The 121,896-nt window shown below is 44.1% G+C and overlaps 1 protein-coding gene across 2 annotated transcripts; it reads left to right on the forward strand.

Moving 5' to 3' along the window:
• The first annotated feature begins 29,458 nt into the window (after positions 1-29,458).
• On the forward strand, positions 29,459-120,949 carry TGFBR2 (transforming growth factor beta receptor 2). 2 transcript variants are annotated; one of them, XM_043595599.1, is made up of 8 exons: positions 29,504-29,950; positions 67,808-67,976; positions 73,390-73,580; positions 88,138-88,248; positions 100,929-101,728; positions 103,423-103,564; positions 115,153-115,280; positions 118,281-120,949. In XM_043595599.1, the coding sequence occupies exons 1-8, from the start codon at positions 29,857-29,859 to the stop codon at positions 118,458-118,460; spliced, it is 1,815 nt and encodes a 604-aa protein (XP_043451534.1). In that variant the 5' UTR covers positions 29,504-29,856; the 3' UTR covers positions 118,461-120,949. The 2 variants fall into 2 exon arrangements, with proteins under 2 accessions (XP_043451535.1, XP_043451534.1); XM_043595600.1 differs by lacking the exon at positions 88,138-88,248 and having other exon boundaries at positions 29,459-29,950.
• Positions 120,950-121,896: the final 947 nt, after the last annotated feature.

Below are 121,896 nucleotides of genomic sequence, written 5' to 3' on the forward strand. Positions count from 1 at the left end.
AAAATAGATCTTACTCAATTTATCCTTTCGAAAAGCACATGACCTCATCATTCACCACTAAAATAAAGAGGCTTCTTAGCATGAAAAGATTCTGTACCTTCATTTTGTCTAGTGTGGGAGTTTTCATTTGTTTCATTTCCATTTCAGTTTGTATTTGTGTCTTAATAGAAAAAGTCAACCTGATCCCAAGCGGACCTCAAAGCCATGATGCAGAATGGAGACCATTGATAAAAGGTAATCCCCTTTTCTCCCAGCCTGGTGGATGAGATCTGGATGGATTAAATAGATTTGGACCAAACCAACAATGTAGTCATTGATTTATGAAAGTCCCAGCTGTGAGCTTGGCTTCAGACCAGAAACCATTTTTTGGATGCCCTACTCAGGAAGGACAGCCAAACCTCTTCTTTGCCAGCAAGGTAGAATCATTAAAGAATCCAAGGATCAGAACACTCACAAAGTTTGGAGACCATAAACTGGCCTTCAGATATATGTTGTTTGGGTTTTAAATATTTTTAATGCATTTCCAGTGTTTAAAAATGATTTAACATAGAAAAGCAAGATAACCAAACTTTTGGGGAGAAGCATAAATATCTGGCAACACTGTACCTGCATGTGGCGGTGACTGGCAAGAACGAGGGAGGCGCTACCCCCTTTGGACGGAATGTGGGAGCTCTGGTTTCCAGCCTCCACTTCTCTCTCTTGCTTGTGCCTGGCCCTCTTCGCTCACATCGTTGACTTCCCGGCCTCTGTGGCCGTCTGAGCGTGTGTCCCCTGATGCAGTCCAATACCTGCACTCTTTCAGATGAGCAGACACAGTCGTAAGAACGGCGGAAGTCAGCTTACCCCTCAGTGGGGTAATGATGAACAGAAAACTCCGAGGGTCAGACTCCCCTGCGCTGAGAAGGCGATGTGGTATCGTTCCAGACACAAGAATCCCAGAGAGAGAATCCCAGAGGTCAGGATGTGTGGGCAGATTTCCTTACCTGGATATGCTTCTGCTGTCTCCCAGTAAACTGGGAGTCACATACCAGAGATTAGAGGCTTACTGTTACTGTTATGAACTACACACTTGTTCTTACCGGAAAGGCCAGGCCCAATTCCCAGGGCCTGATTAGACATGCGATAGCTCTCCCATCTAACAAAGATTGCACAAGAGCACAAGATCGTGCTAAGGGTAGGTCTGGGAGTGGCTGGCCCCCACTGCGCTCAAGAGACTCTAGGCACTGCCTGTAGACAATGCTAAAAAAATAACAAAATTGACTAAAAGTCAGCCTACATTTTATTAATACCATGCACTTACAAATCTGAACCATGTCGGTTACATAGTGTTCCTCCCTAAAAAAATACGTTGTTGTTTAACTGCTAAACAATCACTGTGGTTATCATTGAAGTTTGAAAATATATATGTAAGCAGAAAATTAACGTATTTCAGTGTAGCTACGTGACACTCCGAGACTTCTCGGTGAGACAGCCTGACCCACAACACCTAGACCTGGCTATATATGAATTCCCTTTGAGAGTAAATGAGTAACGGTTTGAAATCCTTTGAGCTGTTACTTTCAGGCTAAGTTCCTGTACTACGCATTCCTGTATTTAAAGGGTGACTTGGAAATGAATAATGATGGCACGATGATTGCAAAGACGAGAAACAGAACTTGAGTGACGAATTCATTGCATCGTGTTTTAATGTCTGTTTATAATTTTTCAGCTACAGAGGCATTTGCTTAAAGCCCCTAGAATCAATCACACTATCTTGAAGACACAAATCTATGGGTAGATGCATTTTGGAGGATTTATTATGAAGTGGAGTTTTTAAGGTCTCTGCCAAATTGATCCTTACATTTAAAGTATTTCAGAATTATTTCCACATATGTTGCTTAACATAAAAACAACTCTTGGAAATTAAAATTAATAAAGTATGTTCTCTCATCAACTGCAAATAAAATAGATTGAAAACTCTAGGTATACTCTTTTTTTCCAGGAATATGTGAAGAAGGTTAATTTTGGTGAGGCCATCAACAAATCGCAAGAAACTAAGCCTCAAAAACGAACTGCAATGTTGTTATTCATTACTCTGGGTGAACCCTATTATGGTATGCATTCTCTTCTTTGAAGATTGCATTAATGTACTTAAAAAGTAATAACCTATTACTCTGCGCTTCTTTGAAGCCATTATTATTATGAATCCTTTTACTTCAGAATAACACTAAAAATAATTTTATCTAATGAAGAGTGGTGGTGTTAAAAAAGGATAAGCTCCAGGTGACAATTATGCTAGACCTTTCACCTTGTGAAGTACCATGCTTCACCTTTACCCCAAACTAGATTCCTGTGACTTATCAGATGTGGGCAGCAGGTTTTCACCTGGCCGCCATCTGGGTGGAATTTAGTGGCGGTTTATTATCTATCATAGAATTCTCTGCACTATGATATTTTCCTAGAGGCCCCACTCCTGAAGAGTCAGGGAGTTATTCACTCTTCAGTTGATGCCGTCGTACTTTGCCCACAAAAAAACATGTCATAAATAAATGTTTGCCTGACTGTCTCCTCCAAGTAGGTAAGAGCTCTGTTATAACATAGGGAACGTGCATTAATTATACTATTCCTACTACATTTCAGGTGCCTACAAACGCCATTGGATGGATGGATGGATGGATGGATAGATGGTGCTCTCATCTAAGAACAATGCTTTGTGAATACATGAGATGCACATTTCTACTAAATTAAACATATAAATTTTAAAGGAGCCGTACATTTCCTTGAAGAGCATACTTTAACCCTAATATAATTGATAGACTTTAAAACCACAACTCGCTTGTGTTAAGTGTCAGGAAATCTGAATGAATTCTTTGGAAACCCTTCAATGGCCAATAGCCAGTCAATGATATCATGACAACCTAGTATAGAACAGTTTCTAAAACTTCAGCTTCGTGGCATACCACTTCATATTTTTGCCTGAGCTATTTTATATAATTTTGCCATGATTTTGTGAATATTTTAACCACATGCCCCTTTTTAACGTCAATAAATATCTTAAGAAAGAAATAGCAGCAGGTAAATATTTGAGCTTTATGTGTCTGTTATGTTACTATCTTAGTGCACACTGAAATCAACAAATAACTATTGCACTATATTATGTCCATCCTAGAACCATCTAAAATAACCTTGGAAATACCATGGGAAACACTGGCACAGTGGAACGAACATATACTTTGGGAGAAGATGAATCTGCATTCAAGTCAGAGCTTTGCCATTTCCCAGGTAACTTAACCTCTTTAAAAGCCAATTTTTTATGTAAATATAGAGATATGGACAGCGACCTCCGGGAACCGTGAAGATTAAATGACATAACATATGCAAAGCACCTAATCAGAGCCTTCCATAGATGATTGACATGCTCGGTCGTATCTGCTAAAATGGCATTGACATTTCACCTTTTAAACAGTCTTCTTTTTGCCTTTTCCCACTCTCTCTGAAAACGTGTTGACCACTCTTACGCTTTTTTTTTTAAGTTTATTTATTTATTTTGAGAGAAAGAGAGAGAGAGACACACACAGAGCACAAGCAGAGGAGGGGCAGAGAGGAGAGACAGAATCCCAAGCAGGATCCAGCTGTCAGCACAAAGCCTGACACAGGGCTCGAACTCACAAACTGTGAGATCATGACCTGAGCTGAGACCAAGAGTCAGATGCTTAACTGACAAAGCCACCCAGGTGCCCCAACCATTCTTATTCTAAATATGGCCCCACTGAACCAAAGTGACCCAATTTTATATAAAGCAAGCATCAGCCATAACAGTCCCACTGAATACAAGTAAATAGGAAAAAATATGTAGATAAAGCTAGACAATCAATTCTCAGGGAGCAAGAGTACAAATGGAGAATTCTGCGGGCACTGCTGCCCTTGGCTGCCTGCTACCTCAGAAACACCACATAGGCTCTCTGGGCCTTCGTCTCTTTATCCAATAAAATTGAGGGAGTAAATTCTTCTTCCATCTCAAACATCAGTTGGCAAAATGCTCACTACTTCACACACACACTATCCCTTTGCTTTCTTGTTCTCTCTCGTAACTGTTCTTATTCTTACTATGAGAGCCTACATAGAGCGAAGTGCACTGAGAAAGTATAAAGACCTTGTACTGGGGTTTCAAGAAAGAATTTTTCAAGTTCAAACAAGTTTTAACTTCAGGTCCCTTAACCCCTCTCCTATTGAACCATCAACCCAGGCCCTTATCAGGGTGTTCCAATCCCCCCTCCCTTTTTCACCCAGGTGGCACCCACTTGCTTTTATTTATTCTCATCTTGTTGAGGGACTTGCACTCTCAGAGAGAAAGTAGGTTAAAATCAAGAGCAGAAATCAATAGCTGGAATTTGAACCGTGGGCAGGAATTTTAGTTTACGGTTTTTTTTCCCAAGGAGAGAAAAGTGCTTAGAGTTTTGATTGTATGGTACAGGCTTCCAAAGCATTTAATTAAGATGTCTGAGGCAGATAATAACAAATGTGAGGGATTCAGCTCTCCAAATGATCATCCTGCAGACAGCCTGGAAACAAACAAGCCCTGAAGCAAGAGGACATGTTTCTCTTTCTGCCCCTTCGTCCTGTGGACTCAGCAGGCTGGCCACACATGTGCCCTCCTCAGAGGTCAGCTTGAGACAGATGTGGTGGTGAGAAGAACAAAGATTCTGCCTTAAGGCAGATCTGAGTTCGAATCCTAGATCTGACACTATCGATGGTAGGACCAAAAGTTACTGAAGTTCTCTCTTAATTTCCACCTATAAAAAATGGGATTGTGCAGGGGTTTGTGGAGCCAACTGAGAAACCCTTCTGATTATTTTTTACTGCATCACTCACCACTCCAGAATGTAATGGTGTATCCAGGACTGTGTTATTTTGCTTATGAATTGTATGGGTCAGGAATACAAATAGGGTATAGCCGATATGGCTTGTCTGTGCCGCACCATCTAGAACCTTGGCTGGGGAAGGTTCACCTGGCTGGGGTTGACTTGAGTAGATGGGCTGGAATTATCTAAAGAATTATCCACTTACATGTCTGGTGCCTGAGCCTGGATGAGTCAAATGCCTGCACTCAGGGAGTCTACCTGTGATTTCTCCTCAAGGCTTCACCATCGTGGTGACCACAGGGTGATCAGATTTCCTACAAGGTATCCCAGAATTCTGACAGCAAATGTTACAGCAAACCAGGGGGAAGCTAAGTGGCCTTTTATGGCCTAGCACAAATAGATATCATATTTATTGCTATATTTAAAAGTTGCTACATTTAAACATATCAGGCCCAATACCGGGAACATTATTGGAGATGTAGAAGTGCTCTAGAAGAGAATGCCTCCAAATCAATTTCCTATTGTAATAGTACTCTAATAAAGATATCCTAAAATATATTAAGTATATCCTTCATAAGACTTTTATATTCATTAGTTCATTATGTCACATTATCCCTATCAAAGTAGGAGAAATATATGTATATATAAAGCTGTAGTCATCAAGACAGTATGGTACTAGAACAAAAACAGACACATAGATCAACAGATCAAAATAGAAAACCCAGAAATGGACCCGAAACTATATATTCAACTAATCTTCAACAGAGCAGGAAAGAACACCTGGCAGAAAAAAGACAGTCTCTTCAACAAACGGTGTTGGGAAAATTGGATGGTAACATGCAGAAGAATTAAACTGGACCACTTTTTTACACCATACACAAAAATAAATTCCAAATGCATGAAAAACCTAAAGGTGAGATGGGAAATCTTCAAAATCCTAGAGGAGAACACAGGCAGCCACCTCTGACTTAAGCCGTAACAAATTCTTACTAGACACATTGATGGAGGCAAGGGAAACAAAAGCAAACATGAACTCTTGGGACTTTACCAAGATAAAAAGATTATGTACAGTGAAGGAAACACGCAGCAAAACTAAAAAGCATCCTACGGAATAGGAGAAGATATTTGCAAACGACATATCTGATAAAGGGTTAGTAACCAAAATCTCCAAAGAACTGTTCAAACTCAACACCCAAAAAACAAACAATCCAGTTAAGAAATGAGAAGAAGACACGAGTAGACATTTTTTCCAAAGGAGACAACCAAATGGCTAACAGGCACTTGAAAAGGATGCTCAATATCACTCATCACGAGGGAAATACAAATCAAAACCATGATGAGATACCACCCACACCTGTCAGAATGGCTAAAATTAACACCACAGGAAGCAACAGATGTTTGTGAGCATGTGGGGAAAGGGGAACCCTCTTACACTGTTGGTGGAAATGCAAACAGGTGCACTAGAAAACAGTATGGAGTTTCCTCAAAAAGTTAAAAATAGGACCACCTTATGATTCAACAGTTGCACTAGTAGGTATTTACCCAGAGGATACACAAATACAGATTCGAAGGGGCACATGTACCCCAATGTTTATAGCAGCATTATCAACAATAGCCAAACTATGGAAATAAATTTATATAGATGTATGTATATATATACATATATTCAATGCAGTATTACTTGGCCTTCAAAAAGAACAAAATCTGGGCACCTGGGTGGCTCAGCCAGTTAAGCATCTGACTCTTGATTTTGGCTCAGGTAATGATCTCATGGTTCATAGGATCAATCCCCTCATTGGGCTCTGCACTGACAGTGCAGAGCCTGCTTGGGATTCTCTTTCTCCCTCTCTTGCTTGTGTGCACGTGCTCTGTCTCTGTCTCTCTCATTCTCTCAAAATAAGTAAATAAACATTGGTAAAAAGAAGAAAGAAATCTTTCCATTTGCAACGTTGTGGATAGAGCTACAGTGTATTATGCTAAGTGAAACAAGTCAGTCAGAGGAACACAATGATTTCACTCATATGTGGAATTTAAGAAACAAAACAGGTGAACATAGAGGAAAGGGGAAAAATAGAGGGAGGCCAACTATAGGGGACACTGAACTATAGAGAACAAACTGAGGGTTGACGGAGGAAGATGGGTGGGGGGTGACTTAAATGGATGATGGGCATTAAGGAAGGTACTTGTTGTGATGGGTAATGAGTATTGTATGTACGTGATGAATCACTAAGTTCTACTCCTGAAACCAATATTATGTTAACTAGTATGTTAACTAGATTTTAAATAAAATAAAAATTTGAAAAAAAAGAACAAAAGAAGATGCTACCTGAAAAAAAAGTAGGAAACATATGTATGTATGTATGTATTGCGATGGAAATAAAGAAAAGGAAATTCAGACAAGTTAAGTCAGTTCCCCAGGATTATACAACTACTAAGTGGTATAGTTGGGAACAAAACCCAAGATGTACATTCATGACACAATCTGTTTTACTTTGTAGAGTGAATGGGTATGAATGTACTCAAATATATAAGCATACAGTTATACAATGTTTTACATTATAGAGATCGGGTAATCATTGACAATTTCAGTTCATCAACTCTTAAAACTTGTGTGTGTGAGTATGTGTGTGTGTGTATACACACATGCACGTATATACATTATAATAATAATATATTAATGTAATAATTATTATTATTATATATAATATATTATGTAAGTTTTCCTTTTTATCTATTTCGTTTACTAACTTGTTAGAAACATAAGGTTGTGGGGCACCTGGGTGGCTCAGTCAGTTAGGCATCTGACGTCAGCTCAGGTCATGATCATGGTCCGTGAGTTCAAGCCCCGCGACGGGCCCTGTGCTGACAGCTCAGAGCCTGGAGCCTGCTTCAGATTCTGTGTCTCCCTCTCTCTCTGTCCCTCCCCCGTTCATGCTCTGTCTCTGTCTCTCAAAAAATAAATAAACGTTAATTTTTTTAAAACCAAAACATTAAGTTGCAATTTGTACTATGTCACCAGGTCACATTTGTACTATATGATGCTAAGTTCCATGAATATATTTTTGGGCTGAATCCTCCCCTTTTTGTGTGATAAGAGAGAAAAGTCCCTGAAAAGACCACCTTCCTAGAAACCATTAACAGTTACTTACATTTCGACAGAAATTGATTTCTCAGGCTATCTCAGAGTGAGTTGTGTGCCTGGAGGCTAGTGTCCCATTATCTATTCCACTGCCTTCAGTGGGGAGTGACCTCGGATCAGGTGTGAACCTGACTGGTTTCAATGTAATCTCACTCTTCTTGCTAAGGAAATGTTCAGGAATGATCATGTGGCTAGATTTTGGCCAATAAACCATAGGAGAAAATTGGTGGGGGCTTCTGGGAGTTTTCCTAACTCATTTGGGAGACTCATAGGGATTCCAATACTCTGCCCTCCCCGCCCCAGGAATAAGAATTGAAAAGCAGGTTTCCCCAGGGGTTGCTGCAGCCATCGTGAAGCCAGGAGACAAGAAATGCTAAAGGCAAAATCCATACACAGAGGAGAGTCTAAGCAGAGAAGCATAGACGAATGCAGCTGTAGTAGATGCTGTGGGTACCCTGCCCTGACCCCACACTGACACATGCCACTGCTGGGAGTGTTGGCTGCAGAGAGCTGACAGCTGCCCTTTTCTCCTGAGAATTGCTGTCTGTGGATGAGATGCACGACTGCCCCCTCCCAAAAGGTATGCACCCTTTCATCCCTAAAATAACCGACAGCAAATGACTGACTAGCACAGGAATACAAGAGGCTACCTTCCTAACTCACAGTTAAGACTGGCTTTGTGGTACCATTCATGCTACAGAGGATATCATGTCTCTGCTTAGCTCCTCTTTCTGCCTCTTGATTTATTCACTCCCTTTCTCCTGAGGGTTCTTCCTCCACAAACCATTTGGACTCAAACCCCTGTTTCACATTGTCTTTCTTGGGAACCCAACCGAAGACAGTGCCTGAGAGCATGATTAAACCGTGCCTGACACCCGCCCTCTCTGTTCTTCCAATTGTGTGAACCAGTATGAGCTCTTGTGTTTGAATACAGTATGGGTAAGGTTTTTCTACTACTTGTAGCTGAAACTTCCTGAGTTAGGACATGGAGGCTAATGGATTTTACTGGGAAATCTGGGTCAGAAAACACACACAGCATGAGCTGCAGGTTTTGACGGCTGCTATAAGACCTAGAGCAAAGTGATCTTGGACTCAGGAAAGAACAAGGATATTCCTGGGATAATAATTTCTGAGGGTATGTTGAATATGAGAGATCTTATTTGCATATGCTAGGAAGTTAAGCCAGGTGAGTGAGATTTGTATCTACTAACAAAATTGTATGACCATTGAGACACGTGAGGGGGGAAGGGGAGGAGTTGGGTCCAATGTCCAAATATCTTCACCACCGTCTTACATTACAATAGAGAAACAGCTTAATCCTAAAGGGAATTACCTGAGAAATGTATTCTTGAACTGACCTTGAGATTAGGAGGTTACAGGACCCATGTCCCCATCCCCAGGATATAGCTAGGTGTTTATCCCCCATGTTACAGGCCTGTGCTGACCAGTACGCTGGCCATTTGTCACATGTGGCTATTGAGCATTAAAATGTAGTTTAAACTTGCATGTGTGATAAAACTTGAAATATACAATGAAAATAAAATACTTATATGAAGTATCTCATTAACAATTTTTATTAAATTATGCTTCGAAATTATAATATTTTAGATCTACTGGGTTATTACAATTAATCTGACATGTTTATTTTTATACTTACTAATGTGGCTCCTAGAAATATTAAAATACAAACATGGCTTCTATTAAATCGCTGTTAGTACTTATCTGAGCAGTTGAAGGCATAGGGCTGTGTCATACTAATAACATAGGAGCCAGACTTGGAAGCTCATGCCAAAAATTCATTAAGGTGCAGGAGTTTGGATTTAGAGCTAATATTAGTATGAAAACATGACTAACCAGACAGCTAAAAACTAAATATCCAGGATATCCAGTGAAGTTTAAGTCACCGCATGCTCAATCTAGTGTTTTACAAAATGCCGCTCAACAATTATAACTGCTTATTTTTTATTTCCAAAGTAAAAATGGCTGAAACGACATTAAGGTGCAACGTGGCAACAGACTAAAAGGCGTTTGCCAACAAACTTACAGGAAAATGCACAGAGCACAGGATGGAGAGGATGTGAAAGAGACGTGAAAGAGACAACCGTTACAACGAATGATACAACGTGGGAAGGTGCTGTGCAGGTGAATAAAAATACTTGTCTCTGTTTACACTATTTACTAAATCCCTTTGTGACACAGAGATCCATGAAGAAATACATTTTGGGAAACTATTACAAGAGATGATGCATTGCTTAAAATGTTTTGGAGAGGAGCTGTGGCTGTTTTGACTGGAAAAAAATAGATTCCAAAGCAAACTGGCAGGAAACCTTTCTTTTCTTCAGTGATATTTGTTGGCTGTGGTAGTGTGTCCCACTAAGGTACTACAGTCCCCAGCCTCCTTTGCAACTATGTGCAGTCAAGTGACCACATTCCGGACACTTAGATGAAGACATTAGATGGAACTTCTGGGAGGCTTCCTTGAAAGAGAGAACAGAAAGCTAGAAATACAGCCCTTTTGATCTTGCTCTTCCTTTTATTCCTTCTTGGGCCCAGACGTGATGGCTAGAGCCACAGTAGCCATCTTGTTGCTTTGAGGATGGAAACCACAGAAAGGATATGGGAGCAGAAAGATAGAAAAAGCTTATGACACTCTGGAAGGTGAGTCTCGGGGCTTTTTCTGTGTGCGATAAAATTAGTGTTTTCACTTTTTTTTTTTTTTAACTGATAAAGGTAATTAAAATTTTTTGGAAATCCCTGGCCTGTGGAAGAAGATAGAGTGTCCAGGATTGGAATTGGGGAATGAACAGAAAAGGGAAAGTAAAACAGACCACAGGAGGATAGGAGAGGGTTTGGGGAGAAGGAGGACTCTCTTTTAGAACCTCACCAACCTCCATTAAGGGAATAATCAAACCTGACCACACGAAGGGGCTCTTTCTTGTTTCAGTTCCTTGGAGGCACCCTAGAGGTATCTTGATAAAGATAAAATAAAAGTCCTCCATGATCAGGCCTGGCTACCTCTCTGGTCTCATTACCTGCCAATCACTCTTTCTTTTGGTCTGCCATTCCTTTTGAAGACTGGCTCAAACATTAATTCTTTATCAAGAGCAAAGTCAAGTGGAAGAATCAGAGAGATAAAAGCAGATAAAAGTAGATAGGCAGCATTAAAACCATTTAGCTACCCGCTTGCGAGCAAGACCGAGAAGTCCTATCACTGCCCTATGGTTAAATTTTGATTGTGAAAGGTTATAAAACTCTCTTAACAGTAGAGCCAATAGAAAGAGTCCATTTATTTCACAGCGTTGTGCTGCCAACTTCAATAGCAGCCTCATGGCTATTGAACTCACTTTCAACACAACAGTCAAAGAATGGATTTTTTTTCCCCCTCTTAACTATCAATTCCTTGCCTGTGAGCTTTACATACGGATTTCAGTTTTTGAACCAGAACAGTCAAGAAGCATCTCCATATCGTCACCAAACAAATCCCTCAATTTTTCCAAAGGCAGATCCCCCAAATAAACTGAATTTAAGGCTGCTTGAACTCTTTATAAAATCTGAACCAGAAATCTTTGTCAGGTTTCAGTAATCCCTTCCACAGATATAGTATCAAGATCTCCAAACTGCAAACTTCTGCCTTCGTCAGGAAAACATAAATGAACTTCATAAGTATACATGCACGTGTGTGTATATGGTTGTGTGTGTGTGCATATAAATGCTTAGAGGTAAAAGAAAAGGCTCCCTTAGAAACATTTCGTTTCTAAGAAAAGGAACAGAGCTCCACCGGTTATTGGATTTAAGTTTCCACAATGAATAAGAGGGTCATGTGTTCAGAATCCCAGCTTCAGCTGCAATTAAATACTGACCTTGTTTGTCTTTCTTATGAAGGATTTGTATTTATGCCCAAATCCTGACTTGACAGATACGCAAAGGGGAATTAATTGTACGTAGATAAAATTTCATTTTTCTTCTTTAAGGTTAATATTCACACTTCGCTTCCTAAAATTCTTAAATGGTTTATAGCCAAGAAATACAAAATTAGATATAAAATTATAATACTTCAGGAATGTAACTGAAAAGGAGCACAAGTAATAAATCCTATTATTGTAGCTGGATAATGCAGACGAGGGTCTATATTTACACTATTTGCAATGTGATCTTTTATTTGGAATAGGTTTTAATTTAAAATGTAATTAAGATTATATCAGTAAGGACTCTTTATATTGTACACCATAGGAAGCCCAACTCAAATGTAATGAAAGGCTGTATTGACTCACAAAATTGGAAAGTTCAGAGTTAAGGCAAGCTTTGGGTTTTGTTTGACCCAAAGACTCACAATATCATCAAGCCTCATTTTCCTTCAATTCTTTCAGCTTCTCCCTCCTTTGTGCTTTCACTTCATCCTTAGGCTGGCTCGCCTCGTGGTAGGAAGATGGCCACCAGCGTTTTCCAGAACTCCATACTGGAGTCTTCACTTCCAGGTGAGGGATACTGCTTTTCCCCAAACCATGAGTTAAGAGTGTTAAGCTTCACATTGTATCATCCTTCAGTGTTTTAGCATCTCTAAAACTATAAATGTCACAGGAAGTTAGAATTATCTTGATTGACCTGGGCCAATTCTGACCTCTAGACCTAGGGGCCTGGTTAATCTCACATAAACCTTATGTCTGCTCTTCAGGGGAAAGGGAATGAAACAAATTTTCAAGAGGCCACCAGAATATTCATTACCAAAGAAGATAAAAAAGATATATATTTCTAAAGTGCAGTATTTACTTGCCTTAATGTCATGTCCAGTCATAAAACCATGACAATGTAAGGTCCCAGCACAGGAAAAACTCACAGATTTGATGGTGTAAAACTTACCCAATAAGGAATCGCAGTCTGGGGAGAAGATGGTGAAGTGACCAATAAAGGTATTATTGTGTGGTAAGTACTGTGAGCAATAGAAACACAGTCTTGGAATTATCTGGGGCTTCAGAAGCTTGGATCTGAGTTGTGGATGCCTTCAACACATTTCCTCAGCAACAAAATGGAGATAAGATCTTATTATTCGTGGTGAGTTCAGCTGCAAGTAACACGAAACAAAATTCAAATTCTTTCACCAGAAGAACAATTACCTCACTTTACAGAAGACGAGAATTGATAATTCGGTCACTTGATGACCTCATTAAGGACCAAAATTCCTTGTGGATGTTGGTATTTTCCTTCAGTATTAGCCTTTTGTGTTTGCTAGATGACCAGCTCCTCATGTAGCCACACCCATAAGACCAAAGAGGAAGTCATGCATCTCTGTGGAGAGCAACAAAACTCTTGGGCAGAAGCCATTTGTCACCTTGCCATCAGCAAACATCTCGTTTGGCCAGAATTGTACCATATGTCCACATCTTAACTTCTGTCTGCTGGAACCAGTAGAATGGTATCCTTGGCCCAGACTCATCAAGGTTCATCCTCTTGAAATACGCAGAGAAAGGACTTTATCCCAGAACATGCGGATAAACAAAACTTTTAACCAAAATTCAGGAAGGAAAAGTTATGTAGAGTTGGAGGTGGAGACAAGCACGGACCAGACAGATGTGGGAAAATCTACCCAAATGCCCACTAAACCAAACTCACAGTTAGTGTATGAAAGGAGCTTATCCCACAGTTAGTGTGCAGTATGTGCAAGGGCTCAATAAATAGTTACTGATGCTGCTATCTATAGAAGATTCGTGTGATGTGGAAAAAAATCACACTAGAGGATGCACCAGTCTGAGTGTTGAAAACAGAAGCATTGTGAACTTTCCTAGATGACAAATGACAAGGGAAGGAAGGGGGCCAGAGGCTATGGGGCTGGAGATAGTAGATAATTAAGTAGTTGCTAAGGACTGAGTTTTCAATTGGATCAGGAAGTCTAGAAAGATTGAACTTTCTGGTATGACACAACAGTATCTGTGGATAGATGTGTCATTTGCTAGGACGAGAATAAAAGGGAAGTGTCTGGTTAGATTGCAGGGTAGAGATGCCAAGTTCAGGGATGGGAATTATGAGTTTAAGGTGTCTTCAGAACATTCCAGTACAGACTTAATTGTAGTACAATCTGCTACTGTTTATTTAGTAGTATGTCATTCATTCATTCAACAAATATTTACTGTATACCTACTGTGCCCTTGGGTCTGAGCTCAATCCATTACAAGCATTGTTGTGTAATCTTCTTAAAATTATTTATTTATTTATTTATTTATTTTTGAGAGAGAGACAGAGACAGAGACAGAGAGCAAGCAGGGGAGGGGCAGAGAGAGAGAGAGAGAGAGAGAGAGAGAGAATCCAAAGCAAGCTCTGAGCTGTCAGCGCAGAGCCTGGTGTGGGGCTTGAACCCACAAACCATGAGATCATGACCTGAGCCAAAACCAAGAGTTGGACTTTAACTGACTGAGCCACCCAGGCGCCCCATGTTATGTAATCTCCCAAACCCTGCTACAAGATAGTTGCCCAGTGATCTCCAACCATTGCTTTTGAAGCCAATTTTGGAATCCATTCACTGCCGCATCACTGATAGTTAATTACATTGTTGGCAGCAGCATCCTCAAACACAAAAGCCACATTGTTTATGTTAACTCAGGAGTGAGGTTTTCTCTTGTTATCATTAGAATCAGACCTGCAAACTCATTAACTTTGTCTCATTTATATACGCTAAAGAACCTGAAAATTAAGTGCATGAAAATGCATTGAGTGAAATAGACTGATAACATATCACATCCAAATACATGCAAAGAAAAGCTTAATGTTGGTGCTATTTTGATAATAAATTATATATATATATATATATACACACACATATATATAATTTATTTTCTGTATATATTTATTATATATATAAAGTTAACATCTGTCAGAGCTTTATAAGTTATAAAGAGTTTTCATAGACATTATCACGCTTGATTCACAAGAGAGAGAGTGAGACATAACCCCCCCCTTTTTTTAATGTATTTATTTTTGAGAGAGAGAGAGAGAGAGAGAGGAGAGAGAGAAAGAGGATCCTAAGTGGGCTCTGTGCTGACAGCAGAGAGCCTGATGTGGGGCATGAACTCACAAGCCACAAGATCATGACTCCAGCCAAAGTCAAAACGCTTAACCAACCGAGCCACCCAGACATGCCAAGACATAACCCTTTAACTAAACTTATATTTTAAGATAATTGTAGATTCACATGGCTATAAGACATAATACAAAGAGATTCCAGGTACTCTAAAGCCAGTTATCGATCAATGGTAACATTGCAAAGCTATTATAATATTTCAACCATGATATTGACGTTGATGCAGCCAATAGTACTAGTCCATGGTATAGATGCATCACAATGTATTCAATCACTCACCTGTTGAAAGGTATCTGTGTTATTTCCACTGTGGGGCTACCAGAAATGTTCTTGCCCCTTTTTCTTTGTGAACGAATATCTTCATTCTTATAGAGAAGTGGAATTGCTCAATTATGCCGGAGTTGTAGATTTAGTTATTTAAGAAACTACCACATTGTTTTCCAAAGTGGCCATACCATTTTACATTCCCACCAATAATGTTTGAGTGATCCAATTTCTCCATGTCCTCGCCAACATTTGATGTTGCCCTTATTTTTTATTTTAGCTATGCTCACAGGTATGTAGTGATATCTCATTGCAGCTTTAATCTGCAATTCCCTAATGGCTATTGTTGTTGAGCATCTTTTTATGTGCTTATTTGTCATCTGTGGGTCGTCCTTGGTCAAATGTCTTCTGGTTTTGTTTGCCCGTGTCCTTACTGCTTTGTAGTGTTATACATTCTCAAACAATTTTGAGAATTCTTTATATGTTCTAGATAGTTGTTCTTTATCAGCTATGTGAATCGTAAATATTTTTACTCACCTGTAGCTTATCTATTCATTTTTTCAAAGGGTCTTTCATAGAGCAGACATTTTCATTTTGATGAAGTCTAATTTATCAACTCTTTTCTCTTATCCTTTTGTTCTCAAGACTAACAATACTGGGCTAGAGCTACATTGCAAAGATTTCTCCTCCTATGCTTACTTTTCCAAACTTCGTATAGCTTTACCCTCTTCATTTAAGTCTGTGATCCATTTTGACTTAGTTTTTATATAAGATGGGGGGGTTAGGTCCAAGTTTTGCTTGTTTTCTTTCGGTTTTGGCTTTTACATAAGGAAGTCCACATGCTCTCGCATGATTTGTTGAAAAGGCTATCTTCTCTCTGTTGAATTGCTTTTGTATGTTTGCAACACATCACTTGGGCGCATTTATACGGGTCTATTTCTGGGTTCTGATTCACTGATCTATGTGTCTTCCTCTTTCTGCCATTACCATGCAGTCTTGATTACTGTAGCTTGAAATCAGATAGACTGAGGCCTCTCATTTTATTATTCTTTTTCAAAATTGGCTTAGGTATTTAGGTTCCTTTGCCTTTCCGTGTACATTTTAGAACAGGTTTTTCTTTCAGGACATTTTTCCATGCCAACAAAAGATCATGCTAGTATTTTGACAGGAATTGATTTAAAAGTGTATAGAGAGATTTAAAGAGAATCGGTGTCTTCACTACTTCAGGTATTCCAATCAGTGGATCTTGTGTGTCTCTCCCTGTATTTGGGCCTCTCCTAATTTCTTTCATGAATGTTGTATAGTTTCCAGCATACAAGTTCTGTACGTGTTTGGTTAAATTTATACCTATGTGTTTCATTTTTGAGCTATGTAACTGGCATTGTAGTCTTCATTTCAGTGTCTACGTGTCCATTGCTGCTGCATAGAAATATAATTGATATTTATGTGTTTATCTTATATCTTGTGACCTTGCTGAACTCATATTATTTCCAGGAAAGTTTTTGTAGATGGGATTTTCTACATAGACAATCACGTCATCTGAAAATAGGGACAGTAATTTCTATTGTTCTATTCTAATTCACCGATTCATTCTTCCATCATTTCTAATCTACTGTGGAACTCATCAAATGAGCTTTTTATTTCAGTTATTATATTTTTCAGTTCTAAATTTCCATTTAATTCTTCTTTATATTTCTCGTTCTTTGCTGAGTTTTCCTGCTTTTATTTTTCGTTTATTTTTAGGTATATTTCTAATTTCTTGTTGAAGCATTTTTACCACGGCTGCTTTAAAGTCTTTGGTAGATAATTGTAATAGCACCATTTTCTTCGTGTTGGCGTTTGTTATCTTTTCCCATTCAGTTTGAGATCTTCCTGGTGTTTGATATGAGTGATATTCTAGAGAAACCTGGGCTTTTTAAATTATGTTGTGAAACTCTGGATCTTGTTTAAATCTTCTGTTTAAGGGTTTTGTTTGTTTGGTGTGTGTGTGTGTGTGTGTGTGTGTGTGTGTCTGCTTGGCTTTCAATACTGCTCCAATAGGTTGAGGGGCACCACACTGTTACTGACAGGTAGAAGTCAGAGTCCAGGCTGCCCATTTGACCTCCACTGACACCTGGCTGTGGTGTGGGGAGACTCTCATTGCTGGGTGCAGTTAGGAGTTCCGGCTCCCATGTGGTATCCACTGACGGGAAAGTAGAGGTGGCCTTCTTACTCCTGGACGATAGTAAAAGTCATGATTTTCCATGAGCTCTTGTCTGATAGCACCCCAACGGGAAACGGTAGAGACACCTTATCACTGCAGGATAGGGGTAGAAATCCAGGCTCTCTACATGGTCTCCACTCACAGCACAGAAGCAGGAAGGGGCAGAATGGGGCGCTCTACTGGCCAGTGGCGATGAAAGTCCTGTCTTGCTACTTGGCCTCCTCTGACCCCCCCTTAGTAGGGGGGGTTGGGATCCCTCATTAAAACTACACAAGCATGGAAATCTAAGCTCCCCTTTTGGTCTTTGCTAGTATGGGTGGAACCACAATATCTTATGTGGTATTTTGATGGAGTATAGCAGTTACCGTCTAAAATTTTTCTATTTTGCTAAATTGCCTCCTTTCTAGTCTTTTGGCTGGAGTTTTGTTTTTGTTTTTTAGTCTTACCTGTTGATGTTTCCTGGTTGTTGGCTTCTTTAGCTCCGAGTATAAGCTTTTGGGGAGGGGCAGAGGGGAGGACTGAGAAACTCACCACCATGTGGTTCCTCAGGTTCGAGGTCCCTAGTTGGTTTTACTTCTTTCCACCTTCCATAGTCTTCCTGTGTTTTCCTACATATAGAGTCCAAGGTTTTTACTTGTGCTAACCAGGAGGTATAGGGAAAAGTAGCTCTAAGCCATCTTTGAAGTGGAAGTCTGATGTGATTATCAACTTGACTTTAAACTTAAAATCAATCAGGCTCAGAAATGTTGGATAAATTGCTCAGGGTCTCCAACCCAGAAGGTGGAAGATAGGAAAAAAGGGTCAAGAATAAGGACTCTGACGTGAGATGGATTGGGTCTGGTTCCCAGATCTATCATTCACTCTAAATATTATTAGTAAACTTTTTTTTTAATCAAAAACCCCTTTGAAAATCTGATGGAAGTATGATCCCCTCTTTTGACAAACACGTGTACATGAATTCATACAAATTGTTGCACATCATGGTAAATTCCATGAATTCCAGATAAAGATCTCCTGTTTTGGAGAAAAGTATGCTATAGGCTTGCATGTAGGGAAGAGAGAGGCCACACTTATGAAGCAGCAGCAAAGAATCACATCCTAAATGGTCATTCACTGGTCCAAGAACTGACCTCAGGATCAGACGGCTGTGAGGCCATGCAGCAAGGAGAGGGCAACCATGGGGGCATCATGAGAGTGCCAAGAGTAGGGGGTTAAACTGGATGGTATCCCCCTGCCTTACCAGCGCTCTACTGTCTACCCCCACTGCATCTCCCATCCCAGGAGTCTCCAGGGATGACACTCCTGAACAGGCAGTTCCACTGGGCTCCTCTGTGTGTGAAGACACTGTCCACTAATTGTCAATCACCATGATGCATGGGCTGTAGAAATGCTCCCAGGGCATTCTGGCTCCAGAGCATTCTGGCCCCTTCTGGATAGGGAGCAAGTGACAGTACTTGAAATTTTGGTGTGGACTTAAGCATATCGGTATACCCTGAGCCAGGAGCAGACGTGAGAGCCCAGTGTAGGGACACGTAAGTCAGCAAAAAACAGAGTTGAAGAAGTCCCTGAGGAACAGAAGAAAGAAAAGTCAGGTAACCAATTGGTGTTCTGGCTCTTACTAGCTGCGTAGCCTCAGGCAAGTCACTAATGTCTTGGAATCTCGCTTTCCTCGTCTGCAAAATGGAGTTCATAATTCTCGCCCTGTCAACATCATGTGGTTTTCGTGAGGAAAAATAAGATCTGGTGTGTGGGGACTCTTTGTGAATTGGAAAATACTACACCAGCATTATTTTTAGGTCTGGCTGGAGATTGTACACTTCACCCAGAAGTAGAATTTTATCTACAGAATCGTTATTTTTCCGTAAAAGATATTCATGTAAAAGCCCTGATTTGAAAACCTATAAAAGGTCTATGGTGAAACCAAGATCGAGTTTTCTTTACTTAGAGAAAAATGTCCTGGGGAATATGGGTGTTCCCCAGGAAAGAAACAAGTACGTTTCACGGGAGCAGATGGTTGAGAAGTAGATGGTTGAGAAGCAGATGGTTGAAAAGTAGAGCATAACAAAAGGTGTCTATAAAATCAGTCAAATAAAACATGAAGTGTTGGGAGAATAGCCCAATGTTTTAATTGTCTTTCGGGAGTTGATTTTGTGTGTGGAGGCAAAAGATAATGATAAATTTCAAAGGCAGCGTCTCTGAACTACTTCCTCTGGAATTCTAAAGAACGAGTAGCATTCTGATAGCCTGTAGGTGAGGAGTGACCGCAAGCAGATGGCTTGATGTTGTTCTGACTTGGCGATAAGCATTCACCATGGCAATTCTCAACAAGAACCAATGGGTCCATTGTCAACTTCAGGAAGGAGGCACCCCTTTGAAATGCCCGAAGGCACATGTAGCACATGCTTTTCCAATGATTCAGTGGGTTAATAATTAATCACCTCTTGAGACTCTTGCAAATGATGATGCAAGAGCGCATTTCACACTGTGAATTCTTCACCTCTGATACGCTAAAGCACAAGTGTTTTGTTACCAAATATTCTTTGCAATTGTTCTTAGCTGTTAAACTAAAGCTTCTGCGTTTACAGAACTGCTGTGAACTGACTCAAGGCATTTTGTCATTACCCAACATTTGCATATGTTTGGTGGATGGGGGAAATTAGAAATGGGTTGAGAACCCAAGGTCTCCCCATATCCTTGCCACCAGGTTAAGACTTAACACTGGAAGCAAGTCTCAAACTGAATTCTGCTACACGTATGTATATTTATTAAGTAAACCAATGTCCACCTCCTCTGTGGAAAAGTGAAGTCTCTGCTGTCTGTCCTTTCACACACTCCGAAAGTATTTTGCAGGAAATAGTCACTCCAGGAAAATGTGACCATTTTCTAGCAGTAGAATTCAGTTAATCTGAGATCAAGGGTCGGAACCTTCCAACAGAAGCCAAACACAGGATACTGGGTTAGGCCTGGGGCTCCCTCTTTAAGCCAATTTATATGTCTTGAGCAACAATCATTTCACCAACAAAAATTCATTTCTGACTTGCACATGACACTTAGCAAACCGTCTGGAGTTGATCTAAGATAAATATGGCAAAAACTGCTTACGGGTGCAGTCTCGATAAGAGCTTTCTAGATGCTACCGTTATTCACAAAATATTTCCCTTTGACTAGGGTACAAAAGTTTTATCAGAAAATCTCAAATATTCATCGGGTCTAATTAGCACACATGCGTATTGCATGCTCTGAGATGTGTAATACCATGAAATCAAAGTATAAATTGAATGTAGCTCTTCATATGGTTATATCATTATTTTTCTGAGACCAACTAAATAAACTCATGTTAAGGTATAATTTTGTAAGCCGATGAACCAGTACCACTAAGTAATTTTGTATTTCTGCGAAATGAACAACTAAAACAGTTTGTTGTAATTTAAAGCAATAACTTAAGTTTGACTAAGTGTCTAACATTCAAGTCTTATAATATCATTTGGTTAATAACTGCTTATTCAACTGAATGATAATCATAATAAAATTTTAAAAATAAAAAATGAAACCTCTTTTGTTGCAGTTTTCTTCTTTTTCTTTAAACTTAAAAATCAGAGATGAACATTTACCAGGGTGAAATTGATCAATGTAACTATTAAAAATATAAATGTTCTCTTGGGAGATAAAATCTATTTTCATTTATTTATACCATTTTCACTTATGGGAAGCATTTTTCAACAACTTAAGAGGAAGTTTATGCTGGTGTTTAAATTCCATGGCAGGTATTTCTAGCCTCATTTGGTAGTCAGGCATTGAGGGTGTTATGGATTTTATCTCCCAGATTCACAATCTGTAGAGTCTCAGTTTTTTAATATTACAGATTATGGAGTCTATTCATTGCATCATCTTATCATTCACGGGTATTTATTGAGCAACAAACATAAATCACTCACAGGAAGCTAAAGATGTGAAAAACACAGTTCCTGCCTCAAGAATGCCACAGTCTATGGGGAAATCTAAGGGGCGGCCACTGTAAGGACAGTAGATGACAAAGTGGCTTAGAGCCTGGGATATGCAGCTGGTCTCTACTGGGCTGGAATTCTGGCTCTGTTGTTACTTAACCTCTGTGTGGTTTAGTATCCCAACCTCTAAAGTGGGTATGATAATACCATGTACCTCATAGGATTGCAGTGAGGGCTATGGGCATTTATTTATATTAACAACTCAGAACAGTGTGCAACATAAAATGTGCTGGGCGACCAATGTTGGTGACAATTATTAAGCAGGATGTTTTGGGAACCATCTTCTGCAAGACTATCCCTCTGCTTCGTCTCATGTCAATTCAGACACCAGTTTCTGCCAAACTGAGCTCTTTATATATTTCTTATCCATTGATTTCCCTCCATTCCCATGCTCCTTTGGCTCAGACTTGTGATTTCACAGTTGTTTTCCCGACATAGTCTTACACCCTCAGATGCATCCTTCAGACTTTTAATCACTATTTTGAAAATCTTATCTGATTAGTTCTGATCATCTCCCTCCCTTGATCAAAATTTCCTTCAATGTTTTCATCACCTGACATATGAAATATAAACTCTTTAGCTTGACATTAAAAAAAAAAAAAAGGGGGCTTCTCCAAGCCCAAGCTACTCTGGGCCACTATTGGGTTTTGAGATTCCCTGTTAATGTCCACGACTAGATAACTACTAAAATGAAATAACAAAATTTTGGTTCACTTACACCTTTGCTATGTATAAGCAAACATATACACATAAATATGCATTTCTTTATGAATGCAAATACATAAAAAATGTAATTGTGTGATTTCCAAGATAATTGGAGAAATCATACAGTTAAGGCATAATTGATGTGATTCTGTATTTGGTACACAGATTGACAGCCATGTGGTGACTGGAACATCTCCTTCTTTCCATTTCATTAGTGGACTTCTCCGTATTAGTTAGAATTTTGACTGGAACTGACAGTTGACATGATATCAGTTATTATGGCTTGTGATTCTGCAATCTGGACTGGGATCACCTTGCTGATTTCTATCCCCTCTGGCATTTGCTGGGGCTGGGAAGTCCAAGACGGCTTCTTCACTCCTGTGTTTGATGCCTCTATTAGGAGGACTGGAATAGCTGGTGGCTGGTTGGGTATCTTTCTCCATGTGGCCTCTTATGGGGTTCACTTGGGCCTCCTCACAGCATATGGTTGCAGGGTATTCAGACTTCTTACCTGCTAACTGGTTTCTGAGAGAAGTCTCTCTTTGTGGCCAGCCCTAGAACGGGCACTGTATCATTTCTACCATGTTCTATAGGCGAAAGTAAGTTATAAAGCTAGCCTGGATTCAAGGAGAGGGAAAAGAGAAAATAGGATCCATCCCACCTCTTGAGGAGCAACCGGAAGCCAGTGAGGAAAGGAAAGGGTCATAGACATCGGTGAAGACTACCTACCATACTCAGATAATGTCTAAGTTGAGGTGGTTACTTATATTGGTTCAATAGTTCTACTTTGGGATACTTTTGGCCTTCTGTCATTGTTGAAAGGTGACTGTATCCCTGTAACTGCTTCAGCCTCCCCTAATTATGTTTAAAGGTAAGAAACAGGAGCGGGAAGAGTGGCTTTCCTTGGAAAGAAAACTTTCTCACAAGCCCCAGTAGTATTCCTTTTTATATTTCTTTGCCCAGACAAACCAGGACAGGCTCTTTCCCTAAGACACAGTTAAATCCGTATCCTAAACAAAATTAGACTCTGATAACAAAGCAGGAAGGGGAAGAATAAATTTTGCGCAAGCCAGCCATGGTGTTGGCTGTATTCTATAACTTCCTAAATAATCAAATGTGTAGATGATGCCAAGAATCTAAATTAAAGCTGCCTTGCCCTCCTCACCTCCAGCCCCATGATGGACCCCATGATGGTTTTTGCCTGTGAGAACCCTTTGCCTCTAGTGGGAGGAACTCCACACTCAAAAGGCAAAGAATATGAATTCAGGGAGGGGGGCAGAACTGGGCCAAAAAATACAACCTAAAATCCCTTCAAATCTGTACTCTGGGCATTTTAAACTCCTTGTATTTCCTGGCCCAGTCTACGCTCGTACTTCCCCTTGTCTTCTCATGGCTGATCTGTGTATCTGCCACATGCTTCCTCAGGCCTTCATGGCCTGACCATGCTTCAGGATTCAGCTCAAAAGGCACTCCTTCCCTGCGGTCTTCTCTCACTCTCAGGCTGGTTCTCGGACCCTAGTGCCTGCTGCTGTCGTAGCCTGAGCTTATCACCGTTGTGACAATTATATTATCAGGGCTATTCCTATTATTTTTCTACTTATCTGTGTTTCACATCAGATGATAAGGACAGCCTCCTGCCCTTCAGTTAAGGCTGGGATTACATTTTCTGAGTCCTCATGCTTTCAGTGCTTAACACAGTATTTGGGTCATAGTACAGGATCAAATGCTGGTGAGATGCACAAATGGATGGACACCAGGTTGAAATTCTGTCCTGAAGGCAATGGGAAGCCATTGAACAATTTTAAATGTGATTGCTATTCTGGTATCTGTGGAGAAGAATATTTGGTCACAGGGGAAGATGTAGTGGGATGTGGCGAAACTAGAGAGGAAAGCCGGTGAAGAATCTAAAGTAATCCTCATAACAAGAGGCAGAACTAAAACATGCAAATGGGGGATGAGAACAGAACAGACTCAAGAGATATGCAGAAAGTAAATAGATAGACCCTAATGCCCACTTAGTTCAAGAGGGTAAAATAGAAGTAAACTCTAAGCTGATTTTTAATATTTCTAGCTTGGGCTATCCATTGGAGTTGGAGCCTTTATACAATTTTCTCTCAATTTTAACTTTAGAAAGAGGTAAAGGAGGAGGGAAGGGTCAGAGAGAGAGGGGGAGAATCCCAAGCAGGCTCTGCACTGATCATGGAGGCTCAGTCCCCTGACCCTGAGATCGTGACCTGAGCCAAAATCAAGAGTTAGATGCTCAGCCAACTGAGCCACCCAGGCACCCTTTTTAACATTTATAAAAAAATTTTTTTAAAGATAGAGCCTTTTCTCAATATGGGGAATGTGCCAAGGGGACATGCACTTTGGAGTCCAATTTTAAAATTATGAGTGTATGCGATGCCAGTGGAACATCCATGAAGAGTCGAGTAGGCAAATGGAATAATGTTAGCTTAGGTGAAATTAGAGCTTGATGATTAGATTTAGAAATCATCATGTATTAGTGAAGCCATACAAATGCATGTGTTCCCAGGAGGAGTGAGAGAGGGGCAGAGAACACAGTTGGTAAGCACTAGCATGAGACCAATGAGCGGGGGAAAACAAACCTGTCAAGGTATTGAGAAGGAACAGTAGGAAATTGGGCGCACTAATCTGCTAGCACTCCCATCACAAAATACCATAGACTGGGCGGCTTAAACAGCAGAAATCTACTTCTCACACTTCCAGAGGCTGGAAGTCCAAGGTCAAGGCGTTGGTGGTTCGGTTTCTCCTGAGACCTCCGTTCTGGGCTTGCAGGTGACTGACTGCCTTCCACGGTGTCTTCACTGGCGTTTTCTCTGTGTGTGCACTTCTGCCTCCCTGGCAACTCTTTTTATGACGATATCAATCGCATGGGGTTAGGACCCTAACCTCATGAGCTCTTTCAATGTTAATTATCTCTTCAAAGCTCCTATCATCAAATTTAGTCATATTGTAGGTTAGGGTTTCAACGTATGAATTGGGGAGGATATTATTTAGTCCATAACATAGGAATGGAAGAGCAACACTGAAGTCAAAGGAGAGAGAATGCCAAGGGAGAGAGGTGAGCAGGCTCCTACTATCCAAGGTAATAGAGCAAGAAGGCAGGTAAGCCCCTGATTGGAATACGCCCATCCGTGGCACAAGTTAAAGACAAGATGTGAGCTAAGCAAAAGTACTTTCCAACGGAGAGGTGACTGCCATGGGCTGACCAATGAGTAAGGGAGGAAGTAGTGATAGCAGAGGTGGGCTCTCACCAGCCCATAGTCACCCAAAATAGTGTGATGATCAGGCTGGTCAGGTGGTTAGGATCGACCACTTGATCAACTTATTCTAGAGTGTAGACTCTGGAGCTAGACAGGCGTCAGTGTAAACCTGGGCTCTGTCCCTTACTAGCTACGCGAACTTTGCCAACTCTCTAATCTCTATAATCCTCAGTTTCTTCACCCGTAAAGTGAAACTCGGGTCAGTACTACAAGGATGTGCTCCCAAATGTTAACAAGTGATTATATTTGGGTGATAGAGTGAAGGATCTTTTTATTGATTTCTGCCTTTGGCTTATCTCTAGTTTAGGTTGTTTTCCACCTGAAGTGAATATACATTATTTTTGCAATTTAAAACACAACTATGTTTTCTCCAAAAGAAACAATTCCTGCTTTCTCTAAACATGTGGTATAATAGCAGGTTTTATTAATATCTGTAGAGAACTGCAAACAAGGGGATGGATGAGAAAAACAGATATTCTCATTTTTTTCCATTTATCGAAGGCAGGAAACATACATGGAGTACTGTAGGGCGCAAAGTGTGGTTCAAATTTGAAAAATGAATAATCTATGTTTCCAAGGGTTTTACAAGTATGTGTGTGTGGGGGGGGTAGAATTCCAAAAAAAATAATGAATAATTATAACACACTCCGTGTCAGAATGGGATAAACATTACAAAATAGGTCAAATAAACGAAATGCTCCTTGGGTTCCCTCTGGGAGAGGAGAGATCATTTGAAGCTGGAGGAATCATAAAATATTTGCTGGAGGAGCTAACATCACGTAAGATTCTGAAAGGGGTGGGTGGTTCTCACACATTCAGTATTGTCTCAATGTTCATTGGCCTGTTTCACAATAGAAGGAGAATTGGTCAAGAGATAAGAGCTGAGAATGCAGAATATGATTGATTTCTGTGAAGAGCAGTCTTCTGTCAATTGCTTTGGTTGCCAGTAACCTCAGCAGCTGCGTGTCAAAAAGTTGAGGGGAGTGGAAAGTTCTGGCTTATCACAACTGGAAAATGCAGGGCTTAAATTAACCATTTTGATTCAGTGCAATTGTGTGTGTGTGTGTGTGTGTGTGCGCGCGTGCGTGTGTGCGCGCGCGCTCAGAGGTTGTAAAACTGGAAATGTGAAGACACTCAAGCCGTTTAACTTTGGTCCCACTTGGTTTTTATTGTTTTTCAAATTGGTAAGGGCCTAAAAATTACTCTTTGTTTTTTAAGTCCCGAGGAGTTGGGGTTTTAATTTTTGCTTCTATCTGCAAATGGCCCCAAGATTTGCGTATGTCTATTAACTGAAAATTATATTGAGTCAAATATAAAACTCTGTGTGAAAGCAATGTTTTAACTGAGAGTATCAGACTTCTTTTACGGCGAGAATCCCAAAAGGAAGGTCAAACTGACAAATTTTTAAGATTGCCAAATTGCAGTATGTGTGAGTTTACTAGGCCTCTGATTTCATCCGGCTGATGGTTTCTAAAGGATGAGTTTGCATTTGGCAATGCTGAATTCAGACTCTCAATTTCACAGGAGATTGGGGATTAAATCAGAAATGTTAAAGGCAAACAACATTAAAGTCAACATTACTAACACATGATGGCAAAGGCCCTCCAGTTAAATTCTCTGCCACGGAACTGAGTATCTTAAACCTGGCCTCTGACAATGTAAAACATCTGTCTTTGCATTAAATATGGGGGGAAAAAAAAGCCTGTGGGATCACCTGGGCATTTATTTTCTTCTCAGTATGTCTGGAGGAGTAAGGAAGTATATGTAAGCTGTCCAGAGGAACTTGGGCAACTTTAGAAAAAAAAGAAGAAAGAAAATACCCACACACTTCTCCTTTTTAAAGAAAAGGAAGTAATAGTGACATCACCTGTAGCTAAAAACTAGCCTGTTTACATCTCAATTTATTAGGTAATAGAATGCCTTCTCCAGAGTTGCAGAATAAGTAGGGCACTGAAGTCCAATTTTCTTCTAAGTCTTTATTAACTCATTCTTTCGTTTATCCAACAGCTATTTCTTAAACACCTGTTACATGCTAGGAACTAAGCTCACAATGGTGAGCAGAGGGAAAAATTTAATCCCTGTCCTCCAAAAATTTGGACTTGAGCTGGGGAGAGGAATAGAAGTGAAAGAGTGACACCGATAATGACACAACGATACCTGTAGTAAGTGTTAAAAATGAGAAGCATAAGGGTGCCAAGAGAACATATAATAAAAAGTCTGTTCAGAGAGGTTAGGGAAATCGTGTCCATCAAGGAAGTTGGGATTTACCAAGAAGACGAGGAATTGGCTGGGTGAAGAAGAAAGGAAGAACAGAGAGAAGGAAGGGGGCCCTAGGGGTGGCTCTGTACAAGAGGAATAGTGGACATGCTCTAGGGAATTTGGAGAAGGCTCTCAGCAGGAGAGGAAGGGAATTGAAGGATCCAATTTCTACCCTCTCTCAAGAGCAGTGGGAAGCCACTGAATGCATTTAATCAGAGGACTGGGATAATTAGGTTTGCACTTTGAAAAATGGACGTTAGCTCTGATTTGAGAAATTGGGTGCCCAGAATGGCCAGGACTGGGGATGGGTGGTTGGGAGACTCCCGCCCAAGCGTTGGCAGTGGAGAAAATGGCAAGAAGCAGATTTTGAACTCTACTTTCCTTGGTGGCTCAAGAGGCACCAGCTTTGGCGAGGCTGTGGTTGAGCAAGAAGATGCCCAGCCCCTCCTGGTTTCCCTGCACTTCCAGCATCCGGAACACAAGAGGGCTGGGAAGTGGCCTTTTCCTAAGAGACATTCGGAGGCAGCTTCCGTGTTGGGTGGAACAATGGTGACAAGGCTGATGGCTTCAGGATCAAGCAAATGAACTCTTAGATTGACAGGGAGGTTTTCCGGCGTTGGGTTTCCTGGGAGAGCTATTTGCTTTTATTCCCAATGAACCTGGCCACCTGCCTCTGCAAATGTTTCTCTCAGATAAAGAAAATAAGTTCATTGTGCAACCTGCTGGAAGATCTCCTGACCAGAGAACCGTACACGGTTGGAACTGGGATGAGCATATAATTCCCTACCCAACCAAGACGCTTGGGAAAGGAAAAGGGGCTCCTTGAATGATGGAACTTCAAAACAGGTGTGCACATGGATCTTTTCGGGCAAACCTGGTCACCCTAGCAAGAAGGGAGGGTTCAAAGTTGCCCCAGCTTTCCGTTTTGCAGAGGCGCTAAGGATTCTCTCTTCACAGGCAGTATGGGAGTGCAAACCCTGGCACCTCTCTCGCTCCTGGGCCACTTTGATATCAACATTTACTGCCATACTCCATCCATTCTGCACATGAAATGTCCCACCACTATCCCTCTGTGGTGGCTGCTCTTTCCCACTCACTGAAGCGCCCCACCCCCACCCCCCAGGAAGGGGCAGTTCAAAACGAGAGGCAGCACCCCAGAGCTCCTCGGAAACGCTGCAGCTTGGGGGTCCTGGATCAGAAATTTTACATTTTAGCAAGATACTCATTTGGTTAACACGCACATTAAAGCTTGAGGGAAAAAAAAAAGGGGGGGGGGAAGGAAAAAAAAAACTTCCGGACTTGGACCTACAGTAAGGAAAACATTTCACAACGAAACAAAAGTTTCTCGAGGCACTGCTTGCTATTTTATTTGAAACAAAACTGCGCTCACGCCTCAGATTTCGGCATCCGCTCGCGGGGGCCGCACTTGGGGGGCTGAACACACGATTCCGGGGCACCCGGGAACAATGCAAAGGGGGGTGTGCGGAGGGGGAGGATGCTTGGTGCGGGAGCTCGTGCAAAGCGTGCAGACTCGCCGTGTTCGGCTACTTTCTGAGACGCGTGCCCTTAGTCACGCGGGGGGGCAAATGCTCGGAGCCAGCAACTCCTGAGGGCGGCGGGGGCAGCTGAAAGTTTGCCAAAGCCCTCGGAGGGGCCGGTCTCAGGGACGTGATTGGCAGGCAGGAGAGAGAGCGAGGGCTGAAAGCCGAGCGGAGGGAGAAGGCTCTCGGGCGGCGAGAGGTCCTGCCCAGCTGTTGGCGAGGAGTTTCCTGTTTCCCCCGCGGCGCCCGGGCGAAGTTGAGTGAGTCACTCGCGCGCACCGACCGACGACACCCCCGCGCGCGCACTCGCCGGGGGCAGGAGCCGGCCTCCTGCGCAGCTCCCCTCGGCCGCCGGGGGCCTCCCCGCGCCCTGCCGGCCTCCAGGCCCCCTCCCGGCTGGCGAGCGGCGCCGCATCTGGCCCGCGCATCTGCCCGGCCGGCCGGCGCAGGGTCCCGAGAGGGCGCGGCGCGGGGGCGCAGCCGGGGCTCCGGGAGGCGCCGTCCGCTGCGCTCCGGGCTCGGTCTATGACGAGCGGCGGGGGCTGCCATGGGTCGGGGGCTGCTCCGGGGCCTGTGGCCGCTGCACATCGTCCTGTGGACGCGCATCGCCAGCACGATCCCGCCGCACGTTCTGAAGTCCGGTGAGTGCCCCCCCCCCTCGCCCCAGGCGGGCTCGGCGGGGCGCCGGGGGTCCCCGCTGCGCTTGACAGGCGGCCCCGGGCGCCCGGCGCTCGGGCGGAAACGGGAAAGTTCCCTCGGCGGCACCCACGCAGCCCGGCTCCCCGAGGGGCGCCGGGGTGTGCGTTTCTCTTTCATAAGAGGACGAAAGTTCGAGGGGAAGGGGGCGCGGGGCACGTCGGGCCCCCTTTGTGCGGGCAGGAAAGGCGTTGCGCCGGCCGCGTCCGAGGCGCGCCCCCACCCCCGGAAAGGGAAGTTTGAGAAGTTGCTTGGGCATCCGAAGGAGGCAGGGGAGCCGCGCGGCCCGGAGCCGAGGCCGCCGAGCAGCCAGAGCAGCTGGCGCACCTGGGGTCGCCGCGGCCCGGGCCGAAGCCGCGCGCCCACCCGGGTCTGGCCGAGCCACCCCCTTCAGTGGCCAGCGAGTCCAGCCTTCGCTCGGGGGAGGCGCCGCACGTCGCCCCAGGCCGGCTTCTCGGCCCGCAGTCACTGTCTGCAAGTTTCAAGGAAAGAAACAATTTCCCAAGGAAAGCTCTCTGGCCCCGCCGATGGCTGGGCGTGGACGGGGAGGGGAGCAGGGATGGTCAGGTGGAAGGCGGAGAATTAGGAACTCAGTGCCTACTAGGTGCTGGGTGCTGGAGATGGGGCCTGGAGCAAGACAGCCCTGCCTTCCCTGAGTTGATGGGTTCTGGAAAGGTTCGATTCCTGACCGTCCGTACGCTTCCTAGAGGTTTCTGAAGGTGAAAAATGCAGGAATTGAGTTCTTACTGACTTGCTGCGGAAAGTGCGGAACCCCCGGGACCTTAACAGTTAAAGTTTTTGCAGCTGTGATTCCGACAACTGAGTGTCTGCAGCTGGGGTCAAGGTGAACTGAGTATTTGGACCTTTCAAGGCCTCAGTTCCTTCATCTGTAAAATGGTTACGTTGGGATAGTTTTACATCCCTTTCATTGGTAGCGCTTGTCGCTGCCTCTCCCCTTCGGTGATTTGGAGATGGCTTGTGTAGGTAGATTTGGGACGAAGTATAGAGGATCTCACAGGCCACGTCACCTTCAGGTACTTGCTTGTTTTTCCCAAGGGGCCACAGGCAGACTTGACCTTTATGTTTGTCCAGAAGAGAGGAGCACCGGGTTCTACATGGTACCTTTCAGAGGATTTGAAGTGGGCTGAGAACTTTTTAAAATGATGCTTCATACGGAACGTGGCATGGAGATGGGAGTTTTCAGTGGAATAAGGCAGAAGAACTGTTGTAAACATAACGTCCTAACGCGCATTTGAGTTTAATAAGATCCTAGTATTTCATTCTTGGATGTTTTCCTACGTCGCAGCACCACAATGTTCAACTGTCTCTGATTATATTCCAGACACTTAAAAACTGAACTGTAGGGTTGCCTGGGTGGCGCAGTCGGTTAAGCGTCCGACTTCAGCCAGGTCACGATCTCGCGGTCGGTGGGTTCGAGCCCCGCGTCAGGCTCTGGGCTGATGGCTCGGAGCCTGGAGCCTGTTTCCGATTCTGTGTCTCCCTCTCTCTCTGCCTCTCCCCCGTTCATGCTCTGTCTCTCTCTGTCCCAAAAATAAATAAAAACGTTGAAAAAAAAATTTAAAAAAAAAACTGAACTGTATTTTGCTAGTAAAGATTTGAAACAGCACCCTTCATTTTCCGAGTACGTTGAAAGTCATTAAAACTCTTCGTTTCAGATTACGAAAGAAGGAAAACAGCAGGCCCTGATTTCGTTAGGTTTTGTTTACGAGGATAAGATTTATGAATTTTCCAATTCCAGACTCAGTACTTCATGAGTCCGTTTCATTTCATCTGTATACACATTTTTAAACAATTAGCTTAAGAGCCTAGTGGCTTTTCATTCGGGCTTTTGAACAGTTTTGCAAAACCCACAGGTTTCGTATTCTGATGGAATTAAAGTTTCCGAATTTGAACTAAGGAATCACTTTGAATCTGGATTCATTTGAAATTAAACTTTCAAGGACAGGTGAAGGTTGAAGGTAGCTATAATGAAAACAAGAAACCTGCCTTCCACTTGCGTTTTAATTTTCCGTGTAAGTAAACGGTTTCAGGATTTTTCTAAAATAACGGGTAAACTGTCCAGGCTTTTTCAGAGCATCTTAATGTGTGATAAGATGGGAGGAAGTGAGATTGTTTACCGTGTCTTGTTAGGTCACCTAAGTAAGTCCCATCTTCTGTGTGGCAGACTGGTAAGTGGGAAAAGGATTTCAGTGTAAGAACAAACTTCTCGGGGCGCTGGGTGGCGCAGTCGGTTAAGCGGCCGACTTCAGCCAGGTCACGATCTCGCGGTCCGGGAGTTCGAGCTCCGCGTCGGGCTCTGGGCTGACGGCTCGGAGCCTGGAGCCTGTTTCCGATTCTGTGTCTCCCTCTCTCTCTGCCCCTCCCCCGTTCATGCTCTGTCTCTCTCTGTCCCAAAAATAAATAAAAAAAAAAAAAAACGTTAAAAAAAAAAAGAACAAACTTCTCGAAGAAATGCTCTTAAATCCTTTTTTGTTTGTTTGTTTGTTTGTTTGTTTCGTAGACCCACTCTTTCCGAATGCCCCGAATTAAGTAATTACTCTTTAGGGGAAAATCTTACACGTCAAAAAACTCTTCAGATCTGAAAAATGCCACTTGTGCTTTTCAAATCCCTAACAAGAGATTTCTGTGGCGGTCTCAGTGTTGGTAAAAGTGTCACACAGATAAACTTCTTTCCTAAAATCATGTTATGTTCTTACTTTGTCAAGGTCAGGGACTAGAGATTGCTAGGCCCGGAATTTGATCTTTGGTCCTATTGCTTTTCAGAAAACACATTTATACCCCTAGGCCACTTCCTTTAATAACAGCTTACTTTTCACCAGTTACGGTTTATACAAAAAACTCATCATAGTTTGGATTTATTGCCTTTTATCAAGGTAGCACCCCATGGTGATGAGTCCTCATTACAGTTTGTGTAGCTACCATAACTGCTACAAGGTTTCCATTTTTTTTTTTTTTTTAATGTTTCTTTATTCTTGAGAGAGAGAGAGAGAGAGAGAGAGAGAGAGAGAGACAGAGTGTGAGCGGGGAAGGGACAGAGAGAGAGAGAAGGAGACACAGAATCCAAAGCAGGCTCCAGGATCTGAGCCGTCCGCACAGAGCCCAACACGGGGTTCGAACCCATGAGCTGTGAGATCATGACCTGGGCCGAAGTCAAATGCTTAACTGACTGAGCCACCCAGGTGCCGCACATGGTTTCCATTTTAATTTACCAATCCTTAGTTATCAATGCCACTTTAAAATTTTTTCTTTATTTTTTTTAACCCTAATTTTCCAATTAAGAATGATACCTCATTGGGGCCATTGTAAAAAGTGGCCAGGACTCATTCTGCCTTCTCAGTATTTATGGAGTATATTCTTGTGCCAGGCTCAGACCTGAGGACACTGTCCTGAATAAATAAGATGAGACTTGGTCTTTGCTCTCATTGAGCTTAACGTTTGGGAGGGTGTGAAAGGCCTCGTGCAAGAACGTTTGGGAGGGTGTGAAAGGCCTCGTGCAAGGACTTTGAAAGGCCTCCATAAACAAGGACACATGTTTTAACCCTGTGCACTTGGAGGCGTTAATGAACCCTGGTGGTTTATTTCCTAGACCCCTCTTTCAAAAGCCCGTTTGCTTGTTGAATGCTCTTATAGGAGTGCCTGTTGAATGTTTGTTTTTTTTTTTTCTCCGTCCCTCTGAACATCTTTTCTTTCCATTGATCTGTCCTTTTCTATACCTGCCATGTTGTAGGTCCCCACTTGGGCACCCTGGTTCCCCACTCTGGAGCCATTGTGGTAGACCCAATGTGCCCATCCAGTCTTTCTTTTGAGGACAGGCTTAGAGATACAAGCTTTGGAATCGAGGCCTCCTGGGTTCCAGAACCGCCTCCTGCTTACTGGCTGTGTCGCCTGATGTAGAAACCTTCCTCTCTCATCCTCAGTGCCCTCCCCCATTTGTAAAATGGGGATTATGGAGCCATGGTAAAGATGAAATGAAATCAAGCTTTGAAGTGCTGAACACAGTGCCCACAGCATAGTAAATGCTCAATAAATAGCAGCTTTCATTATTATTATTAAGTCCTCAATCAGGCCTCACAAGATGCTCCATGATCTGGTTGTCCTTTGATTCTGAGACTTTGCATCCCACCAAGTGTCACATTTTCCCAGTGTACCCCTGTCATCCTGTATACACACACCCTGAATAGTTTAGCCCTTTTAGTTAGTGTCTTTGTTCAAGCTGCTCTCTGCTCACACCTCCTGCTCCCTGAATAACTTTCCCTTGTCTTTAAGACTGCACTCAAGGGGCCCCTGGGTGGCTCAGTCGGTTGAGCGTCCGACTTGGGCTCTGGTCATGATCTCACAGTCTGTGGGTTTGAGCCCCACGTCTGGCTCTGTGCTGACAGCTCAGAGCCTGGAGCCTGTTTCAGATTCTGTGTCTCCCTCTTTCTCTGACCCTCCCCTGTTCATGCTGTCTCTCTGTCTCAAAAATAAATAAACGTTAAAAAAAAAAAAAAAGACTGCCCTCAAGTGTAGAGGTACCTGGGTGGCTCAGTCAGTTAGGCGTCTGTCTGACTCTTGACTTCTGCTCAAGGCCTGATCCCAGGGTCGTGGGGTCAAGTCCCGTGTTGGGCTCTGTCTGCTGGCACAGAGTTTGCTTGGGATTCTCTCTCCCTTTCTCTCTGCCCCTTGCTCATGCTCTCCCCCCGCCCCTCAAAATAAATAAACTTAAAAAAAACAACAACACTTTGCTCAAATGTCATCTGCCTAAAGAAACCTCAACCTCAGGTTGAGCTAAGACCTTAGCACCCAGGAAATGTTGAGCTGAGCTGCTGGTACAATCCAGGCCAAGCATTTTAACAACCAGGCAATCACTATGTATTGGGAGTTTGTCTGAATGCTAAGATCTTACTTTTGGTTAGAATGGTTTTGGCTCCGGGGTGCCTAGGTGGCTCAGTTGGTTGAGCTTCTGACGTCGGCTGAGGTCAGAGTTTGTGAGTTTGGTTCATGAGTTCAAGCCCCACATCGGGCTGTCTGCTGTCAGCACAGAACCCACTTTAGATCCTCTATACCCCCCCCCCTCTGCCCCTCCCCTGCTTTCTCGGTCTCTCTCAAAAATAAATAAACAGTTAAAAACGAAAGGAATCGTTTTGGCTCTGATCTAAGTGGGCAGTATGGCTGTTTTTATCCTATGTCCTTGTTTCTTATTCTGGTGAGATATGGAATAAGAGGCTTCAACTTCTGACAAGGCATGATGGAAAGTTCTCATCCAGTCCCTTCAGCTATGCATTTTGAATTAGCATTAGGCATTCTAAGCCCTTCCAAAACATTAGGGTTTCCACCGAAGAAATTCTCCAGTAAACCCTGAATTCTCTCTCCTTTTTTTTTTTGTTCTAGAAGGTTGTCGAAAGGAGACTTTCCTTAAAAATGAAGTGCTGAAATCTAAATATAGCTTTTAAGTTTCTTTTTTCATCAGGGTTTTATGTTTTGGTTTATAAGCAGTGACGCAGAGTTGGTCTAAGGGCAGAGTGGCCCTTGAGCAGTCTCTCTCTGCTGCAGAGCTGTGTGGATGTTATTTAGGTCTGATGCAAACCACCAAAGCAGTTTAAAATAGGGTGCAGAGGAAACCTACTTCCTGGCTAGAGCATGGCATTATTTAGCCAATTTCCACATAAAAGCATAACTCCGCTACCTTGTTACCTTCCGCTCTTTGGGTCCTCACTTACAGCTTTGGCCGATTTAACGCATGATTCTCAGGGGAAGTGACTTAGCAGAGAAGCATTAGCAGTAAGAACACTCACCACGTGTTTTGTGCTACCTGTTTTCCGTGTAATGTTGTGTCCCGTCCCACCCCCCCCACCCCACCCCCGCCCTGCCCGTGTACTGTTGCTTCTGATCTGGGCACCGAGATCATTCTCCTTCCTTGCCTGGCATGTCAGGAGGGTTTAGAAGGCCGAGCGGGCACATTAGCTCATCTCAGGGAGAAGTGGGGAGAAGGGAAACCAGCATTTGAAAATCTGCTCGCAGCCGGCTGCTTGACATGGCTGATCTAATTTAATCTTCAGAAGAAGCCTGCTATCTTTATTTATAAATGGGGAAGATGGAGTCTGCTCAAGGTCACTCGAGGTTTGTGTGTGTGTGTATTCAAAGTTTGCCCGGCTTGCACTCTGCTAGGCTCTTTTACGTGGTGTATCTGTGAGTACAGAAGTTGAGATGGAAGTTCGGGAGGCGGTGAAGAGTCCCCGTGTTTCAGCAAGGGGAAACTGACCCTCTGATAGGATCAGTTCAGTGCTTCTGATTTCATGATTTGCTCTGCTTACGTGATCTGCCTCCTTCCTGATTCTCTTTGTACTACAGAAAATCAAGATAGGGCAGTCTCTTTGCAAGGAAACTCTACTCTTCTAGTCTGATCACAGAGGCCTTCATGTGACCCACGGTTTGACTGTTGGCGGCGATTGGACAAGCACCATCCAGGCCTAGCGTGTGGGCAAAAGGGGCCTCTGCCCAAATTCCAGGCACGTAGGGTCAGCCTCTGTGTACAGGCCGCAAATGACTGTTGGGGAGAGCAGAAGGAACAGACTTTATCAGGCATACCAAACGGGGAAGAGTCGACTGTTGAGGTCCACCCAATCCGAAGGCTTGCAGGTGGCTAAGATTCTTCTCCTCATGATCAGTTCCAGCCTTTTACTTGCTATGATCAGCTTTTTAGGTCTTGGCACTCAGCAGGAAGCAACTGCCTCCTTACATGTAGTCAACTCAGCATGGCTTGCTTAGGCTCTCATGGGTTCCCTAGCATCTTTGTTTTGTTTATGGGGCTGAAGCACAGCTCTTTAGGATGGCTTTAGCTGCAGACTAAGTGCCTATGACTAGTGAGGCTGTGAGTGGGAAAGACTGTCTGCTCTGAAAATATGCAGCTCGCTCACCCCCTCCCTCCCTCCTTCCCTCCCTCCCTCCTTCCCACCCTCCTTCCTCCCCTCCTCCCCCCACTTCTTTCCCTCCTTGCCTCCTCACCTCCTCCACTCTTTCTTTCTTTCTTTCTTTCTTTCTTTCTTTCTTTCTTTCTTTCTTTCTGATGAGATCTCCTCCCCCTCCCAGTTTATTTCAGCTCAGTTAAAATATAGGCCTAGTGTATGGGCAAAAGGGTCCTCTGCCCTTGGTTGTAGAGGGCACTACCTTTATTCTTCTCAAGTCAGACCCCTTGTCCATGGGGTGAGGAGACTCTGGGCCTCTGAATCCAAACTCCTCCCTCTTTTAGGTCACGTTTCAGGTACCTGGGAACCACAATTCTCTGTCCAGATGGCCCTGTTAGCTTTGACAGACTACAAAGACCTTTTGGTCCATTTTGGTGAGGGCCCATATAGCCACTAGTCTGTGCACCTGAGCGATGGCTAAGGGGCAGCTGTGTGTGTATGGGGTGTGTTCAGGGGAGTGTTACAGCTTTGTGTGTCTGTACATATCTTACAAGGTCCCTCTTGATGTAGGATGGAAGGGGCAGTGGAAAGAGGAAGCTATGTTGTTGGCCAGGCCCTGGACAATGTTTCCCCAAAATACCCAGTTCTAGGGAGGGATTTGAGTAGTTCAAGAGTTTTAAAATGATACTTGGTCCTGCAAAGTGTTATGAAGATATATTTTGTCAGTGGAAGTAGGACAAAACCTATTTTACTGAATAGTTTCTCAGCTTAATTTAGAACTTCCAGTATTTTGACCTGTGGTGTGTGGGCCTCTATTTGTCCTGGCCCTGGGTCTTCCAGTGCTGGGGAGGCATCTGGCCTCAAGAACATTCCTTTGCAGAGGTGTGGGGTACAAACTTAGTTTTTGTGGATTGTATTATATTTTCCCTGGAGAGACTGGTCATTCATGAAAAAAGCTAAGACTCTGTTTGTAATTATAACGTATTTTTGTGTGTGTGTGTGCAGTTCAGTTTCTCATAGTATTTTCTTGAAGGAAACTTTAGTTCTATTCATTTGACTTGTTCTGTGTGCTATTTCACGTCTACATTTTTTTTTTTAAAGATTTCCCAATGCCTAGTTGCATTTCCTCCATGTGTTGGGAACACTAGGGCAGGGTGAGACTTATCTAGATGTTTTCTTCCACTACTGTAAATATTTTTACATGAGTATCCATGGCCCTCTCAAGCCTCTGTAAGGAAAACAAGAACAGTAGAACAGTGCTAAGAAGGAAGAAGCCCTTCTGACCCTGTCAAAGGTATAGATTGCCCAAACTATGCATGTTGGGGAGCCGGGGAGTTGGCAGAACAAACAGGAACGTTTCGAAGGAGAATATGAAGTCTGGTACATACTTAGAGCATAGGCCACAGCAGGTCTTATCTAAGAAAGCTGTAAATCATTACAGAGAATTCACTGACTTGGGAAGAAACTCACTCGGTTGTTTGTGGATACGACTGGCCATCCGAAAACCCTGTGAAACTTTTCTACACAGGGATATCGAATTGGCCTCATGCTCCCTGTGAGTGAGGAAGTTCTCTCTTTCCAGGAAGCTTTATTCAGGAACCTTCATGAACAGGTTTCCCAATAATGTGTGTAGCTCGCTTCTTGAGATCTCGCTACTTCCTGGATCATGCTGAGCATCACATCTCTATTAGTTAACCTTCAAAAAAGTTTTTTAATGTTTATTTATTTTTGAGAGCGGAAGAGAGAGACAGAGCACGAGTTGGGGAAGAGCAGAGAGAGAGGAGATACAGAATATGAAGAAAGAAGCTCCAGACTCTGAGCTGTCAGCACAGAGCCCGATGCGGGGCTCAAACCCACAAACTGTGAGGTCCTGACCTGAGCCAAAGTGGGACGCTCAACCGACTGAGCCACCCAGGCGCCCCTCTATTAGTTAACCTTCAAAACAACTCTATGAGGTAGATTTTATAATGCTCATTGTAAGTCCTCCGGAGTTTGGGAAACTTAGCAAAGTCTGCCTGGGTAGCAAATGATTATGCTGGGATTGGAACCAAGATGGTTTGGTTTAGACCCCTGGCTTCCCAGTTGTTACATTACATACTATACGAAGGCGAGGCTGCCTAAATTGACATAAGTAGTTTCTCTACTGTAGTGGGGGGGGGGGCATAGAGGCTGAGAAAAATAATGATTATATCCAACATTTTTCTGACGCTTTAGTGTTTTTTTCATTTATTATCCCATTTAATCTCTTTAGCTAAATAAAATAGTGCTTGATTCATACGCCAAGTAATCAGACATCATGCCTGTCTTGTGACCTCAGTAGGAAAATGAAATATATACATCCATTGATGCATTGTGGAATATTTATGTCATCAAGGAGCAAAACCGGCCCTATATTTGGAAGGACTGGGGGGAATTCAAGGATGTGTAAGTATGTAGGGAATATATATGGTATGCCAAGGTGGGATGTAACTTGCAAGGCTTATCCTTGGTATAGGCCCATCTCTGGCTCTGGAAGGGGGACTGGCAATGTGGTTAGCGAGTGTCATCAAGTTGAAGAATATTTAAGAAATCTTGCGGTGCCCTAAATATCACAGCTCACGTATAAAAGAAACTTGATGGAGGTTTTCCCAAATTTAGAGGCAATTCAAATATTTATAGGACATCACTTAAAATGACTTACGAAGCTGAAATAAACTTTTTCCAAGCTATTAAACAATAAATTACAGGGGCGCCTGGGTGGCTCAGTCTGTTAAGTGTCCAACTCTTGGTTTCGGCTCAGGTCATGATCTTGTGGTTCATGAGTTCAAGCCCTGTGTCAGCCTCCGTACTGACAGTGCAGAGCCTGCTTGGAATTCTCTCTCTCTCTCTCTCTCTCTCTCTCTCTCTGTCCCTCCCCTGCTTTTGCTTTCCCTCTCTCTCTCTCTCTCAAAATAAATAAGTTTAAATATTTTTTAAAAAATTACAAATTCTGATCAACAGTTCTAGAGCAAAGATTGAGTTCTTTCTTTCTTTTTAATGTTTATTTGTGTGAGAGAGAAAGAGACAAAGCATGAGCAGGGAAGGAGTAGAGAGAGTGGGAGGCACAGAATCCGAAGCAGGCTCCAGCCTCTAAGCTGTCAGCACAGAGCCCGAGGCGGGGCTAAAACTCCTGAACCGTGAGATCATGACCTGAGCCAAAGGTCATGCTTAACCAACTGAGCCAGCCAGGCACCCCTGAATTACTTTTCTATTATCTCTATAGAGAATATTGTAAAATATCATTGGAAGAGGTGATCAAAGAATATGCAATCAAAAAAGGTAGCAAAAATATTTCAAAACATGTCAGTTAATAAAAACTGTTTTTTTTTTAAATTTCATGCTTGTGGTATTTGTAGCTTTTTAAAATCTGTAACTTGTAAGATGCCATTTTAAATCCTAAATATTTGCTTTCATACCTAAATTTCTATTTTTAATTTTTGTATTCTTTTCCTTAAAAAATGCCCTGAAATTTAAAAGCTTCACAAGATCCAACTCTATGCTTAATGGTAGGATTTGCTTTTTGGCCTAAAAAGTAAATAGAAGTGCCTCCTTCCCCACCCCCACCCCCATACAAACAGAGACTGAAGTCTGCATTGTTACATCACCAAACCCAAACTTCCCCCCACTCCACGCTTAGCTAAACCCTTCATCATTTCCCTAGTTTGGAGGCCCCATGCCAAGTAGAAAAGAAATTGTAAATATGTAATTATCACAGAACCTTGATCTTGAATGAAACCCAGATCTGACCGTTAGTTTGAGTGAAGATTCTGCCTGGGAGACAGCTGAGGAAGACTAAAGTGTGTTATGACAACCAAGGTGTCTGGGTGACTTGCCTAAGCCCCTCGGCCCCACTAGGTCTAATTTTTTTCTACATACACTGGCAAGAATTGGACGAGATGATATTTCCAGTTTTTTTCTGTTTTGAAATGTTTCATTTTGTAGCTTAGTGGAGGAAATCATTGAAACTGACTTAGAAAACATAATCCTTAACTAATCTAAGCAGAAAACTCAAAAGTCATGACAGGTCAGAACTGACAGATAAACATCCACTTGGAGTTTGTTGGAGATGACTACTCTTGAAAAAAGAAAAAGAAACCATAGTTATTTTGAAAATTTCTTGGTACAGGTGCCTGAGCATACACCCTGACTAAATAGCATGTTTACTTGAACCTAGCACTTCTTCCTTGCTGAAGAAAAGACTTACTTGGTTTTGGTGGTAATACCATTTCTCTTTGGTTAATTATGGCGTTCTCATTCCCCCTTTCCCCTGAATTGGTTACAATGTCTGGGAAGGCTTTTCCTGAGGAAGAGAATTATGAAATGCTTTGCTGTGTCTAGGAAAAGAACGTCCTAAAGGAGCTTCTATGGGTTTTTTGGGAAGAGAAAGGAAACTCGTCTGAATATATTTAGTCTTCTCCTGCCTTTCAAAGATTTCTCTACCACTTTTCTTAACATAGTCTCAGAAAAGACAGAATTTGCTACAGATTGGCAGATTGCAGACTGCTTTTTTTAGGCAGAAGAGTAGCTATGAGCCCCGTAATTGCATTTCTGTAGTGTCTGCAGACACCAGTTAGCACAAAAGAGGAATCTTCTAACTATTCCTTTGAATGACTATCTTATTACTACATCTCACTTTTATATGTTGTTCCCCAAAACCCATAGGATTGGGGGAAAATGTTGATAAAATTTGACCTCAAATATGTGAAAAGGAAAAAAAAAAAACCCACGGTCACATTGTGAAATCCCTTAAATCCTATTGTTGTAAAATACTTTCTAACAGTCTCAGCCCATCCTGAGCGCTCTCTTATTCTTATCATTTCTATTATAATTAATCATATAATTTTTATTGCCTCTTATCACCTGTTTATTTACTGCAAGGAGCCACAGGCCAACCAGTCTTTACCTTTTTTGCTATTTTCTGTTTTCCATCACCTCCATCAAGCCCTGCTTGTCCTAGTTGCTCACCCCTTCACGAACCTCATTTAACATCTACTTTTCATGTGTCATAATACAGGTTGAGGTTCAGATCTTGAGCTCAAGCATTCTGACACCAAAACATTGCTTTTACATCATCCCCTGATAACAGCAACTGAAGATGTTCTAATACCTGGCTACTCAACGGGTGGTCCAGAATCTGCATTTTAACAAGATCCCAGGGTGATTCATGTACATACTTGAGAAGTCCTGCTCCGGTAGCATTAAAGCATTTTGCACAGAGGAGTCAAAGGATCTACAGTGATTTGGGGAGATCAGATCAGACTTGCTTCTGCCACTGAGGAGGCGAAGGATTCCAGGGGAGTAGTAGCTCCTGGTTTTCGGAGGGTGTTTTGAGTCCTTCCTAGCTACAAGGCCCCCTTTAAACCATATGTAACTAATGCTCCCAGGCTAGCAGGCGTGAGTGCTCTGACAGCGCTTCAGGTCAATTACTGAGTCAGTTTCACCCTGTTTACCCAAAGCGTCTTCCATGGCTCTACCATTGACCAACAACCAAGATCCCAGGGATCCATTTCTCTGCTGAACTCATGGCATTTATCACGTTTACTCATTAGGCTTTTAATCACAGGCTACCTTGACATTTGTAGGCCTTAATTAAGAGCTATCATACCTTGGCATTTCTGAAAGTGGGTGGCACTGTGCTGTATATAAAGTATGTACCCAGTAAAGTAATGAATAAATGCCCGGTTTTTCGGGACATGGTTTTCCTCTTCAACATTAAAAAAAAAAAATTCTTTTGCCTTGAGAAACTTATTTGGTTGATGCTGAGTGAGAACTCACTAAATTTTTCTTGAATCCATCAACATTTATTTTAGATGTTCTAAGCACCACCATGGGCTTTTTCTGTGATTGGTGTCTGTATTTTATTTACCATAAGGCAGGTTTTTTTGCACCTTGGTTACTTTCATCTTTAAGAATTTTGGGTCACTAGCAGTTACAACAACAACCAATTCTCATACCTCTTCCTGATCTTATTTTTTTCAAATAACTTTATCTTCTGACTTTTTTCTTCTTCTTGACAATTTAACTGTATTTGGCAAAAACCAAAATAAACAAAAAACTAAAAAAACTTTCCATTGAAACTTGTATCTCATGTTGCTGCCTTTTATATCAAATGTCAACTTATTCAGCAGAATAACTGTAAATCTTAATACCTCAAATCTCTTAAGCAGATGTTTGTTTACAACAGGAACCTAATTACATGAAATGCATAACCATTTGTTTTCATATTTGCTCTTAAATCATGCTACCATAATGAAAATCTGAACTCTTACCTTCTGCCGTCGGTAAGAAGCTCAGTGGTTTCTGCCCATGGACACCCTCTGTCCCTTTTCTCTTTAATAAATATACATGGCCATCAGTTAAATCTTCTCCCCAGACTTCATTTTGAACAGGTGACCCCTGCTAGAAAGCCTTCCATGGATCTTCTCTGTCGATCTCGGGGATTGATTACATGGCCCTTGCTTTCTGTTTGAGGTCAGGCGCTGCATCAGTATCCTTGGTTCCTAAGACTCACTGATGGTTCCTAAGATTCACAGGATGGGTTTGATGATTGCGTGTGTGAATGAGGCCAGTCCTCTCCCCCATTTCCCCTTCTCCTCTCAAGCATGCTGTGGACCCTGGTTCCATTCAGACTGGGTCTCCTCACACATCCTTTTGCTTTTAGATTTTCTATGTTTGACTGTTCTGCTCCCCCACGTTTTCCCATTCTCTACCCATGTCCTACAACACCTCCACCATGCTGAAATAATGCCTGACCAAATGCCACTCCCTCTGTTGGGTTTTCAGTTTATTATCCCATCAGTTCTCCTTTCATTCTCCTCTTTGCAGCCTCTCTAACAGGCCTGGCTTCCACACTCAGGTGGCTTTGGTGGCCAAGCTACTCTTGGCTGTATTACGTGCCCCTTATTAGAATGAAAATTCTTTGAGGGAGAACCTTCTGTCTGATTTTTCCTGGCACTCAGTGTGTATTCTCACTGAAAGGTAGTTGCTGTTTAGAATTTATTACTTTTAAAGACCAGGGAAACTGCTTATAAATTCAAGATGGGATGGATAGATCTATATCTGTAATATTAACTATAGATATTTTTTATATAAATTTAAAGATTTTTTTCTAGACTGTTTACCCTTTCACCACCAAGCGTGTCATCAGTGGTCTTGTCATTTATTGCCACCTTGAGGGAACCTTGGGCTTGTGGGAAATTTTAAACCATCTGACGCGTGTAAGTTGCTCTTTGCAGTGGAGGATCCCCTGTCTTCGGTCTTTAGCTTCTGTGAACCTGGGGGAGCTGTAGTCTGTGGGTGTTATAGCCTGTTGTTTTTCCGTCCGTCACAGACCGCCTTTGGTTCATTTATCCTCTTGTGTGTGAATCTTTTGTAGAGGGCCCAACGTGTTGTGACTTATAGAAGCCAGAAAAAGTCATAAAGGAAATGATAATACTATCAGACTCAGGACAGGTTTTTTTGTTTTATTTATTTATTTATTTATTTATTTATTTATTTATTTATTTATTTATTTTTGCCACTCCTGCCTTTCATTTTTATGAATTGTGGGTTATCTCCTGCCATTGGGATAGTTGGGGAAGGGACAGTTGAATGAAGGAGTCTTAGTGCAATGGAGAGTGTCCGAAAACACCCTTCCACCTGCCCAAGGGAGGACATCCCATATTGCAAAGATGACTCCTGGCTGCACCTTCTGGAAAGGTCTGTAGACATGGCCCCTAGCTCTCTTCCAGCTGGATTGTCACCCATAGACCCCCCCTCCTCCAGGGAAATTTTGGAGCTACCCATGAGTTCATAACATTAGGCATGGCTAGCAATGCCCTTTCTGTTCTATCTAGGGAGAAAGGGAGATGAAATCAGAATTTTATGTCTTAATATTCCATCGCACTTACAGGAAATGGTTTTAATTTGATGGATGTTGGTTAGCTTTCAAAACTGCTGAAAATCTTTTATCTTTCAAGATTTTGACGATGAAGTTGGTGAGGATGTTTGTGGCAATTATATAATCGGTTATGCAGCACTGTGCAAAGCATTTTGTCAAACTCAGAGCGTCTCCTGTTACCAGTTTATTAATGAAATACTTATCTTCAGGGCCAAGGAAGGAATCTAGTTTCCTAATAGTTTCATATTTACTTGTTGGATAACTGTTGGAGCTACAGTTAACTCTGTTAGGAGCTCACTGGCTTTGTTACTCCTCAAGGTATAACTCCTCTTAAAAGCAATTGACTAAATGTTAGATGCCTCTGTTAGTCATCTTCTGCTAATCAAAACAGTTTTCTTCTTCTCTCTCTCTTTTCATAGAGAGTTCTGTAATTCATCTTTAAGTTCTGGGAAGGGAATCTTGACCGGTGAGCTCTGATACAAAGTACTGTTTTGATTACAATCAGTACTTTAATAAAATGTATGTGAAAGTGAGTTACGGTGAGCATTTAATAATGTATATAATTGTCAAATCACTGTATTGTACACCTGAAACTAATACAATATTGTATGTTGGGTATACGTCAGTTAATAATAATAATAATAATAATAATAATAATAATAAAGGAGTATTTAAAGGGAGCCCCTGAATGTCTGATTGATCCTGTGTCCCTGATCTTAAATCTACTTCCCTTGTTACACAAAGTGACCACAGAGCCCACCTTGGCACTCGTGCTCTCTGAATTGAAGTGTCTTTGAAGTTAGGGGAAAATGAAGGGATCAGAGTGAGCAGCTGATGATTGTGCTGGTTGAAAGCCACTCGTGTGCCCTTTATCAGCAGTGACCAGGGCTGCAGTAGAACGTCCTGATCGTAGTGAACATTTCTGCCCACAGCCCTCCCTGGTGCATATCTCTTGGGAACACGGAAAATGTCTTTTGTTGTTCAAATAGCTGTTAAATGAAGATGAAAAGCACAACAAACATCGTAAAAATAGTCATTTGCCGGCTTGTCCAGGCAGATACAAAACTAGTGTCAGGAAAACAGAAACGAGCAGTGATTTGAATAACTTTATGAGTTCTGAGACTTATGGGGGAAAGAGTACCAGTGGGGAAAAGAGTCTAGTCCGATAACTTTGAAGAAAACATATTGACCATGTCTGGTTATAACAATTTTTAAATAATCCCTTATGTTAATAGAGTGCTTTATTATCTGTAAAAGAGTTTCACCTGGATATCATATTTCATTTTGGAAACGACCCTCTGAGTGGGTATAATTACCCTGTTTTACCAATAATATGGAAATGGAAGCCCAGAAAGATGAAACCATCTAAGGCATTGTAAAGCATCACAAGTGTGTGTTTTTGTCATTTTACCATCTTTTAGTCATCGTACCCCTGGCTGCTTAATTTCTAAGAAAATGTGAGACAAACGCTATGGTCCTGTCATGTTTTTATATTTCAGTAGCCAAATTGAGGAAGACGGGATCGTAGGATTGACCTCAGAAGCCTTGTTCTTTGCTTCAAAAATTGGAAACCATATTTGGGACTGGCGAATACCCTCCTTCAAGATACACTTCTTTGAGGGTTTTGTCACCGGTCTTCCTAGAGCTGAAGCTGTATAATGAGTTATTTTTCTCGTTCTCCTTTTCTTGTAGGGCAGTTTTTCTCTTAAACACCATGCGGTCTGCCTTCCCGAGGGTTATATCACCATTGCCAGTAGGCACATGTCGCCATTTATAAAAGACTATGGCTTTGCCACAGTCTTGTAGCTGTGCTCGTCTTCAGAGTTTCGGGATGCTTCCCATAATCACACAGGAAGGGTGTGTCTTCACCATATAGGCATAGAGGTCAAGTATTGTCCTTGGCTTCCTTTCCCAGAACTTCTTAGAGATGAATGTCTGAGTAAAGATACGGAGAAGAACAAGGTTGTTTTGACTGGCAGAACACAAGAAACACAGGCATCCAGTATTACTGGAAATCCTAAATTACTTTTGTACCCTAAAACCAAGAGCACACTGTATACACTGTATGTGAGCCAACTTGACAATAAACTATTTAAAGAAATAAATACATAAATAAAAGGAAAAAAAAAGAAATTACTTTTGTATACAGTAGCTTCTGTCTTGAGGAGTAGCAAAGCCGACTTATTTGACTGACATTTTCAAAGGATATGGTAAAGAATGACCTTGATTGGCAGAAACTGCACTCAGCTTGTGAGCTACACAAAGCTAACGGACACTCCTGCTTGCCTGCAGTTTGTTCTAGAAATGTCATTTCCCCCACAACATAAAAAGAGAAGTTGAGTCATGATGTCGTTTTACTTAATTTTGGTTAAGGAAACAAATCAAATCAGCTCCCACACTATAGTATGGACTTCTTTCTCTTCTTTTCTACCATTCTTCTTCTTTTTTTTTTTTTTTTCCAGTGGACTTGGGACGAAGGATTATTCTGATCTTTCCATCTCTGGGAAAATTTCCTAGAAAAGATGATCTTCCTTAAGTAATGACTGGGTTCATGAATTTATATTAGAATCAGATCTTCTTCAAATTAGAATGGATTTCAGTGTTACTTTTCATGTACTTCTTGTTTAAAAGGGATTTCATGGTAGATCTTCTAGAATACTACCTATTATATAATCCTTTTAAAAATGGTAATTTGTGCATACCGATTCCTGTTAAGGCAAATGTAACTGTATTTAGAAGAATATTCAAATTGTGAACATCTCAGAGGTGATCCTTCTTCAGATCTGGTAAGATAGTACTCAGTATATATCTGTTAAATGGAATAAGAAAGAAAATATACCACAGAGACAAGGAAGAGAAGTTAAGCTGTAGGACTATATTGACTTAAAACTTATTTTTTTGTGTGTTCTATCTATTTAGCTTTGTGATTATCTGAAGGAAAAACGTGTCCACAACCGCGAACTCTGATCTAGAAGCTATTTATCTTATTAACTCCTTTGGTAGTGCATCTGAAAGGAGATAACACTTTCTTTTTTTTTTTTTTTTTTTCAACGTTTATTTATTTTTGGGACAGAGAGAGACAGAGCATGAACGGGGGAGGGGCAGACAGAGAGGGAGACACAGAATCGGAAACAGGCTCCAGGCTCTGAGCCATCAGCCCAGAGCCCGACGCGGGGCTCGAACTCATGGACTGCGAGATCGTGACCTGGCTGAAGTCGGACAGTTAACCGACTGCGCCACCCAGGCGCCCCGAGATAACACTTTCTTATGTTGGACTTTTTGAAGTCATTATTCATTTTGCCTTGTGGAGTCAAAGCCCTTTAGAAATTCAGCTTTCTCAGGAAACCTGCCCCTTAGGTCTTCAAACAGATCTGCCTTCAAACTCATGCCCTTGGTGATTGACCAAGGATTTCCACCCTTTAAAAACATAGGAATATGTAAAATCCCTACTAAAAAATTAACCTAAAATGACCTTCCAGGGGTGCCTGGCTCAGTTGGCTCGGATGACTCAGTTGATTGAGGGTCTGACTCTTGATTTTGGCTCAGATCACAATCTCACGGTTTGTGAGTTTAAGCCGGGCGTGGGGCTCTGTGCTGACAGTGTGGAGCCTGCTTACAATTCCCTCTCTCCCCCTCTCCCCTGCTCATGCTCTCTCTCTCTCTCTCTCTCTCTCTCTCTCTCTCTCTCTCTCTCTCAAAACAAATAAATAAACATTAAAAAAAGAAAAACAAAAAATAAATAAAAATGACCTTCCAAGCGAGAATTTGTACTACAGCAACCAAATGCCTTGGGACCGATTATGTTTACGATCCCTGCCCTATCCCAAAACATTACTGGAGTTTGAGTCACGTAAGAAAATCACTTGGGTTGGGTTTGACCCAACCCGAGTACGTTGATAAAAATGTTCTGTTAATAATGCAGTTTGCGACTTTCCCCGCAGCCAGGCCAAGTTGAGAGGCATGGTTTGCAGGCGGACCCTCCTCTCTCGCAGACTGCCTTGCTCCCTATCTCTAACCCCTGAGCTTGTTCCTGTTTAGCTCTTCACTCCATACACAGTAAATCCTTTCCTGAGCTGTATTTACTTTTTTTACTTCCGGCTGCACATTAGAATCATATGGGGAGCTTTTAAAATAATCCCAGTGCCTGAGCCAAACGCCTGAAGTTCTGATGCATTCGCCCTGGTGGAGGGCCCGAGCATCGATAATTGTTTTAAAAGATCCCCCGATGATTCTGTTGTGGAACCCAGGTTGAGACAGACTGATTTCTACAAATGGAGAATTTGCACAGAGAAGTCGAGGCGTTCACTTAATGTCCCGCAACAAAGTAGTACCATTTATGACTCCTGACTCTAAATCCAGTATTAACAAATAAGGGCAAGGCTTTGTTGGAGAATGAGGGGGGAGAATCAAAATCCCTTTACTTCTGGAAACTCATCGGCAGAGTGGGGTTAAACACACACCCATCCAAAAGCCTGTCTCACAGTACAGGTGGTTAAAAACCAAGGCCGAAGGAATGGGAGCGCTGGGCCCTCCTCAGTGGTTGTATCCGTGCACCTGCTTCAAGGGAACCAAGGGAAGCTGGGGGGATGCCTGCTTGCAGTGTATACCCAGCAACCACACCCCAGGACTCTTCCGGTTCTCCCGAGCGACTCCACCCTCCAGAGCGGACAGTCGGCACACTCACTGAGTTGGGCCTCTCCTTGGGGAAGGTGTCAGATGCCAGGTGTCCTTGGAGAGGCCATTCTCTGAGCTGCTGGCAGAGGCACTGCCCTCTCTCTGAGGCCTGGGCAGACCACATTGGGGATGGTAGATGTTATGCAGAGGCGGACACGCTGGGGGTGGAGAAGGAAGAAAGGGTGAACATATCATAGGGGTTCTGATAAGACGTCGTTCAGCAGAAAGATGCTCAGATCATCGGGGCCTTAAATGCCAGGCCATGTAGTTGGGCTTAATTCTCCGAGTCACTGGCAGATTGTAAGCAGGGACGTAATCGAACCATCCCCAGGCCAGACGTTTGTGATGGGAAGGCTGTGAATGCCTTTCTTCTCTTTTCCTCTGATGCCTCTGCAGCTAGCAGAGGGCAGCGGAACCCATCCCAACCTGCCTGTGCACCTGGTCAGCACCTGCACCCTCTGGATTCTGATTCCACATCAGGGTTAGGGTGTCATCACCGGCACTTAATGGTTTTTTTAAAAAAAAGAACAGTTCTTTCGTTGGACCTCAGAAGATATAGGCGGAAACTCTTAAGCATCGCAGAACCTCTACTGTCTCCACCTTATCTTTAGGTTCTGTGCTGATCTCGCTCCATACAAAGTAGTCGGCCGACTCTTCTGGAATGAGGTATGAACAAACCAAACGGGCACAAATTCACTCATTCCAAGGGGGCACTTTCTTTTGCCAGACCTCACTTATAGATGCTTTCCTGACGTGTTCACACCCCAAGTATCTCCAACATATGCCTCATACTTTTAGAAATCTGAAGAATTTAGAGTTTCAGTTGGGTAGAGCCTCAATGGAATACTTTTATTTATTATATCTAATGCCATTTTAATGGGCTTGAGACTAGGGAGGTTGGATTGATTGGACAACGTATATAAACCACTGCAAGGAATTTACTAGAGTGGAGAACGATGCCAATAGCTCAGAAATGTGGTATTTAGGGAGCTTTTTACTTCATAATCACCATGACAACATTGGGACAAATTGTATAGCCCTCTTAGAGAGCAAGCACTTGTTTGCTGGAACTTTCTGCAGTGGTGACAATATCTAATGTCTGTGCTCTCCACTGTGCTAACCATTAGCCACCTGTGCCTTCAAATGTGGCCGGTGCAGCTAAGGAACTGGGTTTTAAATATTATTTGATCTCAGTTACACTTAAATGTAAATGACCACCTGTGGCTATTGGCTTCCATCATGGACAGAACAGTTATAGAATATCCTTAATATCCTCATTCCCTTCAAGTCCTCTGATGAAGCACAATCAGATAATTTCTTAACACCTATAATCATAGGCAGATTACATTATTTATACCTTTCCAGTCCTGTACTTTGGAATTGTAGGCTGTTTCTGTCTTGGATATATGATATTCTAATGTTTACGAAAATACTCTTTAGTGTAGTACGCTTTAATTATAATACTTTGTTCTAGGAGGATCCAGCCGGGGCCTCTTTTATCATCTGTGTTTTTAGTTTTAATCTTAAAAGGGCTATAAAAATAGTATTATTTTGTGGGAGAAAAAAATATGCTTAACGTCAATGCCTGTGGAGCGGTAGGGATTATGAAACATTCAAACTCCTCCTGGAAATACTGGATAAAGAGAAGTTAAAGAGGCAGGTAGAAATCTCCAAGGAGAAAACTTGCCCTGGAGGAATGCTTTTAATTAGATTCAGCTTCCATCAGAAGAGTCTAGCAAGGTGGCTTTCCCTGAGGGCATTGGGATTTTCCCTTGTGAATAAATTCTCTCCACCATCGGTCACCTCTCTGCTACCTTCTTCTAGAAACTCAGCCTTACTTGGCATGCCGTGACTTAAACCCTCCAAAAAACCTTGGAAAAGAAGCCAGTATTTTTTCTAAAATGTTAATTTCCTTGCTTTAGGCTTATGTAGGCTTTGACTGGAAACTCAATCTGTGCGCCTCGGCTCTGCATTATGTTTCAGTCATTGAAATGGGGCTTAATAAGAATTACTTGATACCTTAGGAGTCAGATGAGCCTCACTTTTTTTTTTTCAAACAGTCTTTTATCTTAGGCACAGGGATTTGCATTTTGAGAGGTCGTGCCAGCTGACTTGAGCCTCTACAGGTTTCAGCTTGTTGCAAACCTAGTTTGGTCCATTTTTCTCACTTCTGGGACCTTCTGTTGCTGCCACTCATGGCTTATGGGTTTACTGAAGAGATCTAGTCCCTGTCCCTAATTGTCTCCTGTCCCTACCTCAGCAGTAATACTACAGATAGCCAATCATTTCATGTATAACACATCCCTTAAGAAGTCGGGATGGAACGTTGGGGCACCTGGGTAGCTCCATTGGTTAAGCATCCGACTCCTGTTTCCACTCAGGTCATGATCTCACAGTTAGTGAGTTCGAGCCCCGCATTGGGCTCTGCACTGATAAAGCAGAGCCTGCTTGGGATTCTCTCTCTCCCTCTCCCGTGTTCTCTCTCTCTCTCTCTCTCTCTCTCTCTCTCTCTCTCAAAATAAATGAAATAGACTTAAAAAAAAAAAAGTCAGGGAGTCAGGGTGGACCGTTAGTTACAAACGGCGTCCAAGCCAGTCTCTTCCCCGTGGGACTTCTTTTCTGGCTCTGCCCTGCTTCTCCTTCCATGTCCCTTGCAGCTTCCGATTTCAGAGCTCCCTGGCAGCTGAGGAGCCCAGGTCTGTTCGGATTCCTTCAGATCAGTGTTTGTCCGATAGAACTTGATGCTGTGATGAAAATGTTCTGGATCTATCCTGGCAATATGTGGCTACGAAGCACTTGAAGATGGCTAGTGCTACTTGAAAGTGAATATATGATTTTATTTAACTTCAGTTATTTACGTGTGTTAGTTTAGTTATTTAAATTTAAATTGAGAAAGCCGCGTGGACTTCTGGCTACCATATTACACAGCGCAGCTCCAGACTGAGCCCTCGACTTCAGAGCAACGTGCCTTGACAAGAGCATCTTGTCTTGGGTGCCCCGTGGTCCTCTACCTTCATGAACGAGCTCTTCCCAGGAAGGAAAGTCTCTTGACCTCTGAACTAACTTCTTTATACTGCTAACTTTGATTACTGAAATCTTGAGCTTTTTATTTTTTATTGTTTTAGACACTGCACAGACAATTCACACTCTCCACACCTGGGTTCTGGGTTCAACATGCCAATTTTTTTTTTCTATTGTCTTATTTCCTCTGTGAGTGTATCTTTATTCCTTGTCCAACAGCTACAAATACGCATTAATTTACTTTGTAACAAATAAGAGGCATTTGACAGAAACAGTAGAACTTTTCTCCGGGAACCTAAGGAAGGGATGTGAAACTTGGTGTTGCAGGATGGAGGGAAATGGAAAAGTGGAAACGAGTGTTTATTGCATGCCAGCTACCACGTGCCAGACAGCGTCGAAGATTCTAGAGGACAGCCGTGAACTAAACAAAGACCATTATGCTCCAGCTAGAAACAGGATTTTACTAATATGTTGGGATAATAAGTGCAGAGTAAGGACCAGAGGCTGATGGCTGAGTGCAATTTTAGAAAAGGGCTACCATGTTCCTATCTGAAAAAGGCATCTATCTTCAGAATGTTCTAGGTGGAGGGAATAGTACGTCCAAATGCCCTAAAACCAGAGCGTGCTTGTTACCTCTTCACACCCTCCTGGTCTCCCCGTGGTCTCTCATCTTTGCTGGTCTCTCTTTCTCTCTCTCTCTCTCTCTCTCTCTCTTTTTTTTTGCATTTATAGACACACATTTTTACATTGGACTCCTCAAGAAATGAAGCCAGTCCACAACCCCATTGGTGTTGGTAAAAAGATTAGACTGAAATGGTTGAGAGTCGGTGAAATGTAGTAAAAAATGTGCTTTCTTGGTCACCACTGGGGCCATGCAGCATTTTACACATCTTGCCCACTCACTCCATTAGGTAGTTTCCAGCACTAGTTAGGTTTAATGAGTAAGATTATTTGAGTTGGGGGGCGGGCGAGGGCAAATCCAAGGTGCAGAAGTTAGCTGCCTATGGGAGTTGGCACAAAAAGCCTTCTAAAGAACTAAAAGGTGTCGTGGTTTGATCTCCCAAAGACAATTGAGAACATTTCAAAGTTGAAGTTACTTATCCCACACTTAGCCCTAGCAGTAAGTGTTACTGCTGTATGCAAATATGGCCGTCCCCATAGATGGAAGGAGCCCACTGTATTCCAGTTCTCAGTGGGAAGAGCCCCAAGGACTGTGGGTGTGGTTCTCATTTTCTGTACTGAAATGACTGCTGGGATCTGTCTTGACTCTGCCACAGCCTGTTGACAACAGTGAAAACAATATCCTCTGGTAAATGGCTGTTCTCTCTTCTTACCAACTGCAGTGGGCTTGTTACAGCGTGGAGGGCAGTTGGCTTTTTACCTCTCGGAGGACAGCATCATACAGATCACCGCTACTTACCTTACGAGAGCCCTTTATGCCGTTTACTGTGAATGGCATTAATGACAAGGGTGAGGAATACCCAGGAAAGGCATAAACCCTCCCCACACGTTCTCATCCTACTGTATTGCGAGAAAGCGACAGAGTTGCTCGGTTCAAGAGCAGATTCTCAGAATTCATTTCAAATTTCCTGCCCTGTGATGTCCCTCCTTGAAGGCTTCCCAGTGCTTAAAACGTGTTTCTTTCTTTTTTTTTTTATTTCACTTCCTCTCCTTGAAAAATATGAAGGGAGGCTTCAAAGTGTTTGTTGTGATCTTAGAAACCAAAGTGAATCCGAACGCACCCTTTAGTTTTCTCGTGCCAACTAGTCGAAGGTAGTTTGGCAGCTGCTGGTCAATGAAAAGCCTCCCTAGAATCTTTTACAAGTGGGTCACAGTTTTAAACATAATGCTGAAACTATACCAGAACTGGTTGTTACTTTCATTTTCTTAAAATCGACGCTATTTCTTTGCCTTAATTTTCATTGGAGGGAAAATTCAGCCTCAAGTAGATGGCCTAGTAGAAGGAGCTTGGTTTTGAATTTTGGCTTTTACTTCAACATTTATTGAGCCCTGTTCTGTGACAGACCCTGGGCCGAGGCTGTCCATCTTGGAACAAGACAGATGATAGTCCCTGACCTCATGATGCTGATATCCTGCTGCCTGCCAGCCTCAGCAAGCTACTTAAACAGTTCCCTCTTCTATAAAATGGAAGCAAAAATCTAATCTCTCATAGCCACTTGCCAGACACAGTCAAGGCATAGATCAAGTAATGGGATGTTTTTGTACAATTATGCGTGTTATTATTACTTATCATTCCAGCTGAGCCCAGAAATGGATTCAGAGTAAACAGAGATGTTTCTAATGCTGAAGGTTGTTTTTTTTAAATGGTTAGAGTGAATGTCCGTGCTGTAAGCCAGAATTTCCTCCACATCCCCCATAAAATTAGAGGAAATGCCTACACGGGCTGAATGGAAAGTGATCCTTTGTCATCTGACATAATTTTCCTTCCTTCTAACCTCGGGATGCACAAATGTTTGTTCCTGCAAGATGGATCAGCTTCAGTGATCGGGGTTAAGCCTGAGTATTAATGGGGGATGTGGACCTCCCAAAGTTGCAGAGAGTGTGGTTTCTCAAGGAGCAGAGACAGCAAAACTGAAATCACACCGCTTGATAGTCCTGAAGCCGTTTTTTCTTATAAGCTGAAACATAGCATCTCATTCTGCTTAACCAGGACTGCCAGGTCAGTGCTGGGGCACGTCTGAATTATTCAGGTTTCTTGACTCTTGGGGGTTGAACTGTGAGTGTTTTCCAAAACGAAAGGGACTTAAAGATCGTCGTGTTCAGCCCACCTATTTGACCGGTCAGAGGATGGGCACAGTGTGGTCGGGTAGTTGCCCAAGAACGCAGAGCCAGGCACACAGTTAGTTCAGCGTCTTCTCTGCTGCAACCCGCTTCTACTCCCAGCGTGAATTCTCCTCGAGGGGAAACTGTATAGCAATGTCACATAATTAATTTTTACATGAGGAGACGGCTTCGAGGAAAAGAGATTAAGGAATATTGCTTTCCGTGTATCTGAATGGCACAGAACGCTTCTTAACTAGATAGATAGTTACAAATCTAGGAAAATTGTTGCTTATATTCCTCTCCATGTTCCTCATCAGCTGTGAATCACATTGTGCTGGGTTTTTCCTTGAGAAAGAAGGCCAAACATAACTTCATTTCAACATCTTAGAATTCCATAATCTTAAGGTGCCTCGTTGCCTCCCCACGGCTGCCCGTCAAATTCACTAATTTTGTTAGCATGTTGCCAAATGACACACGAAGTGCCTCAAAGCCAAGGCAGATCAGCTCTTCATGTTGAATGTGGTGCAAGGGTCAGCAGAGGATTTGAAAATCGAACTCGATCCTCCAGTTACTACCTAGTTGCCAGACCTAAGCTGGTTCTGAACAGTATTTTAAAACCAGATGGTTTGGCTCTAGAAGGGTGTTTAAAGATCCAAAGCACTCTTGGGAGCCTTGTTATCAAACAGTGATTGATTCCGTTAGATCTCTTTGAAAGCTTTGGCTCCAGGTCGCTGGTAACAAAAAGTTACCGTATTTCAATTTGTCTATTCGCTCAAATTTCCTGAAATATTTTGTAGAGGTCATCAGACTGCTGCATTCTGGTGATGAGGAGGCATAGATTTACCAGACTTTTAATTATCTTGTGCCTTTCCTGTAATTTTCGTTTGTGAGGGAGTGTTTGCATGCCGTGTTACTTTTCTAACCAGAGTGCTTGTGTGGCACTTTTTATTGTCCAGAGGATTTTCTCATGTACTTCCAGCATGTTTTCACTTCATCCTGACCCTATAGAGTACCATTTCATTGATCAAGAGAAGGGGGTTTCAAGAAGTGGCTTGCCTTGGTCCTACGGCCTTAATAGTGGCAGATCCTGAACTCTGAAGTCTTTGACCCTAAAACCCTTGGACTTCACAAGCTGACTGTGATTCTATATGTCTCCTAAAATAAGCAAAGGAATTACAAAGAACCAAAGCTCTTTTCTAAGAAACGTGCTGCTCCCCTGGCCCTACATGACCCCCTCTACTACTTCTGGCCACACTCAGTATCTTTGCCTTCTGCTGGAGGGACTGTTAAGTGCTTCTCAGGAACCTTTACAATGGGGACATCTGTCACACTGCTAGTGTCAGGGAGGCTGAGGGTTTTCATGTGACTTGTGGCTTTGTTTCTCATTAGCTGCGTCTGATTGACCTTGAATAGTCAGCTCACCTCTTTGACCCTTAATTTCCCCATCTGTGAAATGGTGATGACAAAATGCCATGGTGGTTGTGATGAGCAAACGAAATAATCCTCACTCTTGGTACTGGACTAGGCATTTGGTCTGCGTTCAATAAATGGTGCAGAAATAACTAGTATTATTATTCTCCCATACAGTTCCGATTTCTAAAGTAGAAAATTTTCCTTTTCTTGAAACGTGAGTGTCCACGTTAGTGAATCAAATACACATTGGAAAATGACCATATTAGAGAGTTATACGTGAGTTTTTGGTGTTCCAGTTAAACCTCTAATGTTGGAATAGAGAGTTGAACAGATATGTTAAAAAAATCATTAACGGTAAAGCTTCAGGTGGCCGCAGGGGCCGGGCAGAGGGTAGGAGTCATGAGGGAGCAGTGGTGAATGGCAAGCCGGCCAGTGGGTACTCGAACCACCTCAAGGGCCTACCACCCCTCGCTAGTTAACATCTGACTGTTGTCGTGGCAACTCTGTAGGTCCACTGTTGCCACATCTTTTTAATTTTCTTTTTTTGTTTTTCATTTTATTTATTTGAGAGAGAACAAGTGAGGGAGAGGAGCAGAGGTGGAGAGCAAGAGAGAGAATCTTAAGCAGCCTCCATGCTCAGTGCTGAGCTGGATGTGGGGCTCGATCCCATGACCCTGGGATCATGACCTGAGCTGAAATCAAGAGTAGGATGTTCAAGCAGCTGAGCCACCCAGGCACGCCATCTTTTAATTGTCTTAGTTGGAGTTGGAAATCCAGCTTTTCATGTGAAATATCCTAATTTGAAAACCTGGGGGGGCGCCTGGGTGGCTCAGTCGGTTAAGCGGCCGACTTCGGTTCAGGTCATGATCTCATGGTCCGAGGGTTCCAGCCCTGCGTCGGGCTCGGTGCTGACAGCTCAGAGCCTGGAGCCTGTTTCCGATTCTGTGTCTCCCTCTCTCTGACCCTCCCCCGTTCATGCTCTGTCTCTCTCTGTCTCAAAAATAAATAAACGTTGGGGCGCCTGGGTGGCGCAGTCGGTTAAGCGTCCGACTTCAGCCAGGTCACGATCTCGCGGTCTGTGAGTTCGAGCCCCGCGTCAGGCTCTGGGCTGATGGCTCAGAGCCTGGAGCCTGTTTCCGATTCTGTGTCTCCCTCTCTCTCTGCCCCTCCCCCGTTCATGCTCTGTCTCTCTCTGTCCCAAAAATAAATAAACATTGAAAAAAAAATTAAAAAAAAATAAATAAATAAATGTTAAAAAAAATTTTTTTTTAAAAGAAAACTTGGTTCACGTTTTTTTTCTACGTTTATTTGTTTCTTTTGAGAGAGACAGAGAGTGAGGAAGGGACAGAGAAAGAGGGAGAGAGGGAATCCCAGGCAGGCTCCACGCTGTCAAGCACAGCATGGACTTGAACCCGTGAACCATGAGATCATAACCTGAGCTGAAATCAAGAGTCAGACACTTAACCTACTGAGCTACCTAAGAGCCTCACTTGGTTCACATTTTAAAAAGAAAAGAGTTTAGGCCAAACAGAACACATCTGTGAACTGTATGTGGCTCATGCAATCCCTGCTTTAACGTCTCTCAGTCTGGTCTACTGCCAGCTTATTTGGGTGTCAGAAACCAAGCATCTCGAACCTCACCCCTTAAAGAAGTACTTCACCTGAGTGCTATCGTATTTCCAGCCCTTTTCCAGAGCATGAGCCTCTGAATCATCTGCTTTGACCAGTATTTTCACATACTTCACAAAACTGAAGAGCCTTTCCATTTCCAAAGTTTTTTTGATAAAAATCATATAAGTACTGTTTGTTTGTGTTTTTTTTTTTTTTTTTTTTTGGTTCCCTACAGGACTGTAAGCATCTTGAAAAGAAAGGGTTATGTCTCATAATGTCCACCCTTTCCATAAGAGTTCTTTTAAAAAAATTTTTTTAATGTTTATTTATTTTTGAAGGAGAGACAGAGAATGAGTGGGGGAGGGACAAAGAGACAGAGAGGGAGACCCAGAATTCGAAGCAGGCTCCAGGCTCTGAGCTGTCAGCACCGAGCCTTACACGGGGCTCGAACTCACAAACCGTGAGATCATGACCTGAGCCGAAGTCGGACGCTTAACCGACTGAGCCACCCAGGCACCCCCATAAGGCTTTAATATCCGCTCACAAAGCAGATAGGTAATGCATGTTTGCTTATGTCGGCTAATTTTTCTCGTAATTATTTGAGTTGAGTTGGAATGCTATAGCACTCCATAAATCGTGTGCTCATTATGGTGCCTCTGCCAGGCTATTTACCAATGCTGTTTTGACTGTCACCAAGAGAGTTAATCATATTTATTTGCAGTAATCTCTGGGTGCTTTTGCTTGTTGTCACGGTATACCATCCAAGTCACATCAACTGAGGGAGAATTGTTTTCTCAGTGACTATTACTTTACATAAAGCACCAACTAACTTTAAAGCATTTCCCAGCAGAATAGTTATTTTGACAGTATGTGAAATGGTGTCAAATTGTACTCTTTCACTTGGTATGGTATCCCATTTGCATTGTTGTGGCTTAATTTATTCAACTGGTTTCCTCTTTTCCTCAACCCCAGCCCCTGCATTCTCCTGGTGTTGGCTCATTTCAAAGTCTCTAGAGTTAAGATTTTGCCAGATAAACACACTGTGAAAATCAGCTTTCTTAATGGTAAACTAAAATCGCCATGTGTGGACAGTGGCATTTGTTGCCAACTGCTCACCCCTGCCCAGCTTTCTGGGGGCTGTTTTTCTACTAGATCCCTGTTAAACATTAAAGAAGATGATTGAGAGAGCTAAGAGTTTTTCAGCTCTTTGTGGCAAAAATTCTAGTATTCGGAAATACTGCCTTTGGCAGTAATATAGATATTTCCATCTGCAAGAGTCATTTAAAATGTGTGGGTTTTGTCACCTGATATGTGGCCTGATTCTGGGACATATACCCGCCCCCCCTCCCCCCCCCCCCCCCCCCCCCCCCCCCCCCCCGCAAAAGAAAGCAAATGCAGCAAGTGTTTTCGGAGAACTCAAGCTGCACTTCATCCTCAGTGATCCAAGAAATTCGGGGCTAAGCAGGAAAACAGAGTGTGCATATTGGGAGCTATTTGGAACTATAGGGGTTGGGGAGTGTTCAGTTGAGAAGTTTGCAATCAAACTCTAGCTCAGTTATTTTATGTTTGCCACTAGAAAACGCCAATTACTTTTCCATTCAGCTGCAACTTGTTTTAGTCTATATATGGCTTTAAAAAATCTCCCTGTAAATCAGAATTTTAAAATCCTCCTTTAAAGGTACAGTCAAGTTTTCAATGTAAAATGCCCTATTGGATTAATCTCTTTGAAACATAGCTTAATCCCTTCATTTATTTGTTTGGTGAATACAAGTTCCTACATTGGTTTATGCAGTTTCCTTGAAACAATCCATAGTGAACAATTCGACTCATTTTAGCCAAAAAGGCTAAAGAAAAAAAAAAAAATAAAGAAACCCAAACCTTCAAAGCTAACTTCCTCCACTGAACAAGTCAAAAAGGGAGGGAACACACACGCACACACACAGGCACACACAGGCACACACACGCGCGCACACACACACACACACAGGCACACACACGCGCGCGCGCGCGCACACACACACACACACACACACCTCCTCTCCGATTTATTCACAGTTACCTACTTTTTAGTGAATTTAGGCTGGAGTTTTATTAGGATGGTTGACAACTGTCCAGATTCATTAGTTTACTTGCCAGCCCCTGACTTTTAAGTTTTTAAACCAGGCCTGGAGTTTCTTCAGTTCATTTCTAGATTAGAATATTTCTACTATGAGGGGAGGCAGACTACGTCTGAGATTCAGTTCTTGCCTCCTGTGCTTCTGCTCCCGGGGCTTTTGCTCTGCCTTCCCAACTCTCCTTGCCTTTTGTAAATCTCACTTGATCAAGCCAGTCCTGTGAATAGCATACACACCAGAACATGCATGTGCCACTCAAATGCAGGATGCCTATTTGATGAATGATTCTCTGTCTTCAGAGATCTCATCTCTGCTCAGACTCTCCTGGTCTGAGCTATTTGCTCAGCCCAGAGTGCCTTTATTTAAATTAAAAAAAATTTTTTTTAACGTTTATTTATTTTTGAGAAGAGAGAGACAGAGCATGAGCAGGGGAGGAGAGAGAAAGAGGGAGACACAGAATCCGAAGCAGGCTCCAGGCTCCGAGCTGTCAGCACAGAGCCCAACACAGGGCTCGACCTCACGGACCATGAGATCATGACCTGAGCCGAAGTCAGACGCTTAACCGACTGAGCCACCCAGGCGCCCCGCAGAGTGCCTTTTTGTCCTTCCCTTGCCAAAGCCACCCATTCTTCAAGGACCGATCCCCACCCCCCACCCCCCATAAAACTGGGTATTCCTGTGCCAGTCTCTCTCCTTTTTTTGACTTCATGCCTGCATTTAAAGACAAGTCAGTTACATTTGATAATTTTGCTTCTCCAACTAGAAGGTAAGCCCCAGGAGGGCAGATGTTTGTTTTAAATCTCTTGGGACGTGGAGAATATCACAGACGCTTGACAGATCCTTAAAGGTTGGCCATGTGGTAGGCAATTTCAATGTGAAAGGATACATCTTTTCTTATTAGGTTTTTGACTAGAATGACTTTTCTGCCATTTCAGAGAGATTTTCGAGTATTGTTTCGGTCATCCTTGGAAGGTTTTTTGAAAGTATTATCATAGAACATTTGCACGAAAAGAATTGATGTATTCAGGCCACTTGTCTCTGTTTCTTTCCTGCCCATACTCTGGTCTCCAAGTTAACTAAGTGATGGTTTCTCTAGGACTCATCCTGGTCCTTCAGAGACCGTGCGGGACTATCACTTGAAGAAGAGCCCACCTCCCCTGCTCTCCAGATATTTACAATTACTTAGGGAATGGCGGTTAAAATACTTTTAAAACTAAAATAGGAGGTATTATGTCGTGTTACGATTTCCAGCTATGCTGTAGAGAAGAAAAATATTCCTAAAATATCTTCGACTTAATCACGAGGTGTTATTTGTTTGTTTATAGTCATAGGCCAAAGTATTTTATTCCCTCGGAAATGTCTTTCTTCCGTGAAGAGTTACGAAGGGCCTGCTCTGAGGCTGCTTGACTTGCTGCTTTGTTCTGGAGGGAGGACGTGTGTGACGGGCCAATACACTTGCTTGTCCCACCTGGTCTCGGGGGCCGTGGGGCATTTGTTGCCAGCATCACAGACCATGGCGGCTGTCTGCCAGATGGTCGCCTCAGTGTCTGACTCCGAAATGCCAACTGCAATTAAAAACCTTCTTTCAGAGAACAAGTCTTTCAATTCTGGGCCCATATGGTGATCAGAGCCTCTGGGCCTGTGATCGTTTAAGAGGCCAGACTCAAGAGAAAAGCAGATGGAAAGAACTGTAAGATGAGACACGCCTGTAAAAAAGGTGAGGAGCGGTATTTAATTTCGCTGGGTCCAGTATGAGTGGAGAAGGGGAAATAATGGCCAGGTAAAAACTGGGCTCCCCCTAGCCTTCCTCCTCAACACGTGAACCAGCGGCATCAGCAGAATCTGGGAACGGTCTCAGTTTCTCCCTGTAATGCTCAGTTTAATGAGTACTTGGCTAGGTTACAGGGCCCAGCTCTTCAATCAAACATTAACCCGGGTGTTGCTGTGGAGGTACTTTGCAGATGTGATTAACAACTGTAATCAGTTGACTCTAAGTCAAGTCACATTACCCTGGGTAATGTGATTGGGCCTCATCCAACCAGTTGGAAGGCCTTGGGAGCAGAAGAGGTTTCCCCGAGAAGAAATTCTGTCTCAGTGCTGTAGCATTCATTCTTGCCTGGGTTTCCAAGCCCTGGCCTGCCCTCTAAATTTTGGACTTGCAAGCCCCACAATTGCATGAGCCAATACAGTATCCCACACCTGGGGGTTTAAACATATTCCCCAAATCTTTGTGCCCCTCGTAACATCTGAGAAGCACTTCTCAGAAGCATGTGGAGTTCTGTTCACCAGTTGCCATGGATTATTCTTTGAGATGCTGCAGGTAATTGTATCAATTTTAGTGGTCCTGCTCTGAAATAAATAGCACTAAACAAGACCTCCACAGGTGTTTGTAGAACGAATTCATTCTTAGGTGCCCCCCAAAACGCATCACTAGGCGACAAGAGATAGATGCATGAATTCAAACATACGGGAGTGCATTTCTGGCAAAGTGTTTAAGATTATGTGTAGAATCTTGAGATTTCACCTAGTACTTCAGTTAACAGTTGCCACCATTCCAAAGATAACGGACTAAGAATTCCTATCCGATAGTCATATCTAATATTTATCTGGAATAAATCTAAGCCTTAGTAGGCTGCTCATCACTAACCTTCAAAGACAACAGGGTTGTTCCAGAAATAGACACAGCTAAGCTCTTACTCAATTCATATTCTCAAGACCTGGAACTTGTGTCTCCAGGCAATGAGTTTGGGGAAAATGGGCCCTAAAATGAGGAAGGCAGTATGACCTAGACTGAAGGTCTTGGTATTACTCATGGGTTTGTTTGAAGAGAAGTGAAATGCGGTGTGCCATGTGACCCCATCATATGCTGAAGGAGGCTACCCAGGCTCACTTCCTTTAGCAAATGACTTTCTAGGTGAGAGATGTTCTTATTGGAACCTCTTTCTGGGGGGACATTATGAATAGCTGATTTGCCTGGTATGGGTAGAAAATTCCCTGAAGATGGTCAGCTGTGCACAGAGGGCATAGAGACACTAAAAATGTTCACTAATATGAGAACATATTAACTAAAGATGCAGGAGGGTAATTTAACCCGAATTGGAAGTAATTTGGAAGTTGGTTAGGGTCTACTGTGGGGTTAATTAGGTGGCTTTTGTTGTGGTGTTTAGGGTAATATCTTTGTCCCTGGCGATTCACATATATCCACTCACCTTTCATTACTTTGGCTTCACAAACACGTATTCACAAACATAAGATGTTTGATACCTGAGGTTGCAATGGTAACTTCTTCTGTTGATTGGAATGCACAGATGGAATCATGCACGTGGTGAATAGCCACTAGGGCCCTTCCTGCACCCCCCCCAGGAACCCCCCCCCAACTCTGAATAGCGGTGTGCTACTTAGGGTGCTATCGGTGATTCTTGAGGACTCTGGGCTAGTCCTTGGAATCTTCGGCGGTGGGGGGCTTGTGGGTCTTCAGGGAGTCTGTAAGTCAGCCCTCTGAAATGATAGCCAAAACGTCCTAAGTATGTCTCCCCCATCTCTTCAGAGTGACTTCATAAAGTTTTTAGCAGAACTAGATGACCTCCAACAAAGCTTAAGAGAAGCTTTGCCCCTGACATTTCGCTCTATGCCACCAACACACGTATTCACAAGGGAGAACACTGGCCTAAAGCAGAGGCTGATGCTTACAGGCTGCCTGGAGTTGTCAAGGTAGGGAGCCTCCTGAGGTCGGTGAATAGGGAGTGGCTGGCTGGAGAAGGGAGGGCAAGAAATTATAGTGAATATGCCCCGGGTAAAGGCTTTCAAATTTTTCAGAAAAACAAAAACATAAAAAACAGCTGCTCAACCTTAAAAAGTCTGTTCACCTTAGCAGTGGTCGCTTTTACAATAATAAAGAGAAAGATGAGGCCTCTTCACTGGGTACTTACGACGCGATATGTGATAACTTAACATCCTTTGGTGCACAGTAGGTGTTTGATGTGTATGAATCCCCACTGTAAATGGTCCCTTCCCCCCCCGACACACACACACCTGTACCTCCAAGTAGGGAGTGAAGTTGGCTGTTTGCCTTTTTCCCAGGGTTCATTGCAAAGGCCTTCCCTTTCTGGGTCTTGCCGTAGGCAACCGGCTTTGTAGACCTGCATGTCTCCAGGGGCCCCGTTTGCACAGACTGCGGTCGGAATGCCACCCCCAGCGCTGTGTGGCTTGGCGGCCCTTCTCTAGCCTTTCTCTTCTTTGATGGCCCTCTTTGGTGTCTTCACTGTTGATTGTGCTTTGTAGGCATCAGATCTAAAGCCCTTCTACTTGTCAACAGGTCTGCGGCTGCCCTGGTGGCTTCCAACAGTGGACTCACTGTTTGCACTTCTCTCCTGACTTTTCTCACACTTCTTAGCGTGTGTTAGAAAAGCACTAGCCATCCCTGAGAAGGACTCCTTTTAGGGGCTGGTACTCCTGGCTTTATGGAGGGGCTGCTCCATTACGGTCACAGAAGTTGTGTGTGTGTGTGTGTGCGCGCGCGCGCGTGTGTATGTGTGTGCATGTGTGTGTGTGCGCAAGTGTGTGTGCGTGTGTGGTGGGAGGGTTGTTTGTTTTGCGCCGGTCATGTTGTTTTCAGTTAATTCTAGGTCAGGATTCTCTGCCTTGGGTGCACGTTAGAATCATCCAGGCAGCTTCTTAAAATCCTGATGCTCAGGCTGCCTTCCAGCATAATTAAATCAGTGTATCTGGAGGTGGGACCTGGGCCTCATTATCTTTTAAAAGCTCCGTAGGTGATTGATTCTGACATGCCCTCAAAGTCGGTAACCGCTAATACAGGCTAAAATCCTAAAATGCTAGAAGGCTTAATTCCATTTCATGGAGGCTTCATTTTATATTTAAAAAGAACAAAGCTTCTGGCAAATGCATGTTTGTCTGTCTGAAACATACTCTATACCAAAAAAAAAAAAAATTCACATAAATACAACATGCCCCAGCTTTTTGTTGTTTTACAAATGTCTTATAGGGAAATCTAAAGGGTTAAGTTAGTTATTTCATAAATAGATCCAAATCTAACTATTGCAAATATATATATATATATATATATATACACACACATATATATATATATATATATATATATATATATTCATTGTCGTGTTAGTCCCAAATTGAACACAAGGTTCAGAAAGCATTTTAGCCTGTATTTTTAGCTTAGCATAGAGCTCTGGGTCTGGGAGACAAATTTCAAAATAGTTTGTTGCCTAAAAATATACTTCCTGAAATGAACTTGAGGCCTGAGAGGGATGAATGGGTTTGGTTTTTTTTTTCTTCTTCTTCTTCTATATTTAATGTTACCACAAGAAAGCAAATCTTAAATTTATATATGTTTGTATTTTTAGAGACCCAGGAAACAGGTGCTGTGCCCAAGTGATGAAGAGGGTTTCGTGGCAAAGTGTGGATGACAGAAATCTGAAATTCACGGGACAGGGAGAGACAGGGGGTGGGTGATGAAGTCGTTCCTTTGGCTTTAGGCAGGAGCATGCTTGACACAGGGAGGAGATGGGGAGGCTCTCCTCAGGCCTTTCCAAGGGCGATCCCTGGGAGAAACGTACCTCCCAGCTTCCTAATGGCCAGTGACTGATATGGTGCTACAGGTGGTCTAGGCACCTGATCTTTCTTAGTCCAGTTGTTAAGTGTCTCTGAGTTCATGTTTGTTGACCAAATGCCTAGTAGCCTTGTCTTTATTTTTTATTTTTTTAATGTTATTTATTTTTGAGAGACAGAGAGAAAGAGGGAGGGAGAACAAGTGGGGAAGGGGCAGAGAGAGAAGGAGACACAGAATCTGAAGCAGGCTTCAAGCTCCAGGCTCTCAGCACAGAGCCGGATGTGGGGCTCGAACTCACGAACTGTGAGATCATGACCTGAGCTGAAGTCAGATGCTTAACCTACTGAGCCACCCAGGCGCCCTCCCCCCGCAACCCGCAGTAGCCTTGTTTTACTTCTCTTGACTCTCAAACTCATCCATTGAACTTCCACTTTTGCCAGTAGAAATGGATCTCGTGCAGGAAAAATAAGGGGAAGGTAGTGTTATCCCCTTTTTAATGGTCTGTTAACATGCAGCATGTGTCTTGCAAAGAACAGTCTGTCTTCAATATGTTATTGATGACTGTGAATGAATATTGCATGTATAATCACACCCGCCACCCCCCAATCTTAAGGAAGAAGTTATGTATCCTTTCCCACTTGATACAAAGAGTCAAACGTGAACTCCTTATAGTTAGTCCTTTGTGTATTCATTCTTCACATAGTCATCTGACAAATACTTTGGATACCTTCTATGTAGCAGGTCGTCTTCTTGGCACTAGAGATACAGTGTGTAGACAGGGCAGATGAAAGCTCACGGAGCTTGCATCTTGGTGGATAGATTGTAAGCAAGTAAGTGACTGAGATAGTTGTGCAGGAGATACAACAGAATTCTGTGGTAGTTACTTGTGGGTTGCTTTAGGATGAAGAGGTCACATTAACTGGAGACCAGGAAGGTGACAAAAAGCCAGACAAAGGGAATAGCAAGTGAAAGGCTCTGGGGAGGAAGGAACTCGGCTTCTTCCGGGGAAGGCCGGAAGGAGCTGGTGGGGGTGTGGCGGTGGATAAAGTCAGAGAGATAGCAGGTGGTAGATTCTTGAGGTAGAACTCACCTTTCACTCACCTGCGGGACTCCGGCGCCTGGAGCCTTGCCAATTTTGGGGATTCTATCTCAGAGACAGTCAGTGTTGGTTGATTAACTGATTTCCTTCAAGGCAATGGGGAGAAGTTAGAACCAGTCTCTTGCAAAGAATGCCCTTGTAGCTCTTCCCATGCAGGTGAGGAGACTGACGGCAGTGTCCTGCCTCACCTACAGTGTCTCCTCTGAGTTGGCCAACACGCTTTTGTACCGCACAGCTCTGCTCCATTGTGACCTCTCTCTGCCCATCTAAGTGGTGGCCCTCATTAGGATCCTGTATCTTCTGTGTTTCTATTTTGGGTTACCCTGCCCTCATTTGTTTCCTTGTCTGTCTACTCAGCTAAATGATGGTTTCCTTAAGGTAGTGTTCTCTGTGCTTCCAGCACCCAGAACTATGCAGTAGACCGATCAGTTCGCTGTTTCTGGATGGAATGATTGTTTGTAGATAGAGTGCCTTAGGTAACCACTGACAAAATCAAGAAGTTACTCAGACGTCCCCCCGCCCCGGCCACCGCCACCCTGAAATGGCTTTCATTACGAATCGCCTGTGTGAAGGAAATTCTGATCTGACATAAAGGCATTATTTTATTTCATTCGAAATTGCAACACATCATCAGGGGTTCGCTGGCAGGCTGCCTAGCAGTTAGATACTCATTTAACGTGTCTTGCTTTTCCCTCTCCAGTTAACAATGGCATGATGGTCACCGACAACAATGGTATCATCAAGTTTCCGCAATTGTGCAAATTTTGTGATGTGAGATCTTCCACCTGTGACAGCCAGAAATCCTGCCTGAGCAACTGCAGCATCACGTCTATCTGCGAGAGGCCACATGAAGTCTGTCTGGCCGTCTGGTAAGGTGGCCTCTAAAAATCTGCCTTTTCTCTCTTTTCTAAGTGATGCGCGCTGCCGTGCGTAAAGTCAGGGTGTCCCCTGGCCCCCTGACTTGTCCCTTTCCCTCAGGCAGCCTCTCTTCCGGAGATATTCTGTATGTTTTCAGATACATACACACCCCTGTGGATCTGTTTACATGTGGGCGTGACAGTGTATAAGATGGCCTTAAATATTTACAATAAGTCTGGGACCCCTTCCTTGTATGAAGGAGAGACATTTGCCACTTGTCGTTTTAACTGACAACCTCCCGCTCGGTACCCCAGAGTGACACCAGGAGCTTTGTTTCTCTGAGGCAATGTCAGTCTTGTTTTATGGGAGGAGAGGGGATGAAAGGTGGCTGTGTAAAGAGGAAAGACCTTGTCAAAAACAGGAAAGTTCTTAGGAGAACCAGAAAAACAGGCCATTCATTAGTCAGAAGTCCTGGCCATGTTACTCACAGTATCACTGGCCTAAATAATCCATCTTGCTCTGGGATCAGAACTGCTTGTTTCTTAGGTCACATTCCCTTCATATTCTCTCTCTCTCTCTTTCTATCTCTCTCATTCCCCCTTCAACACATGCGCACACACACACACACACACACACACACACACACACACACACGGTGCTCATAAATCCTTTGATTCATTCATAGTTTGGGATTGGGAGTAAGAGCAAGAGATAAAAGGAAAATAGAGATTAAAAGAGTCCTCTTTTATAAAATGTATAAATTCATTAATGAAATACAGCATTTGCAGACTTACTCTGATGTTTTAAATTTGTCAGCCAATTTTTTCTTAAGTAACCTATGTGTTTCCTGGCCAGTTGGCAAATGAGAATATCTGTATCTATCTATCTATATATTTTCTTAGTTTTTTTTAACATTTATTTATTTTTGCGAGAGCGAAACAGAGCACGAGTGGGGGAGGGGCAGAGAGCAGTGGGGGACACAGAATCCAAAGCAGGCTCCAGGCTCCGAGCCGTCAGCACAGAGCCCGACACGGGGCTCGCACTCACAGACCGTGTGAGATCATGACCTGAGCCAAAGCTGGCCGCTTAACCGACTGAGCCACCCCGGCATCCTGGCGAATGAGAAGATAAACCCAAATGTCTCCCTGCACCACCCCCCACCCACCCCACCGCCTTTTGGAGAAAAAGTCTTTTGAGACTTTCTCCAGACCACATACAGTTAGCCTTGATGATAGATCTGAAAAGCTTGCAAATTTCTTTTTTTTTCCCTTTTTTTTTTCAACGTTTTTATTTATTTTTGGGACAGAGAGAGACCGAGCATGAACGGGGGAGGGGCAGAGAGAGAGGGAGACACAGAATCGGAAACAGGCTCCAGGCTCTGAGCCATCAGCCCAGAGCCTGACGCGGGGCTCGAACTCACGGACCATGAGATCGTGACCTGGCTGAAGTCGGACGCCTAACCGACTGCGCCACCCAGGTGCCCCGCAAATTTCGATACATACCAGGGGATGAACGAGTTTCTTAAGAACTCCAAGAATGTTAACAGCCAGTAGCTGTCGTGACGGCTTGCTCTACCTGCCAACCTCATCAGGTCCAGTTCTGAGCACCGTCTTTGCGAAAGGGGTTTTGACAGAGAGCGTGTTCAGAGGAAGAGGGGCCGGTACGCTTGCAGGCTTAGGAAGCTTGTGATGTGTCAGCTGTTCCTCACAATCTGACGTGGTGAGTCCAGTAAAGACATGGGCTCTGTTGAGAGACGTTGGATGGCTGCTCAAGGGGAAACTATAATAAACTCGTTCTCCATCATTCTGAAGGGCAGAAAGAGGATCCGTCAAATGAACAAGGGATCGGTCTGCAGTATAAGTGTGAACATTTTCACACTTGTGGTTTCCTGCCAGCCAAACAGGCTTCCTCGTCTGAGGAGTCAAAGTGCAGTGGAGGCTGGGGGACCACCCATCAAGTCTAATGCAGGAAAGATTGAGGCACCAGATTGTTATGGCCTCAAAGCTTCCTCCTTTGCGTCTGGTCTCTGCTGATCACCTTTACTTAAATCTCCACCGTGACGTGAGAGTTTACTTCTGCGACCCCAGACAGGCTCATCTGATAGATATTTTGACCTGTGGTCCAAGCCCCACTGATGGCACGTGAATCGAGTCGCTGTGAAATTCCAATCTCTGGAACGAGGCGTTACTCGCTGTCTCAGAGGATGTGAGCATGTAGCGGGGAAGAGACCTCCCTGTTTCCTTGGTGTGCCCACCATGAAGAGTTAATACAACCAGTGTTGTTTTTCTACCTGGCTCAGCAAAGACAAATCCTCCCGTGGGGGTGGAGTGTCGGTAAAGAGAAAGGGAAGTGAGAGGTGCTGTCGCACATCTTGCCCACCCTCCTCCGCACTGAAGCCCTCACCCCCTCAGTTGCTGGCACCAGTCGCCGCTGAGGGATCACCCGAGTCCCTCCAGCTAATTTCCCTCCCTCCACTGACTGGAGCTTCTGCCCTCACGTGGCCTCTGCTCAAATTTGCCCCTCCCCATGGGGAGCCAGCCTCCCGTGACCGATTGACTCCAGGGTCCAAAATGCCAGGCCACGTTGCCTCCTTTGGGACCGCCCCGACTGGCCATCTTAGCTTTACATCTTCTGAGGGATCAGGGAGTCATTTGCTGTGACCTGCATTGTGGCTCAGCTCCTGCTGTGGGAAGTGCTCCTTCCTTCATCCCTTACAGGTGCCTCTCCAGAAACTCGCAGAAATCTCACCTTAAGGTCCGTTTCCAGGGAAGCCCAGCTAACAGCCAGATGTGGAAACGGAAAGGCTCTACCCCTGCTCATGCATGCCAGTGCCCTTTTCGTCGTGGTGTTCTTTTCATTCATTCATTGACTCATTTGTTCGTTTAACTGATGTCAGCTGCGCCCCCATACCGTGTCAGACGCGTACGTTCTTGCCAAGGATAAAAATAATTTGGACCCAAAGTTAATTTCATTATTGTGTTTCTGTTTTTGAGTGGATGTTGACAAACCCCTTTAATGGCTCAGAGCAAATGTTTCAGCGCAAAGAAGTCTGTATTTATTCCATCGTATTCTCCCTTCCTATGCTCAACTGTATCCGAAGATGTTTTTCAGAGTTGGCTTTGCCTGCCAGGGAGCACTGTTACAGGAGTGAGTGGAGAAAGCAGTTAAGGACTTTCCCCAGACTCAAGTATTCTAATTGAATTTCCTCTCTGCAATTTTAGTTCTCTAAGCAGCGAGGAGATGGCAGGCAAGAGGCTCAGGAGCTGCCCAGGGATTATACGGCAGCTTTCCTTCACGGCCCACAGTTCCTTCCTCCGTCCATTCGTTGGGCTCTAGAAGCTTCACAAGGAAGAGACACCCTACTTTTACTTGGGGGGCACAGAAGACTCAGCCTTCAGTTTGTTACCCGAACCAAAAAGCAACCATCTCTGGGCACGCACACAACACACACACCCCCTCGCGGTGGGGGCAGGGAGGGAGGTGCTCTTGCTTCATGCCTGCCATTTTTGCCAAGACTTTCAGTAGCTTTGGGGTGAAGGATCAGTGGGTTTTTTAAATAGGCATGGTTCGTTGTGTGATCGTGCCAAGTTGGGTTTCACTTTGCTCCCTGCTAGCCACCCTAGAGTAAGGATTCCGATTGTGGCATTTCCTTTACCAGGAGGGACCTGCTCAGCAAGGGCGTGCTTCTCTCGTGCCTGCTGGAGTGTTAGTTCCAGAACCCTTGAGCTCTCTCGCCGCGGGCCCGTTTGCCTTTGCGGGAGCCGACCCTAGGTTGCGTGGATGCCAGACACGCTGTCTGTATTCCTGGTTGGACCGTTCTATCTGTACCCTTACTTCTGCTCTTCTTATCCTTGTTGACATATTGCCCATTAGTGTCCTGGAATTTAACACCCTAGCGGTGGTACTGTTAAAGTTGCTCTTCCCCTGTGGACATGGCCTACCTGTTTTCCAGGTGAGGGCTGTGCCTCAGCTGCTTCTTGCTTCCAACCTGCCTCCCATTTGCCTTGCTGCACGCAGTGAGCTTGTTGCCGGGAGGGGAGCAGCTGGTGAGTGTGTGTGGGCATGTGGGCACGCGTGTGCACTCAGTCGCATGCATTCAGAATCCTTCCCACGGGAGATTATATTTGCAAATTGATGGTCATTGAGGCCTTATTGACCCTTCCCTAGACAACCCCCGCTCCAGATATAGAGACTACCTTTCAAGACCACACGTATTTTGCATCTGAAGAGGTCAGAGATGGGAGGAAAGAGGTCAAACCAACCTTGGTGTTGGACACAGTCCTCCAAGATGGCAACTTTATGAGGAGCAGATTGAAACAGGCAGAGAATGGTGCACATTTTCAAGGATGCCAGAGTTTCATGTAGGCTTTTGCAATTATGACAGTGGACATTAATCATGTCACTTTTATTTTTTTAATTTTTTTAATTTTTTTTAACGTTTATTTATTTTTGAGACAGAGAGAGACAGAGCATGAATGGGAGAGGAGCAGAGAGAGAGGGAGACACAGAATCGGAAGCAGGCTCCAGGCTCTGAGCTGTCAGCACAGAGCCCGACGCGGGGCTCGAACTCACAGACCGTGAGATCATGACCTGAACCAAGTCGGACGCCCAACCGACCAAGCCACCCAGGCGCCCCTAATCACGTCACTTTTAAATGTAATGTACACATACAGCCAGCTGAGCATTTTCTAGGGCCTAAGTAAAATGCCACGTGGGAGATTCTCTGAGCCCTTCGCTGAGTCAGGCTTCAAATATGTGATGTGAAGGGATGCTAAATGTAGAAATAATTGAAGACAGCATAAACTATTTCACCGAACTGTACATGAAGAACACCTTGCAATTCTTTCCCGTGTGTTTTCTTTCTTTTTTTTTTTTTCCTCTTCTTTCCCTTTCTGTGAGTCGGGAAACTGCCAGTCCTTCCTCTAGGAAGTTTGTTCCGTTTGCTCAGCCCAGCAATCGGCTGACACGGAACACGCCCTCATTCATAGTGCTCTGGGGCCCAGTGAGAACATTGTAGAAGCTAGACATGACCCTCATCCTGCCAGATAAACTGGGGATACGGCATGAGCCCGGTGGTGCGTTCAGGATGGAAGGTTTAATCCTGAGTCCCTCGAAGTCTTCCCTTTACTGTGCCTTCCTTTCTACTGATTTCATTAAGACATAATGTGTCCGATTCTCCGGCAGGACAGCCTCCGAGGAAAGCCTTCGTGTTTACGGACATAAATGGGATTTGAGACTAGGCAATGGAAAAGCCAAAATGAGCAGAAAAAGCACAGGGGACTGGAGGACAGCCTGTTCGTGCTGGAGAACAGGAGCCAGCTGCCATTGTTAGAACACCTTTGTGAAGGCAACACAGGCCAGATTGCTTTTCTGCCCAGAAGACCGTATTTATCCGTCCTCTTTTTTCTCTCCTTTGCACCCCAGGAGAAAGAACGATGAGAACATAACCCTAGAGACGCTTTGCCATGACCCCAAGGTTACCTACCATGGCATTGCTCTTGAAGACTCTGCTTCTCCCAAGTGTATTATGAAGGAAAAAAAGGTGTTGGGCGAGACTTTCTTTATGTGTTCCTGTAGCACCGATGAATGCAATGACTACATCATCTTCTCAGAAGGTGAGTCTTCTTCCCCTAAGTGTCCGGAGCCCCGCTTCCTCTGTGTCCAGAGTCTCAGGCTCCATCCTTCTGGGACTAGACAGGGAGCTTACGCTCTGTGGGTTAGGAACCAGGCACCTGGCGGGACGAGGTGCTTAAGGAGTAACAGGGCTGGTCCTGGCCCAGAGCCAATCTGGCTCATAGGGCCCACGTTCTTCTTGGCCTGCAACCAATAGTTTCTTCCCCGACATCAGTGGCTCTCCGTGCGGTCCCCGGAGCAGCCGTGGCGGCATCACCTGAAAACTTGTCAGCGACGCAGATTCCGGGTCCCCACCCCAGACTATGGAAGTAGAAACGCTGGGTGCAGGCCCCGCAATCTGTGTTTGAATAAGCCCCCCAGGTGATTCTGATGCCGCTGAAATGTGAGAACTACTGGTCTAGAGATTGGAGGAGGCTGCCTTACTCTGAAGGCTTACTTTGAATTAAGTCAAGAAGTCTTGTGTACCTGTTCTCAGGATTTGTCTGAAGGGTACTGATTAATGCCCCGTCTCTGAGGAGAGCTGAAATGCAGACAGAAAATAATGACCCGGGGTTTATAGGGAAAGATGAGATTAGAGTCTTGCCCCCATCTTTGAAGTTCAACATTCACTCAGCTTAAAAAGAGAGCACACACTATTCCTTCAGTGTAAACCACTATTCAGTGATTTTTAACCACAAAAATAGTATGTGTTCCTTATCAAAAATTCAGACAATCCACAGCCTATAAAAATTTTAAATGGAAGTACGTAAGTTTCCTCTCCTCACTCCCAGCCCAGTAGATAATCAATATGAATAGTTTGTTTGATGCCTACTTGCCTCTGTCATCCATTCATATTATCCTTCCTTATCTCCTCTGTTTCCCTATTTCCTCCCCCTCTCTCTTCCTTCCTTCCTTCAATCCATGCATCTGTCTGTCTGTCCGTCCGTCCATCCATCCATCCATCCATCCATCCATCTGTCCATCCCATACCCTCATTCACCTTTCAGTGCAAATAGTTGATCATACTATAAATATTATTTGACAGTATTTTTTCACCCAGCCCCGTTACTTCTCCTTTTATTTTATTTATTTATTTATTTTTTATTTTTTTTCAAATTTTTTTCAACGTTTTTATTTATTTTTGGGACAGAGAGAGAGACAGAGCATGAACGGGGGAGGGGCAGAGAGAGAGGGAGACACAGAGTCAGAAACAGGCTCCAGGCTCTGAGCCATCAGCCCAGAGCCTGACGCGGGGCTCGAACTCACGGACCGCGAGATCGTGACCTGGCTGAAGTCGGACGCTTAACCGACTGCGCCACCCAGGCGCCCCGTTACTTCTCCTTTTAAATAAGACAATACATATGGATATACTGCATGCCTTTTAATTATTGTCTAGAAGTTCCATAACGTGGATTATCTTCTATGACTGATTTAACCATTCCCTCTTGGTAGATTATTTAGTTGTCTCCATTTTTCCACTTAATCCTACATTGAATATCGTTGCAAAAACGTCTTGTACATTTGTGCTAATATTTCTGTAAGAGAGATTTCAGCCCCAAGGAGGTCTGATTCAATAAAAAATCCTTTTAGAACACAAGTTCTGGGTTTACGCAGCATCCCTGCTGCTATGTGTATCGCAGCGATGGAAAACGGGGTCTCATGCTTTGTGTATGGTGCTCATGAGCACTGCTGACCCACCTTTTTCTCTCTCTGTGTCTTTCGCCAACTCCCATTCCTCTCTTCTTGTCTAACCCCTTACCTATTCCAGATTCTCTGTACAGAGTCAGACACGTTCATCTTGTCAGCACAACACTTTGGAAAATCACCCCTCCCTCCTATTTTCTCATCCTATGATCCATTTGTCTCATTTTTCTTGTGTAATTTGAGTTAGGTGGGAAGATATAACTGTGTTAAATCACACTAAAGCATGGTAACACCTGATATACTGACTTAACACATGAACCTTCCCCAAGTAGTTCACCTTTTCAAAGAACTCCCAGTCTAAGGTGAAGGGATTAATCTCTAATAGTAGAATATCCAAACAGGTTGATTGCCATCGATGAAACTTCTCTCCTTTTGCAAACTGGTTTTATCCACAGTGGAAGAGTTTATTCTGTCCAGAAGGGACAAAAGTTAGTAAATGGCCTCAAAGTTGAATATATAGTTGTATTACTATAAGCTTTTAAGATATTAATGACTTCAGGGGCACCTAGGTGGCTCAGTCAGTTAGGTGTCTAACTTTGGCCCACGTCATGATCTCACAGTTCATGGGTTGGAGCCCCACATCCGACTCTGCACTGACAGCCCAGAGGCTGCTTTGGATCCTCTGTCTCCCTCTCTGTCTCTGCCCCACCCCAGCCTATGTTGTCATTCTCTCTCTCTCTCTGTCTCTCTCTCTGTCTCTCTCTCTCTCAAAAATAAATAAACATTAAAAAAAAAGGGGGCGAGAATTCTTCTTAAAAAAAAAAGAAGAAGAAGATATTAATGACTTCAGTTTGCAGTATATTTCAACTCAGGTGATCATCATGGGCCCATGTCTGTACTTTCCCTCTTATTCATTATCAGACTATTTCTTTCCTTATGAGGTAAGATAATCAGCATAAAGGCAGTTTCTCATTTACAACACAGGAAATCCAGCACAGCTGATGACTGGATTGTCTGGATGACTTCAAAGTCTCTTAAAATGCTCCAGGGAGTGTTTGCCTTTTAGGCATCTCCCTTCTCTGCAGTGGGATAATTCCTCCATGTAAGACGCCACATAATTAGCAACATTTGGGGATCCGCATCCCTTCTTACTGCCACCATCTCTTTCTTATGCTGAGGAATGAAATGTCTTGAAGCAATTTTTATTTCTCCATTCCATGTCCAATAAGATGTCAAGCACAAACACTATAAAGTGTTTTATGCTGTATTTTTATTCGTACGGTGCTCTGTTCTTGTTGCCAGATTTCTGATCTGCAAACGCCGTGAGTGATAATTACTCACATCTTCCATTGTTCTTAAATATTTAAGGGCAAAAGGTAAGCCACATGGTTTTCCTTTTAAATGTAGATCTTATTTCCAGGGCTATTAGCCAAGATAGCTGACGTTCAGCGAGAATGAATCCTGTCTCTGAAAGATTCTCTCTTGCTAAAAGGTGTTGTGTAGAGTTCTGAGAAGTCCCAGTCCGCCCCTGGACTCCCCCAGACCGAAGATTCCAGCTAGAAGAGCGGGTGGTTGTGTTAGTCCTTATTGATGGCCTCGTGACAGCTGCTAGTCAGAGGAGACCTGTGAGGCTCCAGGACCGAGCATAGAATGTGGGAGGAGGGAACCCTGAGCAAACGGCTGTCCTGTTTACTTGCAGATGACACATCCACTTTGCAGAGACATTATGCGGGGATCGATCTCCCACTGAACCTTTAAGAATCAAACGCAACCACTCGGCTTTATTCATTCCTTAAACGGTTTCCAAGTGCAGTGAAGACACTCAATTTGCAGCGCTCAGAGCAAGGAGATGATTTTTTTGCTGTTTTAGGAAAGAGAAACAGTGTAGTGTAATTGGTTAAGAGTGGGAGCCCGAGGTGGGTTCCCTGCATCGATGGCCTGTTCTACTACTTATGAGCTTTGCCACCTTGGGCCAGTTACCTGATGTCTCCCTGCTTCAGTCCTCTTGGGTATGAAATGGAAATTAAAGGGCAGGGTTGGGGGCTGGCGCGGTGTTGTGATGTTGTCAGGATTGAATAGATGGGTGCGTGCGGAGCCCTAACGTCAGTGCCCAGTACAGCGTGGGGAGTCACTCCTCGCTGCTGGAGTTCGTTGGGCTTTTTGTACAGGTTTGGCACTTTTGGTTAAGACCTGGGCCAGGACGGTGCGGTGCCTAGGTCTCCTCCGGCACTGAGGTCGTGCGGTCGGGTTTTGACCATGGCATGCCAGCAGAGCATTGAGACCCCTCTCGCATACACGGAGGGGCTTGCTTTGCTGGACTCTGAGCCTCATCGTCCGCATGCCTTCACAGAGGAAGGGGAGCGTATTGGGTCTAGGATTTCTAATCAAAGCTAACCACAGCCCTGACATCGCAGGATAATATTACAAATTAGGCACGTTGTTCCTGTTTTGACTCAGAATCACAGCAGGAGGCAGCTAAATAAAACTAGGAAGACTCACAAGTGCCTTTCAGATTAGTGATGAGGGTGATCACACTCTGTCCTCGCTAGAGGGATTCACCCCCTCTTCTTTTTTCCAGCCCAACGCTTGCTTGGGGCCACGTGCCCGTCTCACTGAATGGCCTGCCACTGTTGACCGCCTAGTGCTGATAGTGGGGGGCCTGTGGCCTGGGGTGGCTGGGAGTTACAGGTGGTGCCGGGAGGGCCCAGCTCAGTAGCCAGCGCACAGTAGGTACCTTCTGTTTTACTCCTTCCTCCCTGGGGAAGGAGAACCCCGTGCCAAGGAGCACAGCTCTCCTGCATGGTGGAAACCTTTCATACACGGAGTCTTGGCACACCAGCATTACCAGGGAGCTTGCTAGATGTACACAGCCTGCGTGACCTGTTGCATCAGCATCTGCCCTGTAACCGTGTCCTTGGTGATTTGTTTGCACGCTGAAGTGTGAAAAGCACTGGTGTGAACTCACCCAGCTAGGCACGGCACCAGAGATGGGTCTCGTTAAGTTCATGCTGGCAACTTGCTGAGCTGATCAGCCCAAGAGGAGTGCATTTGGTCTTAACCCTGGTTCTTTGGAAATGTGCTAAATATACTGTACTCGGTCCATTCATGAATCGCGGTAACGGAACTCCCCAGGGAAATGTGTTTTTCAACAGTGATGGTAACGTTCATTTCTTGATACACCTGATGTCTTGTTCACTCCACAGACCTTGTGCTAGCGTCTGCATGTAGATACCAGGCCCGTTTTAGGTAACATTTGTTTTGTTTCCATGATACTGTTTATGCTAATTTGTCTGCGGGGTTTGTCCCCTAATACTTCCCAAAGCAAGAAGACATTTAGGAATGCTTTTAAGACGTTTGTTCTCAATTGGGTCTACAGAGGAGATGTTTAATAGCCCCGGGGAGCCCTGGACAAGTAATAGAGTAACGTTACAAAGAGTTTGCCTGAATCAGTTTGTCCTTCAGTTGTTTGTTATGGTCATCTGCCAGAGTTGGGTACGTGAAAAACAAGAAAGTGACTTATAGGAACTTCCTGTCCCAGGTGACTGGGCTCCTGGCCATCCCACCTTTCCTCCTGACTTGGAGCTGAGCTGCTCATTCTAGAAATGAGCTCTGCAGGAAAGGGAATTAGCATTAAACTCAAGTCGTGAACTTTGAAAAGTTTGGTTTTAAGGCCAGAGACCCAACGCCTTCCTTAACTGAAGAGCCAGAAAGCTGAAGCCTTGTCCGAGGCCCCAGCCGTGGTAATTCATAGAACAGTTAGAACAATAGCAGCCGCGATCACTGCCTCGGGTTGAGAGTCTACTGTCGGTTGGCCACGTGGGCTAACTTGTCCACTTGCAGGGATGTTGTCTTGTTTCCTAGAGTCCTATTTTTTTTTCTGCCATCATTTTTTTTCAGCTTTATTGAGGCATAATAGACAAATACAATTGTAAGACATTTAGAATATACACATACGTTATGAAAGGATTCCTCTCATCTAGTTAAACACATCCATCACCCCACCTATTTGTGTGTATGTGAGAACATTTAAACGCTACTTGCAAGTTCCGATTATTCAAGACAGCTTTTTCAACTCACTGTGTTTTGCATTAGATCCTCTGACCTTACTCACTTTGTAGCTGAAAATGTGTACCCTTTTATCAACCTCTCTCCATTTCTCTGACCCTCCAGGCCCTGGCAACCACTTTTCTACTCTTTATGAGTTTGACTTTTTTTTTTTTTTTTAAGAGTCCACATAAGAAGTGGTAACATGCGCTATTTGTCTTTCTGTGCCTTTTTTTTTTTCTTTCTTTTTTTTTTTTTTTACTTAATGCCTTCAAGGTCCATCCATGTTGTTGTGAATGGCAGAATTCTCTTCTTATGGCTGTATATGGATATATTCCACATCTTCTTTATTGAGTCACCCATTAATGAACACTCGGGTTATTTCTATATCTCAGCCATTATGGATTTATCCTGCAGTGAATATGGGAGTATAGGTATGTCTTTGAGAGCCTGTGTTTATTTCCTTGGGTTATTTACCCCAAGTCAGGTTGCTGGATAGTATGGTATTTCTATTTTTAATTTTTTGAGGAACCACCGTACTGTTTTCCATAGTGGCTGCTACCTTCCCACCAGCAGTCCCAACATTTTCGTTTTCTCTCCTTCCTGGCCAGTGCTTGTCCTCTCCTGTTTTTTTTGAGTCACATTTTTCTTTAGGCTGAAATGAATCCCATGAAAGAAGCTTATCTACACTTTTCATTTTACTCCCAAAGAAATGGGTCTCCAGAGAGTAGCATGCATTTCCCAAGATCCCACCGTTGGTTCTCCAGCTTTTACCCACAGAGAATCAGAGAGTCTCGTCTCTTCTTCAGGGAGTGCCCTCACCCTTCCACGGTCAGGTCTGGTTGGGGGTGGGGTGGGTCGTGTATGCTTTTTAAATCAGGCTTACACCCGTGCAAGTTTGCACCCTTCACATAAGGGGCTGCCTGTTCTGTGGGCACATGACTGATCACTGAACTGCAATACACAGTCACCATTCAGCAAGTCCTTGGCAAGAAGTACAACCTCAGGCTTCCACTGTTCATGGGTTTGTGAGAAACGTTTATCACGTAAAGAATGGCCAGCAGGATGCCCATCTCTTGAGAAGCTCATGGTTCCCCCCAGTAAGATGATCCGAGTTTACATCCCAACTAAGCGACTTATAAACTGTCCCTTGAGTGGACTACTTCGCCTCGGCATTCCCCTCTGAAAAATAGGCATAGAAATAGTGTTTCCTATGACCAGGATAAGTGTGAGGATAAATGACTTCATTCACTTAGGGGACTTAGAATAGTACCTGGATCAGAGCAAGTCTTCAATAAACGTTGTCTGTAAATATTGACTATTACTTATCGTTGGATTCAGCCAGATGATCAAGGAGCTTTGTGCACTGAAATCAGGGTGGTATGTTCACGGTAAGGAATGCTGTTGGGGAAACTGTTCCCTGCATTGTGGTGGTATCTTCAGGAGGAAGCCGGGAGAAATTTCTCTCAGCTCTCTGCCTTAGAAAGACCGTTCCCCTCTGGGGCCCCGTTTGTGTCTGATCTTATGGACACTTTGAAGCATATAGAACAGAGGTCAGCAAACTTTTTTGCTAAAGGACCAGTTGGGAAATAGTTTTTGGCTTTCTGGGCCACAGAGTCTGCCTCCTGCGGCTGCTCAGCCCTGCCGTGGAAGCAGCTAGAGACAGCCTGTAAACAAGTGGATGCAGCTGTGTTCCAGTAACACTTCATTTACAGAAACAGACTTCAACCCCTGATGGAGAGCGTGTTTTTCGTACACCCCCCTTCAGTACCGAGTTGAGCATCTAGCAAGTAATGTGGCTACTGACACCACCCCTGCCTGCCTGTATTCCACATTTATCTTCTGTTTACTTTCATTCCACAACCCGTCTTTTACTTTTGTTGTCTTCTTTCCCTACTGTCTCTAGCTGTAGGTGACATGAGATTTTTGTTGTTGTTGTTGTTGTTGTTAAACAGGATGGGACTATCAGTAAACACATCAATTATTTGTCATCAACTTAGAAACGAGGACTCTAGAAACCACTTCTGACTCAGAGTTCAACCGATGTGGTTAAACAGAGAAACAGACCGTCCGATAAAGGCTGCCACCCAATGTGTTGTCTCATTGCTGACGTGCCAGCTACGTGCGGGCTTTTGCAGTTAGCATGCCCTTGAACCTGAGAGGCTGAGAGAAGAGAGACCAGGGCTCCCGGTAGCCACAGAGTTCCATTCCTTCCTCTCTCATTGTAGAATTTCTTTTAAATGAAAACAGCCTCTTCGGTTTGCAAGCCTAACTCTGGCAGGAAGACAAATGATTTTTTTACAGTATCAGACACGCGGTTTCCTGTCTGTGTTTAACTTGCTAGCAGAACATCTCAGCCAGCTGGTTCCCCCCGGACCTATTGTGACCTTAATAACATGGCCTCGCGCCATCCAGCACACGCACTCCGTGTATCGATCCCATGCCTCGTGCACTTTATTGACTCGTATCGGTTTCTGAGTCGGAGAGGACCTGGGAGCACCGCCCCCTTTCCCTTAAATCCCACTTTGTGTTTGTTCCGTCCCAGCATCACGGGGCTGGCTTCTTGGGGAAACTCTTCGTTCTCACGTGGAAGAAATGAGAAGAATAAAGGGGCTTTGGCAGCTCCGTGAGTTCTGGGTGTGCTGCCTTTGAACTGTGCAGTCGCTACTCAAAATAGCTGGCCCGCCAGCTGTGCGTTTTTGTTGCAGGAGAAGCAAACCAGATTTACTTTCTGGTCTCAATGTAGGAGAAAAAAGTTAAGTGTGGAAATATGGTTGTGAAGAGTTGTTAGAAGAGGAGGAAAATTCTGGATTAAACTCGCTGGTTTCATTCCTGGGAAGAGAAGTCAGTTATTTGAGGTGATGATTCAGTGCTGAAGGAGCCTTTGGTTATGAATGAGCTAGGTTAGAAAGCATCCTCTGAATCTGTGAATACGGCCTATGTCTGGCCAAGGAAATAATAAAGATCGTACATGCCAGAGGGCATTGTGACTCAGTCAAGTGCAGCTTAGAATGTATTTGTGGCGTCTCCGGGCAAAGCAACTCGCCTTTGTAGATTTTTTTTTTTTTTCCCTAAGCAGCAAAGTAAACAAAGATGCTCTGAGGTTAGATGTGGTTGCTGGTTGTGAATCTGTCTACACTGGAACCTCATTCCACTGTGAATCATGGCAGAGTGGAATCTCGAATCCCATCCACTTGGATGTGAGTGACCAGTTAAACATTTGGTCCAATAAGGTGGGACATCTGTAGTCTCTCATCACCCCCATGACCACCTCCTTGTGCTGTACAAACAACACATGGATGGGTGACTGTGAAAAGGGTCCGCAGAGACCCTTTGGCTATTTTACAAGTGTCTCAGCGCCCCACCAGTGGAAAAACACCAGGAAGCTAGCTAACCACCATGAAATTGACTTTCATTTCCGCTCATACTAAACTCCAGAGGCTGTATTTACCACCAGTTGGACATCTGGCTGACAAGATTTTGTAAAATCTTTTCTGATCCTGAAATCACTCCTGCATGGTGCTAATTATGTAAATATCAAATTTACCAGCAATCATTATACATTCATTAAGAAGGAACCTTTTTTTTTTTTTTTATCTTTTGCTTTAGAGAACGGTATGAAAACCAATACGTGGATGTACAGGAAGTCCACTTTGACTTCATGTAAGGAATAAGTTTTTAAATATCCCAGTGTTTAGACCTTATCCTAGATCTACAGCTAGATCTATTGGGATTAGATTGTGGAATGATTTCCAGAGGAGTGGGGTCCATCCATTGTAACATTTCATCATTTTAAGGACATAACTCATGTTTTTACTTTAAAAAAAATGTACCTCGCATTGCCTCATTAGGATATAGCATGTTCCATTGTCAAGAACGATTGATCCGGAGCACCTGGGTGGCTCGGTTGGTTAAGGGTTCAACTCTTGACTTTGGCTCACGTGATGATCTCACAGTTTGTGAGTTCAAGCCCCACATCAGGCTCCACGCTGACAGCACTGAGCCTGCTTGGGATTCTTTCTCTCCCTCTCTGCCCCTCCCCTGCTTGTTCTCTGTCTCTCTCAACATAAATTTAAAAAATATAGTTTAAAAAAATCCAATTGATCCTAAATGTAGGCATTAAAACTCCTTCCATTCCTTCTTTTTCCAGGTCCCATCCTATTCAGAATACCTATTTCTCCCATCCAGCTGAAGTCGTTCTCTGCTTTGGCTGCACTTTGGAAACACCTGAGAGGCTTTAAAAACCACTCATTAACTGGGTCTTAGCCCTGTAGTTTCAGACTTAATTGGTCTGAGTCCTGGTATCAGGATTAAAAAAAAAAAAAACAACAACACAACTCCCTAAGATATTCTAATATGCAGCCAGTGTTGGGAGCCACTGAACTCAAGACAGTTTGTTCTGCCAAATATTTTTCTATTTTTCATCACGTACCTCATATAACCTGGAAAAGAATGGTAACAATTAGAGAATGGCAACCACCACAGGAAGTAGCTAAAATGCAGCCTTGTAGGTTAGAGGAGGAGGAAAACAACCACACAAAATACCTGTCTTACCACATCCCTGAGGAACAGGAGGGTTCTCTAACACAGGGTAATACCGTGCTCTCTGTAACTTACAAGCAGCTACTCCCGAACAAGGCCAAGCGCGTTACTGGGTGGAGGCATCCGAGGTGTTAGAACTGGTGAACTTGTACAGCATTCATTCGAAACCTCAAAGTGTGACTGGAAGGTAGGATGGAAAACGGGGGGTACCACTGCCCTGGCAAAGTCAAGGTGGGGCGGGAGGTGGGGAGGTGTGCACAGTTGGAGGAGGTGGAGACCCTCAGGTGGGAGGAACTGCAACAAGCTGTGGTTCACGTGGAAAAAGCCAGAAAAAGAGGCAAGTTGTGTTTCAAGTGACCGAAGGGGGATCGATAGCGTGAATAATGAACATGCTTTTCCAAAGTGGTCGGAAGACTAACACGAAGAAAAATGTGGCCCCATAGGACATCCGTCAGGTGGAGGCTCTGCCCGGGGAGAAACAGGCATTCATAGGATAGGTGATCATTTCTTGGGCAAAGCCTGGCATGACTTAGGCTCTCTGTTAATGTTGGTTGCCCTCCTAAAGCCACAGCAACAGAAGTAGCAGGAATCTGTGTCCCAAGGAGGAACGTGAAGGACGATGAGCATGGTGGAAGGACTGCCTATCTACCGTAGCAGAAACCGAATCAGGGGTTTAGTTGCCTGGGATGGCCAGTAATAATGAACCTTAACAGATCCATGTAAAATCAGGCATATAGGTCCAGGCGATTGATTGCAGAAAAGTAGCTTACCAAAAGCTGGCTTGGCATCTGTTCATGTGATAAAGACCCCAGGGTTTACAGGTGAGTTAAGGGCACATTAAATTCAGGCTGATCTGACGGAGAGCATCAAAACAAAAACCATAGAACCAACTAACCAACGAGTCTTCAACTGTGCTCGCAGGAAGGGACATGAGAGTCCCAGTTAAACTTCGCGACACAGATAACATTCCAAGTATTGTGGCTGGGTCTAGAGAAACATGGAGAATCGCGAATACCAAGAATGATTTCAGAGAATACATCACTTCACACTTAGAAAAAGGACCTGGCATTTCTTGGGTGCCTGCCATATGTTGGGCAGGCCGACTTTAGAGTCTGACACATAGATCTTTTGAAGAGCAATTGAAGGAAACGGAGATGTTCAACCTGAAAAAGAAATGATTTAGGGAAGTGGGTGACATACTTACCAAGAGTTTAAGAGCTGTCATCTGTCCCGTAGAAGAAGAAACCATTCTGTTGTCTTTTACTGTAGAGAACAGCATGAAAACCAGTAAATAGATGGCCACACTTGATTTAATACAGAGAATAAGCTTAATATAAAGAATAAATAAACTATCCCAGTGTTCAGACTGTATCCTAACAGATCTACAGCTGGATCTATTGGCATTAGATTATGGAATGATTTACAGAGGAGTGGGGTCTCTCTGTTGTAACATTTTGACTAGAGGTTTTATCTCTACCTCTCAAGAATATTCCAGAAGAGGTGGTCCTACCCAACTAGACTACCAATAAGGCCCTTTTGTTGGGGAGAGAGGTGGAAGGAAATAATGTAAGGGAGACCACAGAAGGGGTGCAAGGGCTAGGGAATGGCTTAGTTTTGAAAGACGTGTGGGGCTCCTGGGTGGCGCAGTCGGTTAAGCATCCGACTTCAGCCAGGTCACGATCTCGCGGCCCGTGAGTTCGAGCCCCGCATCAGGCTCTGGGCTGATGGCTCGGAGCCTGGAGCCTGCTTCCCATTCTGTGTCTCCCTCTCTCTCTGCCCCTCCCCCGTTCATGCTCTGTCTCTCTCTGTCCCAAAAAATAAATAAACGTTGAAAAAAAAAATTTGAAATACATGTAATTGGAATAAAACAACCACGTGGCCTGGAGGGAAGACATCTTCCATTATTTTAGGAAGAATTATCCTCAGAGTCTGTCCAGAATGTCAAACAGTCCTGTCAATATTCTAGAAGTTAAATTCAATCGTCTGTGCCCAGTGAGCTCACTGTCCTTCTTTTGTTTAATTAGAATGATTTCTTTTTGTTGGCCTGAATCTAGTTGTTTGCTTTTTACTGAGACAATGAATGAAGAAGCGTATCTCCTGCAGCAGCTGATTTCACTAGTAAATTCTCAGAGACCCTTTTCTCACTGGCTAGCACTGAATACAGTTCTACGAGGGCTTTGCAAACAGGTCCTTTACGAATTTGCTGTGGGAGAGGGAAACCTGTCTGTGGCAGAGGACCAAGGAACTTATTCCATGTTTGCTGAAGCCCCACTTCTCAGAAGTCTACTGTGTAAATGAAGCAGGAGGGAACTTTGTAAGATGCAGGTTCTGATTCAGGAATTTAGGACAGGCCTGAGATTCTGCATTTCAGATACGTCCCCAGGTGACGCCTGCCCTGGCTGCTAGTCTGGGGGACACACTTTGTTGTCGTCGTTGTTTTATTTGAGTATGGTTGACATACAGTGTTATGTTAGTTTCAGGTGTACAACTGGGAACATCCTTTGAGCAGCAGAGAGCCAAGAGAGTCTTTCTGTATCATGCCACCAGATTTTTTTTTTTTTTGATACAGAAAATGCTGGTAAGATATTAGAACTCCTCAACTAGGAAGTGTGTGTGTGTGTGTGTGTGTGTGTGTGTGTGTGTGTGTATAAAATATGGTGGCTTGGTGTATGTGATGGGGCAAGAATAGAGGAAAGCTGTACGGATATGCAATGTAACAGAATAAAGAGATGCAATCTGTTTTGCTTCTTATGCAGTCCCTTATCTTGTTCTCTGGGGACCCTGGCGTGTGGTTCAGTAATGCTTCCCTTGCATAGTGAATGAACATGCACGAAACATATTCAGTGAATGAAGAGGAGACATCCGTATTTTTGGTTCACTTTCATCCTTTTCTTTATCGTAACCGGGCCCAACTTCCTTAGACATATGGTTCAACCGAGTTATGTCCCTGGGAGGACAACATCCAAACCAAAATGTGCATGCCTCCGCTTTCCCAGTACAGCCAGACTATCTTCCGACTTCCCTCAATAAGCCTTCCACCTGCTTTTTGGTATTGCACTTCAAACTCGTCAGCATACGCTCTCTTAAACTTATTTCTGACAAGGGTATATTGCTTCCCTTTCTCAAGAAAGAGAATCTTACAGCTCAGATAGTCATGGGGGAAATGGGTTCTCTAAAAGCAGCATTATCATAGGGCATGATACAAAAAGAAGCCAGGCAAAACTGCAAACCACAAACCTAGTGAAATTTTAATGCTTCTTTACCAGATGGGGATTTTTTTTTCTGGTTGGAAACCTATGAAATATGTTACTAATGAGAACTATTATTTTTTTGCTAGAGTTTATCACAAAATAATACAAACATATTTATCGAATGTTTTCTTTTTTTTTTTTACCTAACTTAAAGAGCTTGACAGATACTTACGAGATTGCCAGAAATCTCTTGTGAGTCTTATAAAGAACCTAGTGGGGTTATTTCTGGGTTGTCTTCATTCTGCAGGTGAGCAGGCAGAAAGAAACAAAGCTGGCGGTAAAATCAGGTTCCAGAGTTTTTAAAAACCCAGTTATGCTGCTTTTCATGTAAATTTTTCAGGCTCGGGATCTACTTTGTTTTGGGAGCTTTCTGTTGCCTGGTGAAGTGTTACTAGTTTGAATCTAGAGCTAGTTTCCGCCCCACCCCCCACACCCCCTGCAGATTGCAAACAAAGTCAGCTTTTCAGTGTGCATCCAAAAAGTCAGGACACTGGATCCCAGGTCAGTGTGGTGTCTAGAAGGTAAAGTAGCATGAAAGATACTAGTCCATCGCTTCATCCTGGAACACTCCAAGAACTCCCCTTCCCAAAGCATCAGGGACTTCAGGATTTTACATGTGGTGGCTGCTGTAGGAGATACTGCTAAATAGTTTAAGGGAAGAAAAGGGACCTTAAATCCCAGGCAGCAAAGGGCGTGGCAAAGAAAGGTGATTCTGGGTTACATTGGGAGACTTGGGATAAAAATGCCCAAATAAGCTGTTTCAACAAAATGTACTTTGTGTTGGTCTGTTTGGAAATAATAGTTTCTTGACTGGAAGAAAGAGTCCTTTTCATACCATGAACCGCTCGTCCTTCCCGATACCTACATCATTGTTTGCGTGTATATTATTTCATGAGAAAAGAAGCCACATGTCCGTGCGTCTGGTTGTAGAGCAGATTGAACTAGCATGGGGACACCTGGACACCAAGCGTCACTGAGCCCAGGTGTAAAGGACTGAGCTAGATGAGCCTGTAGATTTATAAAAATTCTTTATCTTGTAACACAGATTCCTCCATTTTGTTTCACTGTGCTGGTTCAGATCTCCAGTTCATGCTCAGTAGAGAGAGCTGTGGTTGGCATCCTGTTCCTGTTTTTAAAAGAAATGCATCTACCATTTCCCCGTTAGAATCAAGTTTGCTGAAGACCATTGGTATGTTTTCCTTATCAAGGTGTTCAGCGTCATCATATACTTCCTCTGTGTCCACTGAATTGATCATGTAGTTTTTCTGCTGTAATTGATTAATGTGGTAAATGACAGTAGGTGGTTTTGTTTGTTTCTCGTGCTAAAACATGCTCGCCTGGTAACCTGGTCCTGCTGTCTTATCTTTCTATTTATTTTTATTTCAGTTGAGAGAGAGAGAGAGAGAGCAAGCCCAAGCAGGGGAGAGGGGCAGAGGGAGAGAGAGGAAGAATCTTAAGCAGCTTACGTAGCCCAACGTGGGACTCGATCCCATGACCTTGAGATCATGACCTGAACCAACACCAAGAATCAGATGCTCAGTTGTCTTAGCCACCCAGGTGCCCCTCTTATCTTTTTATATCCTTTAATGGGTTTGGCTTGCTGTTTAGTTAGAATTATTTGTTTAAATCACAGTACGTGAGTGAGATTGCTCTGTAATTCTCTTTTCTCATACTCTCCTTGTTTGCTTTTGGTTGTTCTGTTTTCATGGAATGAATTGAACCATGGTACAATCTTTTCTGTTCCCTGCAAGCGTTTGTGTGATATTGAATGGGTTTGTTCCTCACAAGTTTGGTTCAGCTGGGACTGGTATGAGTTTAGGGCTTTGCGGGGGGGGGGGGGGGGAACACTGTTGCTCAAATATTCTCGGTTACTTTTTTCCCCTACTTCATAGTTTTCATTTTTTTTTTTAATGTTTTATTTATTTTTGAGAGAGAGAGAGGCAGACAGAGAGGGAGACAGAGGATCTGAAACCGGCTCTGTGCTGACACCAGACAGCCCGATGCGGGCTTCGAACTCACAAACCGTGAGATCATGACCTGAGCCAAAGTCAGACGCTTAATTGACAGGGTCACCCAGGTACCCTTCCCCCACCTCTTATTTAAACAAAATTTAAACTTGTAGAAAAGTTGAAAGGATGGCATAATGTACACTTGTATACCCTGTGCCTTCCTCAGTATTTACCCTGTGTTAACATTTTACTACTTCCTCGTTTCTGTGTGCCTGTGTGTGTGCGCGCGTGCGTGCGTATGGGTGTATCGTAGTCAATATTCAAGTTTCCCCAAAGCTGCGGTGTTGCTGCTGTTGCTTAAATTCCGGATCCAGGCAAGGACCACACATTGTATGTAGTTGTTTTATCTCATCCACCTGTTTCTTGTTTTTCACGACATTGACTTGGAACAGGCCGACCCGTTTGTTTTATTCTGGATTTGTCTGATGGTTCCTGCTTAATGAGATTCTTTTTGCTAATCGAGATATAATTGACACTTGACATTGTATTAGTTTCAGGTGTACAACATAATGATTCATTGTATGTATATATTGCAAAGTGATCATGACAGTAAGTCTAGTTAACATTCCTCTTGGCGGCACGTGGTTACAAGCATATTTTTCTTGTGATGAGAGCTTTAAGAATTACTCTCTTAGCAACTTTCAAATATGCAGTGCAGTATTTGTAACTAGAGTCGCTAGGGTGTACATTTTATCCTCCAGACATATTTTATAACTGCAACTTTGTACCTCTTGACCACCTTCGCTCATTTATCCTACCTCGTACCTCCCACTCTGGCAACCACCAGTGTGTTCTCTGCATCTATGGGTTCAGTTTTGTTTTGTTTCTTTAATTCCACATGTAACTGAAACGATAAAGTACTAGTTGTTCTCTGTCAGGCTTCTTTCACCGAGCACAATGCACTTAGGGGCCATTCATGTTGCCATAAATGGCAAGATGTCCTTCTTTTAATGGCTTAATAGTATCCTACTGAGTGTGTATTTATATAGATATATCGTGTTTTCTTTATAAATTCATCCACTGATGGACACTTCGATTGTTTCCACGTCTTGGAACATTAAATAATGTACATAATGTTGCAATAAACACTGGGGTGCATCTGTCTCTTAGAGATAGTGTTTCATTTCCTTGAGATGGATTAGATTCAAACCAAACATTTCTGTAAGGGTTCTACTGGTGTTTTTATTGTAGGAAAGTTTGGGGTGGGGAGGGGGTTGACAGTTCTGGAAAAATCGAATTCTGAGATGTGTATTCAGACATGTTAATACCAAGGAAGCTAATTTGATAGTGAAAGGCTACAAAAGAAGAGAGAGAAAAAATTCAGAAATTAGGAAAATTTTGAATTACTCATTCAGTTTCTTTAATATTTATGAGATTATCCAAGTCTCATAGTTTTTCTTGGGTCGGTTTTGGTAAATTACACATATATTATTTTCAGGACTTATGACCATTGTTGTCTAAGTGTTTAAATTTATTAGCAAAAAGGTCTCATGATCCTTTGAATCTTTGCTGTGCTTGTAATTACACCCCCTCTGTGCCTTTGCCTTATTGCCTTAACAGCTGCACAGAGGCTTGCATACTGTATTAGTCAGTATCCACAACCAATTTAGGGTGTTGTTGATCCCTGCCCCTTGTGTCTTTTATTCCTGCTTCACGATTTCAATCATTATGTTCACTATTCTTTCCTTCGGTTCACTAACATCATGCTGTTTCTAGGCTCTTCCTAGGGCTCGTGCCCTCTTCTCTGTGTTGAACCCTGTGTTGGCTGAAGGTCCCCAGAGCTGCCAGGAGCATCCCTCTTCGGGAAGCCCACCCCTCTGATGTGCACCACTACCTGCCATCAGAGCTCCTCTGCTTTGATCCCAGCTCACTTCCTGTACCTTTTCCCAGTTCCCACTTCTGCGAAATGGAAATAAATCCTACATAACTAGCAGTGTGGCTGCAGGATTCAACATAATTTGTGGTATAAAACATAGTGTTTGGCATTAAGTAGAAGCTTAGTAAACGAGTGCTGGGCTTGTCACCATTATAGTGAACAGAATGACTTAAGACAGGAAGTTCTCCCTCCCCCCACAGGCCTCTCTCTCTCTAGCAGTTTCCTTCTTTGGATCTGGGCCAGTTGCATGTATATCCTGTTGCTTTAGACGGTATTGGCGTGTGAAAGCTTAGCGGTTAGACTGCTACCACCAGCTTCAAGAATCTCAGGGTTGTCCTGTGGTGTTCGTTCGTAAGCCCTGCAGCAGGGAGTGTGTGGAACAATCATCCTTGTCCCTTTGTATTGCTTGGATAAATTAGTTTCTTGGTAAAGTTGTGCCTGAAACTCCCTCATTAAGTGGAGGAACTGCCAAAACTACTTCAAATATTAAAATAGGAGCCCATCTCTCAAATTCGTCTATGGTGATTTGGCTTTTCTCAAGACACATTAGCTGACCCACCTGTGACTTTTTTACTATATTGGTCTTATTTATTGTCTCTGTTATGGTTTGATTTTTCTTTTGAAACTGTGAATTATAGAGGTTTACTTTTAAGTTCCTTTTAGTAACCAGTGTTCGATTGGGGCATAACAAAGGACTTGAAAGAGGCTGGGACAACCTGTTTTCATTGGTGTGTGTGTGTGTGTGTGTGTGTGTGTGTGTGTGTGTGTGTGTGTGTGTGTGTTACTAGGCAACTTGTTTACTTTTAAATCACTCCAAAGGAATGTATACCATGAAATTTCCCCTTGAGGTTTTCTGCCAGTTTGTATTTTTTTATGGCATACTAACATTTATCTTTGACATTTGTCTTTAAAAAAATATTTATCATCAAGGCTCTGACATTTGCAAATGGTTCCTTATTTGCAACTAAGTCTGGGCTCTGTATGTGGGGCACATTTGGTTGGAAATTTTCAGAATTATTAAAGAGACCTCCGGGTTCATTTCTAGGGAGACAGTTTGGTGGCATGGAAAGAACAAAGGCTTTAGGGTCACTCAAAGTTGAGAGAAACAGCCCCCCTGTTTGCCCTTGAGTGATTCATCATAACTCTCAAGTTCCCTTCCTTCCTCCCTTCCCTCTCTCCCTCCACATTACAAGAATGTTTCTGGCAACATCGGTCATAGCTCAAAAGGACCAATAGTGGTAGAATGGATAAATATATTATGGTATATTTGGACAAGGAATTTAATTTCTTCACCCCTAAGATGGGGTGAATACTTGAAGGGGTGTTCTGAATATCAAATGAGATTATGTATCTGAAATTTTTGGCACGTAGTAAGTGCTCAAAAAAAAAAAAGAATTTTATCTTCCCTTTTCTTTTCCCCTAATAGCATCCAAAATAATTTACTTAGCCCAGGAGCAAGGTGTGGCGTCCACAATTATTCTTCTGATTTCTCTCTTTTGAAAAGAGAAAGAATCTTGCAAAATAAAATAAAATAAAATACAAACACAGAAAAGCACATAAAACAAATGTCCTGCTTAGCAAATGGGGCTAACATTCTTATAACCCCTGCCCAGGCCAAAAATGAATAATTTTGCCAGATATCCTACAAGTTCTATGTGTTCTTCAACTCAATCATAGATCCCTCCTTCCCTCCAAAGTAACCACTATTTTTCTTCTATAATTATCACTTACTTGTGTTTTCTTAAATAGCTTTATCATCCACGTTTGCATCTGGCAAACACTAGCATAGTCCTACCTATTCTTCTTCTTCTTATTATTACTATTATTTTGGTAATTTGATATACCTACAGGTTCTTTTTTTTAAATCTGCTCTCCCCAGTTCCTTTTTCCCCTACATCGTATCTATTGAAGAACCACGTTGACCTGTACTATTTTACAGTCCGGATTTTGCTGGTGGCATTCATGGTGCAATCCACGGCATTTCTCGATTCGCTGTATTGTTTGAAAATTGGCAGCTGGATCTGGAGGTTTCATCAGACCCCACTTAGATCTCTTTGGCAAGTCTATAGGCACAGTTATTCTCCTCCATCAGGGGTGATGATGTCCGACCATCTCTGATTCTGTTACATTGGTTGGCGTGGGTGCTTGTTGCCTAGATCCATTTAATTCATAAAGGGTTAAAAAAAGGATAATCTGTTTCTTCCAACTCATTTGCACTTATTCGCTAGAATAATTTAACAAGGGGATGCTTTATTCAACTCTTTGGTTATCCAGTGCTGTGGTCTGATGGAAATGGCAAGATGCATGCTTAATGTTTCTCTTCATGTTCTAGTTTTCAGTATAATGAGTTGACATCCTGTTGCCCTCAGAAGTTGATAAATTTATTTGTCAATCATTCTTATATCAAGTTGAAACGTACTTAATTGAGTCCCAAGTGTGTTGCTTTTTAAAAATCTTCATTATCCTGTCTTGGTCGGAGAGTCTCTTCATGATGGCTTCTGGGTCCTTTGGTCATGACCTGAGTAGTCTTTGATCACCTCCTTGTTATGTGGTATAACAAAATATTCCAAACTTATTATTTCCAGTCCCAGACCTAGAATTGGCCGTTTTGCCAAGAAGCCAAGATGTCTTCTGTTGGAAGCCTTCTATTGATGAGGCATTTCTTTTTTCCTCAAGTGGGAACCAAGAACCATAGCTTTCCTAGGAAACTGAGTCCTTGTGAGGTGAAATGACTTGCTTCGGATTTCATGGGTGATTAATGACAGATACAGGAATATAATCTCAGTCTCCTGATCTCTAATCTAGTGTTCCTTCTTTCACACCACATTCCAGGTACTCAAGCTAACAGTGCCCACATGCCATGCACAAATTACAGGGAGACTGTATGCGAGCAGAGTCAGGTCTGGCTCACTCATGGAATTTGGCCTCTGGAGAAGAGGCAGTCAGCTTTGCAGAAATATTCCTCATCAGGTTGATTCATCAGACACATTCATTCATTCACTCAACAAACTTGACTTGTCTCCTTATCTTTGTGTCTGGCTGTGAGCATGATGATGGTGAGCAAAAAACGTGTCTCGTTAATAACTATACTTCAGCTTTGGCTGTGCCAGAGAAAATTGGCAGGAAACTTGATACTAGGGACAACTTTTACTTAGTTTGCTAGGTAAGCTAAAAGAATGTTGTAGAACCAACCGAGGCTCAATAACCTCGTCTGTAAAACAGGGCTATTAAGGGAACCTGACTTGGTTGTTGGAGAAATAAAGTGAAATGGTGCTTATAAAGTGAATTGCTCAGTGCCTAGTCCAATAAAGCACATTTTATGATCATTTTCTTTATTATTGTTGGGATTTCAGTGGAGGGCTTCCCACCATTACCCATTGCAGACCTCCCTTCATGCGGGGCAAGGGAGACAGCAGCTCTGATGGAATTCAGAGTCAGGATCTGTCACTGGCACCAGCTTCCTCCCTTAGTAACTTCCTGGAGAAACAGCCCAATCTCAGAATCACTGCTCTAGGAAATCCTGGCAGATACTGGCGCTCCAGTGACTTCCCTCTGCCATGGGCTCCTCGCTTTTTTTGTGCATGTGCCACGGACAAAAGTCCATAGACTTCCTGGAAGTCTGGTGAACCCAGTGGACCCCTTCTCAAAAGGTTGTTTTAAAATGCATAAAATATAATATGCAGGATTCCCAGGAAAATTAATGATATTGAAATATAATTATCAAATGTTTTAAAAACTACATTTGTGATACAGTAATATGTGCTTCTGTAATAATGCTTTAACAAGATCGAGCATCAGATCTAAGACACTGAAGTATATTAAGTGATGAGTATAAATGATATACAAAGACATCTTGTGATAAATGCAACATGGCCTGAAAATACCTGTGGTTTCTACTGGTAACAAACTCATAGCTACGGCTACTCGTAGGAAATGTTACTTTAGCCAATAGTTGGAGAAAATAAAACGATGTGATTTCTGCCCATTTAAATTCGCAGATCTACTGAATTCTATCCATGGAGCCCAGGCTGATAACTTTTCTATTAGAGTGTAGAGACTTATTTTTTATGAATCTTAAAGAAATTCTCTTACTTGTACTCCTCCCCTCCCAGAAGTATATGGTTTCCTCCACCACCCAAAAGCAGAGCATTCCAATGAAACCTTTCGTAAGCCAAAATGACGTAAAGCAAAGAAGCAATTACCATTAATTTATTTGGAAACATTTTTGAGCATTCCCACATTCCCCCAAATAATCACTTTTTAGGCTATTCTGATACTGTGGGACACATCTTGCTAACAGATGCACAAAATAAATTGAGATAAAGCACAGATGTTCACAGAGTTCGAAGCTATGGCGGCCTGAGGCTGAGCTGCTGAGTGTGGTTCCCAGGGAAGGGGCTTGGCAGGGCTGGTCTCGCTGCTGGGGTGGGGGTTGGGGGGGGTGCCTCCTCTACAACAGCTCACTGCGAAACACTGGATGCTGTTTTCTCTTTTTGCCTTCTTTCATAGAAGTCAGAATACTCCCCGGATTTCTTTCAGTTAGCATAAACAGGTACTAGTGTAGATCTTGTGTAAAAAGCCAGTGACTTAACAGGAACGTTTAAGAAGTAGAGAACACCTGTGTCTAACTGGATGGTACGTGACAAGGGAGCGTAATGTGATTGTCAGGTCTTGGGCACTAGTTACCTGACATCCAGGCAACAATTTATTATGTAGAAATTCTGGTGGTTTGGCAGTTACATCTTGAGCGTCCTATGTTGTCAAAGGCCCTGGGGTAGACTCTGACAAAAGAGATTTTAGGTTCTCCCTCATGTAAGACTTTTCTTCCCAGGCAGGCAAAAGACACATATTCATGGGGACACTACTCAACTGTGGTTCTTAGTTAAAAACCAAAGAGAATCACCTGCACACCTAGAACATGCCGTTTGGGATGTGTTATCTAAGAACTGCCAATATCACTTAATAGATGTTTATAAAATCGCCTAGTGCCCATTGAAGGCAACCAGTTTATCAAGCTAAGGGGTTTTATAAATTCATTCTTCATTGGCTTTCACCAATGTGAAGTGTACAGACAACATGGCAGGGCTCCAATCAGACCGTTCGTTTCACATAGTAGCTTTGCTGCTGCCTCAGTTTATGATCTTGGGAAATCATTTAATCCATATAACCTTTAGCTTCCCTATCTGTATAATGGGGCTTATAATAATAGTAATATCTACCTCCTAGGGTTTTTTCTGTAGATTAAAAAAAATATGATATAAAATGGGGGCACCTGGGTAGCTCAGTTGGTTGAGCTTCCAACTTGGGCTCAGGTCATGGTCTCATGGTTCGTGGGTTCGAGCCCCGCGTTGGGCTCTGTGCTGACAGCTCAGAGCCTGGAGCCTGCTTCAGATTCTGTGTCTCTCTTTCTCTGCCTCCCCCATTCACGCTCTGTCTCTCAAAAAATAAACATTAAAAAAAAATTGTATATAATATATATATTATATATAATATATATGTAATATATTTTATATTATATATTTTATTATATATATACATATATATTATGTACATACATTATATATATACATATATATATAAATAAAAGTTAGCACATAGCCAGGCTCATACTAAGTATTGAGTATCTTAGTTCTTGTGTAATTGAGGGTTGGTGAAAAGAAATACCATCTCCTGGTAGTCTCGGAGTAAAGGAAATGCCAGCTTGTGCCTGTACCTGAATCTGCTTTTGTAGCAGCCCAAGGGTTAATACCCAGAGGGTGTGGGTGGCTCCTATTTAGAAAAAAACCACATCCCAGAGCTCCCTTTTAACCCTGTTTGCTATTGTTAGGGTTTTCCACCACCTCTTTGAAGTTTCAAGATTGACAGATGTTATTCAGTAATTCCCGCCCCATCAAATTTTTACATGTAGGTTTTCAAAAAGAAATCACAGGAAATTTGAGGGGAAAGTAAAACTTTTGGTTTCTGACACTGAACTGGGGGGTGGGGGGGCGCAGTTGGGGATTTCTAGAATCTTCTTCACACATAAATTTCAGGGGATTTCTGTTTTTGTGTTTCCCTTAGCCTGGAAAAGAATAGAAATTAGCAAGGAAGATCCTTTTCATCTATGGTCAGGAATTATAAAAAATCATCAGCAATAAATAGTTCATTTGAATGCTTTGCACACTTTGATGAATTGAAGGTTCATTTGAATGTTTTGCACACTTTGATGAATTGAAGACACAGCCAAGTAAATATGCAGTATTTATATATTTATATTTTATTAAAAGTATCTTAGGGGCACCTGGGTGGCTCAGTCAGTTAAGTGCCGACTTCAGCTCAGGTCATGATCTCTCTGTTCATGAGCCCTGCATTGGGCTGTGTGCTGACAGTTCAGAGCCTGGAACCTGCTTCGGACTCTGTGTCTCCCTCTCTCTCTGCTCCTCCCCTGCTCGTGCCCCCTTGCTCTCTATCTCTCTCCTACAATAAACATTTAAAAAAATTGTTTTTGTAATGTTTTACATTTTCTAAAATATTTTAAAATACTTTAATAAAATATTTAATAAAATAAAATATTTTAAAATATTTTCTAAAATATTCTAAAAACTTTATATTTTTAATATATATAATTATATGTTTTATAATTTATATATTAATTTATATTTATATATTTTATAATTGTATTGCTGCCCCATATGTGAAACAGAATATATTCACCTTGGACCAAAGTGAACTCTCCCCAAATTCTGCCAATGTGTTACAGGTTGTTAAAAAACAAAAAAAAAACAAACAAAAAAAAACACCCACACAAGAGGGGCCTGCAAACTTAGAGCTCTATATAGAGCGAGGTAGGAAGTATTTTAGGCTTTCTGGGCCAGATATCATCTCCGCTGCATGCACTTGTTAGTCTCTTTCTTTTTCTAAGCAACTCTTTCACAAACAAATAAAGCAACAAATGTTTGTAGCCCACAGGGCTGTACAAAAATAAGCCTTGGGCTGTGGTTTGCCAGCCCCTGCTGCAGAGCGGAAAACGTGTGAGGGCTGTTGTCCTGTATAAGTTATCATCCAGCCAGCTTCTATAGCGAACACTTGCTGAGTAGTGTAGGTGCCCCTTCCTCAGCCTGGCACACTGGGTGTGAGGACGACGATCGATACATAGATTTACCCATAAAGAGCTTACTTTCTCTTGGGGGAAACCAGCGATGCAGGGATCAAACCGATCTATGATCATAAGGCATCGTGTAGTTACAGACAAGTGGGTGCTTGAGGCAGACACATTCATGGGATACTTGAGATAATAGAGGCAGAGTTACCAGGAGGGAATGTTGTTTTCTGCTCTATTCCTTCATCTGCCCCCCCCTCCTTAACCTTGCTCTCCAGGCTCATACTTTGTTGAAAGGTGGGGACAGTCTGTACTTACTCCACAGGAACTCTCTTCGTTTGCAGTTCTAGCCCTCTCTGCCACTGCCTTGTGCCACTGTCACCAACGGTGTCTCACCTGTCCTTTGTCCAATTCATGCCTTCCAGTGTGAGCAACAATTTGGGTTTGCAGGAGTCAATTGCCATATTGTTTCCCTTTACCTCTTCTTTTTTTAAAAATGCACTAGGGGCGCCTGCGTGGCTCGCTCGGTTAAGCGTCCAACTTCAGCTCAGGTCATGATCTCACAGTTCATGAGTTCGAGCCCCGCGTCGGACTCTGGGCTGCTAGCTCAGAGCCTGGAGCCCGCTTCGGATTCTCTGTCTCCCTCTGTCTGCCCCTCGGCTGCTTGCACTCTGTCGCATTGTCTCAAAAATAAATAAATGTTAAAAAAAAATTTTGTTTTAAATGCACCAAGAGACCTTTCCCCAAAAGAGTGACTTTTTTTTTTCCCCTCTTGGTTGCTGAAATTCAGATGTGTGGGGGTTGCTCTTCCAGCGTTTTGTGGCATCTCCTTAAGATCTGAAGTTTTCATCTAGAACATACAGGCAGTTGAAGTTGGTGTTCCCAGTCAGAACTGACCTCAAGACTCAGCGGTACGTCGTGTGAAACCTAACCGCTCCAAACTGGCTTGCTACAAGCTTCCTTTCTCACTGAGCTTTGTTGACTGACGATACCAGACATGATTTAGGTGACGGATTCTCTTTGAAAGGTGATGGTTCTCTCCCTCGTACCTGGACTGTATTCTCATCACTGTATTCTCATCAAACGCCTATAGTAGGTGAAAACTGCCATTTGAACAACGATACGTACTCTCTCTGACGTGCTCTCGGGTTCCGTGTCACCTACCCAACCTTTTTTCTTTCTGTTTCCTTGTGTGGAGCTATTGGTTTGGGAGAACTACTCTTCCTCAAATCATATATTCTTACTTTTTAACAGAACATTTCTTCTGGTCACCACTCACTTTTTCCCATTGTTCGTTGACCAGCTCAGAGGTAGTCCTTGCCACCGTGGTTCCCTGTTTCTCCAAGCTTTTCTATATTCTGCCAACACATAGACTGCAGCACACATTTAGCCCCGTCCCACCGCGGTTCCCTGTTTCTCCACATTTAGCCCCGTCCCTGCTTGCTGCATTATCTCTATGCATTTGTACACGTGCCCTAATCCTCTCCTGGGTTAGAACCTCTTTGAGGGCAATGCCATGCCCACAGTGGCATCCAACAGTGCTGTGTTCAATGAGTGAATCTAGTCTCTGATCACGAGGACTGCTTCTTCACAGGTACCTTTGAGGGGAAATGGACGACCTATAAAACCAGTAGAATTCTGGCAGTCTCGTCCAGTGGAGACAAGCTGACACAAAGGTCTCGCTGAACCATGACCGCCTTTCTCCGTCTTCTGCCACTGACTGTTTCCATCTATGCTCTTCTTCCCAGAGCCAGGCCAGGCCAGCACATGACCCAGAGTTTGACATACAAGACATTGTATGCGGTCAGATAGCTGGTGCTAAGGACTCCCCTCCATCAATCCCCAGGCATGCTTCAGTGGTCCAAGCTAGAAAAATGGCTGCCTTTCTTTTTACTCTTCTCAGCTTTGTAGTAATATTTCCACTGTTGTGGGGCGCCTGGGTCCAACTCTCGATTTTGGCTCAGGTCGTGATCTCGCAGTCCGTGAGTTTGAGCCCCGCATCGGGCTCTGCAATGACAGCACCAGTCTGCTTGGGGTCTTCTCTCTCCCTCCCTCCCTGCTCTTTCTCTCTCAAGATAAATGTTAATTTTTTTTTTTTAAAAAAGACTATTTCCACTGTTGCTAGTAAGAATTCCTATTCTAGGAAACTGCACATCACATGCACGTTCAAAAGAGGGATGTTGGGTGGGTATAAGGTACCTGCCTTCCAAAAAGACCCTTTGCATCGATTCCTGTCCCCACCACCTATGTTTAAGGGTGGCCTGGGTGTCGGCCAGAACAGGACAAGCTAGAGTTTAGAAAAGAACAAAGACATTCTTTGTTTAGAAAAGAACAAAGGTCATTCTTTCTATATTACTGAAGCCTCCTGTTCAGCCTTGGGCTTAGTTAACCCTCAGTAAATGCTTTGTCCGTGTAGTGAGCACTTGCCGAGGACCTGACGTGTGCTAGGCACTGTTTACAATAGTGCCGGAGAAAGACACGGCCCCTGCCGGCATGGAGTTCTCAGTCTGCTGAGGGTGGGGCAAGTAGAGAAAGGCAGATGTGAAGCCAGTAACCAAAGTCATAGCTATTTAATTCAAATTGTGCTAAGTTGTCGCATAGGAAAAATGTAGAGCGTCATGAGAGTATATAAAACAAAACGTTCTCCCACATTTTCCTAGATTTCCTTTAGAGAGTGACATCGAAGCTGAAGTTTGAGGGATGAATGGGAGACACTGAATAGGTGGCCAGAGGCGGGGAAGACTGCGCAGGCGCACCCATCCCTGGAACAAAAAGTCACGATATATTATCCACAAAAATAATGCAGGTGTCAAACCCTCTAGATGCCTAAGGCGTGGACCCGCTCCCTGACCGTGTATACCCGCTGAACCCAACTTCTTCTCTCCCTTGTTTTGTTTCCACATCAGAATACGCCACCAACAACCCTGACCTGTTGTTAGTCATATTCCAAGTGACAGGCGTCAGCCTCCTGCCCCCCCTGGGGATCGCCATAGCCGTCATCATCATCTTCTACTGTTACCGTGTTCACCGGCAGCAGAAGCTGAGCCCATCCTGGGATACCAGCAAGCCACGAAAGCTCATGGAGTTCAGCGAGCACCTTGCCATCATTCTGGAAGACGACCGCTCTGACATCAGCTCTACCTGCGCCAACAACATCAACCACAACACAGAGCTGCTGCCCATTGAGCTGGACACCCTGGTGGGGAAAGGCCGCTTCGCCGAGGTCTACAAGGCCAAGCTGAAGCAGAACACTTCTGAACAGTTCGAGACCGTGGCGGTCAAGATCTTCCCTTACGAGGAGTACGCCTCCTGGAAGACGGAGAAGGACATTTTCTCAGACATCAACCTGAAGCACGAGAACATACTGCAGTTCCTGACAGCCGAGGAGCGCAAGACGGAGCTGGGGAAGCAGTACTGGCTGATCACGGCCTTCCACGCCAAGGGCAACCTGCAGGAGTACCTGACGCGGCACGTCATCAGCTGGGAGGACCTGCGCACGCTGGGCAGCTCCCTCGCCCGGGGCATTGCCCACCTGCACAGCGACCACACCCTGTGCGGGAGGCCCAAGATGCCCATCGTGCACAGGGACCTCAAGAGCTCCAATATCCTCGTCAAGAACGATCTGACCTGCTGCCTGTGTGACTTTGGGCTTTCCCTGCGTCTGGACCCGACCCTGTCTGTGGATGACCTGGCCAACAGCGGGCAGGTAAGTTAGACCTGGATCCCCTTACTTGTAGGGGGCCCCGCCCTACCTCTCCATCCATCTCCCGTGTCTTTTGTCTCCAACGGCCCTGTGCTCTGCACACCTGTCAAGGGAATGTAGCCGAGGTCGGGAGTTGGCCCTGGGAATGCCCCACTGTCTTCTGCCAGGGTGTCGTTACTAATGGACAGCATTTCTCCTCCTGTTTCTGCAGACCTCTTCCAATTCAAGACAGACATTCTTCTCCTTGAGTCGGTCTTCATTTTTCTCCCGTTTGCAGAGTACATTTCATTGCTTCTAAGGCCATTAGTGCTTTGCCTCTATTTTTTCCCCTCTCTTACTCTTCTACCGAGCACTTCCTACTCGGTACTGTTGGTGGCCACATTGTTTTCTTTTTACCATTCTAGAAGGCAACCTCCTTGAAGCCCAAATGCACATCCATTTGGTCATATCTAGCACAAAGCCTTGAACGGTGAAAGTGACCAATAGATATTTATTGAGTGAGTTGACAGACTGAGTGAATATACAATTCTACAGTTTTTTTGAAGCATCTCATAGATGAAAATAGAAACCTTTTTGGGTAAGGAGGTATTGGAAAGTCACTAGAAATTACCAAGCCATCCTTCACGAATGACGGCACTCCATGTTTTCACACACTGGAAGCTTGATGTGGATCATAGTAGAGTCTGGAAAGCACCGTTGTTTCCTCTAAGAAAGTGGGGGTATGTGCTTCTGAAGCATTCAGTTACTCCTTGGTCTGGCCTCTTGGGTCCATAGCTGCACAGCCATTGTTGAGGTAAACATATGGAATGCAACATGGACAGATTAATATGGCAGGGTAGTGAGTCATGCAATGACCTATTGAAAAGAAGAATTCCCTCTGATACATACGATTAAGAAACATTCCTTGGGATAGTAATATCAATTCACATGACCTGCCCTAGATTCTTGAAAAGGTAAGGACTTCATTGTCACTTAGTTAAGCTATAGATACTGCAAAATCAGACATTTAAGTGATTGCTTCCCTAGAAATATCTTTCTCCTTTTTTCCTGTGTATACCACTGTTTTTGCATTATCAGCCATTGTCCAAAGAAAACTGCATAGCATGCTCATCACAATTCTACAATGATCTAGATTTGGCCTTCTACTATAGAAATACTTTCACACAGCTTAGTTTAGTAGAGATTTTATGAAGGTACGCTACATTCTTGGCACACTAGAATGTACCACGGAGTAAACAAAGAATATTGAGGCCGTCCTTAAGTGACAGACACTAATGGCAATTATTCTTACTTTCACCATAAATCTTGGTGTTTCAGGAATGAGAAAATAGTTATTTGCAAAAGCAAAAATAGAGTTCTAACATATCACAGATGTCGTCTCCCCAGTTATCTGTGAGGATGTTATTGTATAATACAATGACATATATCATGAAGTGGGAGAAAGCAGCCCTGGGGTTTGACATTTCCTTATTTTGGCGTGCTTTGTTTATATTTTTAAAAGTGTGTTCAGGGAGAGAAAAACTATTTTTAAAAACAATTTCAGAGGCTGTCCCTTTCTGTACCAGTCTCATTATTTAAAAGAGCGGTGTGCTTTTCAAAGATCATCTGCATGTGTAGAGAACAAACATCAGTTATATTTTTAGAATAAAAATGCAGCTGGATTACACGATGGGCCTCAATGTCTATTTTTGCTTTAGGTGGGAACTGCAAGATACATGGCTCCAGAAGTCCTAGAGTCCAGGATGAATTTGGAGAATGTTGAGTCCTTTAAGCAGACGGATGTCTACTCCATGGCTCTGGTCCTCTGGGAAATGACATCTCGCTGTAATGCGGTAGGAGGTATGTATGGACCACTCTCGTACTGTGGGGGTAGACGTGTCTTCAACATGATGTCACATTGTTCGCTTCAAGCGTGATTCCAGGGGTACGACAGAGTTAACCCCACAGTGAGAGCTAGCTGAGATCGGTTAGTACACAGCCGTTCCAGAATGACTGAGAATCGTGCTAAAAAGCCTAGATTTTTCAGCTGAAAACCACGTTTGGAGCAGAAGGCTTTCTATCCCCTTCTTTACAGTATAATTACTTTTCTCTCGACACATCTCTCCACGGATATTTAAATATCTGGCAAGAGATGAACACTAGTAATACTTATAAGAATTCCTCCTGTTTGTCAAATAGATCATGTTGTTAGGAAAAATATCGGATTTTTGTTTGTTTTTATATTTGAAGGTTTTTAAACCCATCACCTATTTGCCTGGGTCCCTGTGTGGGGACGGCACTTCCTGTCTGGCTGGCCCTGTTATTTTCTGCTGCTTGCCTGCCTGCCTGCCTGCCTTCCCCCCGTGGCACATCCAAAACTAACTTGGTTTTTCCTTGCACAGTGAAATTTGTTTAACCAAGTTTCAGCCACTGAGCATAATTTTCTGCTTGAAAGCTTTGACAGTTCCAAAACGAATCCTTCGACCAGTATGAGTTGTATAAGAGACGGTGCTGTTGTCACCGTCAGAATAAATTTACCTAGATTTCGGTATCTTTTCTATCCTTTCAAACCCGTTATTCTATAAACATGAGCTGGAGATTGTGTCTCTGTCTTTCCCTCTGTCAGCGCAGCCAGCTTGTTAAGGCCCTATGTGAACTCTCTGCTTTCATTGTTATCAATGACTGAAGCCCTTTCCTGTTGATATTTGCTGAGTGTGGAAGAATTCGGGCTAATGGGGAAGAACTGAGTTCACCAACTTTTACGAGGTCTAAAAATGGATACAGTATAAACAAGTTTTCCCAAGGAAGGAACAGGATCTCATTTGCTCAGCTAGTCTCAGAAAACCTTTCATAACCTTTAGGATAAGAACGGATGGGTTTTGGGGAACCGGAAAGAGGCCATCCCGGTTCTCATTTTGTTTGATCTTAAGCCCACAGTCCTGCGTCTCTCATCTCCGCTCAGGCTGCAGAAACTCAAGTTACTTATCTCTCCTCACTTGGATCCAGCTGAAAGCCCTTCACTTGATTTAGTGTGTGAACTCACGTATTAAGCCCTTTTCTTTACCTTCTTTTGGAAAGCATTGTGGATTTTTTGGGGTTTTTTGTTTTTTTCAAAGGGGGTGGAATGTATCTTAAAAACATTAAAGACAGATTCTTCGCTTCATCTTAATCTCAGAGACTTTTCCTTTTTTTAAATATTTTTTAAGTTTTCTTATTTTGAGAGAAAGAGAAAGAGAGAACATGAGAGCATGAGCAGGGGAGGGGCACAGAGAGAGGGAGAGAGAATTTCAAGCGGGATCTGTGATGTCAGCACAGAGCCCGATGCGGGGCTCGAACTCACAAACCATGAGATCATGAGGACCTGAGCCAAAGTCGGATGCTCAACTGACTGAGCCACCCAGGTGCTTCTCAGAGACTTTTCTTCTGTGTTTCAGGAGTCCCATGGGAAGAGCATAGAGTCGGCAGATAGAAGGACAGGTCTTGCCCTCAGGAAGCTTGACTGATGAGACAGACTTTTTTTTTCTTCTTTTCTTTAAAAAAAATTTACAAATGCATCAATTTCTTGCCTTAGAGATAAGATCAATTATAATTCCCCCCAGTTGATGTTAGGCTTTAATTTTGAAGGTCTAAGAAAGAGGGTGGGATGTAGAAAAATCTTTCCTTAAGCTTAAACCTTCTTTTCTCTCACTTGAAATGCAATGTGTGTAATCACTATCTTTTATGGACCGTCTGATTTCAAAAAAGGAAATGTGGAATCTGAAGCTTAACTTGGTACGGCGAATTAGAGATTGAGATTGTATTTTGCCACATAGGTCAACTAATATTCCATTCCATCCAGTTTTATTCGGAGTAACAGGCATCTAACTGCATGCGGGAGGATGCTAACCATTAGGGGACAGTCTTGTAGGGAATGTGAAACCCCAGCTGTCCTGCCGTTAAGGGACGCCATTCTGTTCTTACGGTTGAGCCCAGACTCTTCACGTGAATGCTAAGCCTGGCCCTCGCTCGCCTTTCTAGCCTCATCTCCCCATAGCACTGTCATTCCACATGGCACGTCTTCTATGAATGCCTTTTAGGTCTCAACCCTAGGCTTTGTCCTGTGCTATTGACTGGGACCAAAATAGACTTCTAAACACGCAAGTGCAGGTCAGTTGTGACCAGTGCTGCACGAAGGTAAGGCAAGGACATGGGGCCCCAAAAGCCCACGTCAGCTGAGGGGAGTGAGACAGTAGGGTCGGGCAGGGAGGGCTCTGGAAGGATGCGTAAGACTTAGGAATGTCCTCTTGAGTTGCTTCTTTTTCAGCCTCTCTCTGCGAGGCGGCTCGAGGGGAACAGAGAAAAAGCACTACCACCCCACTGGACCAGTCAAGTCTTTCTTATCAGATGACAGAATGCCAACAGTTGATCATAGCACTCTTCCGAAGCCAACTGGTACAGCCTCCTTCACACGGAGGAGCTCTAGAGGTGGGCTGCAGTCATTGAAGAGGGTGGTCCAAGTGGAAAGGCGTCCTGGTGGAAGCAGCTCTGATCATGAAGAAAGCCACGAAGAAGTAGTAGCCACCATTCCCTGGGCACTTGCTTCATGGGTCAGCTCGTCCAGCCTACCGAGCACTCTCGGGCACTGGTATTAAATGCTGCATTTTACAGATGGGAAAACTGAGCCTTCGGGAAGTGGGAAAGCCATGTGGCCACGACACTGCTGGCCTGACCAGTGGAGGACATCGTAAAGAAAGGACATCACGGATTGGGCAGCCAGTGCTACCTTGTGCATCCTGGCCTCTAATTCAGTGTCTTTCTGGAAGTAGCCAGCAGGACTGTCACACTTGAGGAACGTTCGGTGATGGCCTCACTCGTGAAAGTCTCCAGGGATGGACTTTCCCGTCTCCTCTGGGTGCATCTCTATTAACAGATTCCTAAAGCTCTTAATTTCTGAGCATGTTACAGACTCAGTGCCTTAAAGTCTGAGATAACTTCTTTATCCTTATTTCTCTGAAGATCTGTTTATTCGTTCATTCCTTCTCTTAACAAATATTTATTGAGTACCAGTTGTAGGGCAGGCATTATTCAAATGCTAAGGACACAGCAGTGGGGGGCAAAAAAAAAAAAAAAACAAAAAATGCTGTCTCTGTCCTCCAGAGACAAGGAGTCTGTGAAGAACTCATATTGTCGAAAGGGGGGTAATGAACAAACAGATATGTGATTACAGCACCGGGGTGGGAGTAGGCAGATATGAATTTAGAAAGCAAAATAAAGAGTCAGGGACAGATCATGACAGAGTGCATCATCTCGGACACTCGGATCACCTGAAAGAACACGGAAGTCAGGAAAACAGGTCTTTCAGAGTTGTTTGAAGGAGCCGATCACAGGAGGTGATTGGTCTGTGACTGTCTTAGAAAGGAGGAAAGTCGTGAAATCGTCCTTCAGCAAGGACAGACCCGGAGACGGGCCCTGCTTTACAAAGAAATCTCTGTCCGGCTTTTGGTTTATTTGGTGTTCATGCAAGCGTTTGCGGTGCGTGGGAGGCGGAGGACGGCGGGGACCCTTTCGGGGGCCCCCCTCTGGCGAGCACAGCAGACACAATATGCACATCACCCCCAGCCAAAACGGACCCACCAGAAAACCGACTTCCAAATAAATCCCTGGCCACTGAGGTCTTTGAATAGCAACTGACACACGGCAGCCCGCGGAGCGGGCGTTTAACAAGGGGAGAGACGTAGCTCTTAAGCATCCTGTCTTCCTGCCACAGGCCTGGAAGACAGAAAGTCACATGAGTCGAAAAGAAAGGCAAAAGAGAAAAACAACAACAACGACGAAGAGGGGTGGGGGAGGAGGGCTGAAGAGAGGATAAGAGGTGCTCGAAGTTTTCCTGGGTTTCAGGGGAGCATCATTTAGAAGCAGATACAAAACTCAGGGGTGCTGCCTCGAGGACCACTGTCAGCCTGCTCTGTGAAGTTGGAACTGCATCAGAACAACAGCTGTGTTCCAGATGCCGACTTCCAGAGGAAGAGCATCGTGTCCCAGAGACTTGCCCTCTGCGTGCGCAAAATCCGGGGGGGCGGGGGGGGGGGAGAGGCAAGGGTGGTTTCTCTTAAGAGCCTCCTGAGAGACATGAAAGGAAGCTGCCAGGGTCTGGGAGGGATGGCTTCCATCAGTGGAAAGACTCAGGGGAAAGCCTGGGAGAGGGGAGCCGGAAAGGAGAGCAAGCCGTACGTGATAAAGAAGTTCCGCAGACAAGATGTTGTTTGAGGCAGCCGGGCAGATCCCGAGGTGTCGTGTCGGGCCCTGGTGCGCCTGGCGTGGGAAGCAGCCTGAGGGTGGGACAGAGACTGGGTCCGAGTGAATAGTTCTGTCGTGCGGACGTCTGCCTGGGGTTGGTTGCCTCAGAGCCTGGAACAAGAATTGAGCCTGAGTGGTTTATTTGGGAAGAGATCCCAGGAAATGCCAGTAAGCGAAGGCAGAAGCGAGTCAGGAAAGGGGAGGAAGCCGGGAAATGGCAGGTCATCAAGCAGGCCATCGCTGCGGGCAGCTGGAACAGAGTCCTGCTGGGGACGCCGGGAGCAGACACACACACGCCCCGGGAGCAGACCATCCGACCCACGGGCAAGCTGGCCGTTTTCCTCCCAAACCCCATCCATCGTGGGTTCAAGGTCGCTCCCCGGGGCGAGTCGGAAGGGCGAACACAACCTGCCCAGCGCGTTCCACCTGTGTTGGGCCAGCAGGCATGGACAGCCGCGTGGCCGGCGGCCTTCTGGGAGTATATGGAGTAACGGTGCGGAGAGCCCGCTCCCCCCTTGACTGGCGTGATGACAGTTCCTCGCAGAAGGGAGGCCTGAGCCGTGGCATCGTTTATTCAGATGCACAGACGGCACCTCCAGAAAATCACGCATTAACGCCGCGGCCAACACTGCCCTGATCTGGTGCCCGCGGCACAGGTTGTGATGGGGTCCTCTTCCCCCACCTCTACCGCCACCAGCCCACCTGTTTCACCAAAACCCAGAATGGACCAGCGTTTGGGTTTCATGCTGGTCAATAAAAGCAGGGAGAAGGCTGCTCGTTGCCATCAGTGAGGGGTTTTCTCGTTGGCTCTTTTGTTTTTTTGTGTAACCCGTTTAGCAATTACACACCGTAACCGTCCGACAGATTTCCATAAGGTTCCCCTTCTTGGAGCCATGCGGTGCAGAGGGGCCGGCCAAGGCAGGGAGGGACACATTTGTCACATTTGTGACAGGCATGTTCCCACCTGGGGCTGCCCCAGCTGGGCTTGTTCTGGCCAGGGGGGAGAACGAACTCACCGAAACGCTTAGTAGAGAGGAGAAAGCATGCAGGCTTCCTAAAAAGGCAAAGCCAGTTCATCAGAGGAACAGTAATACAGCCCGCGATTCTGAGCGTTCTTCCTGGAATCCAGCGTGCTCTCTGGCCTCGGTTTTCGCAACTGGAAAATGAACTGTTGGATCACATCTCTCAAGACTCTTCTTCAGCATTCTCAGACTCATTTGAAATGTTGAAAGTATGTTTAATAACTTGCATTCGGTTCCTCTGTCAAGACGCAACTCCTATTCCTTGCAAAACACGTACAACAGTCCTGCTGAGAGCATGGGCTGCAGAGGGTGCTGGCCCTCGGACGGGTTGTTTCAGATTTGCGACATGATGAGGACAGAGCGGGGGTGCGGTGACTCTGATAGCAGTCTGGGGTTGCCCAGGACACCCAAATGGCATTCCTTCTTCCTGTAATTTTCTACAGTGTTTTACCCAAGCTTCAGTCCCCAGTGAATTGGGGGGGGGTGCAAAATATCTGTCTAGTCTTTTATCAAAAAGAGATAGATTGAGAAGCACTCATCATAAACAGTAAGGGGCAAATTTAAATCACTTTTTTGGGAAGTTTGTTTTTGAGAGAGAGAGCATTTGCATGAGCAGGGAGGGGCAGAGAGGGAGAGAGAGAATCCCAAGCAGGTTCTGTGCTGTCAGCATGGAGCCAGACTCAGCGCCTGAACTCACCTACCGTGAGGTCATGACCTGAGCCGAGATCGAGAGTCACATGCTTAACCGACGGAGACACCCAGATGCCCTTAATCACTTTTAATCCCGGCATTGCACCTAAGCCACTTTTGTGAGACTAAGGATGAGGAGTGGGACAAAGATTTGCTTTTGCCTGTATCCATCTACTTAGTAATTTTGGAGTTTTAAACACATGCATTTTCTAAAATAAAAGCATTTTAAGCACCAACACGAAAAACAGATAAGGACAAAAGATAAATAGACGGGGATAAAAGACATGTAACCTGGACCGAGCAATTTTGCCAGAGTGGATGAAGCATCTCAGCCCCTAGTTGCCTGAAACCATGGGAGAAAGTTGGAGCTGAAAACCAACCTCTGGTTTGGCCAGTCACCACGTCTGCTCGAGTCCCCCGACCGTCTGGGTTTCGGTGCTCGAGGTTTCATCCCAGGAAGGACCATCGGTGCCCAACTGGCTGACAGAGGCTTCCTGCCCTCAACCACCTGCCCCAGGGCTTAGGCCTCCACCTCGGTCTCTGTGGCCGCCTCCTCCTGCTGAAGCAAAGAAAATATGCACGGTATCCTGAGGGCCTCTGAGTAGACCTGAGGAGCAGTTAGCACCTGGCCTCCAGGAAGAAAGAAACAGCCTCTCTCACAATGTCTGTCCGCGGTCATCCTCCACAACCTGATTAGAGACCTGAGAAGGCATTGCCTTCACAGCCACAGAAGGAAAAAAAAGGAAAAGAATGTTAGCAGACAGTGGTCTCCACGATCAGAGATTCAAGCCGGTGACTGAGAGGCAGAGGGACACGTGCTGCCAAGCACAGGTCATCTTTACATGTTATAGGGCATGATTTAAAAAACTGGGTGGGAGTGCGTACATTTAAACTGAGGGCAAAAAGCAAAGAAAGAGGAATTGCAGAAATCCTTAAGACAAAAAGCCCGCTTAGCTGTTTTGAAAAATATATGTTATGTAAATATGACATTCACAGGGAGTTGAAGAAAAGTCAGCTGAAAATATGCATACACTTTAGTTTTTTTTTTAACATGCATATACTTGAAGTCTCCATCCCGTTTCCTCACTGGAAAGACTACCTCGTTATTAAGGGATGGGGGTGTGCCAGTGTGGGTCACAGCATGGTCACCCAGACTTGTCTAATTTTTTTTTTTTTAGTGTTTATTTTTCAGAGAGAACGTGCAAGTGGGGGAGGGGCAGAGAGAGAGGGGGACAGAGGACACGAAGCCGGCTCTGCGCTGACAGCAGTGAGCCTAGTGCGGGGCTCGAACTCACAAACTGTGAGATCATGACCAGAGCTAAGTCAGACGCTTAACTAAGCCACCCAGGTGCCCCAGACTTGTCTTATTTATTTATTTATTTATTTATCTAAATGTTTTTATTTATTTTTGAGACAGAGACAGAGCATGAGCGGGGGAGAGATGGAGAGAGAGAGAGACAGAGACACAGAATCTGAAACAGGCTCCAGGCTCTGAGCTGTCAGCACAGAGTCCGACGCGGGCTCAAATTCAAGGACTGTGAGATCATGACCTGAGCTGAAGTCGGACGCTCAACCGACTGAGCCACCCAGGCGCCCCCAGACTTGTCTAATTTAAACTTAAAAGGAGATTCATAGATCCACACTCTCCCAGTTCAGCTCAGAGAATCCATTTCAGACTGCCCTTGACCTCACCTGCCTACTTAATCTCCCACAAGTCACAGACTCCTACCCCTCAGGGATACCAGGGAATCTGACAAATCTCCCAGCTTCCCAAGGCTTTAGGAAAAGTAGGAAGTAATCCAGTTAAAATTCTCTTCACTCTGGGAAAGGACTGTCGCCTTTGTCTTCTTTTCCAAAGGGGCATTCATTACTTTTTCTTTAAGCAGAAAACAAGCCCGTGCCTAATGCCCTCTGCCATCATCAGCTCGCCCCCATTCCCCATGGAAACCTGCGTTAGTCCCCACAGAACTTACAAAATTAGACACTGTGGTTTGTGGAACTTTGAAGATTAGAACTGGAAATTAAATAAATTGGCCCTGGGTTATAACGACCTCAACTCTGGAGATTTTTTTTCTTTGTTCTCTAGGAATCTTAGCCATGAGCTCAACACCTGGGATTGATTCTGATCCCGCCATTTTCCTTCCCTGACTGCAGTCATCCCCCGCCCCTTTCTGAGCACTGCGCTGTGGGAATTGTTGATGGGTTAGTACGTTCACTTTCTCAGGAAGAAGCCCTGTCAAGGCTTCCTCAGGGTGACTTTGCAACCAGGGTCCAGTGGTGCAGTTTAGCTGAGAGATTGACCTGAAGAGAAAACACTTCTTTGACTGCTGTCTTAGGCTGGCTTTCCTAGAACTAATCTAAAACAAAGAGTTTTGTGCAGTGGTTTACTGAGGATGAGGTCTCAGGAGAAGGGAGGAAGGGAAGGGGAGAACCTCAGTAAGCCTGTAGTTTCAGGAGAGGTCTAGCCTCAGCCTCATCTCATGGGGAACTCTAGAGTATGAACTGTACCATGGTTATCTCCCTGCAGAGGCAAGAGGGTTAGACTATTAATACTCCCACGTTAATTTATCATTGGCTGCCGGCTGTCTCTCAGGGTGAGGCTTTCTGGAAAACTCTAGGCCAGGCGGCTCTCATCAGCGAAGGGCAATCCTCCAGAGGAGGGTGAAGTTGTGGCCTCTTAGGACTCAACACCTGTGGCAGCTGGGGGCTGGTGCTCTTGGCTTGGTTAAGGTATAGAGCCAGGGAGCCAACAATGCTAGCTATGGCAGCCCAAACAGTTGGAAATGGAGAGTGTGTGGACTGATACATTTTCTAAGGAACACTTTATATCATATACAAATCCTATCCCATTATATTGTATTAGAATATGCATACCTCAAGACATGGAAGTAAGAGGGCATCATATTATTTGACTAGGTTGGATTTCAAGATAATCCGGAGGGCGACAGGGAGGTCATCCACTTCAGCCCCTTCCTTTTATAGAAGACAATGTTTAGATCAGAGTAAACTGTACTGAGAACCAGCTCTGATTACCAGTCCTCGGCTTCTAGAATTCGACCCAACTCCTATCTGTCGAATGCCTGCCGCTGTGTATATGGCACAATTTTTAGCACTGAGCAGAGAATCAGAGGACACTAGACTCAGCCTCTGCCTTGGGCCCTAGGAATGTACAGTCTGTAGAAGAAGATAAGGGAATGGAAGAAAGAAGTATTATGCAGATCAAAATTCACGTCTCACCTCGAGAGCAGTAAGGGCTAAGTGCTGTGGCACTGGAGGGGCAAAAGTGGACACACCAAAGGATGGTCTGTGCTCACCTCAATGTGATGGGAAGCCTTCATCACAAATTTCCTGAAAAAAGATCTTCTATTTGGGGGCTAGAGGGGGTGCCACAGAAGATGAATCCGCAAGTGGGGTTCTGGGAAAGGGGAGAAAACAAACAAATAAGAACAGGCAATCCATTTTCAAAATGGCATTTGCCTCAAAAGCTTCTTCAGTTCTTAGCCTGGAAGGGCAACTTATTGAAAGTTTTACTCATTAAACAAGATTATTTTGCTAAAAGCCCAAGGTCCTGGTTTCTGTAGGGAAAATGTTGGATCCAGCCCATCCTCCATTTCCAGCACAGACATGTTTTACTTATTTTTATTTTTTGACATTTATTCATTTTTTTGAGAGAGAGTACGAGTGGGGGAGGGGCAGAGAGAGGGGGAGACACAGAACCAAAAGCAGGCTCCTTCAGGCTCCGAGCTGTCAGCACAGAGCCCAACGCAGGGCTCGAACTCACAGGCCACGAGATCATGACCTGAGCTGAAGTCAGATGCTTAACCCACTGAGCCACCCAGGTGCCCCCAGATATGTTTTAGTACCGGAGTGTTTCCAGTCTTTTAGGCTGTCCTGTGCCATACTGACATGTAGGGGATCCCCACCCACTTACTGCGTTGTTTTAGTATTCACTTAGAGTTTAGGCATTGCCACTTTGGACGGGATAAGATTCATCCATCCATCCATCCCTCAACAAAGTATTAACTGAGAGCCTCTTGTAGAGGAGGCCCTACCAGGGGTGCTGGGAATACAAGGATGACCAAAGGGAGTCTGAACCTACTCTCCGATGCACACAATCTTGTTAGATGAGACCAATAAATTTGACTACAGCAAAATATGATACATGCTAACATAGAGCTCTGCCCAGGACATCTAGCCAGGAATGTCTTGAAGGATATTCAAGGAAGTTTCTATAAAGAGATTCACTTTAGTTGAAATCTGAAGCCCTAGGGAAGGAGTACAGCATATCCTCTCTGATCATCTTTGTCACATGTACCGCTAAAGGAAAACTACCTTTTTAAATTTTGTTTGTTGATGTGTTGTCAATCTCTCTCCTCTGCGATCCCACTAAACAGCATTGCTCAATGTTTTTGTCAGCATTGCTGGCCTTAGGAGTCTTTATAGACATTTTTTTTCTTTTCTTCTCTTGTGTATGTGTGTGTTTTAATTTTAAGTAGGCTCCACACTTAAGGTGGGGTTTGAACTATGACCCTCATATCAAGAGTCGCATGCTTTACCGACTGGGCCAGCCAGGCGCCCCAACAGTTTTTTTTTTCTTAATCCTTACTCTGCTTCAGTGATTTTCCTTCCTGGAAGAACATACATAATCTAAAATTCACTGTCTCAATCATTTTTAAGTGTAGAATTCACTAGCGTTAAGTACATTCACAGTGATGTTTAACCATCCCCATTACCTCTTTCCAGAACTTTCTCATCTTCCCCAACTGAAACTCTGTACCCATTAAACAATAACCCTCCATCTCTCTCCCACACACATGCACCCTCCCAGTCCCCAGCAACCACCAGTCTACCTTCTGTCTCTATGAATTAGTCCATTTTAGGTGCCTCATGTAAATGGAATCAGATGATATTTCTCCTTTCGGGATTGCCTTCTCTCACTTAACATAATATGCTTGAGGTTCATCCGCTTTGTAACTTGTGTGAGAATTTCATTCATTTTTAGGCTGGGTATCCCCATGAAGTTTGCCGCCACCTATTAAACCTGTGTGTGTCCTAGGGACGTTTGTAGGGCTACAAACCATCGTAATGTGTAAGATTTCTCCACCTCCCAAGAACCAGTGTTGCCTTCTTGGGGCAACATCGTCCCCCTGAGAATGCCTGCTTGAAAATGTAAGCTGAGGGACCTTGTTGGTCCCATTCTTCACTGTCCGCAGCCATTAGCACAGTCCCTGGCACGTAGCAAGAGCTCAACAATTACCCATTATTTCTCTGGCTCTTTCCACAACTACTCCTTCTTTCTTATTTTAATCCACTCTTCTTTAAGCATTGCTCTCAGAGGAATCACAGGTATATTTTGATGCTCGGTGGCTCAGCGTACTCGGCCAGGCTGCTCACCTTGTTCTTGTCCCCAAGCTGCCCACGCCCTTCTCAGCGGCCTTGTTCACCTGCTCTCTTTAACAGAGGTGAAAGAATACGAGCCTCCATTTGGTTCCAAGGTGCGGGAGCATCCCTGTGTTGAGAGCATGAAGGACAATGTGCTGAGAGACCGAGGCCGACCAGAAATTCCCAGCTCCTGGCTCAACCACCAGGTAAGGAGTTGCTGTTTTGAAGGAAGAAGCAGATTTGTCTGAAGTAGCCTCTAGTAGAGGAGAGAATTTTAGGATGTTGGGCTTCAGTCGGAGGGCGGGTCGCTTGGTGCTCCACGATCCTGCTAGGTTTTGTTTCTAGAGAAAATGTCACTAAAGTGGACTCACACTTTAGACACGCCATTCAAAGAGGGCTCTCCAGTAATCATTTGCAGGCCATCGTCCCATTACGCAAGCCGGCTTGGGTCTGGCGTTAAAATATTTTGTTTGCAGCCTCTGCCCCTCACCTCCCAAGCCTTTACGTAGCGTGTTTATGTTTTGTTCCCTTCTGGGTTCCAAATATCGTCTCCTGGGAATCTTCTGCTCTAAGAGTGAGAAGTAAGCAGAGTCTGTCCCCCAGTGGGACTGGGGGGCGGGTGCCGTGTGCTCATGGCCGTGTGCAGGCCGCGCACACTGGGTTTGGAAGGTCACCAGCTCTGCAATAAAAGAAAGCCGGGAGACGTAGGAAGGGCCAAGTGAACAAATAGGAAATCTGTCTGTGGGGAGCATCCTCAGGGCTGCTGCTTTTCTTTTCTTTTTCCAAGAGATGGTAGGCAAGGGCATCTGTGGAAGGGCAGTGGTTCTGGACTTTCGGGGTGAACTATCCAAATTCTTTGTTTGGGGGCATTTTGACTAGAGCGGTGATCAGAGAAGAAGAAGAAAGTGAGTGATAGGTTGCCAGGGCAAGAGAGCTGTGCGACATACTCGGGAGAGAGCGTGAAGGAAGGACGAGAGGGAGCCGTGTGCTCCTGTCTCACGGAGAGCTGATCTTTCTCCTGGGTAGACCCTCTGATGGCCTCCTTTGGAAGAATTCCCTTATCCAGTGAAGGTCGGGCTAAGTTGTAGGTTTTCCGAAGGGCAAGGCAAATTGAGATAAGCAACAGAAACAACAAATCACGCACAATCAGGAAGACAGATGGAGCCAGAAGCCTGGTCGGTGCCAATCCTGGCCCGGAGCCACTTCAGCAGACAGTCCCTAATAAAGTCGGGGTACAGCTTGAACCAGGCCATGGTAGCCCAGGGCTTCCCCGGGGTTTCGGGCAAACCCTCTTTGGCTGAAAATGCAAGGCTGTTTTGTGTTCCTTCCGAAGTCAGCAGGCACTGGGGTTATTTCTTTCAAACCCCGTTGCCTCCTCTGCTGTATGGTGCTTGTAATGAAGCCATTATTCATGATGATAAAATTCTGGAAAGAATTTGCATAATACATTTTTTCTTTTAATGAGATTTGTTGCCCTATTGATTTCACGTTAATGCTTAATATTTAATTTAATTTACTGCCTGTAATTACAGGGCCAGAATAAAATAAATGTTACTTGTGTACCAACAGTACCACTGCACTCTTAACAGGCCATCAATCAATACCGTCAATTAGGTGAATTTTACAATTAATTCAACATCATGAATTCACTCACAGGGCAGGAAGGGAAGGAGAGGCTCCTAGGTGTGTTGGGAAAGTTACCTGTGGTAGATGCTCAACAGCAACGTGCCGGTTCGCGGGGCAGGTGCTGGGGTATATCCGTCCCACCTGGGCCACTTGTATCAAAGATCACCAGTGACCATGGGGAGCCTCTAACTGTTGGACGCACACTCTACGTCTGCCTCTCTGTTTAACCCCTGCCTGCTTGGTTGCCAAAAAGGACTTGAAATGATGAACGTGTTTGCACTGCAAAATAAAAATTACGCCCGTGAGAGAAGACCCTTGCCACTGTACTGGGCAGCATTTCCTGAATGCCACCCCCTCCTTTTTAAAAAAAATTTTTTTTTAAGTTTTTGATACAGAGTGCGAGTGGGGGAGGGACAGAGAGAGAGGGAGACACCGAATCCGAAGCGGGCTCCGAGCTGTCCGCACAGAGCCCGACGCGGGGCTTGAACTCACGGACCGTGAGATCATGATCTGAGCCCAAGTCGGACGCTTAGCCAGCTGAGCCACCCAGGCGCCCCCGAATGGCCCTTTTGAACGGCGTCTTTATGGGGCTGGACGAAACCTTCTGACAGAGCCTGGAGTCTAGCACGGCTGACTTACAAAGACAGCTGCTTCCTAGGGTGCAGCCTGATGTCGCTGGGAGGAGCAGGGCACGAGGGGTCATCCTTGGCAGCTGCCGGAAGCTGTCCAGAGAATGTGGGACTTCACAGGAGGAAACCAGCCCAAGGTTTGGACTTCACTCTGACTGGGGTATTTAACCCTGTTTAAGTAGAAAGGTGTCTGTGATTCCAACTGTAAGATGCTCTCAAAAGGCAAAACCATAGACGCAGGAAGATCAGTGGTCTCCAGGGGCTCAGGGAAAGAGGAAGGAGGGGTGGTGGGGTACAGAGGACTTTAAGGGCAGGGTACTTACTCGGTGGGCTATGACCATGTGCCTCCATGCCGTTGTACATTCGGCAGGACCCCCGGCGTGTCCCCCGGTATAAACCACGGACTTTGGTTGGTAGCGATGTGTCCGTGTTGGTTCCTTGACTGGAATAAACGTACCACACGATGCGAGATGTCCGTAGTGGGGGACACTATACGTGTCAGGGGAGGAGGTGTTCGGAAACCCTCTGTGCTTTCCGCTTAGTTTTGCTATGAACCTAAGACCACCCTAAACAATAAGGCCAAAAACTGCTCTAAAGAAATAGGAAGGCATGACAGGGTGTCAGGGGCCACTTCATGGGAATTTTCCGGTACCGGGGATGCTACTGCACCTCAGAGGCCTCCTGGGGAGTCCTTGTCGCGATCAGACGTGCCGGCTCTCCATCTCACGACCTGTCATGATGCCATGGCGCAGGAGCGGATGGGTAGAGCAGGCTTCCAGGACAGCGCACGCCCCTTTGTTCCACAGGCGAGTGGCCGGCCCCGCCTCGTGGGTGCTCAGTCGGGACATGGGGCTGGCACCCAGCCAGTACCGCAGGGGCGAGGTCAGCAGGAGCCCCCCAGACCAGCAGCTCCGTGTGACTGTGACTTTTGTGACTTCTTTCCCACCGCAGGGCATCCAGATGGTGTGCGAGACTCTGACCGAGTGCTGGGACCATGACCCGGAGGCCCGGCTCACGGCCCAGTGCGTGGCAGAGCGCTTCAGTGAACTGCAGCACCTGGACAGGCTCTCGGGGAGGAGCTGCTCCGAGGAGAAGATTCCCGAAGATGGCTCGTTGAACACTACCAAATAGCTCTCTCGGGGCAGGCTGCGCTGATCTAAAGAGGCTGCCCCTGTCACCAAAGAACAGAGGCAGCGGGAAGCTGCCCCTGACTCTGAACCAATGCTTCCTGGAGGCCCCGGGGGCCACTCCCCTCCCCGTGAGCTGTGGGCGTGAGCAGAAACACCAGCAGCAGGGAGTGGGTATCATGAAGCATTCTACGCCTTTGACATTGTCATAGGATAAGCTGTGTTAGCACTTCCTCAGGAAATGAGATTGATTTTTACAATAGCCAATAACGTGCACTTTATTAATGCCTGTATATAAATATGGAATAGCTATGTTTTATATATATCTATATATGTCTATATCTATATATATATACAGCCATACTCTGGAAAGAGACAAGGAAAAAAGATCAAACATCCCAGGAAATTGGTTTGTTTGGAGCGCTCCGGAACCAGGCACAGAAGGAAGGGATCCGTGACAGCATTAGCATTTGACAATCACACGTGCGCTGGTTCTCTGACTACACAAGGTGGGGGCTCTGCATCAGGAGAGGGGCTCCGAGGCTCCGAGCCAGCCGTGGCCACGCTGCACTCGCTTTTGCAAACTAATAACTCCGTGCACGTGGAATTAGCTCCTTTTCTGGCCAGGGAGCTAATTAGAGTCACGCCGTTTGGGGACCAGATGCTGGGAGACTGGGTCTCCTGGACTTCTCACTTGAGCTTCAAGCCCACGATCGGTTTGTGAGTCACCTTCCTCGACCAGCTCAGAAACTCTGTCCCGTCTCCAAGAGCTTTTAGCTTCCCAGGCTTCACGGGCATAAAAATCAGAACAGATTTCCCCACTTAGGAAGTGGCCGCATATTCTACTAATGACAGATCGTTCTTTCTGTTTGTTAATCCCCCTGCCATATCTATGCTACTCTTCTCTCCTCCGACCCAGATTCCCTTTCCTTAAAGGGAATACGTCTCCTGTCGAGGGTTCGTTGTGTTCATTTGCTCATCAGGCTCGGTTTGAGTCTCCAGCTTTCTGTGCAAACGCCAAGAGTTTCCATCTCTCTGGGCTCCTGGATGCTTCAGTACATGTTGGCCTAGTCAGAAGGATTCGAGCTGCATGACACTGCCATGGTCAGAGCTGTTTCCTCAGGCACTCTGAACATGTGTTTTGCTTGGCCAGCACAGCGTTGAACAAAATTGAGCCACTTTTTAAATATTTGGAGATTTTGCAAAACAGAAAATCTGGATCCTCCCAAGTGAAGACAGATAGCAGATGGTTTCCAGTTCTCCCCAGTCCACATTATTCACAAGACAAAGGTGTGGACACACTTTTAAAGCTGCTTTACTTCTCGCTGTAAACGTTGGCATTTTCCACTGCCCACCCCATCCCAGGCTAGGAATTAAACCTGCCCGTAACCAAGGCCCCTTGTAAGAAATGTGCGTTACGTCAGCCATTCTCTGGCTAGATCATATGAGTTTGATTGCCTCTCTCTTCCTGGTCTGGTGTTAAGATTTTAAGTTGGTGGGTTTTTCTGGACTGAAGGGGACCCCCTCAAGTGGTCCCAGTTAAGCCAAATCTATTTTGCCTATATGTTAAGAGCTTTCCCCTGCGCATTATGGAGGGGAGCTCTTACCTAGAAGCTTTTAAAAGCCAGGGTTATCAGTCTCTCCACCATACCAGCCTTCCCCGCCCTTTGCAGGATTTGCTAGCAAGGACTTGAATGTGGGACACAGTCCCTTTTGCATTTAGGAAGTCTGTGTCCGAATGGGCAAGAACAAAGAATGAGCTTTAATACTCCATAGGAATTTGTTAATCCACAAATGTTAATGCTGCAAATAATCTCTCTCTTTTTTAATGTTGTTGAAGCTACCTATTTTCAGCCAAATAGGAATATTAGGACTGGCAGTGAGCAAATCAGTTCCATCTGGATTTTGGAAGGTCTCCTCTCATTGAAGTTTTAGCAGATAGGCTGAGATTTGGGATTAGATGAACCTTGTAGGCACCCTTCTCAGTGGGGGTGGGCTGAGAGAGTTCGGGACAGTCCGTCTGCAGTACCTTGGAAGTGCCCGGAAATTCCTTTGCACCTTAGGGCTTAGATGCTGTCCCAATAGCTGTTGCTCATTGACCTCTAGTGGTGAATTTCTAGAATACTGGTCCATTAATGGGATTTTCCAAGATTCAAAAGAGCTTTATCACTTCTGGGTGGTCATCAGCATAAACTGGAATGTAGTGTCAGATGATACTGTGGCTTTTTTTTTTTTTCCTTGTCAAGAAAAAGACCAAGGAATAACATTCTGTAGTTCCTAAAAATACTGATTTTTTTTTTTACTACTATACATAAAGGGAAAGTTTTATTCTTTTATGGAACACTTCAGTACTCATGTATTAAAATAGGAATGTGAATGCTATATACTCTTTATATCAAATGTCTCAAGCACTTATTTTCATTCTATGCATCGTTTGTCTTTTATATAAATAAAATGTTTATTAGATGGAATAAAGCAAAAATACTCAGGTCAGCTTCCTACCTTTCGATCCTGTTCATCGTGATTAAGCCATTTAACCACACTCGGTTATTGTGGGAAAAGTCACAAATTTTCCAATTTGTTGTCTTCTTCAAGTGGCAGTCTCAAGTCCTTTTTTTAAAAAAGCAATCACAAAAGTTCCATCCCAAGAGAGGCACCAAATGTCATTGGTGGCCGGGACGTGAAGTCTCTACGTCTCCTGGCTGCCATCTCGCCTGTCCCAGAAACTGCCTCCATTCACGTGACTTTGTCTTCTAGGCTCCTTCCCTCGCATAGCAGGCCCTTGACTATCTTTTTGACTGTTGTCACTTATGCTTCCTCCCTCTTCCTTTCTACTCATCCACAGCATCTTACTTAGGGCTTTTAATCAGTTTATCTTCATCACCAGATGACAATGCCTTAGGCAGTTGGCTCCAGGTCCTTGCTGGAAGGATTTCTGGTAACAATGTCTGTGATTTGCTGCCCAACCTTTGGCCTTCCAGTTTTGGAATCTCAGAGATTCAATGGCTTCTTCTAAGTTATTAACTGAGTTCTAAATAGTTACAGTTCTAAATATTGGGCTTTCTTTATTTTTTTAATGTTTATTTTTGAGAGCGAGAGAGAGCATGAGCAGGGGAGGGGCAGAGAGAGAGGGAGACACAGAACCAAAAGCAGGCTCCAGGCTCTGAGCTGTCAGCACATGGCCCAGTGTGGGGCTTGAACCCATGAACCGCGAGACAGGGCTACCCAGGTGCCTGGGCCCCCTACGTTGGGTTTCTAAACCTCAGCACTACTGATGTTTTGATCAGATAGTTCTTTGGGGAGTGGGCCTGTCCTGTGCATTGTAGACAGCATCCCTTGCCCCCACCTCCCAGCTGTGACAACGAAAAATGTTGCCAAACATTGCCAAATGTCCCCTAGGGAACAAAATCACTCTCGGAATCACTGAACTAGATGATGTG

Source organism: Prionailurus bengalensis, chromosome C2 (assembly GCF_016509475.1).
Source record: "Prionailurus bengalensis isolate Pbe53 chromosome C2, Fcat_Pben_1.1_paternal_pri, whole genome shotgun sequence".
Classification (NCBI taxonomy): domain Eukaryota; kingdom Metazoa; phylum Chordata; class Mammalia; order Carnivora; family Felidae; genus Prionailurus; species Prionailurus bengalensis.

Excerpts from the sequence above, each read along its gene's own strand:
- TGFBR2 (XM_043595599.1), top strand. The coding sequence starts at position 29,857 with ATGGGTCGGGGGCTGCTCCGGGGCCTGTGGCCGCTGCACATCGTCCTG. Across the intron at positions 101,729-103,422 it reads ACCTGGCCAACAGCGGGCAG|GTGGGAACTGCAAGATACAT; the intron begins GTAAGTTAGACC and ends TTTTTGCTTTAG. Across the intron at positions 115,281-118,280 it reads GCTCCTGGCTCAACCACCAG|GGCATCCAGATGGTGTGCGA; the intron begins GTAAGGAGTTGC and ends TTCCCACCGCAG.